This window comes from Ictidomys tridecemlineatus, chromosome 3, assembly GCF_052094955.1.
Source record: "Ictidomys tridecemlineatus isolate mIctTri1 chromosome 3, mIctTri1.hap1, whole genome shotgun sequence".
NCBI classification, from domain to species: domain Eukaryota; kingdom Metazoa; phylum Chordata; class Mammalia; order Rodentia; family Sciuridae; genus Ictidomys; species Ictidomys tridecemlineatus.
The window spans coordinates 18723779-18864788 of record NC_135479.1 but is presented as its reverse complement, the minus strand read 5'-3'; the positions used below and the strand labels follow the sequence as shown (position 1 = coordinate 18864788).

The 141010-nt window shown below is 47.0% G+C and overlaps 6 protein-coding genes and 1 long non-coding RNA gene across 13 annotated transcripts; 2 read left to right on the top strand and 5 right to left on the bottom strand.

Moving 5' to 3' along the window:
- Positions 1-5390: 5390 nt before the first annotated feature.
- Positions 5391-31201, bottom strand: Mpp2 (MAGUK p55 scaffold protein 2). 5 transcript variants are annotated; one of them, XM_005328095.5, is made up of 13 exons: positions 31070-31201; positions 28297-28360; positions 23518-23636; positions 12667-12819; positions 12368-12517; positions 11808-12035; positions 10952-11083; positions 10734-10839; positions 10592-10660; positions 10208-10369; positions 9447-9649; positions 9162-9290; positions 5391-7929 (listed from the first exon to the last, which is right to left on the bottom strand). In XM_005328095.5, the coding sequence occupies exons 2-13, from the start codon at positions 28325-28327 to the stop codon at positions 7753-7755; spliced, it is 1659 nt and encodes a 552-aa protein (XP_005328152.1). In that variant the 5' UTR covers positions 28328-28360; positions 31070-31201; the 3' UTR covers positions 5391-7752. The 5 variants fall into 5 exon arrangements, with proteins under 5 accessions (XP_005328152.1, XP_021583993.1, XP_077897157.1 ...); XM_021728318.3 differs by lacking the exon at positions 31070-31201 and adding an exon at positions 30794-30853; XM_078041031.1 differs by lacking the exon at positions 28297-28360 and having other exon boundaries at positions 31070-31161.
- An 11014-nt stretch (positions 31202-42215) lies between these two features.
- On the top strand, positions 42216-45535 carry LOC110598441 (uncharacterized). The gene is made up of 2 exons (XR_002484278.3): positions 42216-45008; positions 45132-45535. It is a non-coding gene; the product is annotated as an uncharacterized LOC110598441 (long non-coding RNA).
- A 2238-nt stretch (positions 45536-47773) lies between these two features.
- Ppy (pancreatic polypeptide) lies at positions 47774-48551 on the bottom strand. Its single transcript, XM_005328096.4, has 3 exons — positions 48361-48551; positions 48059-48130; positions 47774-47894 (listed from the first exon to the last, which is right to left on the bottom strand). Exons 1-3 carry the CDS (start codon positions 48549-48551, stop codon positions 47870-47872), a joined length of 288 nt encoding a protein of 95 aa, XP_005328153.1. The 3' UTR covers positions 47774-47869.
- Positions 48552-55685: 7134 nt separating this feature from the next.
- On the bottom strand, positions 55686-84575 carry Pyy (peptide YY). Its single transcript, XM_005328097.4, has 6 exons — positions 84248-84575; positions 58470-58526; positions 57643-57749; positions 56792-56913; positions 56222-56409; positions 55686-56103 (listed from the first exon to the last, which is right to left on the bottom strand). Exons 5-6 carry the CDS (start codon positions 56407-56409, stop codon positions 56019-56021), a joined length of 273 nt encoding a protein of 90 aa, XP_005328154.1. The 5' UTR covers positions 56792-56913; positions 57643-57749; positions 58470-58526; positions 84248-84575; the 3' UTR covers positions 55686-56018.
- Positions 84576-86723: 2148 nt separating this feature from the next.
- On the top strand, positions 86724-92624 carry Nags (N-acetylglutamate synthase). The gene is made up of 7 exons (XM_005328098.5): positions 86724-87267; positions 87792-88066; positions 88179-88392; positions 88714-88894; positions 89503-89674; positions 89773-89955; positions 90871-92624. The coding sequence occupies exons 1-7, from the start codon at positions 86851-86853 to the stop codon at positions 91022-91024; spliced, it is 1596 nt and encodes a 531-aa protein (XP_005328155.2). The 5' UTR covers positions 86724-86850; the 3' UTR covers positions 91025-92624.
- On the bottom strand, positions 92598-96291 carry Tmem101 (transmembrane protein 101). 3 transcript variants are annotated; one of them, XM_021728322.3, is made up of 4 exons: positions 96203-96291; positions 95600-95780; positions 94571-94717; positions 92598-93603 (listed from the first exon to the last, which is right to left on the bottom strand). In XM_021728322.3, exons 2-4 carry the CDS (start codon positions 95741-95743, stop codon positions 93295-93297), a joined length of 600 nt encoding a protein of 199 aa, XP_021583997.1. In that variant the 5' UTR covers positions 95744-95780; positions 96203-96291; the 3' UTR covers positions 92598-93294. The 3 variants fall into 3 exon arrangements, with proteins under 3 accessions (XP_021583997.1, XP_040124660.1, XP_005328156.1); XM_040268726.2 differs by having other exon boundaries at positions 96169-96273; XM_005328099.5 differs by having other exon boundaries at positions 96082-96271.
- An 11953-nt stretch (positions 96292-108244) lies between these two features.
- Lsm12 (LSM12 homolog) lies at positions 108245-135603 on the bottom strand. The gene is made up of 5 exons (XM_005328100.3): positions 135396-135603; positions 133486-133619; positions 112402-112511; positions 110753-110879; positions 108245-109916 (listed from the first exon to the last, which is right to left on the bottom strand). Exons 1-5 carry the CDS (start codon positions 135517-135519, stop codon positions 109824-109826), a joined length of 588 nt encoding a protein of 195 aa, XP_005328157.1. The 5' UTR covers positions 135520-135603; the 3' UTR covers positions 108245-109823.
- Positions 135604-141010: the final 5407 nt, after the last annotated feature.

Sequence of the window (141010 nt, the reverse complement as noted above, 5' to 3'; positions counted from 1 at the left end):
CAGGAAGGAAGTCACGTCCCTGCCAATGGCACTTTGGGGTTGTAACCAGCCTTACTGCTGGCAGCTGGGAGGGGCACCACATGACTGGATCTGAGGCTGAGGCTGGGGCCCCCAAGCCTGGTACAAAGGCAACATCTCTGCCCATTTGGAATGGATCACATGGGCTGCGACTGTGCAGGCTGAAAAGAAGTGGTCCTTTTCTCATTTTCCTTCTTGTCTTTTAAAAATTAAATTGTTTGTACTATTTTTTAATTAAAACAACGACTATTTTTTAAATTTTTTTTGTAGTTGTACACAATAACTTTTATTTATTTATTTTTATGTGGTGCTGAGGATTGAACCCAGGACCTTGTATGTGTGAGGCGAGTGCTCTACCACTGAGCCATACCCCCAGCCCCAAATTGTTTGTATTATTGTTCAATTTCATCACCATTCTTTCAGATTCTATAATATGATGGCTGTATCTACTATTTATTTTTATTTATTTGTTTGTTTGTTTAATTTTGTGGTATAAGGAAGTGAGCTCTAGCACAGAGCTATATCCCCAGCCCTTATTTATTTATTTATTTATTTAATTTGAGACAAGGTCTCATTAAATCACTTAGGCTGGACTTGAACTTGGGATCCTCCTGCCTCAGTCTCCCACTTCCATGCCAGTTTATTCCCCCTTTCTAATCTTGAACTTTTCTGCATTCTCAACAAAGACTACAATTAATACAGTTGTCCTCAGTATCCTTGAGGAATTGATACCAAAATCCACAGATGGTCAAGTCCCTTATATAAAATAGCCCACTACTTGCATATAACCTACTTGCATCCTCTAGTATGTTTTAAATAATCTCTTGATCATTTATAATACCTAATACAATGAAATGCTTGGGTATTTATCATACTGTATTATCTAGGGAATAAGGACAAAGAAAAAATTTGTATGTGTTCAGTATGGATGCCAATTCTTTTCAATTATTTTCTAGCTGCAGCTGCTTGAATCCGAGGTTGGTTGGATCTGTGGATACAGAATCTATAGACACACACAGCTGCTTGTATTTTAATATTCTCGAATCTTTCCTCCAATATTACAGGATCCCAAAACCTGTTAAATCCCATCACTCCCTCCTATCTTGCAGGATATTATCTTTTCGTCTTTCTTTCTTTCAACAATCTGCATGTCATTGTTAATTACTATCTTTAATAGCTTTTATAGGTACAGATGTCATGTAATAAATTGTACATGTTTAGAGTATACTATCTGATAAGTCCGATATATATGAATACATCTGTGAAACAGTTGCCATAATCAAAATAATGAATATATCCATCACCCCAAAAGTTTTCTTTTGCCCTTTTTTAACCCTATCCCTCCCCTCTCCCACCCGCATTCACCAGTTGATGGAAATTTAGATTGTTTCCAGTTTGAGCTACTAAAAACAGAACTGCTATGAACTTTCTTGTTCAGTTTTTCTGTACTGTCACTTAGGTAAAAATCCAGGAGTAGGTCTAGGTTAGAGCTGCAGGTAGCTCAGTGGGAGAGCACTTGTCTAGCATGCATGAGGCCCTGGGTTCCATCCCCAGCAAAATATTTTAAAAATCTAGGTCATATGGAAGGTATATGCTTATGTTTTCCAAGGTGACTGTTACATTTTACATTTCCACCAACTATGTGAAAAAATTTCAGTTCCATTGGGTGTGGTGGTGCATGCCTGTAATCCCAGCATCTCTGGAGGCGGAGGCAGAAGAACGCAAGTTCAAAGCCAGCCTCAGCAACTTAGCACGACTGTGTCTCAAAATCAAAAATAAAAAGGGCTGGGAATGTGGCTCAGTATTTAAGTAACCCTGGGTTCAATCCCCTGCACCCCCCCCAAAAAAAATTTCAGTTCTTACACATCTTAACACCTGCTATAGTTGATCTTTTTCACCATAAAACAGGTATAGAAATGGTACCAAGACTGTGACTTTAATTTGTATTTCCCCAATGACTAAAAGGTCTTGAGTCTCTATGTGATTTTCTGCCATCCACATATCTTCTTTGTTGAAATTTAGGTTAAAATCTTTTACCTGTTTTTATTGAGAGTTCTTTAAATAGTTTGGAAGCAAGTCCTTTATCAAATACGTGATTTATGAAAATCTCCTTTACCAATGTCTTTCATGGGGCCAAAGTTTTAAATTTTGATGGTGTTCAATTTGTCAAGATCTATGGATCATGTTTCTGATATTGAACTGAAGAAATTTTGGCCTAACCCAAAGGCACATAGATTTTCTCCTATTTTTTTTCCTACAAATTTAGTAGTTTACATTAGGCCTATGATGGACCTTGAGCTAATTTTCATATACATGCAAGATGTTGATCAAAGTTCTTCTCCTCTTCTTCTTCCTCCTCCTCTTCTTCCTCTTCCTTCTGTGGGGCTGGCAGTCAAACTCTGGGCCTCACATATGCCAAGCATGAGTGAGCACCTCCCACCACCCCATTTTCCTTTTGTTTGCACACATCCAACTGTTCAGCACCATTTGTTGAAAAGATGTCCTGGCCTTCATCTACTCAATTGCCGTTGCACCTCCTTGAAATCATCAGACATATTTGTGTGGGTCTATTTCTGGACTCTTCTCCTCTGCTCTGCTGGCCTGTCTCTCTCTCTCTTCATGCCAATACTATACTGTCTTGGTTACTGTAATAGACTGCAATATCTTGGTTACTTGTAATATGCCCTGAAATCAGGTAGTTTTAAAACATAGAAATGGGGCTGGGGACATAGCTCAGTTGGTAGAGTGCTTGCCTAACATTCACAAGGCTTTAGGTTCAATACCCAGCACCATCAAAAAAAAAAAAAGAAGAAGAAGAAGAAGAAGAAGAAGAAGAAGAAGAAGAAGAAGAAGAAGAAGAAGAAGAAGAAGAAGAAGAAAAGAAAAAGAAATCTTGCTGGGCATGGTGGTGCACACCTGTAATCCCAGTGGCTTGGGAGGCTGAGGCAGGAGGATCACAAGTTCAAAGGCAGCCTCAGCAATGACAAGGCATTAAGCAACTCAGTGAGACCCCGTCTCCAAATAAAATACAAACTAGAATGAGGATGTGGCTCAGTAGTTGAGTGCCCCTGAGTTCAATTCCCAGTACAAAACACACACACACACACACACACACACACAGAGAGAGAGAGAGAGAGAGAGAGAGAGAGAGAGAGAGAGAAACCTCTAAGTAATCAAAACTGTGATATTGGCAATTAGAACAAGATAAATAAACCCTTGGAATAAGCTGGATCGTGCACCTTGCACAGTCTGTACCTGTCTCTTCCAGAGGTCTGTAGTCACCACCAAACCCAACCCTGAGGAAGGTGGGATGGGGTCTGGGACTCCAGGGTGAACTGTAGATTACTGGTGCCATGGGCCTCTTAGAGAGCTTGGATCTCTTGGAAGAGCTAACTTTGGGGATGACAAAGTATCTCATGTCCTCCCTTATGGCTCCCCTTTTACTCCATGTTCTTGCCCCCAAAGTGCCTTCTTTACCAAGCATCGCTCCCCCAAAAGCTAGTCAATCCGGATCCATCTCTGGAAGGCAGCATAGGGGCCAGCACTCCTGACTGAGAGTCAGGAGAGCTAGGGTCTGCTTCAGCTCTGCTAATAACTTTCCACATGACAATGGACAAAATTCTTCAGCTTTCTATAGATTCCCAACTACAACATGATAAGAATCCATTCTGCCATACTGACCACATGCTACTGGACCAAAATGGGGAAAGGATTTTTCAAACACAAAAACAAACTGGTAAAATTCTTTTTTGAGAAACTCAACTATCTTTAGGAAAAGGCCTTCGTGCCAACTGGAAGATACAAACAAATTCCCCCTACCCCGAGAGGCCGGCACAAATGGACTAACAGTGCTCAGCAAACTTGTTACATATTTGAACCACTTGGGGACCTTTTAAAACAAAACATTTCCCAGTCTCCAACTCTCAGCCCCAGCAGAGATTGGCAAGATCCTATTTCCATTTCCTGAGCACAAGGAAAGACTATATTTCCCGGCCTCCCTTGCGGTAACCTGGGGCCATGTGACTAAGTTCTGGCCAATGGAGTGTGGACAAACAGGGCTAACCCATAATATTTATGAGTGGCCTTCTGTAATCTCTTCCTCTTCTATGACACCTGTGAACTATGAAGTCACTCATTAAAGATGACAGTGTCACAAAATGGAAAGAAGTTAGGTCCCCCGGTCACTGTTAGCACAGTGAGAGGTGCTGTGAGTCACGATGTGATGTGGTGCTTCAATTGTTAACCATTCCTGAGCTTCTGATGTAATTTTTCTGGGGTGAGGCCCTTGTAATGGTTTATATTTTTCCACCCACCTCCCAGGTGATCTAATGTGCAGCCAGAGTTGAGAAATACTGGATTAGGACAGAAATGCAACTGTCCTCGGTAGAGTTGCTGAGCAAATATTGAGCTGGGCACAGTGGCACACACCTGTAATCCAGGTTCTCGGGTCTGAGGCCAGCTTGGCAATTTAGCGAAACCGTCTCAAAATAAAATTTCAAAGGACTGGGAATGTAGGTCAGTGGTAAAGTGTCCTTGGGTTCAAACCTCAGTGCCATAGGGTTTGGGGATGGGAAAGTGGAGAAAGAGACAGAGAGAGAGGGAGTTTCCAGGGGCAGCTTAGGAGACAAGGTACCCAGGAACCAGAGAAGAAAGGGGGAAGGCCCAGCAACATGGCAGGAGGCAAGGGACTCAAAGAGAAAGCTTGGCCAGGAAAACATCTTTCGCGCTGGGAAGGGCCAGGGCACTTCAGAATTGGGGTGTTTATTAAACAATGCTAAATTCTCATCAGAGCTGAGGTGGGTGTGGGTGTTCTAAGGCCCTATGGCTGCCCCCAAATCACCAGCTAAGTTGGCCCTACCCTTGACCCAGTGTGAGTGGTACTTTGGAGAAATCCAAGGAGAGGCTGGATCCACATTTTGCCATCACAGACAAAAGCAACCAAAGCCTCCTTGGAGAATCCTCCATGATGATTAGAAGAGAAGCATCCCAGAAAGAATACTGACACCCCCCCCCCCAGCCCTGATGGATTTGCCATACTGGGTGACATTTCAGTCACCTTCGTCCCTGTGTTCAGCACCTGGGACAAATTCTAGTGTTACCGCTGGGAGTCCATGGCACCTTCACAAAAGATGAACCAGAGAGGTAGAGGGGCCTGCTGAAGGGCACACAGCTTCTGAGTAGAGCCACATGGACCAGCCATGGAGTCCCTGAGTCGTTTGGCCCCCTGAATGCTCACAGACTCCCAGGCACAAGCATTTAGAAGGAGCATCTTCTGGGGAATGGACAGAGGCAGGAATCCTCTGTGCTGTGCTCCCAGCCCTCGCCTTCTGCCATCCACCCAACCCAGCCAAAGACTGACGAGCCCAGAAGCATTTGCTTTCACATTTAATCAAAGAAAAAAAGAAAGAAAAACAGAGAGAAAAATTTGAGAATTGGATGGTTGAGGGAGGGGACAGAGGAAGGGTAACTGGGCTGGGACGATGTGTGGACCATGGGGGGCAGGGTCTATATTCTCTTCAGCTTCCCCAAACATAAGAGTCCACATGGGAGGAGGCAGGACAGAGTCACAGAGCTAAATTGGGGGACATGTACACCTGTTCCAACCCAACCCTGGCCTTGTGCCAGGTGAACCAAGGATCTCCCAGCCTCTGCTCCCACCTGCTGGGTGTCCCAAAGAGTCATGGAGCAGGGCGCTCATCAAGGGTGGTAGGAGGCTTCAGAGGAGGGACCCAGCCCTGCCTCTTGAGCATGCACAGGAGACACACAGGAAGGGGCCAGGGGCCAGGGGCCAGCTCTCTGGCATGGTCTTTCAGTGAGGGGGCAGCTGCCAAGCACATCCTTCCTTGCCTCCACCTCCAGACCCCCCAGGGGAGGTGGGAACTGGCAAATAACTCCAGGGCCTCAAGTCCTCAGGAAAAATACCCCATTGTCCTCCCACTCCCAGTCACCTTAGGATGAGGGTGAGGGTGTTGCAAGGGAGGCTGAGTCAAGGATGAAAAGGACACGACTAAAGGGGGAAAGAGTACAAAGATGACTGCATAGTGTGTGCAGAGCTATGCAAATGAGATTCGAGAGCCTTAACCTTGACATCTCATTTGTGTATCTATGCAAATGCAAATGAGATTCCTAATATAATAAATATATTTCTAACATTTGTAATAAATATTCTGTTTATTCTCCCTCCCCTTCCCTAGGAAATGGGCACACAGTGGTTCAGGGCCAGCTTTGGCTGACACTGCAGTAAAGACTGACTAGACACTCAGAAGAATCGGGAGGCTGGTGCAGGGGGCTCCTGGGGTGTCCCCTGTGAGGACGGGCTCACCTCAGGGAGGAATGAAGGGAAGAATGACGGATGAGATGCCTGTGGACATCTAGGACAGGAGTCTTTCCATAAAAGGAATTCTATTTTACAAAACTGCCCTCCCTAAGGACTAGAGGGTGGCATTTAGGATAGGGGGACAATAGGAAAGTGGAGGAAGACATCTGGGAAGGGCCAAGGCTCTGGAGTCTAGAACAAGGGCCTCATAAGAAATGAGAGCTGATGGGGAAACCCCCATTAAGAGACCCCAAAGAGTAACCTCTCCCGCCCCCCAAGAAAAGAACCCTTTGCCTCCCCTTCCCCCAAACCAAGTCTCACACTCATACACAACAGGGCCAGAGACACAGAGCAGGCACCGCAGCATGTGGAATGACAGGCTGCACAGAGCAGAGTGGGAATGGCACTCCTGGGGAGCTGCTAGAGCCACCCGTCCTTGGCCAAGCCTGTGCTCACAGCCCCTCCTCAGCCCTGCAACCCAGGCAAGCCTGATGCGAGTGGGCCATCTGGGCCTAGCCAGAAAGAGACCAAAATGGGAAGAGGTCGTGGACAGTGATCACAATGTGTCCCTGCCTTGGGCCACGGGGAGTAGAGCAGGCTCCTTGTCATGGGGTCCAGTCCTTCACCGACCCCTCCCCTGCAATCTGGGCTGAGCCTGCGGCCCCTGCCAGCCTTGCACTTTGGGGAGCAGGGCAGACCTGCCAGGAGGACATTGGAGAAGTCTGTGGAGAGACCTCGGCAGTGAGAAGCTGTGGATGAGGGGGGGACAGGGCAGCATCCCCTCCTGGGACCCTACCCTTTTCTAAGGGAGCTGAGAGTGTGTGGCCCAGCTGCGGCCACTGGCTCACATTTTGGCTCACATTTTGGCTCCTCCAGCCTCCACGATGGCCCCGACTGGCACCACTGCCCAGGCCTGCCTGGCTGCCAGTGGCTCCCCTGGCCACTTGGGAACAGCCCAAGGCCGGCTCCTAGGACTAGGGGTGAGAAATGGGAGAAGCCCAAGAATAGGAGAGGTGTGACTAGACCAGAGGAGCAAAGGTGCCCAGGGGTGACAGGGGGCAATGTACCTACGGCCAATTGGTTCCAATCGACTTTTCTATTCTCTAGACTAAGCAATATGGAGGTTGTTCTAACACACTCCTGGGCACAGCTTGGCCCCTAGAGAGGGATATCTGGTGGCCAATGGACATTGGGAGTGGGCAGCACCTGGGCACAGAGGTGCCCCATGAACACCCACCTCCCTGGCAGTGCTCGCCTCTGCGCCGAAGCCAGGCTTAGGGCCCGCTGGGAGCTGTTATCTGGGGAAAGTCAGAGACCAAGGACGGGAGCTGAGGATCGTGGCTGGGGGTCATAGGTGGGGAAGGGGTGGTTTTAGGTTCTGGGTCACTGCTCAGGGGGAACAAGGTCCAGGTGGAGGTTCAGTACACCCAGCTGACAGGCACCCACTGGGGCTCCGTGCGCAGCTTCTCCATGGCAGCCTGGAGCTCCCGGAAGGTCCTTTCCAGGTTACTGTTGACCAAGCTGAGGTCAAAGTAGTGGCCATATCCCCTCTGGATGCGGCTGCTCTCCTCCACAGTCCGTCTCAAGTCTGCCTCCTGCCAGGCAGAAGGGGGAGGGAAATGAGAGCTGATCAGTTGCCACAACTCATCCCCATCATCAAGGGGGTCTCCAGCCTACTCCCTCCCCAAAACCCATCACAGAGGAATGGATTCCGTGGCCAAGAAAGTGGGAGCCCCTTCCTGAACACCCCAAGAAGCTCTCGTGAGACCGTGGTCAGATGGGTAAGCGGAAGGAAAGCAGGAAATAATTTTTAGTAAGTGCCAAGCACAGAACTGAGCATTTTACCACCCACATCATCTCTGCTGCAAGGTAGCAAAGATTAATAATCTCCTGTTTAAAATGGAGAAAACTGAGGTACACAGCCCAGCAGGGTCTGCCTGCCTCCCCTGTCAATGCTCTCCCCAGTCTGATCAGGCCCCCTTACCCATGTGGCAGGAGAAATGGTACCAGGGTATACACCTGGCACAAGTGGTACCAGGGCAACTCCAACCCTAGACTCTGAGAGCCAGGCAGGGATGGGGGAGGGAACTGAACAACTGACTTAAATTAAGAAGAAGCCAACTGTATCCCAGAAGCTCCACGTGGCCACATTTGTTAGAAGCAAGAGGTTCCCAGAGCAAGGGCCAAGGGAAGGCCCAGAGCTCCCCCAGGGACCATCAGCAGGATGGAGCCCTACTGGAGGCAACCTCTCCTGAGACCAGCAGTGCTGACTCCAGGCCCGAGAGCTGCAATACCAAGTGTGGCCAGCAGAGGGACGCCTGAGCTCAGAGTTCTGCAACTCTACCCTCCTGGAAAGTGGAGTGCCCTGCAGTCGGCCACACCAGGCAGGTGAGCCTCTTCTCCAGGCCCTCCTGCTCCCTCTGCTAACTCATCCCTCCAGCCACTGTCCACCTCTGGCTTCCTCCCTCCCTTCCGCCTTCCCCAGCTGTAAGCACCCCCAGACCCACACTGAGCCCACCTCTGCCCCACAGATCTTCCACTGGCCCTCTGGAACTTCCTTTGGGCCCCACTCTGTTCCTGTAGAGTGGACCAAGCAGTGGGCCTAGAATCAGAAGCTCCTCTGCCCCAGGCTAGCTGTGTCCCTGGCCCACTCTGAGACGGCACTTCATTTTCTCTCAGACCTCCTGTTCCATATCTACCAACCAAGCATCAAAAGTCCCACCTCCCTGACAACATAGGTGGCCATCTCCTTCTCTGCACCAGTTGAGCCCATCCCCACCACCAGGAAGCCTTCAGACCCCTCCCACCACACCTCAGAGCCCCTCACCGTGAGCTGCTTGGTGGACACTCCACTCTCCAACGCGGCCCGGTTCATGGCCCGCAGGGTCTCAAAGTCAGGAGCCTCGATGAATACGACGTAAGGGACAAACTCAGCTGTCCTCAGCACCTTCACTGCCTGCAGAAGAAGAAGAAGGTGGGGAGAATATCCCCACATGCGTCCTGGTAACAGGAAGGGTTTCCAGGGTGACTAGGGGTGGGCACCTGAGAACGGGCAAGAAAGGAGGTCATGGGGTTCTGTCAGCAGGCTGGGAAGGAGCAGGCCAGGCGGTACCTGGGGGTTGACATCCAGCACGCACACCTTGCCGGTGGCGACCACCCCCTGGATGGAGTCGATTCGTGTGCCATACAGGTTGCCCTCATACTCTCCATGTTCCAGGTAACGCCCTGCACGGATGTCGGCTTCCATTTCCCCGCGGGACACAAAACTGTAGCCCTGGCCTTCCCGCTCTGAGTCCTTAGGCCTTCGGGATGTGTCTGGGTGGGGAGGAAGGGCTGAATGGGCACAGGCAGGCCACACCACCTCAGACACACAGTGCACACGGAGAAACCCTCACTACAACTTCCCACACAAACATACACACAGGACCTTCAGAGAGCACCTAGTCCAACCTAGTGCTCACAGCTGGAGCCCATAGAGGGCAATGTGCAACACAAAGACACCCCAAGGGCTAAACAGACCTGCAGTCAGTACTGTCCTTGCCTCTGGGAGCCTGCAGCTTTCAACAACACACTGGTTATGTATTAGGAAACCCTCCTGCCACAGGCCACACACAGCTCAGATCCCTGTTTCACGGGGCTGGACACTCACTTTTTTCCCCCCACAACCCTTAGCAAGGGAAAGAGTTGGTAGGACACCTTTTTCAGCTCTCCTGAATTGCAGTTCCCCTTATTCACCCACAGAGGGCGCACACCCTACAGCTCACACCCAGAGGTACCACCTGTCCTGGTGCTGATGAACTTTGGTCCCAGGTGGGACCCCCAGCACAGCCCCTGCTCCTGGCGCTCACCCAGCAGGGCCCAGCTCCTACTTACAGGGCACTGTGGTACCATAGCGATCTGGATCCCACATGATGAGCTTGTTCTTCAGGCTGCGCCGGCCCACACCCTGAGCCCCAATCAGCACCAGGGTTTTCCGGCGGAATGGGGGCATACGGGCCACCTCCTCATAAATGAGCAGCTCGTGGCGGTCAAACTCTGGACAGAGGGAGATGGCACTGCTCAACAGGTTGCATCATGGGGCAGGCAGGGACAGAGCTCTTGGAGGTCAAGGATAAAAGAGCTCTGGACAAGGGAAGAAAGGGTGAACCAGGCAGGGCCCAGGGACAGGTGGGCAGCGTCTGAGCCAGAACATATTTACAAGTCCCTGGGGGATTTGTCATGTTCGAGGAGGACAAGGAGGGGGACACTGATACCCACCTGCATTCTTGGTGGTCAAATACATCATTCGCTTCTTTTTCTTTCCTGAAAGGCTGCCGCACAGGGTCCCTGGCCAAGGGAGATGGGTGAGTAAGGCAGGCAGGACCATAATGGGGCTCTAGGAGGATGGGGGAGCTCCTACCTGAGGTGGGTGTCAGCTCCAGGTCCCGCTTGACAAACGCTTTCCGCTTCTCCTCCAGCAGCTGGCTGGGGATGAGGCCGGCACTGCCCCCTTCCACGTGGCATGCCTGAAATGGACGTGAGCCAACGACCTGTCTGAGCCAGAGGGACCCCCTCTGTGCCCTCACCTCCTCCCCACACACCATACCTGGAGACACTGCAGGAGCGCCCGCGGCTCACCTGCCACCAGTTGGCGTCGTCCTGGTTTACGATCTGAAGCAAATCCCCAGCGTTGAAACGAAGGCCTGCCTCCTTGCAGGGGATGAGGCTGTCTCGGGCCGGGTCATAGTCAAAGTGGCATTTCACAAATACCTGGGCCCCGGGAATGGGTGAAGGGTCAAAGGAAGGAGCCAGGAAAGGCTCTGTTGGCATGGGTATAGGACATGTCTACCCCCCTCCCTTCACAAAAACCCGAGAGGCTGGCATTGCCCCCCAGAGGAGCCATGCCTCCAGGCCTGCCTGGCTGTTCTCCTGGTCCACACCTCTCCTCACATCTAGAACTAAGGCTCAGATTAAGGAATGCGGAAACTGCTCGGGCAGGCCTTCAGACTGAGGAGGCAGGATCACCAGAACAGAAGACCCAGGCTCCTAACCCTGCATCCACCCCTCCTCCTTGGAGGAGAGGGCTCTGGCTGACAGAGGTAGAGGACTGACAGGGGACCTGGGCAGAGCAGACAGATCTTCACACTCTGCCAACCAGGAAGCAATTGTCCAGGACCCAAGCCTTACACAATATTGTGCACCAGACGCAGGCGCTCACTTGTACACTCAGGTATCCGAACTGTAGATGCACAGTCTGCTGCACATGCGCGGAGTGCCTAAGCATAATGTCTGTAAACCCATGAGCTCATGCACATGCACAACACACAGAGGCTCCACATGGATGGCACGCAGGTCCCACTGTCTATTTTGCCTCAAAACAGGTTGGAGAGGAGAAACTGCATCCCTGAAAGCTGGGGGGGCGGGGATCACTTGGAAAAGACCCAGCCACCCCTTGGGTCTTTTGTGGGTTGGGGTGTTAGGCAGACGGGCCCACCTGGCGGGGTAGATGGGGCTCCTGGTAACTGGGCAGAATCTTGAGGATGACACTGCCGCTGGCGCTGCGGAGAAGCTCCTGTAGTGCGCGGGGGTCACTGCCCACCGGCTGCCCATTCACCTCCTTGATTATGTCACCCACATGCAGCAGGCCTTGTTGGGCCACCATGCCCCCGTGCAGAATGCGAGCGATCACCAACTCGCCACCTTCCACACGGAATGTCACGCCCTGTGGGACAGAGGGTGTGTATGATAAGGCTCCCCCTGCTCTGAGTCAGAATATTCAAATGGGTCTCCTGATGGGCCTTCCACTGCTGGCTCTACCCGCCCACCCGCCTTCACAGTCCTCTCCTATCCTTCTGTTCACTTATCAAAGGCACTGACACAGTCCACGAGGGGCCTATGCACAGGGTCTGTGGCTCCTGGGTCTACGAGGTCCTTTCTGGGCAAAGCTGAGCCCATCTTCCTCTTCAGCCCTCACCTGCCCTTTCTTTTCCCCCACTAGTTATTCTGAATCCCTGCCCCACCAGACCCGCCTGGGGCCCACCCTGTCACCCTTACCAGATGCTCTCCTGCAGTCTTGCGGATGCCCACCATACGCACGGCATCAGGAGGGACCGGCTGGTTGCTGAACGTAGGGTCCAAGCCAGGGCTGGGAGGTGGTGTCTCATAGGTCTTTGAGGCTACTGAGTCATGCGTCTCCAGGAGGGACTGGAGATGTGATGGGAAGAGGAAGGACAATGGGGCAAAGCCCTGTGGTCCCTTCCCATCCCAGTTCCAACTTCCTGCCAGTTCCCTTCCCAGGGGCACGCCCTATTTGACACCCTCCTAGTCCACCACTAGCCCCAGCAGCCAGAAACCTGGAAGTGGGGCTCCTGAAGGATGCGGGCCAGCTCTGCGGCTGTGCTGCTCTGCTCTGCCAGCTGCGCCAGGTCCCGCAGGATCTCCTGAACCAGCTCCAGGTTGTTGTCCCTCACGGCTTCCAGCTTTGTCTCCTCCAACCTCTCATGGGCCTAGGGGTGAGGACAAAAACACGTGAGACTGACCATTTCCCCAGAAGCCTTGGGGTGCCAAGCAGTACCCCCCAACCCTAGGTTCCAGGCTCCAGTCCCTTCCCAGCTACTAGCCCCAAATCCTGGCTTAGCCTGAGAGATCAACTCCAGCTCCTCCTGCATAGCTCCACACAGCACACTTGGCACACGTGCATTTCCTGCTTTCTTCTTTCTCCTCCCAGATGTTGAGGGCTCAATTTAGGGGACGGAGAATCTGCAGGACAAACTTTTATTCCATTCCCTTGACACAAAGTGTCATCAAAAATCATGACACTGTCCCCATCTCCCAAGACCCTACAGGTGTTTGAGTTCAAGGATCACTTCTTGGGAGAGACCTTGGAGACCCTGGAGCCCAGGTGAGGAAGATAAGGATATAGATTAACATCCCCAAGATCCCTGGGACTTGAACTTGGGTTTCCAGTGCTCCTAATGAGGGAGGAGACAAGAAATCAGTCCATGGTGCCAGGTGAGGGCCTTGCACCTGCTTGCCGCTCTACGGACTCTGGGCTCCACGACAAGGTGCTCTGAAAAGAGAATAGGAAGCCTTCCCCAGTGACCAGCCAGTGAGGGGAGTTGTGTTGAGTGGGTTGGGGACAAAGTAGGTCCATTTTTGACATACATATGAAGGCCATTTTTCTATTCTGATTCATTTGAACACTAGTTGAAGTCACTTCATCTCAAAGCACTTCCTCATGCACTTCTCAAAACCAAAACATTCTGCTCCATAAACCACGATGGCATTTCCACACAAAGACATTCTATCATTGATACATTGACAAAACATTATCTAATAGACAGTCCATATTCAGTGTTCACTGTTGTCCCCTTATGATTTTATTTTTTTCTGATCCAGGATCCAATCAAGGATCATGTGTTGAATATCTTTTTATTCTTCTTTAATTTATCAATTGATTGATTGATTGATTGATTGATTAATTGACTGTGGTACCAAGGATTGAACCCAGGGTCTCTTAACCACTGAGCTACATCCCCAGTTCTTTTTTTTAATGTTTTATTTTGAGACAGGGTCTCACTATGTCCTTAGGGCCTCACTACGTTGCTGAAGCTGGTCTTGAACTTGCAATCCTCCTGCCCTAGCCTCCCGAGTCACTGGTATTACAGACATGTGCCACTATAGTCAGCTCTCCTTGAATCTAGAACAAATTCCAATTTGTTAGATTTTCGGGACATTTTTAAAAAGTCTGGGCCAGTAGTTTGTAGACTGTTCCACAACTGAAGTTCTTCTGATTTTTTTCCTCATGATTCGCGTTAAGGTAATCATTTTAGTAAGAGTTCTATAGAGGTGACCTTGTCTCTCCCATACCTGGAAACCAACAATCCCTCACTAGCGAATTAAGCCTCCATTTAAGATCCTTTCCTGACTCAATTATCCTACTATGAGTTGCAAAATTGTGATCACCTAACTCCATCACCCATCCACATTAATTAATTGTTATTCTACTATAAGAAAGTGCTCTTCCTTCTCCCCCCTCCCCACCTCTTTCTCCATCCCTCTGAGTTATTGTACATTCTTTTTCTCAGTGTTCTAGCCCATTACCTCCACATCTTCATTGGCTTAATTCATCCCAAATTTGTCCAGGAGGGGGAGCCCCATACACACCTGCATCCCATGGACAGGTGCCCATCAGTCCTTGAGCCCCTTCTTCCCTTCTGGGCACAGCTCACTTTATACTTTCCCTTTCCCAGGTCTGGAATCATTAGTTTCTCCGAGATAGATTGACAGGAAATGGAATTCAGAAAGAGGTACTGGCTGCTTCTGGGACACTGTTTCTTTGGCAGACATTAGCTGATACTGATAGCTTCGATTAAAATCAAACTCTACAGGATTTCTCTCATTTTCCCCCAATCCATTTGCATCTCCTTTCTCCTTCAGTGTCAACGTATTTCAATAACACCCATCCATTTACTTAATTGTTCTGTCCTTCAAAATTCAAGAAAGTTTCAGAATTGCCTATCACAAATCTACTCAGTAAAAATCAAGATTTACCTGCAGTTTTCTTTGTCCTCAGAATACCACTAAGTTACACTAAGAGAAATGTTCTAGATCTCTGCTGTCCACTTGTGGCTAGGGAACATTTGAAATGTGGCTGCTATAACTGAGGAACTAAAAGTTTTATTTAGGCATGTTAGTTAATTTAAGTATTATCTTAGTTAATTTTTCTTCTATAACAAAAAAAAAACGCCTGAGGCTTAGTAATTTATGAATGATAGAAATTTACTTCTTACGGTTCTGGAGACTGGGAAGTCCAAGTCAAGGTCAAAGTGCTAGAATTTGATGTCTGGTGAGGGAATTCTCACATATACTCACATGGCAGAAGGTGGAAGGGCAAAAGGACCTAGTTAATACCCTCTAGCCCTTTTACAAGGCAGCTAATATCACCCATGAATGATATTAGGTGGTTGTGACTTAACCACCTCCTAATGACCTCGCCTCCTGATACCATTGCATTGAGGATAAAATTTCAACATGAATTTTGGAGGGGACACAAACATTGAAATCTTAGCAAGCATTCAAAGTATTTGAATAGTCACACATAGCTACTGGCTACTCTATTAAATACCACTACAGCCCTAGAATACATCCCACTCATCGTGTACATCAGAACACTGTCGACAAGGTTACTTAAATTAATTCCTTTTTCTTTGCTTTTTTAAAATTTATTTGTTCTTTCTAGACATACATGACTCCTTTTCCTTTTTCTGTTTGATTAGCACAATGTAATATACAGATATGTATACTTATCTGAACTTAATTTTAGAGTTTGCTTTTATCATTTTTAATATATAATTTTATTTTCTAAACATGTATAGCATATACAGGGTTCAAATTTCAAATCCATATTAAAAGTAAACTCAAAGAAGTAGCAATTCCTTCCTTAGCCCCTTTTCCCCATTCACCCTCAAACTCTAGAGGTAATCTTTTTGTTTGTTTGGTTTTTTGTTTTGGGGGGTGGGTACCAGGGATTGAACTCAGGGGCACTTGACCACTGAGCCACATCCCCAGCCCTATTTTGTATTTCATTTAGAGACAGGGTGTCACTGAGTTGCTTAGCACCCCACTTTTGCCGAGGCTGGCTTTGAACTCTCAATCCTCCTCCAGCCTCCTGAGCTGCTGGGATTACAGAAGTGGGTCACCATGCCCAGCAAGGTAATCATTTTCATTTCTTTATTATTTATTTATTCTGTTTCTTTTTTCTTTTTTTTTTTACATAAAAGGTAGAACACTGTATACACTCGTTAATATCATGTGGCTTTGGTTGTTTGGTTGTTTAATTTATTTAGATTGTTGTCTGGTTTTTTATTTAATAATGTGAGCTAGAAATCATGCCACAGCACTACATGGGGTGGGGTGGGGGCAGATTCCTCTATTATTACTATTACTTTGATCCTGGGGACTTGCCACTGAGCCATGTCCCATTTTTTATTTTTTGAGACAAAGTCTCACTGAGTTGCTTAGGGCCTCTATAAGTTGCTGAGGCTAATCTTTAACTTGCAATGCTCCTGCTTCAACCTCCCAAGTTATTGGGATTACAGGCGTGTGCTACCACACCCAGCTTATTTTTATTAATTATTGTATTTGACTCTGTTGTATGACTGGAGTCCTACAATATATTCAACCAGTCTCTATGAGTATTTAGGTTGCTCCCAATCTTTTAAAAAATATTTTTAGTTGTAGTGGACATGTGGTGCTGAGAATTGAACCCAGGGACTCACACATGCTAGGCAAGTGCTCTACCACTGAGCCACAACCCCAGCCTGCTCCTAATATTTTTCTATTGCAAATCATGCTGTGGTGTGTAACAGTGGCATGGTGCTCTGTACCTGTGGAGAAGATCTTCCACGTAAATTACTAGAAGTCTCCCTGGATCAAGCAGTAAATATATGTGCAGTTTTCTTAGATACTGACAAATTCCCCTCTGATTTTCCCTCTCACCAGCATTGTTTGGGAGATTTTCCTGCAGCTCACCATCAGTGCTGATCAAACCTTTGAATGCCTGCCAGTCACATGGATGAGAAATGATCTCTCAGTGGGGTTCAATTTGCATTTTGCTTGTTACGAGGGAAGCCGAGCATCTCTTCATATGTTTAAGGACCATCTGTACATCTTTTTCTGTGAACTGTCTGTTTGTGTCTTTTGCCAATTTTTCTATTTGGTTTTTTCTTCTTCTCATTTTAAAATGTTCTCTCTATATTGAGAAGATTAGCCCTTTATTTGTGCACATCATTTCCCCCAGCTTCTCTTTTGTCTTTTGACTCTGCTTATGGTGTTTTTGCCATGCTAAAAAAAATCTTTTTTTCTTTAAAAAATAGCTTTACGTGGTTGAATTTATTAACCTTTAAAGCTTCTGAATTTCTACACATAGTTTTTAAAGGTGGGGGATGTTTTCCTTATATACAGAATTATATTTTCTTCTAGGACACATATTTTCCCATTTAGATCCCTGATCCACTTGGAGTTTATTCTGATGAATGGTGTGAGGTATGGATCCACTTTGGTATCTTTCAAAATGACTATCCACATGTGCCAAAACCATTTGTTAAAAATCCAGAAGAAAATCACTGTTGAGTGTTCTAGATGTAATAATGGTAGTGTGACTTTTTAAAAAGAATTCTTATTTTTTATTCAGACACTAAAATATTTATAGATAAAATAATATTATATTTGAGAGGGAGGGCTTCAATGAAATGAGATTGTCTGTGAGTTGCTAAATGCTAAAGTGGGGTAATGAATGATGGGGGTTCAGGATACATTTTTGAAATTTACCATAATGTTTTTTTAAGCCCATGAGACAGAGAGTTTTCTGGGGTTTGTTTGATGTTTTTTTGTTTTGTTTTTTGGAGATAGGGTCTGGCCATGTTGCCCAATCTGGCCTGGAACTCTTGGGCCCCAGAGATCTTCCTGCCTCAGCTTTCCCAGTAGCTAGGGCTACAGGAGTGCATCATCAGGCTCATCTCAAGATAGGGACAGTTTAATAACGCCTCATAGTAATCCGGGAGGATTCAGTGAGATAGACACAGTGGTCAGCACACAGCAGGTGCTCAACAAAGGCTGGATCCTTTCTACCTTCTCTTCCCCAAAATGGGCCAGGAGAACACAGCCTTGGTGGCTCAGCAGCAACCTAAACCATCTTCTGCCTAGCTGAGCAGAGTGTTCCTGCTGGGGAGAAACAAATAAGTGAAGGGACGAAGGACTAGTGCCTGGGACAAGAACAAGCATCAAAGCATTGCTCTTCCCCAGAGCCCGTATATAATCTACAGTCATTGAGCACAGCATGGCCCAAAGGAGCCCCTGAGTGAAAGATGGAGGCTTCCGGGGTTCTTCATCACCATTGTGCCCAGGCCAGTGCTGGAAATCTGAGGCCCCAAGAACCAAGTTTAGAGAATGAACAAAGACAGCACTCAGGTACTAATGATCTCACCATGGCAACCCTAGCAGGGCTCTTTGGGGTTAATGGAAGCCAGCTCAGGCCCAGGGATCCTGAGGTAAACATTAGAGAGGTTGCCTATTTTGGCGTTAGCACCTTCTGTTCCATGGATGGAGGGAGGACAAGTTTCCAGAGAAGACTCACTTGACCAAGAGGGAAGCCAGGTGCCTCCTAACTTGCATATCCTCAATCTTTGACTTAATGACTGCCCCTCCCCACCTTCTCCCAGCCCAACAAAGGCTGCTCCATTACTCCCCTTTGGCTACTCCTGAACGTCTTACCCACAGACACAAAAATACAGCTCTCCAAGATCAACCTTCACAGCCCAGAGGAAACTTTAACATTGGATCATACTGGGAGTAGTGAGAGTCGTGGCACATGCCTGTAATCCCAGAGACTTGGGATGCTGAGGCAGGAGGATCACAGGTTCAAGGCCAGCCTCAGCAATTTAGAGAGGCCCTAAGCAACTTAATGAGACCTGTCTCAAAATTTAAAAAGGGGGAAGGGGACTGGGAATGTTGCTTAGTGGTAAAGCACCCCTGGGATCAATCCCCAGTGCCAAAAAGCAAAAACACTGAATCATACAAACACAAAGCAAACCCTTCAGCAGGCTGATCTAAACAGCTGGCTGACCAGAACTGAAAACACCCAGCAGGTATCACAATTTTAGGGAATTTGAAAACTCAGAATTGGATTAATTACAATCCTGGGTTCATGATATGTTCTCATCATTGGGCTTGTATATGATTCCTTGGTAGGTAGTTGGTATTGAATTAGATTATTTTTTAAAACATAACAAGGATCTAAGAACCCACTTCCCAAATCAAAAACAAGGCTCTTCACAATATCCTATACCTAACCACCACCACCATTCCCAGCTCACAGAAACCACCATCTTCATTCCCTGTGTTCATTGTTCTCAGGCTTCCTGTGTAAATTTTACTGTATCTGTATGTATTCTATGTATTCCTGAAATTAATATAGTTTTTAGCTATTTTTTTAAATATATTTTTTAGTTGTAGATGGACACAATAACTTTCTTTTATTTGTTTATTTTTATGTGGTTCCGGGAATCAAACCCAGTGCCTCACGCATGCTAGGCAAGCACTCTACCACTGAGCCACAACCCCTGCCCAGTTTTTAGCTATTTTTAACCTTTAAAAAAAGGGAAATCATGCTATATACATAAAATCCTGGAAGGCCTGATTTTTTTCACTTATTACTAAGTGAGCAATTATTTCACCTACTATTTTTTTTACTCAGTAGTATTTTGCTAAGATGTCCTTAATATTCACTTAAGTGATCTATGCACACACTGCAATTATTAGAAGCACCAGAATAGGAGGGTGGTTTGAATTCCTGTGGTCACCAAGTGGTTCATTCTCTGAAAATCCTCTGCAGCAGAGCAGGTAGTTAGAGGTAGAGACATCACCTGTGCCCAGCTCTGCAGCATCCCGATCCAGAGCCCTCAGCAGGCTGCAATGGAGGAAGGTATACACGGTATTTCTTTGCAAAGCTTTCCCCTCCACCCTCCTGCTCCAACCCCTCTGATCATCTTGGCAGAAGACAGGGAATTCTTATTTGAAACACTGGCTCCTAATTAAATGATTCAAAAACTGAATGAAGTTCCATATGATGCAAGCTGAGGAGACAGAAGGTGTGCCAGAAAGTGAAGGAACTCTCCCGTCTAGGTTTGACAAAGGTGACCCATGAGACCTTAGCAAATGTGATGCAAGCAGAGGTTGGGCAGGTGCTTGTGAGGCAGGAATTAGCTTCCCTTGCTAGGGAGACCACCACATGAAGAAGCAGAGGCTACCCTCCTAAGGAGCAAGGCCTGGCCAGATGCTGCAGCCTTCTCTGCTAAGACACGGGACATGTGGGTGAGGCCACTCTCGGCCACCCAGAACTTGCTGAGCAGACCTAGAGCAGAAAAACCACATGACCAGCCCCCAAAAACATGAGAACTAAATCATGGTCATGTCCCTCTGTTAGTCTCTATCTTAGTGACCTTCCAAGATGCATTCTCCAAGGGCCTTGGCTTGCTCTGCCAGTTCTTCTACCCCAGCCTCACCTCAGGCCTGGAGCCCTCATGAGGAATTCAGATCCATGGCTAAGAACATAGCATAACTTATTATTATTTTTTTTTTTTTGGTACTGGGGATTAACCGCAGAAGCTTTACCACTGAGCTACATCCTCAGCCCTTTTTTATTTTTTATTTTGAGACAGGATCTCTTTAAGTTGCTTAGGGCCTAGCTGAGCCTGGCCACAAATTTGCAATCCTCCTGCCTTGGCCTCCCAAGTCCTGGGATTACAAGAATGTGCCACTACACCGGGATACAGGACAACAACTCTTGATGGTTTAAAAAGCACTGTCAAATCTATGACCTCCACCAGCTCCACCATGACTCTGAGAGCTAAGCATAATTCTCTCTGCTTCTCAAAGGAAATAACCAAGGTTCAGAGAGGTTGACAGACATACTAAAGTTACACAGCCAATCAGTGAGTCTTTGGATTCTAAACTCCATGTTCTTTCCTCATTATCTCACGTGGATTAGTTCATATATTGCCTTCCCATTACTCTCCACTGGCAGGAGTCTCCACAGATAATAATTTTTTTCTAGATTTCTGAATGTCACCTGCTTTGGATTCCTCACCTTGGCCTTGCCTGCTATTGGGAAACCTGCTGTTAGATCCATGTCAGTCCTCCCAGATGCCAGCCACCTGCCAGGGATTCCACCTGCTGTCTACAGCCAACTCACTGGATTTATGATCTTCCTGCCAGACTTGACTTTCTTTCAGAACCCTCAGCTTTCTGGGTCTGTCCCCTGGGTTTCAGACGTTAAGGTTCAAATATCCACATATTCAGCAAGTCAAATGCCAGGGGTCCACCTTAGAGAAACTCACACATGTGCAGAAACAGATGGACAGGAGGTTGTTACCGCTGTGCTGTCCTTATTAGAGGAAAATAAGTAACAATGTAGCTACTTCTTGGCAGGGGAACCAATAAATAAACTGGGCTCTATTAATAAATTAGGATAACACCTGACAGTGAAAATTAATCTATCTATAATTATGGCAATAACTATATGACTGTATGAATGAGAAATCTCAAAAACAAGCAGCTTATATTGTTATCCCATTTATATAAAGTTTAAACATGCAAATAACAAGGGTATATTGTTTGTGGCTAAACACAAATGTAGGCAAGAATAGCAAACAGTCCGAAATGACATTGTCAATCTCTAGCTAGTGTTTACCCTTAGGGAAGGGAAGCAATGGAAACAAGAGAAAAGGAGGTGTTGACAGTATCATACTTTTTATTTCTTAAAAAAACAAAGAGCAGCCAGGTGTGGTGGCACACACCTGTAATCCCAGTGATCTCCGAGGTTGAGGAAAGAGGATCGCAAGTTTGAGTCCAGCCTTGACAATTTAGAGACACTCTATTACAAAACAAAAAAAGGTCTGGGAATATAGCTCAGGATAGAGTGCCTCTGGGTTCAATCCCCAGAAGAAAGAGAGAGAAAGGGAGAGAGATAGACAGAGAGAGAGAACTCCAAAGCCTCTATGGCTGATATTACCCTCTTGGAGATGGGTGCCTAGAAGTTTGCTATATTCTTTTCAGGGCTCATTGAACACATTCAGTGAGCACCCACTGTGCACCAAGCACCATCTCAGGCTCTGAGGACGCAGCAGTGAACCAAACAAATACCCCTGCCCTGTGGAGCTTACATTCTCAATGTTTGAAATGTGCATAATTCTTTGCTTTTATTTTGGATAAGTGCATATAATTCCTGGGTCACTGAATGAAAAGCAGCCTTTCTCCTGTTTCCTCCAATGAGATCAGTTTTCTGGCTTCTCTTCACCTGCTCTTAACAACCTCTGGGGACCTTCACAGACAATAATATGTCCAGGCTGTGTCCCAGGGACACAGCGTCCCATGCAGCAGCTTGCTCCCTCCAGCAGGACGTGGTCTTCTTCCACAGCTGCACGGAGGCCAGCCACAGCCAGCCTGTGACAGAGGCCCTTCCTCTGCCCTGTAGAAAACCCTCCACCTAGCTGTACTGCCTTCTCCCCTCATCACTGTCTTCGCTGACTTCCTGTCACCCCTGCCACCATTCACTGAAGGGGACTGCCTCAGTCTTCCCACACTATGGGAAGAAATCATGGAGAAATCTAGGTAGGAGGCCTGATTTCTTACAATACCTACCTTCGCCTCTAAGCTGGCCACAGGCATCCTCTGAACCTCACCTCTGCCTGGGACAGGAAGTATCTCTCCTGCCGCCCATGCCTGCTCCCTCAGCTGAAGGCTCGCTGGTCCTCCTCCCTGTGGCAGAGCTGCCACCCCACCCCACCTCCTGGTTTCCATGGAGCTCTGTCACCTCAGCTCCACATGTCTCTCAATATCTCCAACTTGAACTACCACATGGACCCTAGCTGGACTCTGCCACTCCAGATGTGACCTTCCAACTGTCCTCCATATGGCTGTCAAAGGGATGCTCCTACACACCCCTATGCCGCCATCACCCCCCTGCTTAAAGCACACAAAGCCTCCTTGATGCTGTATTCCTGGCATGGTCTCCGGTGCCCTGCACAACCTGCCACCATCTCCACAGCTCACTTCCTTTGTCTCTGCCTGGGGCTCCAGCAGCACACCAGCACTCAGTCCCCCGCACACTTCCAACTCCCTCTCACCCCTGTGTTTCTGCTCAAGCTCTTCCCGGGGGGCCCAGGATGCCCACCCCTCCTCTCATTCCACACTTGGCCAAGGGGGCCCTTCTTCCAAGAATCCTCTGCAGCCCTTGCCTCCCAGACTCCGTTAGGCACCTATTTTCCATACTCCCTCCCACCCAGAATGCTGTGCATCTGTCTCTAGCATGGCCATTAACAAACTGTATTATAATTTTCCCTTCTAATGACTCTCCCATCTGATACACCTACGCAAACACCCAAAGGCAGAGAAATGGGCAAGGAGAACTGTGGAGATTACAAGCCACAGGCATGCTCACCTCCCCCTCAAATCAGGCCCCCCACAAGATGACAGTCACCAACATTTATCTACACATTCACTGGCCAGGTGTGGGGGCATCTTCTTTACCTGCAGCCTCAGGGTCATCACTGGGATGTGATGTTTTCCACACACCCCTTTGGGGCCTCTTGTGCCACATGTCCCATTCCCAGTGCCCTTATGCCCACCTCCCTGGAGCACTGTACCTTGGCCAGGGATCTGACTATGGGACTTTCCATAATGCCTCGAAGGAAGATCAGGTCTAGCTCCGCAGCCCCCGTGGCATTGGGGAGAGATCCTAGGTTGTCCAAGACTTGCTGCATGGCTGTGGGGAGGAGGCAGGCAGTGAGACACTCAGGTACAGACTGGGCACAAAAGATCCCAACATACCATGATACCTCCTCCCACCTCCACTCCTACAGAAGCCAGCCCTCCCTTCCTGCTGCATTGGCACCCTAAGCCTTGAATGCCTGAAACAGAGGAACTAGGGGCAGGAGACAGTTCTCTTGGCCTATTCTTTCCACCCTGGGTAAGACCATCCTGGCAGGCAGAAGGTTCCAGGCAACAGAAAGTGGACTCTGAGGTGGGGGAGAGAAAAGGAATAAGGTTCCAGATTCTGCCCTGAAACAGAGAACCACAGGCTCCTCATTCAACCTCTGGATGGGTTGAAACCTCAGGACTCAGTCACCTGCCACGGGCAGGCTCAGGAACAAGAGAGACAGCCTGTCCCTGAGTATAGGCCTAAAGTCAAGCAGGCAACCATTCAGGAGGCCAGGCCAATGTGGCATCCAGTCCTGGGGGGACCACTAATTCAGTATGGCATTGCACAAATCACTGACCCTCATTGGCCTCAGTCTTTCCCTTTGGGTCTGATAGACAATGATCTGTAATCACAGAGAAATTAACATGGATAAGTCAAAGCAAAGGCCTAGAATATTGTCAGAAGCTGAGGAAACAGGCACCCTAAGACCTGGGATGACAATATATACCCAAGGGAAGAGGTCAGACCAAGTCATCCTAAGAATGAGCACTCAGCATGGGATGGGCAGGAGAACACCTGAAGCTGGACCACAGCAATGGTCATCAATATCTGAAGTGAGGGCTGCTTTCACCCACTTCTAGAGGTAGTAGCTACAGGCTATAGCAAGTTCCAGGAGAAGGAAAAAAGATGTGGAGTGTGCCCAGCTGGGGGCAGAGATGGGCACAGGGTATCATTACTCTGTCACCCTGCCACCCACGCCTACATCTGCATAGCAGCACCCAAGCCCTGGAGGAGAGGGGTAGATCCCTCAACACTCTTGTCAGTCCTCTCCTCCTTCAGGAAGTACTGGGGGTGGCAGGAGGGTGCGCTGAACCGGGCAAGATGGCTCAGGGACTCCTGGGCTAGCATCCCCTTCTTGCTCCTCTTTTCCATCTTCTCCAGAAACAACTTGGGAGCCTGCTCTCCAGATCCTGTCCAGGCCTGGACTTGGCATCCGTGAGGGCTCAGAAGCCAGCGATCCACCAACACTAGTCATGCCAGCTAAGGCTGGGGACTGAGTCAGGGGAGGTGGTGTCCCTTGCCTAGGCCAGTTCTCCTGAGGGCCGAGCTCCCAGAACTTTCAGGCTCCCAGGAGCCCGTTCCTAGGGCACCCCCCTTTAGATGCCCCAAAACCCACGAAGGGGAGGATGAGTTAAGGGGCCGGCTTCCCCCCAGGTCTCCCCGCTCCATCTCTCCCTACCTTCCCTCTGGAGTTCCGCTTCCTCAGAGGAGCTCAGGGATATCCCCTCCAAAGAGGCCCCGCTGCCTGGGCTGCCAGCCATGGCGACCCCGCTCTGGGCTCCCAGAGTAGCCTCTCACGCCGCTGCCGCCCCAGCAGCCTTCCCGGCCAGACCCGGGCTGCGCTGGTGAAGGCGGGACTCGAGGAGCGCTGAAGAATCAGCCAATAGCAAGGCTTTGCCGCCCCGACCGGCTAGCTCATTGGCCAAAACCCCGGGCGCTGCCGAGTGGGAAGGGGCGGTGACTGGTGGGAGGAGGGAGGTGGCAAGAGAGAGTCACCCTTCGGCTGGCCTGATCCCCAATATTAAGTATCACTGGAAGTGAGGAGGCGGCAGCTAAGAGAAGGTTTGGGGGTCCACGGGATCAGTATGATGCCCATTGGGACATTGGGACTGGTACAGTGCCAGAGACCCTCGCCTCCCAGCCTGTGGGCAGAGGGGTCTTGGCCCCATGCTGTTCCTAAATCCTTCTTTTCTGGAAGTCCTTCTAATACACCCTATGCCTCCTCCTCCCTGAGCCTTCTGACCGCTGCTCTCTGTCCCTTCTCCAGGCCCTATTTCCTATGCCCTTTCTCCAGACCCTATGACCCCTTTAGTCAAAGGAAGCCCCCGGGAAGAACTCGGTCCTCTTCCTGGAGGTAGTGACATGAGGCAGATACCTCAACCCAAAAGCCCCTCATTTGCAGTCGACCATTCCTGCTGTCCGCTCTGGAGAGGGGTCACCGCCGGGGCAGGGAAGCCTCAAGCCCTCCTGAGCCTGCCTCACATGTAGCTTCCCTCCCTCCCCATCTCCCATTAGCTGGGCCTCAGGATGAGGGGTGCTGCCCAGGAGGCCAGTCAGGCATCTTGGAACGAAGGGAAGGAAAAGGTGAATGCATGTTCATGCAGCAGAAATAAGGGTGGACAGAAGGGAGGGACTTGGAAGTTACTGCAGTCCACTGCCCCATTCCTCTAAAGTTCTAGTACCCCTGAGACCACCACCAGGGAGGTGCTGCAGCCACCAGTCAGCCATTCCCTGAGGAGTGGCACCAGGTCCCCTTGCACCCCTGGTTGCCATGGCAGCAGGCAGGATTACACATAGGACAGTAACCCAGGTTGAGAGAAATTTAAAGGGACAGCTCAACCTGAAAGCAGTCCTGGATCCTTGCCTTGATTCAAAGAAAGGAGGGAGTCTGGTGAAGGGGAAAGAAAGCAAGGCTGCAGGTCAGGGGCAAGATCTCTAAACTCTCAGCCTGTATCATTGCCCACACACCTCCCAACTCACCCCAACCCTCAGGAAAAGGGCTCCTCGCCTTAACTCAAAGTAGAGGTGGGGTCTCTCTGCAAGAGGAATACACTGTTCTGTTTCCTCCCAAATGCCAAGGACCATATGGGCCTGCAGGAAAGGGTGGGAGAAGAACCTTGCTAGTTTCACCCTCTGCAGAACACAAGCAGGGATGTCCCAGGGAAGGAAGGGAGAAGGGGAAGGAAGCTTGACCTCTGAGGTGGGGCACAGCTCTCTCTCTGTCAGTTCCATGGGAAATATAATGACCACCAGATGATAAGGTGTAAAATCCAACATTAAATTTTTGAGGTCAGGGGCTAACAGAGCCTGGAGTGGTGGCAGAGGGCTGGTTCTGGGAAGAGAAGCAGTCTGTACTTCTTGTCTTGGATATAAGAAGCCAGAAGCAGCCCATGGCACCACATCCAGGAGATCAGAGACCTCAGAAGTCCTTTGAGAAAGCAGGTCCCACACCCATACCCCTGAGTCCTACACTTTGTCCCCACCATGCTTCCATCAAGTGACCAGAAGCAGGGAAGCTTAGTTGTTGGGCCTGCTCCTCCCTTTATTTCCCTGCTGGGCACTATTAATGGGTTTACTGGGCAGCCCCAGATTGAAAGGCCTTTAATCACAGGCTCAGGGATAAGTTTAATTAACCCCTAAGCTGCTTACAAGTAGGGCTCGGGCAGACTGAAGCAGAGGGAAAGCTCAGGGAGCCAGCAGGCTGGACAGGAGATAGAGGCACTGAGCCCTCCAAGGCTATAGAAACTGAGACATTCCTACAGTCCCTCCACTGCATGGAGAAGAAGCCTTTCCTAGGCGACAAGGGTATCACAGGGTAGGTTCTGGTTGCTACCCAAACTCCCTTCACACTAGGAGTTATTCTAAGCAAAGTGGGAACCCCAAAACATCTTGCAGAGTGAACAGAAGGACACAGGGCAAGGAAGGAGCTACACTGGAGGCATCCAAGCAGGGGGAGATTCAGATAACTCAGAGCAAAACCAGAGCTTGCAGGCAGTTGCCAGGCCCCTTAGACAGCTTCTAGCACAGGGAACATAATCTGGTGGGTCCCTGAATGCACTCAAGGGGATCCACAAGCCCCTGGAGTAAAATGCAAATTTGGGACATGAAAGAACATGTCTATGGAGAGGGCCCATTGCTGTCATCAGATTCTGAGAGATCTAGGACCCATAAAAGTTAAGATCTTGTCCTATCACCTCATCATAGGAAAAACAAGTCACCAAAGAAAGGTGACTGAATCAAGGCACAAGATCAATGTCATAACAAACAATTCAGCAGCAGCAGCAGCAGCAGCAGCAGCAGCAGCAGCATAATTGTGAATGCTGCTCACAGGAACATGTTCTCCTCTGTTTCACATCAATTCTTTGCAAAAGAGGAAAATCAGGCTCCTTGGGGTTCGGCAGTTGGCTCCTGGCCTCTCCCAGTTTGAGCAGCCCACTCCCTTACCCTGAAACCTCCTACAGAACCATGTCCAGACATCCTGACCTGGTATTCTTGCCCCTTCATTTACAGTTTCCTATACCCCTATCTTCTCCACCTTCAGCCCATGCTGGTCTAGAGGTCATGGCACCACTGTGCCATTACAGTCCCTTTATCCCCAAGCCATTTCTAAGCCTTAGTTCCTAGGCCACTTCTTGAGGGCACTTCTCTAACCAGCCTTGCCTCCTGCCATTGCCCTCCAGCAATAATATGAGAATTGTATCTGGAACATGCACTCCTGCCCTCCCCAAAGATGAATTGTACCGTCTCCAGCCCTCCCTTGGGCAGGGGAAGGTTTTATTCCTCCTTTCTTCTATCCTATCACAGAGAGGAGATGCCCAGAATGAATGGGTGAGTGTTTGGGGGAGTAGCTGTGGAAGTGTCTGATTGCTGTTACCACCCCCAAATCTTTGCCTGGCAACCTCTGAACTACTGAAATTAGCTGACAGCCTCACCCACTTCTTACCAGACTCAGAGTTGGTGGCAGCAACTGGCATGGTGAGATCAGCAAGGGCTCTGAAATGTTTCTCCTGGAGGGGGAGAGAGGAGGATGAGAAGGTACAGGGAGTAGGAAAGGGACCCCCTTCAGGAACATCCCCAAAGTAGGGAGAGGACACTGCTCAGAAACTGGGAACTGGTTAACAACAGATATCCCAAGCTCCCTGGGAGGCAAGAAGAGTGGATTACATGCCCATGCATGAGGAAGAGGGGACCGGGAGGATCAGAGAAGTTAATGATTTGCTCAGGGTCACAAAGCTAATAGACAGCAACAATAAAAATCTGGGTTTTATTACTCTTAAAAAATAGTGTTTCTGGTGGTGCACATTGTGTAATCCCAGCAATTCAGGAGACTGAGATAGGAGGACCAAGTTTAAGGCCAGCCTGTGTAACTTGGCTAGACCTCTCTCAAAAAAAAAAAATTATTTTTAAAGGCTAGGGAGGTAGCTCAGTGATACAGCACCCTTGAGTTCAATACCCAATAACACACACAAACAGCAAAAAAATAGTGTTTCTGCCTACTATCTGTCTTTTTTTTTTTTTAAGTGAGAGACATGTAGGTATAGTCCAGAATTTGAGTCAAAAGCAGGGCAGCAAGTGTTCCCAGACTGTATGCTCCATGAGAGTAAGAACCACGTCCATTTTATTTGCCTCTAGTACCCAGGCCTAACATGATGTAGATGTTCCAAACATTTGTGTCTGGCTGACAGGAAGAATATCCTACTCCCCAAGGTCTGTCTGGCTTCCTTTCTCTCTCCTCTCACTTTCTTAGCCCAGAGCTGAGACACGGAGAACAGGGGCTCAGGGCAGAATTAGGCATGGACTCTGCAGCCCCAGTGCCCATCCCAGGGCCTCCCCAAGCTAGGTCAACTCTCTTCCTTCCTTTGCTTTCCTGGGTATATGCTGCTGGATAAAACCCTAATTCCCCAGTTGCCATGACAACAGAAGGCAGTGGCTCACAGCAGGGGTGGGGGAGTGGGGGGAAGCAGCTGGCAGTGCCCACTTTAGGACTGAGTGCCTACTGGGGCCTGGGGGTTGGGGAGCCACAACAACTTTACCTCCTCCCCCCCAAACACACAAAAAAGAGATTCTTCTCAGAGGAACTACTACCTGATTTCAAAATCCCCTCTCTGCTCCATTCCTCTCCCAGGCCTGAGACAGTTACCTGTGCTCAGGTGGCAGAAATTGCACAGGTAAAGGAAATGGATGGTTCCCCCTCCTCCTGAACCTGCTCTTGAGGACATAGGAGAAGCTTTCAGGGAAAGGAAGGAAACCATTTCTCAGGCCAGGAAAAAAGCTCAGGATCCACTGTGCCAGCAGTGCCTCTGGTACCAATGCCCACTGTCCCTATTCCTAGATAGCAAGGGGAGGTCTCTCCTGGTTGGTACTTCTCTCCCTGATAGAGGTACATGCAGGATCAGCGGGGAGAATGTGGAGGTGGGAAGAGGCAGGAAGGATCCTGTATGGAATCTCTAGCCCAGGAGTCTGGCCCAGACTGCTTGGGTTTTCTCCCTGGGGAGTCGGTTCCCACGGCGTCAGCTCTCTCTGCCCCACCCCCACCCAAGCCCGGGAGAGGGCGGGGCGCGGCTGTGCCCACAGGAGAACGGCAGTGCCAGGCAAGACAGCCTGGGTCCGTGCCAAGATCTGCGGCCCAGGCATCGGAGAATCCGCACCTCGGCTTCCAAAAACCTGGGCCCGGAAGCCCTCTCACCCCTGCCTCTGAGCTATTCACATTCCCCCAGAGTGTCCGTAGGCGAGGCAGGCGGGCAGTGAAAGGGGGAGGTTTCCTTCAACCCCCCGCCCACCCTCCATCCATGCGCGTACAAAGAGGTGTGGAGGAGAAAGGACTAACAAAGGCGTTTTGGAGACCGAAAGGTCGTGGGCAGGGCTGGACAAGACTGAGGGCCAGTTGATGGGGTCGAGAGATCGGGCCGACGTGCTCACATTTACAATCAGAGCGCCCCTGCCCCACGAACCTAGTCCTAACCCGCTGGGCGCTAGGACCTGGGGAAAGGGGGGCGTGTTGCGAGCCATCAAAGAAGGCTCTTTGCTTGCGCGCCCGCTGGAGACCAGGGGATGAGGTCACTGAATGACTGCCCCCCCACCCCCGTCTTCATTCCCCGCCACCCCCCTAGATAGACCTAACTTTCTGACCCTGGATCCTCGCTTCTGGCACTAATTCTCCCGCAAGTCCCCAGGCCTTAACCCTAGCCGCCCCCCACACACCCAACCTCCCTCCCCTTTACAGCCTGGGAGGCGGGGAAAGCAGTGCGCCCCCTTCCCGGGACCCCCTCCCAGAGAGGGTTGAGATGTTGGTCTCCTGGGGGGCGGGGTAGCAAGGGGACTCTGCACGACCTCAGTCTAGCTCCCCCACTGCCGGAAGCGTTTCCAGCGCGGTTCTTACGTAATGCGGGGACTCAAAGTCCCCCCAATCCGCACCGCCCCGGGAGAAGAATCGCGGATACCTGAGCTCCGCGCAGCTCGCCACCTCGGTGTCAGATGTCTCTGCGGAGCCCCTATCGCAGGGACGAGGGCCAGCGTCATTGGTCAGCGGGTTTGGTTCTCCCTACGGGCGTCCCAGAAAGGGCCTGGGGGCAGGGGCTGCAGAGGGAGGGCACCGGCCTGTGGGAAGGGGCCGGGGAGTTTGGACCCAGAAAATAGAGCCTCAAGTGCCGAGCCAGAACTAAAAGGAGACAGGGGTCCAAGGGTGGGTGCAGGCCCAGGGGCCTGGGGACACCTACCTGCGCCCCGGGGAGCCCCTAGCTCCGGGCGACTCCAGCGCAGCCGGGCGCTCAGCGTTTATTGCTTGTCAATCGCTAGCCGAGCTCTTAAAGCGGCAAGTCCTCCTCGGCGCGAGGGGGCGGAGACAAAAAAAGGGAAGGAGAAGGGAGGGAGATTAGGATGCGGCGGGATGACTCCAAGGAAAGTAGTCTCCCAGCAGCTGGTGGGTGGGAGGGGACGTGATGGTTAGGAGCTACCGCTCAGACCTACGACTTTGGACCCACTCCCATTGTGCCCATACCCACTAGTGTCCCTTGGCGCCCGGGAATCCCTTAAAGGGGCGATGGTGAAAACAACCCAATGGGACCGCTTAGACCCATTCCAGTTCCAGGTACGACTCACCTTTCCTTGTTATCCTGCTTCACAATTTGGAAAAGGAATGGGAGGAAGTTAAAAGCTGCCTCGGGCTCAGGAGCAGTTTTTAAGGATGCTGGATCTCGGACTTTAAAGAAAGTTTGGAGAGAGAGAGAGAGAGAGAGAAAGAGAGAGAGAGAGAGAGAGAGAGAGAGAGAGAGAGAGAGAGAGAGAGAGAGAGAGAGAGAGAGACCACGTCTTAAGAGTCCGGCCGCGGTAGCATTCCCAGTAAACATTTCCAGGTGCTCCGAGGGTTGAGACAGGGGCTCGAAAGTTGAGGCTAGCGAGACCCTGTCTAAAATAAATAAATAAAGGGCTTGAGATGTAGTTCTCAGTGGTAGAGTGTCACTGGGTTCAATCCCTAGTACCGGTGGTGAGCATAGGAAATGTCTTCGTGAAGGGGTTCAAGACCCCATTTTAGTCCTGGATGGGCCAGTTGGTCCAAGCTTCTGTCCACGGAATAAAGGAAGAGATAATTCGCTGTCTTTCCTGAGTCCCATCTCAAGGACTAAAGAGAGACTGCAAGTGGCACACTCCTGTAGTCCCAGCGACTGTAAGGCTGAGGCAGGAGAACTGCAAGTTCAAGAACAACCTCAGCAATTTAGAGACCTAGCCAACTTAGTGAGACCTTGTCTCAAAATTAAAAAAAAGAAGAGGGTGGAGCCACTGGGAATGTTGCTTGCCTGGTATACATGAGGCCCTGGGTTTGATTCCCAGCATCAAAAACAGAGTGTAGCTCTGTGATAGAGCACACATTGCATAGCATGGGTGAGATGGGGGTTTCAACTTTCAGCATCAAACAGAAAAGATAAAGTTAAACCCATTAGCTGGCCTTCACCATTACCATAGCTCAGCCTCTGGCTCCACCTAGACCTGTTAGTAAAAGATAATGTACAGCCTCAGAATACCAGAGGTGAAGTCCAGTCCTAGGACCAACCTTCTTCAGTGTCCCTGCATTTGGGGCCAGAGGCATACTTCTCCAGCCTTTGTCTCTTTTTCACTCCCTCCAACGGCCCTTGGCAATATGTGGTGGGTTATCCCTCCACACTTGCTAAGTGGATGTCTAAAATCAGAAATGGATTACATTCTGGAAATCTCAGAGGTGGATTAAATTTGAAAATCCATCCTGAAAACAAGGAACTGGTCATGTGGATCCAGGAAACTCAGATGACCCTTCAGCCCCCTGGATAAAAGTTTTGGTGTGGGTATATAGGGAAAGACCACAGAAAGCCACTTCCTCATTTACTGGGGAAGGAGAAGAAAGCAACCCCAGATGGCAGTAACTGGAATTGCCGGCTTCGGTCAGCCTAAAGAGGCTTTCTGGACAATATTGCTTCTCTTGAGCCAGAAAATCCTCCTGATTGAATTCAGGAAAAGAAGTCTTTTCCTATTATAAATACAACATTACTCTCTCGCCTGTCCACCTATAGTTGGAAATCACTTAGCTATTTACATTTGGTTGGGAGAGAAAAATCTTGAATCCCTCCAAAATAATTACTTCTCAATCAGGCAACTATTAACCCCACAGCAATCCACTGCAAACCTCCTGTCCATTCAGGATCCCCAGGAAGGGTGAGATTCCAGATTCTAGTCCACCTGGGGAGGTGGAACCCTACTCATTATCTATACAGGTTGCCTTCCCCGCTTAGTGCACAAGTATCTCTTATTATAATAAAGGCCCCGCAAAACACCAACCTCTCCTATCTGTTCAAACCTTAAAATTGATCAATTGTTTGATTCTCATAAAAGCCTGGTGAGGTTACAGAGTGGGCAGAAACGTTTCTTGATGCAGAATAGGATGTTCCTGTTTGTCACAGACAAGATGCCAATTTCTGTGGTATTGAGATAGATCAGGGCCCTGACCTCCTCAGGGTGGAGGTAGGAGAGAGGGGTCTCATCTGGATGCAAAAGAAATCTCTGATGGTTTAGTTAAATGTTCTAATAGAGGTGCCCAAAGGTGCAGTTCTAAGCAGTGGGGGTGCTACTGGTGAGAAATGGAATAGCTGGGAAGGGAAGCAGGTTTGAGAGGTCTATGATATAACACAGGGTATTAGGGGTTTCCCACCCCAGGGAAGAGTTTATCCTCCGCCTCTATTAGCTCTGTCTTCTTCTCTTCCCCAACCTCAGAGGTCCATAGGGTGCAGGCAGTGTCTCTGATTCCCCTGAAATTAAGATTTTTTTCCTCTGGTAAGTGTTCAGCCCAGAGCTTTGGGAATCCAGGCACAGAGAGAAATAAAATTCAAGGGGGATTGTGAATTTCTATCAAAGCTGGCCTTACGTGGAGTGATGTTGCACTTCCAGCAAGGACCAGAAGGGGCCGCCAATGGCTATCCTACTTTGTCTACACCCACCTCAGGGTTTCCTTGCTCCTACCCCTACAACTTGCTGGAGTCTTATTCTGGAAACCTTTTCTATTGGTTATACAACTCAGCTTTAAAAAAAAAAATGGAAGGAAGGTGTTGGGGCTGTAGCTCAGTGGCAGAGCGCATAAAAATAAATTAATTAATTAAGGCATGCTGTCCATGTACAACTACAGAAAAACTTACAAGAATTGTTTTGAATCTCTCAGTGCCAAGATAGATAAGATATTATATACACATTATATAAATATAAATATTTGCTTAAAATCATTGTATCCAAGCTATTGAACTATTATGTATGTAGAAACTATTCCCAGACACAAAAACTTTAAAAGATTACTTTTATTCTGTAAGTAGAAATTGCAATATTTTCTTCCCATATGCTGAAGAATTATCTTGCACATTCCCAGGTGCACCCACTTCAGAAATTACTGTCCTAAAGGAAACACTGTGTCCCCCTCCACACAGCATCCATGCAGGTAGCTTTGCCTCCTCTCCAGGAGAACCAACCCGAGGTCTCCGTGGAGGACCAAGTATGCAAGACAGAGCCTAAAGCCTCCTCCATCACCACCCACATCTGGTACCCTGCACTCACATCAGTTTGCCTATCAGAGGGCAGAGACCCCAAACTTCACTCTACAGCAGCCTCCTGCCCTCCTTGCCCTGCCATACCCTGGCCCAGGACTTGCTGCACTTCACCCTGCCTCCTAGGTTTACCCTCCCTGCCACCCTTTCAGAGCAGGAAGTTGAAATCCTATGTTGAAATCCAGGCTCAAACTGTGTGTATCTTAGACTAGTTACATAACCTTGCTGAGCCTCAGTTTCCTCATCTGCACAATGAGGATAACAGCCTCCACCTTGGGGGAAGACAGATGCTGTGTACCCGCCAGATGCAGAACTAGACACACAGAAGTTGCTCCATAAATGCAGTTCCTTTCTGGGAGTAAGTCTGGGCAGCCTCGAGCTAGGTGCCAGCTGGGTAGTAGGCGGATAGTCCCTGTCTCTGATCATCTGATGTGCTCTGACTGATCTCAGGTCCTCTTGGGGAAGGGGGAGTCCACCCCAGGGCTTGTGGAGCCCCAGGTATATCTGATACAGATAGCATGTCCTTTTCCTGCTGCCCACATACCCTTTACTGGCACTTCGCCCAGCCCCGTCTATGGCACCAGCTTCTCTTAACCTCTTCTCCCTCCAGTGCTTCCACAGAGGTATGTAGGGCTTTGATGTGGGCACTCTCGGGGAGGGGAGGAAATAGCTACTCAACCACCAAAGTGGGGAAGAGCTTATAAGTGTCAGCACAGACCCTGGCACTACAGGGGAGTCCTGTTACCCACCCCAATAACCCAATGTTCACTGCTAGCAATCCCCCAACAAATGCATCTTTGCCTTGGAGTGCCCTGTAGACCCTGAACAGGCAGGGGTGCAGGGTGAGGAGGCGCAGGGAGCCTCTGGACAGCAGGAGCAATGAGGGGACTGAAGCAGCAAACCAACCTAGGTTAGACACCTCCAGGACTGTGCGAGGTACTGGAGTTGCTATTTGGAGAAAAAAAAAAAAAAAAAGACAAAGGCACGTTAGCACTTGAACTGGTGACTAGAGAAAGGCTTCACACACACACACACACACACACACACACACACACACACACACACTCCAAGTACTGCTTTTCTCCCTGATGGCCCTGGCAGCACTTCCAGAGTGGGTCATAGCTGAGACTGAGGGAGAAGGCCAGGGGCCAAGGAGGTCCTGGGCGACCTTGGGTTCGCCACTTTCACCTGACCTGGGCTCTTCCTGCTGTCATGTGGACAAGATAATATCTACCTCGAAGGCTCTGGGAAGACTGCATGGGATGGTCACCTGAAAGAGTTTTGTGAGCTATGATGGGGGAGTCTGGGTCATGCCCTAGCTGTACCCCTTCCCAGGAAAGCAGAGAGGCCCCAGTCCCAGAGAGGATTCTCTGTCCCTGCTCTGCCTCAACCACATGACATCTCTTTGCCGCAGCTCTGCTTGGCACCAACTGCTTCGTGCTAGCCTCCCCCCACCAAGCTCTTCTGCCACTCCCTACATTGGGGGTTAACCACCTGGGCCAACCCTGCACAACACTCCTCTCCAATGGGCCTGGGGGCAGAATGGGGGCCTCTTGTGCCACCTGCCATGCTACAGGGACTCTGAGGCCCCTGGCACCTTCTCTTCCAGCTGTCTGCCCTGAAGTGCTGGTGTGGGGAACAAGCGGGGTCTGGGAGGAAATGAGCCAGAGCATTTGGGGAGGAGGCAGGACAGAGGAGTGTCGGCCATCACCTGAAGGAGACCAGCAATGTGCAGGAGTTGGGCAGCAGGACTCAGCCAAAGAACCAGAGTACAGGGAGGTCAAGTCCAGAGGCATCATGCAGGTAGGTAGAGCTGGGGTTTGACCCCAGGTGTCCTGCCTCGGGCTCCACTGTAGATGCTGGGCCTCAGCATCTTTACAGGTTCTGTTCTTTGCTTCATTTTTTTTGGGGGGGGGGTACCAGGGATTGAACTCAGAGGCACTCAATGACTGAGCACCATCCCCAGCCCTATTTTATATTTTATTTAGAGACAAGGTCTCACTGAGTTGCTTAGTACCTGGCCTTTGCTGAGGCTGGCTTTGAACTCTCAATCCTCCTGCATCTGCCTCCCAAGCCACTTAGATTAGAGGCATGCGCCACCACTCCCAGCCTCTTAGCTTCACATTATAGATGAAGAAGCTGAGAGTCAGAAGAATTAAGTGACTTACCCAGGATCACACAGTAAGCAAGTGGTGGAAAAGGGCTTAGGAAGTTGAGTAAGTCTTCCATCAGTTATTCTTCAATGTACAAAAATGTAATAACTCACAAAAACAGCTGAATTTAAATAGTATTTGAATTTGACTTAATTTAAGACTTTATAAGTGTTTAAGTAAATGAATCCCTAGAAACAATTTCTTCCTAGTGCTTACTTGGTATCTATCACAACTTAATCAAACTTGAATTTATCTAGATTTGGTTGAAATACTTTTACTAATTTGCCCTGGATCCTTTATTAACTTGGCATCAGATGCTGGACTCAAAGACAACTTGGCAGCTCTTAGCAGAGATGCCCAAAGGCAAGATCTTTCTAGCTTTTGGAGAGCATTTACCTCCTCCAGCACAGAAATTGGTCATTTGGGCTTGGTTTTCTCATCTGCCATATGGATATAAGTTCTAGTTCCCTAAATTCTCCTTCATCTCCATCGATCTGTGTATCTGAAGCAACAACTTTCCACTCTGCTCATAAAAAAATTAAAAATCTTCTTTCCAACAGGGATTTCCCGCAATGGCCTCTTGGGAGACATTTCTTGAAATATTAACAATTCTATTCAATAAATACCTATCCCCACTAGAGAGTGAGGTTCTAAGAGGAGAGCAACTAAATATTATTGAGCACTGTCACTCTAATACCCAAAGCAGTGCCTGCCATCAAGTAAGTGCTCAATTAATAATAATATGGTGCAGAATCTCTGGGGACAGGGCCATACAAGAGTGGTTTGTAAAGTCCCCTAGGCACTATGGTTTAAGTGAGTGTCCCCTAAAGTTTCATATATTAAAAAGGCTTATGAGGAGATGGTAGAACCTTCAGACAGTAGGGACCGGTCCTTAGGGCATTGGAGGCAGGACCTCATAGGGCATCGTGGGACCCCATTCTCAGCTTCTCTCTTGCTCTTTGCTTCCTGGCTCATGATGTAAGTGGTTTGTTACACCTTGAGTTCCTGCCATGCTGTGCTGTTCTTGCCAGATGCACAAAGCAATTGGGCCTGCACAATTTTGGCCTGGAACCCCTAGAACCATAAGTCAAAATAAACCTTTTTCATTAGAGTAATGGAAAACTGACTAACGTGCCAGGTGAGGGTAGCGCATAACAAGGTGAGGACTGCCAGGCCGCTCACTGCAGAGGGGACCTGCAGGCCTCTTTCCTGGGAAGGCAGCTGTGGATATGGAGGGCCTGCCCTTCAGAAGTGAGGGAAGTAAACCAGCCCCTCAGACCCGAGGGAAAAGAAAAGGGCCACCCTGCAGAGCAGCCTTCTGTTTGGTACTAAGATCCCTGAAGCTCCGAGATGGATGATTGGCCCCAGCCATATGGAGCCAGGGGTCTCTGCTCCTCATTGTTCCTGGCCTGGCATCTGAAAGCAGGGGCAAGGCTGATGCCATTAACAGAAGTCAGTGGAGAGAGACTGTCCTGCCCTAACAAAGGGACATCAAAAACAGCTGATCAACTTCCACATAATGAAAGATGTTTATGTTCATACACACCAAAAAGGGTTTTCATAGGCATCTTTATTATCAATGTCAAACTCTCTCCTACTTCTCTGGGGTCTGGTGTGAGGTTGATAGCCCTTTCTGTGGAACCCCCATCTGGAAGGAGGAAGAGGGCTGGGAAAAGAGCCCCCTGTGTTAGTCCATGATATAATGCAATGCACCGGAAACAGGTTGCCCTCCCTCCCCTGAGAAAGTCATATTGTGCAAAACTCCATGGCTTGAAGACAACTGGAACCTCCACGTTTGCAAATTTCCTGGAGTCTGATACACCTGCCTTTTCCTTTGGTTGATTTTAAGCTTTATCTTTTAGCTGTAAGGAACCATCACCATTAGTACAAGAGTTTGCTGTGTGTTCTTTGAGTCCTTCTAGCAAGTTATAAAAATCAAGGGTAATCTTGGGGACTCCTGAACTTGCAGTTGGTGTCAGACAGAGGTGAGGGGTGATCTTCTGAACTGCTCCCCCTCCCACTTTTGGTGCTGGGGATTGAACCTAGAGGTGCTTTACCACTGAGCTGCATACTCAACCCTTTTTATTTTTTTTAATTTTGAGACAGGGTCTCACTAAGTTGCTGAGGCTGGACTTGAACTTTCAATCCTACGGTCTCAGCCTTTGGAGTCACTGGAATTACAGGCATGCCCCACGGTACCCAGCTGGACTGCCCTTCGAATGTCACATAGTAACATATGCTCTGTGTTCATATGGATGAACATTACATAATAACATCACTGCAACATGGGTGGACCTTGAAAACATTGTGTGAAGTGAAAAAAAAAGAAAGTCACCAACACCACATATTGTATATTTCATTTATATGGCTGGTTCAGAATAGACAAGTCCATAGAGACAGAAAGTAGATTTCTGGTTGCCCAGGACTAGGGGAAATGAGACTGATAAAGGGTATGAGGCTTCCTTTTGAGTGACCAGAATATTCTACAGTTGATTGTGATTATGGTTGCACAGCTCTCAGAATGTACTAGAAACCAGTGCATTGTTCACCTAGCTGGGTGAATTGTATAACATGTGAAATATATCCCAATAAAATTTTTACCAAAAATGAGGGCACATGAAATTGAAGCTCCCAGAAAGTAAATATTGTGATATTTACTAACGTGTCCCCAGTGCCTGGAGCAGGGTCCATCCCCTCCGGGAGGACAGATGCTTCCTGAATACCATGGAATAGAGATATACCAAATGATTCCTGAATTTGGATTGAGGGCTCCCAGTCTAAAATTTCCAGGCTACTTCCTTTGGCAAAGATGAGAGCTGTTTTTAGAATACCTGCACATCCACCCTACTTTGGGAAGAATTCAGCCAAAAGTTTCGTCTTTGGCCTTTGAGTGAGAGTGGGACAAAGCGGGTCAGGTAGGGACACCAAGAGACTAATTCACAGTAGCCCAGCTTCCAAACAGTCCCTCCAGCCTCCCTAGGGCTATCCCAAATTATCAAAGGGGCTCCTTGGGACAAAAGGGTTGAGTCTGTCGCATAGAAACCCCAGGGATGGGAAATGGAACTCAGGCCTATCTCCTTTGGGATGGGCCTCAGACTGAGGGAAGTATCTATTTGGACTTCCAGGCAAGACTTGCTCGCTCAATAAACACCAGAAATGTTATTTTATTCCTGGTCGTGGGCAGTGTCTGTGGGACACCATAAATATGATGCTGTTCACTCTCCTCTCCAGGAGTTCAGTTTGGCACAGAAGCCAAACATGTATATACACTATCCGAATCCCTGAGAAGTGTCATTTCAGACACCTGAGCAGAACAAGAGCTCCGGGATGTCAAGAGGAGGACAAGAAGGTGCTGGGGAATCTTTGCAAAAGATAGTTTCCAGAACTGGTTCCCCCAGTGAGATTTTGCCAGACAGAGACATAGAGGGTCGTTTCAAGTAGAAAGGAAGGCAAAGGGATGCAAAGGTGCAGGGCTATTCAGGAGGCCACTGGGTCTAAAAAGTGAAGGGCCAGGCGCAGTGGTGCACATCTGTAATCCCAGCAGATCGGAAAGTTGAGGCAGGAGGATCAAGAGTTCAAAACCAGCCTCAGCAATTTAGCAAGGCCCTAAGCAATTTAGTGAGACCTGTCTCTAAATAAAATATAAAAAGGGAGCTGGGGTTGGGGCTCAGCGGTAGAGCCCTTGCCTAGCATGTGTGGGGCCCTGGGTTCAATCCTCAGCACCACATAAAAATAAATAAATGAAATAAAGGTATTGGGTCCAACTACAACTAAAAAATAAATTAAAAAAAATAAAAATAGAAAGGGCTGGGGATGTGGCTCGGGGGTTGAGTGCCCCCCAGGTGTAATTCCTAGGGGAAAAAAAAAAACAGTTAAGGATCAGACATATAAGATGAAGGAAGAACAGCAGGAGGCATGACTAAAGAGACCAGGTTGAAGTGCAATGTGCAAAACAGAGAATGACAACTTGTGGAGCCTCCTCACAGGAAAGGGCTCTCCTCAGCAGTAAAAGGGAACAGATGGCTGCTATGCCTAATAATAGGGGGCAAATCTCAAAAACATGCCAAGTTAAAAAAAAAAAAAAAGAATACACCCTTCGGCTTGGTTTATATGAAGTTCTAGAACAGACAAAACTGGTCTTAGAGAGATCAGATGAGTGGTTGCCTGGGGCATAAGACAGCCTCTTGGGGTGACCGACATGTCCTGGGTCTTCATTGCATGGGTGGTTATATATTTGTCAAAACTCATCCAACTGTATGCTAAAATGAGGGGGGGGCATTGTTGTGTGTAGATTATTCTCTTAAAAAAGTTGATTTTTAAAAGTAGGCTGAGGTCACATTGTGAAGGACCTTAAATTACATACTAAGATGTTTGAACCTCATCCTGGAAGTCATGGGAGAGTTACTAGTGGACATTTGTTTATACACTTTGGTTTGGTTGGGTAGCGAGTAAAATCCACCTCAAACCAGCTGAGGTAAATGAGGGGATTTTCCTGAAGGTCCTGGAGCATTTTGCAAGGGAGACTTAGGGGCTCCATGATTTCCCATGTCTTGGGCAGCATCCAAACCTTGAGGGATATCCCTTGAGCTTCTCCCAGTAACTTCTGATCTAGCTGTAGGTTCTCCCACAGTTAAGGACACTGTGCTCAGGAAAGGAAAGTGACTTGTCCAGGGATGTATAAGCATGCAAAGTTGGAATCCACTGACCTTGGATAAGAAACTAGCTTCTCTAAACCTTTCAATAGAAAAAAATCTTTCAGTGGAAAAAATGATAATAATGCCTACAAGTGTCATTTAAATGACACTAGAGATAATGCTACAGAATGTTTTGCCAGAATGCCAGGCCTGGCACTGAGCAACTACAATGAGTATCAGTTACTAGCAAATAGCTGTGTATTCATAGTCCACACCCCATCACACCCCTGGTATTGGAGCACTCTACCACTGAACTACATCCCCAGCCCTTTTTATTTTATTTATTTATTTTTTTTTGAGACAGTGTCTCACTAAGTTGCTGAGTCCAGCCTCAAACTTGTAATCCTCCTGCTGCAGCTTTCTGGGATTACAGGCATGCACCACCACACCTGGCTCATATAGCTATTGTTATTAATGATATTGAGTGTCTGCCCTTTGAGCCTCTTCCCCCAACCTGCTCAGCCCATTGAGCATTTTCTCTTTTGTGGGGGCCAGGAATGAGAGTAGCTGAGCACCCCCTCTAACCCACCCAGAATTTGACAGTTCTGAAATGAGTGGTAGTGGGGATGGGGGCAGATTTCCACACTGGGTTTGTGACTAATTGACTATTTGTTATATGTAGGATACACTGACTCCCAGATATCTCCTCCACCCTGTACTGAGGAATTTCATTATTAGGATCTCATTTCTTTTTCTGGAGATTCTTGACTCCTTAGAAAAATGCAGTTCTGGTCTCAGTGGGTTACTGAGAGATCCCATAAATCCCTGAGAACAGATTTGAATAAGAGGATGAAGGTGTGAGAAGTGTGAATGGGGAGGGGGAAGTATGAATCCAGGAATAAAGGGGCTCACACATGTTAATCACCTATTAAGTCAGGTACAGTGGCACACATTTGTAATCCCAGCAGTTTGGAAGACTGAGGCAGGAGAATCACAAATTCAAAGCCAGCCTCAGCAACTTAGCAAGGTCCTAAGCAATTTAGTAAGACCCTGTCTCTAAATAAAAAATAAAATGGCGGGGGATTTGGTTCAGTGGATAAGTGCTGCTGGGTTCAATCTCCAGTACTAAAACAAACAAACAAAAAACCTATTTCATGTCAGGAGTTGTCCAGGGACTGAGTTACATCATCAGAGCTGGTAGTTAAATCAGTCACATGCTATAGGTATAACTGGCTGCATTCCACTGATGAGAACATGTAGGTTCAGGGGAGATAATATCCCCTGATCAAAGTCACATAGTCAGGAAATGATGAAGTTGGGATTCCCACCCAAAAGACCCTGATCTTCCTACTGTGCCCCTAAAAGTCAACCCATGTGCTGGGGATATAGCTCAGTTGGTAGAGTACTTGCCTCACATGCACAGACCCCTGGGTTCAATCCAGCACTACACACACACACACACACAAACCAACCCATGTTTCACAAACTTGCCTCAGAAAAGCCACAACATTATACAGATAAAAGGGATATTCCAGGGCTGGGGTTGTGGCTCAGTGGTAGAGGTCTTACTAGCATATTTGAGGCTTTAGGTTCGATTCTCAGCACCACATATAAATAAATAAATAAAATTTTAAAGTCCATTGACAACTAAAAAAATGTTTTTAAAAAGGCAGGGAGCAGGGCTGGGGATGTGGCTCAGGTGGTAGTGCACTCGCCTGGCATGCGTGGGGTGCTGGGTTCGATCCTCAGCACCACATAAAAATAAAATAAAGATGTTGTGGTCACCGAAAACTAAAAAATAAATAAATAAATATTTAAAAATTCTCTCTCTCTCAAAAAAAAAAAAAAAAAAGGCAGGGAGCATTCCAGGCCACAGAGCTAGGGCTCTGTGGCTTGAGTACCCTAAAGCCTTGGTTCATCATTGAAGCAGCCAAGATCCCCCACCCTCCAGAAGCCTCAGCAGGTCACCAGCAGAGGTTCCAATGTGGCTGAGCAGACTGAGAAAATCACCAGACTGGGCAGTGGGGCTGCCACCTCCCAGGTGGAAACTGCATCTCCCTGCCCCCAGTACTGGCCATGCCAGAAGGAGCAAGGGGTTCTGGGGTCCCACATGGGGGCCTGCAGGGAAAGGAGTCCCTTGGGATGGGAAGGCCGTCTCATTTCACAGCACAGCTCCCTTCCAACCCCAATAGCCTCTGGGAAAATGACAATCACCCCACCAGCAACCCAGAGACAGTTCCTCCCTAGGATCTGTGATCTTGGAACAAAAAGCTACCCTACTCCTTAGTGCCTCCTCGCCTCTGCCACCCACCCTTTTGGGTCCCTGGCAGGGACTGTGCCCTGGTCAGGACAGCTAGCAGCCCATGTGCTTCCACCCCCACCCTCTCTCTGTTCCCAATTCCCAGGTCATGACACTGGAGCAGGAAGCGAAACCAGAGGTGGAGCCTGAGAAGGATGGGGTTATGGATCCAAAGGACTATAAAGAGCCTCATAGGTCCTGGCCAGAGACCCTTTGCTGTGTCGCTGCACCTTCCCAGCATCATGGTAATGTCTGGTGGCCAAGTCTGGGTCCCTGTCAACTGTATCCTCCAGGAGATTGGGGCTGGAAACTAAAACCAAAGGCCCCTCCCCAGACCCCCTAAGGGCATGATGGAGGAAAGCCATTCTGGCTACTAAGACAGCTGCTAGGGCTTCCTGTCCCTGCTTGGGGTGGTGGGGATGAGAAGAGTTCCTGGTTGAGCATTGAAAGGCTCAGGGACTCTGTAGGTGTGTATCATATTTATGGGCATCACAGTCTGAATTTGTATATGCGCTTTTGTGTTATAGATGCAGAATTTTCTAGGCATGGTGGGGGCTGTAGGGGGCAGAATTCCCAGGCTGGCATTGCTGTATGGGACTGATAATCATTTAACATGCAATACTGAGCACCTACTAAGTGTCAGGCCCTGTTCTATGTGCCTGAGCTACATCAATAAGATAAAACAGGTAAAAGGCCAGCTATCAAGGCATTTAACATTGAGGCAGAAGGTGTGGCTGGGAAGGAACTCAGTCAATAAATATAACAAACAGAGTATAGTAAGTAGGGAAAAGCAGAGCGAGAAGAGGAGCTGGGTTGCAATTATAAATAGGGGTGTCAGCGTGGAACCCATTCAGAAGGTGAATTTTGAGCTGATGCTTGAAGGAGGCAACGGAATTGGCCCTGCCGATGTCTGTCTGGTTGAAGAAGCATCAGGAAGGCAGCAGTTCTGTCCCGTGTTTTTGAGGAACAGCAAGGAAGCAGGGGAGGCTGGAGGGGGGGGGGTGAACAAGGAGTCTGCTAGAAAGGTCAGTGAGGTGAGGGAGGGACCGATGGCTCTACGCCACGTGTCCATCTCAGGTCGGGTCTCCCTGTCCATTTTGATCTCGGTGTTTCGTGTGCATCATTGTTCACGTCCAGAAGTGCACCTTTCACCCTGGGCAACCGGATGTCCCTTAAAGCGCACATACACCTGTGTATGTCCCAGAGGCAGACACACTCCTTGGTCTGGGTGCCCCCGCACCCCTATTTTCCCATCCCGCCTGGCATCTGTAACTTCGAGTCCTTGCGCTGGGCAAAACCCCGCCGGGCCGTCACGTGACTGCCGGGTGCTGTCCGCGGGGTCTGCAGGCTCAGCGTTGCGCGTGCGCAGTAGTGCTGGTGTGCCTACTGTCGCTGCTGCTACCTCCCGAGGGCGCTCTAGGCAAGGAGCAGGCACCGCAGGACCTCCCGGAGCCCAGGTTGTTCAACTGGTTGGCGAATTTCAACAAGTACGTTGGGAAGATCTTCAACGACAGGTAGGCGGGCAGAGGAAGCGGCGGGAGGGAGAGGCGGGAGGGAGGTACGCAGCGTGGGAGGGAGACACCTGGCACCCCACGCACATCGCGGCCCCATGATCTCTGCAAAGATTTGTTCCCTAGCTTGGGAAAGTTTAAAAACCTGAAGAAGCTCATAGAAGCCACGAAACCTCCCCCTTCGAACGCCACGAAACTCCCTACGGCTAGCCCTACGAAGTCCCAGCCGCGGAGCACCCTGGTAGTAGGACCACCGATCACGTCCCCAGGCCCCAGGTAGGGGAGCTGGGGCACTGCTGGCACTTCGTCGGGGACCTGGGAACCAAGGGCAGCTTGGGTGAGAGCAAGAGGAAGCTCCTGGGGGCAGGGGTGGAGGGAGATAGCAGGGCCCAGGGGACTTCCTTCTCCAGGATGGGCCTTGACCTCCAGGCACCTGGCTCAGATGTCACCGCCCACCGCCCACCGACCACTTTACATTGTGAGAGGGGCCTCAACTCCTCAGCGAGAGCAATAAAAAAATACAATCTGTATTTCCTCGGTGACTTCTCTGGGCACTGGCAGGGAGGACCTTCAAAGGGAAACCAGGTCACTGGGGTTCCTGCTGTAGGAGAAGACCTCAGTGCAGGGTCTCGCCCCCTCTCTGAAGCCACCTAACTTCCACCAACCTGCCCACAATGCACCGCTGCCAGGGTGAAACCCAGGGAGAGCCCTGGAAGGAAGCAGGGGCTTCAGCAAGACCCAACACTGTTTTTGCCAAGAACTGGACAGCTTAGAATGGCAACCTGGGTGACAGTGTTGGCACAAGAACAAGCATGGATGCCTTTGACCCTCAGGGAGCAGAGCACAGCCTCCTGGATCCTCAGCCCCAGCAGTGAGAAGGACAGGGAAGGAAAGGAGCCTGGCCAGGGCCTGTCCCTGAGATCTGGATGTGAGAATGGCCCACTTGTCTTGGGTCTGTGGGCTGTGTCCATCAGAAAGGCCTGGGCAAGGGCAGAGGCCCCTCCCACCAATCCACCTATCACACCCAGGTATGTCTCAAACAGAGTCCTAATTCCTGCCTCTAGGAAATGTGTACACATCTCCCCACTCAGAACCTTAGCTGAGAGAAAATACTGGAACTTCAGACTTCTTCATCCTCCTCCCTGGGAGGCCACATCCCTCCTGGCAGAGGTGCATTGTGGGCAGGTTGGTGGAAGGTAGGTGGCTTCAGAGAGGGGGCGAGACCCTGCACTGAGGTCTTCTCCTATACCAGTCCTCCATCCAAACACCCCTTGGATGTAAGAATCAGCCTGGGCCAAGCCTTTGCCCAGCAGCTGCATCCTGTAGAAGCTCTTTGCCTTTTAGGGCTCAGTTCCACATCTAGGTCACTTATGCAACTAGACAGAAACACAATTATGTCATGGCCACAGGATCAGTGCAAGGTGCTAAGCCAAGGAAAGTGCACCACTCATCCACCAAACCCATAGGCTCCCACCCTTCAGACTGAGCATGTGGAGGAAGCAGGAGAAGCTATTCTGGGAACCAGAAAAGTTCTGTCTCTCACTCTTCCCCAATCTCCATGACTGTCCCTTATCCACAGGAGCTCCCAGGAAAGGGACAAGCTTGTTCACTCCCGTTTTTACACACACACACACACACACACACACACACACACACACACACACACCTCACCCATCCCCACCTATTCAAGGTGCTTGAGAAGGGCAAGGGACAGGCTACTGTGGACTACTGAAACTCCTGCCATAGGAGCCAGGTCCCCACCCCACCTCTGGCCCAGGCCTGGAGTTTAGAATCCAGATTGGACTCATGGAGGTACTAGCATTCTTGACTAATGCAGCCTGGGAGGCCACATCCCTTCTGCAGTCTCCCTTCCTGCGACAGCTTAAATACCTCTGGGTGCCTGGGAGTTCACAACCTTTCAGGACAGCCCATTTCCCTCATATTTCCAGAGAGCAGATGTGAGACCACTCAACACAATTGGCGACCGTCATAACACTGCACCATTTCTCTGGGCTGTTGCCCCTGGCCCCAGGACTCTTTAGTATGAGTGCTTCACCTACTTCACAATCATAGGAAAACACTGTGGGGGGACATTTTGGGAAGCAGGGCTAGCTCTCAATCAGGCTGATGATCAGGAAGGTCTAGAGGTGTGGCAATGGGAAGATTCACACTCAAGACCGCCACTTCAGCCGGGTGCAATGTCACATGCCTAATCCCAGCAGCTTGGGAGGCTAAGACAGGAGGATGGAGAGTTCAAAGCCAGCCTCAGCAACTCAGTGAGGCCCTAAGCAACTCAGTGAGGCCATGTCTCTAAATAAAAATATATATTAAAAAAAGAAAATGGGAGCTGGGTTTGTGGCCCAGTGGCAGAGCGCTCGCCTAGTATGCGTGAGGCACTGGGTTCCATCCTCAGCACCATATAAAGTAAAATAAAGACATTGTGTCCACCTAAAACTAAAAAAAAAAAAAAAAAAAAGAAAGAAATAAAAGGGTTGGGGGTGTGGCTCCGTGGTTAAATGCACCTGTGTTCAATCCCTGGTACAAAAAATAAAAATCAAAAAAAGATGGCCACTGAACTTAGGGGAGTCCCTGCCTCCCTCTGGGCCACAATTTTTCCCTCTATGAAATGAAGCAGATGAGCTGAGTGGGTCTGGACATTACAACAGCCCCTTCCCCCCTTCTCCCTGCTCTCCACATGTCCCTGTCCCCATCAGGGTCCCACAGAGACACAGAAAGAAGCTATGACATTGACTTGCTTTATTGAGCCTATGTAGGAGCAGGGAGCAATCTGTGGCCAGAGCCAAGGGTGCAGGGGAGAGCTGGGTCGGCACTGCCCGTGGAACTGTAGAAGGTGGGAGGTGGCATCACAAGTCCATCGGGCTCAGCTCCCTGTGAAGAGAGGGCAGAACTGGTAGTGTGGGGCCAGTCCTTGTGCCCTCAGGAGGACTGCTCTGGGCCCCGTCTTCCCCACCATCACCCTCACCTGCCCCTTTTCACCCCCATTTCCACTTATCCCAGAGAGCTGGGCAGATGGGCAGGGAATCAAAACCTACCTGGAGGCAGCTGCATGGGGGAAGTCCCATTCCAAGAAGCCCAGAGTGTCCTCCTTATCTCTTTTCCCATACCTGGGAGGGAAGGGGCAGCTGGGGCAAGCTCCATGCCAGGTGCCAGCTCACCTGCCTCAGATGTCCCCTCAGGCACCACCCTACTCTGGACATGGCTCAAGCCTGCTCTACAGAGATGCTGTTTCCCAAGCGCAGGCATGGAGGGGGCTGGGGACAGGGGTGGGAATGGGGATAGGGCTGTGGCCAGCGCCCTGAGCTCCAGGATCTCTCTCCCATTCTCTAGTACACACCTAGGCCTGGTCAGCATGTTGATATATCTGCGGAGCTCAGCCGCATACTGGGCCATCTGCTCTGGCGTAGCATTGTCCCCGGGGTACACTGGCTCCAATGGCGCTCCCCAGGCACCCAGCAGCGGCCGCAGCAACAGAGCCACACAGGTGGACAGGAGCAGCAGGGAGAGGCAGCGGTGTGCAGCAGCCATCTGCAGAGCAAGGGTCAGGGAGATGGAGGCAGAACGGAAGCCAGTGTGCAGACCTGGCTATGCATGGGAAGAAGGGCCTGCCTGCCCAGCCATCACCCATTCCTTAAAGCGAATCTTGGAGACAAGGGACAGAACAATGGGTCACCAGCACCTACCACTGACCTCTTTCTAGACACTGCCCTGGACAGTAAAGACTCTTGCTCCCCCCAGCTGTGAGTAACTTGGTAGCTAGAGCTCAGAGGCCTTAACAAAGCAAAAAAAAAATTTAGCAGACAAGGTCCCGGGGATATGAGGGTAAATGGGGTAGAGGGGACACACATGATATACAGAGCCTGGTGGCTCTAAGGATGCATAAATGGGATAGGAACTCAAGGGGAGTTGCTTATAGAAAGTAGACTCCAACTTACACACAAGTCAAGGGGACATGAAATGAACTTGTGAGGCAAAGGACAGAAATCAACAGCCTTTGGGGTCTAACCTTCCTCTGCTGGTTTATCCGGATGCAGAGCACACCCAAGGAGTACCTTAGGTCTCTCAAGGCCCCTCACCTAGAAAGCACCAACTCCTTCCCAAGACCAGAGACCCAAGGAGCCTCCCAGAGCCCAGGCCACACTGAGCCCACTTACCCTGAGTCCTGAGCAAGGGGCCTTAAATGGAAGCAGTCACCTGCCTCAAGCTGGATGGGTCCCCCTGCTCTCAGCTGTGCCCCTTTATAGTCCTCAGCCCCCCAGAGTCCCCGCCTCTTTTCAGTCTCACTCCCCAGCCCTCACCCCCTCCTCTCACTGTCTCCCTGGTACCTGCAACGCCAGCAGGGAGCCAGGGACAGGAGGGGGCCAGGGCAGCATTCTGCGAGCCAGACGAGCAGCATAACAGATGAAACTGGGTCATGATGGATGTCTCCTGTGGGCCCCCATTCCCGATGTCCCCTTCCTTTTGGGTCTCACAGGAGGCTTGACTCAGGCAAGACAAGGTTAGGAGTCTTGGGCAACTGAAAGATTATGGTCCCAGGTCTCGGAACACCCCCTGCAGCCTCCCCAAGGTGAACCCAAGTGATCAAACAGCTTCCCTCAGGGTGCAAGGTTGAGGCCATGGCTCCAGATTCCAGGGAAGAAGGAGGGAAACTCAGGCCTCCTTTCCAGTGTGCAGCCAGAATGAGGTGAGAACAGGGAAGGAACCTGGGCTCCGCAGGTAATGTGGACAGGAGTGGGGACCCAGATGTGGAGAAACCCATTTGGTTTCTCCAAATAGTCTGCAGAATGAGAACTGATGTGACATGAGGGGTGGGGTGTCAGTTTCTGGAGCCCCATCTCCTCTCCCATCCCAGAGTTTCACCCCAGGGCAGTGCTAATAATCAGCCTCACTTAGAAGACTCAAAATGTCCGAAGTGCTCCCAGCTCGGTCACCAAACTGACTCCCTACAACAATCTATATTACAGACTCAGAAACTGAAATCTGCTCCGAGATATTAAGTAATTGGCCCCAAACCACACAGAAAGTCTGAGGAGAAGCAAAGTTTGGGAAAAAAAAAATCCATCTCCAAAATTTGACCTGTTTTTCTAACTGGATCTGTCTGAGTATTGCTGTCATGTCCTGCTTTGTCTGAGAAATGGAGGGACCCACAGAGGTGAAGACACTTGCTCAAGATCTCCTTGCTGCCTAGGTCTCAGTTTCTGCCTTTGATGCCTATCCCCCACTGGGTCTTTCTCCTGCTCAGTGTCCTTTTGTCAACTCTGGACCCCTCCCCAGCTCAAGCCAAGGACAAGTACTGGCTGAGTCCACACTGAGGGCAGAGAAGGAGATTCTGAGATTCTGCTGTCCCAGATCAGGTCACCAAGAAATGTCAGGGTGGAGTGGGGAGGGGAGAAGTTGTTCAGGTCCAGGGAAAACTGGAGGTGAAACCCAGGGATCTGGCATCATAGACTCAGAGGTGAACAGCTGGACCTCTTGTCATTGGCTAGCTGGGTGAGCCTGGCAGCAAAATTCCTTTAGCCTCTCTGAGCTTCTATTTTCATCTAGGTAAAATGCACCTTATCATACCCATCATCTCAAGATAGGAAGGAAAAAAGAAGCTCGGTAACCATCAGTGTTCTGATTGGCTCCTCTCAATTTTGATTCCTGGTGACAAGAACAATGATGCCTAATCAGATAACCTACATTTTAAAAGGCAAATATGGAGGTCCTTCCACCTCAGCAAGCCTGCACCCTCCTCTAGCCTGGGTTTTCCACTTCACAAAACAAGGACAGTCAATGGGTAGCTGGTCCCAGACATTGCCTTTGAAGGGTAGAGACTGCTGCACACCACCAGGGGGTGCTGGGCCCCAGCCCTGGTTGAAAGGGTCTGGGCTCCCTCAGGCCAGTAGTCTGGTGGGACCTGTTCTGGCCACTCACCGTGTCAGAAGCCAGTGGATCTGGGGATTGACTCTGGTGACCGGGCCATTCATAATTCTGTCCTGTCACAGATGTAACCAGCTTTGTTAGAAATAATAGCTCTCCACAAATGTCCACCAAGCTTTCCTTTTTCTCCTTTGCAAACAATAGATTACAAGGTCCCCTCAGGGATGTCGTGACAATCCAGGAGGAAGGGACAGTGGCTGTAATAGCATGGTCATATCCAGAATAGAGAAAGCTTGTCTTCGAGTGTGTTCCCACAGAGCTTGCATGGAGCCTCTTGGGAAGCCACCCAACACTCCCCTGCAAAGACAGCATGAAGACCCAGTGGCCCCCTTTCCCACTGCCCAACCCCTTGTCCTCTGAGCAGGGAGAATAACCCGGGAGCAGCGTGGGGGACGGAGGGAGTGCTGTGATGATGAGACCAGGAGAGGAACACCTCAGGGATCTCAGGGCGAATGAAGGCAGGTGAAGGAACAAAGGGAAGAGGCCTCAGAGTTGTGGCTCCCAGGGAAGGAGTCTGGCCATGTCCTCTATCACCCCTTGTCGGGGCTCTCTAACCTCAGTCTCTGCTGCTCTCAGTTACCCAGCCAAATATCAGTCATTTTTGGTATATCTATTCCTGGGCCCAGAGCAGGAGGAAGGGAAGGAGAGAGGTTTCTGCAAGGAGCTCAGAGGCAAGAAAGTAGGTGGGGGTTGGGTTGCTGTTGTTTTGTTTTGTTTTGAAAGATGAGGACATTGTCAGAAAAGGAGAGGAGCTGGCTGTGGCAGCCAGTGAGCCAGCACCTCCCCCAAGACCTTTCTTACAGGTCATCTTAATAGGCTCCTTTATTACCTGGTGAAGGAGGCAGGAAACCAAGGCTCGGAGAAGCAGTTGAGGTTGCCTAAGACTGCAGGAGGGATCAGGACTAAACCCAGGTCTACGTGGTGCCAGAGGCTACACTCTATCCAGATTACCAGGACAATTCTGCTGACCAGAGCCAGGTCCAACTCTTAGGCCAATGTCTTATTTCCAAATTGTGTGGCAGCAGCAGGGTGTAGGTTGGGTATCCTGTCAGAATCACCTCAGATTCCGGTACCCATGGGATCCCCTAACCCCTGGAGAAGCCCTTGGGCTAAGGATAGCTGAGAAATTCACACAAACACCTTAAACCCCTCATCCTACTCCCTCAGGAGCTACTTTATCCTGATTTGGGGCTCAGGACACTAATTTTAAGTCTAGACCCTGTCAACACTTCCCTTTACCCTAGAGACTCCATCTGCCCCTAATCCAATATAGGTGGTGTCCTTTTAAAAAGAGTGAAATTTGGACACAGAAACAGGTATGCATAAAGGAACTTCGAGCCCAGAAGAGACACCTGGAACAGATCCTTGCCCCCTTCTTCACCAAAGGAATCAACCCTGCTAGCATAACAGCTTGATTTCAGACATTTAGCCCCTAGTCCTTTATTGTTTGTTTTTGTTTTTGTTTTTGTTTTTTTTAAAGAGAGAGTGAGAGAGGAAGGAGAGAGAGAGAGAATTTTTAGTATTTATTTTTTAGTTCTCGGTGGACACAACATCTTTGTTGGTATGTGGTGCTGAGGATCGAACCCGGGCCGCATGCATGCCAGGTGAGCGCATGCTACCGCTTGAGCCACATCCCCAGCCCGCCCCTAGTCCTTTAAATACCCCAGTTCTCTTGTTTTGTTTGACTTATTGTGCTGGGGATGGAATGAGGACCTTGCATATGCCAGGCCAGGGCTCTACTACTGAACTACCTCCCTCACCCTCCCGTTTGGTTTTTTATGTCAGTTCTATGAAACTAATACAGTAGACCCCCCACTTATCTTGTTTTCTGTGGTTTCTGTGATCTGCAGTCAATCAAGTTCCAAAAATATTAAATGGAAATTTCCAGAAATAAGCAATTCATCCATCTTAGATTGCATGCCATTCTGAGTAGCCTGACAAAATCTTATACTGTGCACCTCCATCTTGCCCAGGATGTGAATCATCCCTTTATGCAGCATATCCAAGTAGTGTACACTGCCTGTTAGTCACTCAGTAGCTCTCTGGGTTATCAGAGAGGCTATAGAGGCATCACAGCACTTCTGTCCAAGTAACCCTTATGTAGTAGCCTAAAGCTGCCACACAGTGCCTACATCATCCACCCACTTCACCTGATTACACGGGCATCTTATCATCTCACAGGGTCACAAGCAGAATTAGTACAGTCCAATAAGCTATTTTCAGAGACAGAGACCCACATTTACATAACTTTTATTATAGAATACTATTATAATTATTCTATCTTAATGTTTTTAATCTCTTGTTGTGCATAATTTATAAATTAAACTATCATAGGCATGTATGTACTGGAAATAACAATGTACACACTAGATTGTCAGTACTATCAGTGGCTTCAGACATCCACTGGGAGTTTTGATACCTATCCCTGAAGACAGAGGGGACTATTGCATGAAAAGGCAATCATGGAGCACTCACACAGGTTCAACTACTCCGAAAGCCTCATGTTATAGAGGCCATGTGTAGGTACTGTGGTCAACCGACTTATCTGAGCAGAAACTGTCTGCAGCTATGAATATAATTCATACTAGTTCTCTTCCATTAGCCTCAAACTTCCCACAGCTCTCCCAAATAGACCAATAGACAGAGGATCGTGGACACCTACACACAGATACATCCCCCCAACTCCCCTGGATCTTCAACTACACATGAACTTAAGCTCAAGCCGCCACTGCACGTGCCCATCTGCCCCAGCTGGTACAGAGGAGAGAAGACAAGAAACGAAGTAGGATGGGAATGGACCTCAGGAAATGGCAAAATGGAGAAGCTAGAGAGACAAACTCCATCCTGAGAAACAAAAATGGCTTCTGGGAGGCAACATCTACCCGAAGGTGTATTTTAGGCTAAAGAGAAGGAAAGGGCTTTCCCTGCAGGGCAAAGCATCAGAATCCATACAGTCCAGGGCCTGTTCCAGCCCCTGGACCAGCGTCCTCTGTCCCACACAGCTGGCCCTACCTCAAGAAAGGCTGGGGGACAGCACCAGGGAGGGTGGCCCCCTAGTGCAGGTTGTGTCAGAGCAGAGCCAGGTCTAGAGTCTTCTCACCTCCCAGGGTCACCTGTCTGCAAACAGGTCTGCAAGGCCCTTATGCCCCAGTAATGCCACCCAGCCTTCCTGCCTTTCTTACCCTGTCTGAGTCTGGACACTTGTCTTCAGCCTGATTCTCCCTCTCATTCCTCAGCCACCTGCCTTGGACTTAGGCAGATCCTGCTGAACTGGAGGTTCAGGAGAAAGCCCACAGACAGGCCCTTCCTTTAAGGGGCCCTCAGACCATAGAGGTGGGGTGCAGGGAGGACACAGAGACATGGGTAGGTCTCTTAGTGAACAGAGTAGTAGCCATGAGAGTTCAGTGACCAGAGAGGAGAGAAAGAGTACAGGTCAGGGCCAACCAAGGCAGGCTTCCTGGGAGAATGAATTGAGAAGGAAGGGTGTCTGGGGATCAGGTTATCGTCCAGTTGAAACACCCATGGGGTGGAGGGGACTGGAAGGTATCCCTAAAGTCTTGTCACCAGAAAGGCACAGTTAGTGACTCATGCACTGTGTGTGCATTCAACAAAGTGGGGAGGAGGGTTTTGAGGGAAAAAGTGACCTCCACACTCTCATTGTTCCTTCTACTCAGGTGACAGTTTCCTTAGAAGTGATTTTCTTTGTGGGGAGGGAGTACAGGGAATTGAACTCAGGGGTGTTTTACCACTGAGCTACATCCCCCCCACACCTTTTTTTTTTTTAAATAACTTTATTTATTTATTTTTATGTGGTGCAAAGGATAGAACCCAGGGCCTTGCACATGCAAGAGGAGTGCTCTACCACTGAGCCATAACCCCAGTCCCTGCCCCACCCCCGCCTTTTTAAAAATATTTTTTTAGTTGTCAATGGACCTTTATTATTTATTTATTTATATGTTGTGCTGAGAATCAAATCCTGGGCCTCACACATGCTAGGCAAGCTCTCTCCCACTGAGCCACAACCCCAGCACCCCCAGCCCTTTTAATTTTATTTTGAGACTGGGTTTCTGCGAGTTGTTTAAGGCCTGGCTAAACTGCTGAGGCTGGCATGAAGTACAATCCTCCTGCCTCAGCCTCCTGAGCCGCAAGAATTACAGGCGTGCTCTTGAGCTCTAGATCTACCTCTACAGCTGGCACACCCACTTCACCCCACAAATGTTTTTTCCTCCCCACCCCCATCCTTGATCCCATCTTACTTAACCTCGAGACTTTGCAGCCCCGGAGACTAGTAGTACACTTTTAAGGGGAGCAGGGGGACAATCCTAGAGTGTTGGTATCTTGCGAGGCCCTATGCCAGTCTTCATCTTTACCCTGCGAGGGTTCTATGTCCCAGGTTACCCTCCTAGGCTGCCTAGCATGTTCCTCTCCACCTCTCCGTCTCCAGCGACTCTTCTTGTTCTTTTCTCTGGAGCTCCTATCCACCCCTCTCCCATGCCCGCCTTGCCTGGAGTTCCTCTCACAGAGGTCACTTGTCTGGGCGCTGTCCAGCCCCAGAATAGCAGCAGTGACTATCTATGCTCAGCTACTAGCACAGGGAACCCCACCCCACCCCAGCCTAGTCCTGGGGCGCCTTTTTCTTGGGCTCCGAGTCTTCTCCCTGATCTTGCACCTCCACTCTCTTCTCCTACCGAGGCCACCTCCTTGAAGGAGAAGGGAAAGGAAACAGACGCACACATTCAGTTTCTGTGAAATTTGCTCTTTATTTGGGGACAAGGGATGGACCACACACAGCCCTCAGGCCCCGATACGATACCGGGGGACACAGAGAAGTGGCCGGAGGGCCCTACCCAGAACCAAATATGCACATGATGTGAGTGTAGTTAGCATAGCTCCCCGGAGGCCTTGGGGTCTTCTGCACGGGTAGGCTCCTCTGGCCCACAGGAGGGAAGGGGAAGGAATCGCGTCTGGAGCGCCGAGGCCGAGGCCCGGGCAAGTCTTAAGTGAGGGTGCCAGGGCGAGGTCCGGTGGGCCGGGCCATGCTCCAGAGGCCCGTGTGTGGTAAGAGGAACGCTTTTACCGCGACCTGACAGGGCGGTCATCGACGTCGGGGAACAGCAGCTTGGAGAAAAGGGCGTCCGAGCTGTCGCGTTTCCCGTACCTGGGGGCGGGGTCACAAGGGGCGTGGTTAGGCCCCGGGTGGAGTGGGGCGGGGCGAAGGGCGGAGTCCCAGAGGCTCTGCCCCCACGCCCACGGCCACGCCCCGCGCGAGCGCTCACCGCTGCCGGGTGACCAGGTTGAGGTAGTGGCGCAGGGAGGCGTAGTAGCGGCTCAGCTCCTCCGGGGAGGCATCTTCGCCCGGGGCCTCGGGTTTGGCGGGGTAGGCGTCGACCAGCGCTCCCAAGCAGGCGAGGAGGGCCAGCAGCACTGCGACCGTAGCGGGCGACGGCCTGCGCACGGTCACCATCTGGAAAGGGAGCATTGGAGCGTGGGGCATCCTGAGCCTCGACCGTGGGAGGCTGCGGCAGTGGTTGCCGTCGGGCCCACGCTCCGGTGGCCCTACTGGGCTAGGGTTCAGCCACTCTCTCTGTGTTCTCGGGCACCGCACCGTCTCTGGCCTCAGTTTCCTCCTGTGCCAGAGTCATAAGTCCTGTCTGCCTCCCCACTCCCGCTGCTGCCCAGGTGATAGAAGAAGGAAGAGATCTCTACTGGCAGCCGATTCCCAGACCCTCCTTCTCACCTCTATTGGCCCCCTTCCAACCACTCAGCCCCAGCTTCCACCACCCTGGCCTCAGTTTCCCCCACAAAATAACTCACTACCAGACCATTCCTGATCCCCAGCCACTCACAGCGATAGCTCCCAAGGCGAGATGAGCAGGAGATGGAAGGTGCAGGCAGTCCCGAGGACACGACTGCTGTAGGTGGAGATGCGGCCTCTGCTCAGCGCTTTCCCCGCGGGGCTTATATCGGCCTGGAAAGGGAGGGGGAGTCCGAGGGGAGGGGGAGCAGGCAGGGGAGGGCCCTTCCTCCTTCTTTCCTCCACCCCTGCCACTCGCAGAGTTTACAGCCAGCCAGGACGTGATGTCTCCACCTCGCAGGAGCTAAGGAGGCAGCTGCCATGCTCAGACTCAGGGTCCCACCAGACTGGTTGCCTCTTCTAAACCCTGTTTTCACCCCACAGCCCCCCAGTGGCAGGTCTAGCCCCCTAAAGATGTGAGGCCTTCGGATCTAGACTCCTGGGGTAGCCCCTAGGACCAAGGATGTGAGTCCATCTTCCCTACCCTGTCCTTAGGTGGGAGTGGGGAACCTGAGGGAGGACAGGCCTCCTCCAGCCTGTGGAACCCGTGGCTGCTCCTTCCAGGAGGCCTTTATCTTCAGCTTCTGCTTGCCAATGCCTTTGATAAGGGTCCAGGAGTGACAGGACCCTGTGGGGGAAAGTCTCTTCTGGAGTCAGGGTAGGAGCTTATGACCGTCGCTCCTGACCTGCTGCTTATGATGTTCTTGGGGAGAGGCCTCTCTGGATATTCCATTATATCCATTCTGAATTAAGAGTTGGGGACAGAGGTAGGAGGCAGAAACAGCTGAATGAGCCACCTCTACATCCAGCTTGGCACATACAGATTCTGGTCCAGCTGGGCCCTCCATAGAGCCCCCTCCCAAGGCAGAGCCCCCAACCCCATCTCCATGTCATTCAGGATACCTGGTGTTTTCTTTGGCTGAGTGATGTCAAGCTGCCAAGCATATGCCACTGTCCCCAGCCCATTATAGCTTTCACTGGGATTTGGGGTCGATATTCTCACTCAGAGCCTTTGAAGGAAATAAGAAAGGACTACCATTAACTGTGCACCTCCTGTGTGCTAGGGAGGATAGCATTTTTGGTATAACAGTACCATGAACTGAGTTCATCTGCATTTTCCAGGTGAGAAAACTGAAACTCTGAGAGGTGATGGTAATACAGGAAGAGGGTGGGGAAGACCCCAAGAAGTCCCCTCAATCCTGAGGGCAAACAGGTTCTGCACCTTGAGCTCCAGAGTCAGGCATGAGAGCAGGAGATAGGAGGCTGTCTGGGCCACCACCCACTTTGAGAGGTCTAGGTCGGGGAAGCACCCAGACTGCCAACCCATCAGACCCACCTTACCCCCAGGAAGAGAAAGGTCTCTTAGGGAGTCTCCCCATAAAGCTCTTTCCAGCTCCCTCTATGAGGCCTGGCCAGAGCCTTGTAGATACCCCATTTTCATCAGTCCATTGAGGCAAGAGGAGTCATTTTGTCCAGGCCCCTCATTCTGGGCCAGCCCCTCCACTCCCCAGGACAGATGGCTGTGGGTGCTATTTTTAGAGTTCTCCTGAGAGGAAGTGTCCAGGGATCCCTCAATTGCCTTTTTATGGGTTCAGTCACCTGCACTCTCCGGAAATGGCTCCTTATCAGCTATTCAAGCCCAAAGGGCCCCTTACAACCAAGAAACACCAGGGCACTTGCCAAGCATGGAAATGGAAGGAGACACTGGGACAAGGGGAAATGGAACCTACCTTCAGAGGGAAGAGAAAAATCATTCTTAGGGAGCCCAGCTTTGTCCTCCAAGAGCCCTAGTGACAGAGAAGAGTCAAGGGTTTATCTTTGAGTTCCCCCAGTCTGAGGTGAGGGGCACAGTTTGATCACTGGGGAGCCCTAGTCTTGGGGTGGGGAAGGCACTCAACTATCCCTCAAAATCCCATTGGAGGAGTTCCCAGAGCACAGACACAGGGATAAGCCTGTGCCCAGATTGGAGAGGAGACAGTAGAAATAAAAGAATTCTAGTTCTTCATGGAATGACCAAAGCCAGAGGACTGGTTAAGACAGCTGTGAAGTACAAAGTCCTGGGTTCAGATCCCCAGCATCACATACATCCAAAGACAGCTGTGACCCCAGGGTCAGGCTCTAGACAGGGACCCGCCTGCTGAAGGGGCAAGGATGTGTGGGGGTGGGGGTGATCTTTGACCTCGCGGCACTAGCCAGGGTGGTGAAGGAGGTTTCTTTGGTGCTAAACTTGGAGGAGAGAGGTGAAGGAGCTTGTAAGGAGCACACAGAAAATCTGACATCCCTGGAACCTGCTCAAGCCTTGGGGACTGCAGGGCCTGAGGACAAACAGGAGGAAAGGAGAAGAGTGAGAAGGTAGAGGACACAGGAGAAGGCCCACATTCGTTGTACAACCTCTGAAGAAGTCACTTCCTCATGTACCTTAAAAGTAAAAACCAGTGGGGCCTGAGGTGGTCCCTCAGTGTGGATCAGGAGCCTGCCTCCCACATCCTCACAAGCCTTTCCCATCCATCATAACCCCAGCTCCACTCCCCAATTACAGGGCACGCTGATTGGCTCATTAATCACCACCTCCTCATCAGAGAATTTATTAACCTGTTGACTAATGGAAAGAATGTCTCAGCCCTGGATCGATGGGCCCAGCCACCCACCACCCACATGCCCACCACCTTCATCGACGCATGACTCAGTCGCCATGAGACATGTCTCAGGCTGAGGGGCTGAAATCTATGAGGAGAGAAACTTTCGAAACAATTGTTATTGTAGACTTCAGACCAAGACCTGCCTCCAACTTGTCCTTAAAGAGTAGGGAGGCAGAATCACTGGGATTCCTTTGGTCCCCATCCTCAAAGCACCTGGGTCCACCCAGGTCAGGGACACCATGAACCTGGACCCCAGACAACCATTCACTAGGACGACTCATATCAAGTGGCCCATGCCACTCATGTCAAAAGGCTTAGCATTCTGTTTGGTGTTTTTTTTTTGTTTTGTTTTTTTTGTTTTTTTTTTTTTTTGTGTGTGTGTGTGTGTGCACGTGCACACGTGCACACATGTTTTGGCTTTTTGTTTTGATACCAGGCATTGAACCCAGGGACGCTTAATCACTGAACCACATCCCCAGCCCTTTTAATTTTTTATTTAGAGACAGAGTCTCTCTGAGTTGCTTAGGGCCTTGCTAAGTTGCTGAGGCTGGCTCTGAACTTGCGATCCTCCTGTCTCAGCCTCCCAAGTGGCTAGGATTACAGGCGTGTGCCACCATGCCCAGCTAGACTTGGCATTCTGCACCCCGCCATCTGCCTCCTGCCACCTGCACTCGCTTTGCCACCCCCTCACACACAGGGCCTCTCAGATGCCTCAGCACTGAGCAGTGCTGCTCCACTGCATTCAACCCTCAGGCAAGGCCTTCATGCTCAGGGCCCTTCAGACAGCAGGTGGTTGCTGTGCAGCAAGAGAGTCAGTCCTGATTCACTGGCTGGGGATGTGGCTCAGTGGCAGAGTGCTTGCCCAGCATGTATGAGGACCTGGGTTTGATCCTTAACACAAGAAAAAAAGGAAGAAAAAAGCACTTATTAGGCCCTTACTGTGTACCTAAAACTGTTCTAGACACAGGGATAGAACAGAGAACAAACAGGCAAAATCCTTGCCCTTATGGGCCTGTAGAGTGACAGGAAACAGAAATAAAACAACTGAGCATGTGTAAGTCTGATGCTAAATGTTAAACCATGAAGGTGAAGGAGCTGGAGAGTGCCAGTGGGGGAGACTTATTTTATGCAGGGTGGTTGTTGAAGGGCTCCCTGGTAAGGTGAGATTTGAAAGAAGTGAGGTAGCAAACCATGAGTCTACCTTGAGAAGGGTGTTGCAGGGAGGGGAAACTGTAAGTGCAAAGGCCTTGAGTGGCAGTGGGGGAGTAGCAAGAGGCCCACATGGCTGGAGTGGAGTGAGCAGCAGGGAGAGTTAGGAGATGAGACTAGGGAGGCAGTTGAGGGTGGGATCATGTAGGGGGGCTTTGTAGGCTGCTGTAAGGACTATGGCTTTTTCTCAGAATGAGATGAGGGGTTTGGATGAAAGTGTGACCTACATTCTAGAAGAAGCACTCTGCCTGCTGTATCAGAGTGGACTGGGGGTGGAGGGCAAGCAGGGAAGCCATTAGAAACCAACTGCAATAATCTAGCCAAGAGATGATGGTGGTGGACACACCCATGCCCACACGCCTCATAGCTGCAAATGTCCCACACATGTTTAATCCAAGAACAACTTCCAGTTGTAACCGTGTGGAGCTGACATGTAGCTTTCCTCTGGATGAGGGGGTGTGCTAGAAAAGAGCAGAAAATCCCGGAATGTGAGCAGCAGCTAGGCTGTGGCTCTGCTCTCTGATTGAGATGAGGATTCCTTGTTTATTGGTCCATTGAAAACTCTCTACCTACCTTCATTATTGGCCACAGCCCAGGGAAATAATGGCTATGGTGATAGTGCTTATGGCAATGCAAGCACATTCACTTTGTCCTGAGCATAAATGTTCTCTTACTTATAAAGACTGTGGCTTAACCAGGCACCATGGTGCATGCCTGTAATCCCAGTGGCTTGGGAGGCTGAGACAGGAGGATCACAAGTCCAAAGCCAGCCTCAGCAACAGTGAGGCACCCAGTGAGACCCTGTCTCTAAACAAAATACAAATTAAGGCTAGGGATGTGGCTCAGTGGTCCAGTGTCCCTGAGTTCAATACTGTGACTTCCTGGGCACGGTGGCGCATGACTGTAATCCCAGCAGATGGGGAGCCTGAGGCAGGAGGATCATAAATTCAAAGCCAGCCTCAGCAATATAGGCCCTGAGCAACTCAGCGAGACCCTTTTGAAAGCAAAGCTGTAGGAAATCCAAGGATGGTACCCATATTCTCCAGTTTGCCAAGCAGATGGCTTTGTGTCAGTCTTCCTGATACTAGAATTGGTGTCTAAGAATCAGCACCCAAACTATAAAACATTAATTTAGTACATTTTTAAAAAGAAGAGAGAGCAGGCACACAACTCTGGAAACTCTCATCTTCATCCACAGTTACCCAGAGGACTGTGGCCCTTGCCCAACCCCAAGTCCACTAGGGATCTTGGAGGATCTGTTCTCAGGGCAGCCACTCCCATGTCCCTCCCACCAACACCAGCCTCCAAGAACCTTTTCTATCATCTGTGCTACTCAGAGGCCTCACCTTGACCCTTCTCTGTCACTTGCTTCTCTACTGAGCTCCAGGCAATCCACTGTCAACAGAAACTTAAAATCCATGTAGCCTGACTAGCAAAAATAGTGCCTCTCAGTCACTTTGTCTCTCTGTCTTGGATTCAGTTTTGGACCTCCCCTCTGCCTCTGGCTCCGAGCTCCAGTTCTGTTGCATGCCCTTCCAATCTGCCAGCCTCTGTCCTCTGTGCCTCCACACCCACCCTGGCTGTTGCCACAGTGCCCAGTCTCCAGTCTTCCCGCCCTCTCTGCTTTTCCACTGGCCCTCCCTGCTTTCTGTTATACCGCATGATTAACTAATCTGGGTGTTTGTTGATTGTCTAATGGAACGTAGTCTACCAGTGCGTTGGTTTTGTCTGTTTTCTTCCCCGATGTATCCCCAGAGCCTAGAACAACATGGCACATCGTGGGGTTCCAATCATACTTGTTGAATGAAGGGATCACAGCCTCGCTTTCCATGGCTGCATGGTATTCGTGCGGTCACATTTTTAAACATGTATCTACACAGACACACACAGACTCTAGAAGACAAAACTTTCTTTCTGCTAAGCACAGTGGCACATACCTATGATCCCAGCCACTCAGGAGGCTGAGATAGGAGGCTCACAAGTTCAAGGCCAGCTCTAAAAACTTAGGGATGCCCTAAGTAACTTAGGAAGACCCTGTCTAAAAATTAAAAGAATAATAAGTAGGGCAGCTCAGGAGGCTAAGGCAGGAGGATAGCAAGTCCAAAGCCAGCCTCAGCAACTTAGCAAGGCTCTAAGCGACTCAGTGAGAGTCTGTTTCTAAATAAAATACAAAATAGGGCTGGGGATGTGTGTGGTTCATTGGTTGAGTGCCCCTGAGTTCAATCTCTAATATCCAAAACCAAAATTTTTTTAAAAAATAAAAAGAGCTGGGGCTGTAGTTGAATGATAGGTACCCCTAGGTTCAAACCTCAGCACCACCAGAAAACAAAACGAAAAAAGAATTAGGAGAGGGGGGAAGAAATATTCTATTATTCTGTGTCCTGACTATAGTGGTAGTTATAAAAATGTATATCTTTGTTAAAAGTCATAGATCAACTAATAAATACACCTAAAAAAGCCAATTTTACTATTACTTTTAAAATGTTAACTTATTATCTCTAAAATCCTAGAATAGCTCCTGGAAAATAATAATATTTCAAAAAGTGCTTGTTGCTGGGTGTGGTGGGGCACGCCTGTAATCCCAATGATTAGGGAGGCTAAGACAAGAGGCTCACAAGTTCAAGGCCAACCTTGGCATCTTAGCAAGACAAATCTCAAAGTAAAAAAAATAATAAAAGAAGGCTGGGGATGTTGCTCAGTGGTTAAATGGCCCTGGGTTCAATCCCCAGTACAAAAAAAAAAAAAAAATCTGCTCCTTACTTAAAGATCAATGTCTGGGCTAGTATAGTGATACACTGACTCTGGAGGCTAAGGCAATTGCATCAAAAGTTCAAGGCCAACCTTAGCAACTTAGTGAGACTTTGTCTTAAAAAAAAAAATTAAAAGGGCTCATTGGTGAAGTGCCATTAGGTTCAATCCTGAGTACAAAATAATAATAATAATAACAACAATAACAATAATAATAATAATAATAATAATAAAATCAGTTCCTGGCCTCCTGATTCGCCACCTGAACAAGAAACACCTGATAAATGCAGGTGCTGACTACTTTAAGATCTCTAAGTTTACTGGGGTCTGGGCAGGCCCTGAGGGCATCATCTAGATGGTGTCCCTCAATGCTCCTTTGCAAGCAGAATGGAATGATAGCAAAGTCGAGTTTCGTCATCACCCTGTGCCAACAGCCTGTGGCACACCCTGAGCCCGCACACCCTGGGCACCAAAGGAATGTGACACATGTGGGCTCAGAGCCCCCTTTCCAGACCCCAGAAATTCTGATCCAAACCCTGTGGCAGCTCTTCAGAGGGCTCCGTGTCCTGAGCAAGTTTAGCGCATCTTGAGCCTCGATTTTATCGTCTGTGAAAAGTAGAGGGCAAAGGCGCTTGAACATGGCTGGGAGCCAGCAACTAGAGGACAGTGCCTGTTAGCGCTGAGCACTGTCGCCAATGCACTACGAGTGCCAGGTAACACGCCGCGTTTTATTGTTTGCAATAAAGACATTGGCAGGATGTGCCTAAATGTGACCAGTGAGTGAGCCTTGCATTGGGTGGGATTTTTAGCCCCAGCATTTCATTATGAAAAATTTCAAAGTTAAAAAATTGAAAAGATCGTTCAAAAGGGTGTTGCTGAGATTCAAGAGGGTTGATTTTTTTATTATTTCTTTTTCTTTCTTTCTTTCTTTCTTTTTTTTTTTTTTTTTTGATATCTGGGATTGAACTCAGTGGCACTTTAATACTGAGCTGTATCTCCAGCTTTTTAATTTGTTTTGTTTGTTTTTTGAGACAGGGTCTTGCTAAATTGCTGAGGATGGCCTCAAACTTACCATCCTCCTGCTCAGCCTCTGGGAGCCTCTGGGATAACAGACATGCGCCACTACACCTGGCTGATTTTTAATTTATTTTTGTTTATCTATAGTTTATATTTTTATACAGCAGACATAGGTGAAGAATTAAAAATAAAAAGGGAAGAGGGAAAAGGAAAAAATTTAAACAGCACAGGACCAAGGACAGAGCTCTTTGGTGTCACTACTATCTCCTATTTGACCCAGGCATTGACTGTTTTTAGAACCTTATCCAATAAGAAATTCCCCCAGCCCTGGGGCTACTTTGCCCACGCATCCCCCGCTCCTCAATGTCCACAGGGTGTCAGAAGGGATTTTGCTGAGTGCCTTGCTGAAGTCCAGACACAGGAGCTTACAGCATACCCACCTCAGACCAGATAATTCCATCAACTCAGAAAATCAGATCAACCCAGAGTAATTGGTCCTTAGTTGTCTCTGATCATGTCTTCTCTTTCCACATACTTATAAACCTAAAGGTAGTGGAAAGGGTATAGATTCTGGAGTCAGATCATTCTGAGTTTGGATCCCATATGTGTGTGTCAGCTGTGTGACTTTGGAAAAGTTGCCTGACCTCGCTGAGCCTCTTTGTGAAAAGGGAATAATAAAGCCTGGATCACAGGCTTCTCTTGACAATGAAAACAATAGCTACATCTCTACACATCTCCCTTCCCTTCCAACTCCGGTCTCTGCAAGGACAAGGCTTCCTATCTTTGTGTCCCAAAGGGGACCCTCATTCCACCCTACCCCATATATCCCTCTTCCACCCCATTCTGGGTCCCCAGTGTCCACCAGCTGCCCTGCATCCTGCATCACGGCCAGCTCCGCAGCCCTCGCTGTCGGGGAGGGGGAGGGAGGGTGCTGAAGAAGCCACGACTCATTTACTCCTTTACTGGGTCCCTCGTTAGCAGCTTCATTAGCTGCGAGGCCTCTGTGGAAAGCCATTAGCTGTGACTCATTCTGTGCCATTCATCAGAGAGGCGGGGGAGGGTGACAGCAGAGAGAAGGGAAAACAAGAAAATGACGCTGCTCTCCTCCTCTTGCTGCCTCCCAGGGACAATGAGGCTTGAGCCAGCTACGTGCAAACTAGCATTTGGGGACACTGCAGCCCGTCCCAGCCCCTGTCCATTGCAACCACAGCACCACTGACCCTTGGCATGTCACATCTGCGGGAGGTGACCTCTTTCCCCACTCCCTCATCCTGCTGTTCTCTGTCCCTTCAGGGCAGCTCTGGGGTCCCTGGACACATGGGCCAGTCTCAGGACCATCTCTGCCACCACCTCAGGGGTGTTCCTCCTTAGAGTCTCTGCCGCAGCGTTAGGGCTATTCAGGAAAAGCTCTGGGCTCCTTAAAGCCACCATCAGCCAACATGGAGATTACCTCTAGCTCAGCGGGTTCTCAGGTGCGCGAACCCCTTGGGGCCAAACTTCCATGAAGGTCCACCTTCCTGGGCTTGGGAGCTCCATGGTAGAGCACTTGCCAAGCATGCGTGATGCCCTGGTTTGATCCCCAGCACTGCAGCGGGGCACCGGGAGGGAGAAAGCACCCTCTGGGAGCAGTGGCCACGGCCCCCATCAATATCTAAAGCCCTACAGAGGCCCCCTGCCAGATCGCTTCTGCTGCAGGTGGGGCTCAGTGACATTGGAATCACACACCCACCCCAACTTGGATCTGTGCCACACAGGGAAAAGCAATGATCTTCTCTAGAGGACTTGCCACTGGTAAATCACATGCGCAGCCAAAATTTAACTTCACCTTCACGACACTCAAGGGCAGGTGGGAATTGCTATTTGTAGGAGTCACCTCCCACCTGGCCCCCACCCTGTGGGTTAGGGGGCCCTGTCTGAACCCCCAAAGGCATGGCCCTCCACAACCTGTCCAAGCGCTGGGGACGGTCCATGCGCCCTGCCTGTGGGCACACGATGTCCCGGGCCCTCACCTTACTCTTCTCCATTCCCAATTCTCAGCACAATGCCTGGTGGGGCAGGGACTCTGTGAGCTCATGTTCGATGAAGACACAAAGGGTCTTCATTTCACAGACAAGGAAGGGACCCGCCTGATCTGAGGTCATCTAATTGTTTTTATTTTTATTTTTATTTTTATTTTTATTTTTTGGTAACAGGGATTGAACTCAAGAGCACTTGACCACTGAGCCACATCCCCAGCCCTATTTTGTATTTTATTTAGAGACAGGGTCTCACTGAGTTGCTTAGTTCCTCGCCATTGCTAAGTCTGGTTTTGAACTCAGGAGCCTCCTGCCTCAGCCTCCTGAGCCACCACACCCGTCTACCTAATCTTAACTTGCTGGGCCCCAGCACAGTCCTGACTTCCTGACCCTGGGCAGACAGTATAGGCGGATGTGCTCTCTAGCTCCTCCTGGTTGTCCCCAAAATGTGTTCTTCCCTTGACTGAGCTGACACCTGGCCACCCTAAATAAATTAAAAAAAAAAAAATCACACTTCCCAGCCTCCTTGTGATGAATTGTGCCTATCTGTGTCTGTGTGTATGCTCCCACACATCCATATATGTGTAAGTGGCAAGTGGAAATGGGATTTATAATTTCTATGAATGATCGTTATAGGTGCATTAAAGCAACCTTCTTCCTTCCCATCTCCTGGAATGAGTTCCCAATGACTAGAGCTCAAGCAGCCTTTTGGACCATGAGGTCAAGGCCATACCCCAGAGTGAAAAGCTAGAAAAACACTGGGTCCCTGACAATTCACTGTCACACCAGCCTTGAGCCCATCAACCTGGAAGATTTTTACATGAGACAATAAACACTGGTGTGATTATAGCAGCTGTTCTCAAAGTATGGTTTCAAGATCAATAACAATACCCGGCAACTAGTCAGAAACACACATTCTCAGACCCCATCCTGGACCTGCTGAATCAGAATTTCTGGAGGTGGAGCCCAGCAACTGTATTTTCACAAGCCTGCTGAGTGATTCCAATGCAAGCTCAAGTGAGAGAATCCCTGGTTTTAGAGCATTGTTCATTTGCATTTTTCATTACTCAAGGCTGAATATAATCCTGACTGATAAACAGTGGGGGAACAATCTCCAGGCAAGAGCTGCACTGCAGATACAGTCATTGTATCCCCTTCAGTCCTAGGAATGGAACTCAGGGCCTTGCACATTCTGAGCAAGTGCTCTACCACTGAGCTACGTCCCCAGTCCCCCGCCACTTTTTTTCCATTTTATTTTGAGATATACTCTCACTAAATGGCTGAGGCTGGCCTCAAACTTGTGAACTGGGATTACAGGCATGGATCACCAAACCTGGCTCCGATACACATCTTTTTTTTTTAATATTTTTTTTAGATGTTGATGGACCTTTATTTTATTCATTTAATTATATATGGTGCTGAGAATCGAACCCGGGGCCTTACACTGCTAGGCAAGTGATCTACCACTGAGCCACAACCCCAGCCCTGATACACATCTTTGTAAGGGAAAAGAATTCAAAGTACTTCTTACTCTTAAAAAAAAAAAAAAGTTTGTTTTTGTTTTGTTTTGTTTTGTTTCTTGTTTTTTGTTTTATAAATGTTAGAGTATAATTTGCACAACCTGAGCACCAGAAGCAGACTAGGGGAAACGGGAATGGAGGCAACCAGAATGAGGCCCAGCAACAGAAGTGGAAGAGGGAGAAATGGTAGGGCCCAGAGAGTTTAATCAGTGGCAAACAGCTTAAATCCATCCAAATGGTAGCTCCATAAATGTTAAAAAATACACACAACACATTCTCTCTCTCTCTCTCTCTCTCTCTCTCTCTCTCTCTCTCTCTCTCTCACACACACACACACACACACACACACACACACACACATTTTCAACTTTTTATAGTAGTATAGTATGCATACATTAAAGTGCACAGAGTTCAGCTCAATGGATTTTCACAAACCAAACATCAGTGTAACCAGCACCAGCTTAGGAAACAGATCACATCACAACCCCTTAGAACACTCCCCCCCAAGGCCCACTCCCCAGGTCTCCTCTGCCTCTGGGAACCATTGTCCTGATTTCTGACATATAAATGGAGTCTCAGAGGCAGTGTTCTTTTAGATCCAGCCTCTATGACTTAACATTACGTTTGTGAAATTCACCCATGCTATTGTTTATAGTTATAATTTGTTCATTATCACCACTATGTAATATTCTGTTGCATAAACATATCACAGTTTATTTACCCATTCTACTGTTATGGGCACTGGGTATTTCAGGTTTGAAGATATTCTGATGACTGTGCCTAGGATATTCCTGGTGGTGTCTTCCGGTGACCACGTGTACACATGTATCTAGATGTGGGGCTGATGGGCTATACGATCGATATGTTTAAGAGACAGTTAAGGGGCTGGAGTTGTGGCTCAGTGGTAACATGCTTGCCTAGCATGCATGAGGCACTGGGTTTGATTATCAGCACCACACACAAATAAATAAAATAAAGGTCCATCAACAACTAAAAAAATTTTTTTTTAAAAAGAGAGAAGTTTTCGGTAGCGATGGCCAGTTTCCCAGAGTGTTTGTACACATTTCCACTCCCACATCCTTGCCAACACTTGGTATGATCTGTCTTTTTATTGTAGCCATTGGTAGGTGTGCAGCAGTGTCTCATTCTGGTTTTAATTGGCATTTGCCTGGTGATTGTTGAAGTGGAACATCTTTTCATATGCTTATTTAAATACCTTCTTTTGTGTATTGCTTGATCAAGTCTTTTGCTCATTTATTTTTTTTTCCAATGAATTTTCTTTCTTTCTCTTTCTTTCTCTCTCTCTCTCTTTCTCTCTCTCTCTCTCTCTCTCTCTCTCTCTCTCTCTCTCTCTCTCTCTCTCTCTCTTCTTTCTTTCCTTCTTTTTGGAACCAAGGATTGAATCCAAGGGTGCTTAACTACTGAGCCACATTACCATCCCTTTTATATATTTTCTTAGAGACAGGCTGAGTTGCTTAGGGCCTCCCTAAGTGTCTGAGGCCGGGTTTGAACTCAAGATCCTCCTACCTCAGCCTCCTGAGCTGCTGGGATTATAGGGGTGTGCCAACGTACCTGGCTGAATTTTCTTTTTCTTACTTATTTGTAGAAGTTCTTTACACATTTTGGATATGCATCCCTTATGAATGAATATCTTCTCCTGCTCTGTGGTTTGCCTTTCTATTCTTCTAATGGCATGGCCAATGCAGTTGAATCCATCAATTTCCAAAACCATTTTAACCAGCAGTCAGCACATATGTATCCTCTTAGAAATTATGAAGAAAAAAAAGGGTTGAGGGTGTGGCTCAGTGGCAGAGCAGGAACTTAAGCAGGTGTGAGGCCCTGGGTTTGATTCCCAACACCAAAAACGGAGGGTGTGAGAAACTAGAGGAAATTACCACTTCATGAACGCTTTCCAAGCTGTGTCCATCCCCTCCCAGGGGAACTCCCTAGAGCCCTGAACACAGGGAGCCACACTGTCACCCATACCCATCATCCCCCTAAACTGTGTATTTTTTTTTTTTTTTGATGGTGAGGGGAAGTGAACCCAAGGCCTTGGGCATGCTAAGCAAGCACTCTACCAAGCCTCAGCCCCAGCCTTCACCCCTCAACTCTGGATACCAAGTCAATAACGAATGGGCAAGCACCACCACTTCAGAGTGGAATCCCATCTCCAAGAGTGTCAGGCCAGCATGAGAAGCCACTTCAGAAGATTGCTGCTCAGCTTAGGTGGAGTGAGACCCTTGCCCTTGTGTATCAGAGAATCTGTTTTCCCAAGCATGACCCTGAGCGCCTGTGTGAGTTTTTTAAGAGGGGCTTTCCTGCTGATTCAGAATTTGACCAGAGGAAGAGTACACATTTATGGACACTAGAACCATGCCCCTGAGATATGATGCACTTATGCAGTGCACAGCCAGAATACCTGTTCCTGCAGGCTACCTTTCAGGCAGGAGTCAAGCCAAAATCAGAGAAAAAGTTTAGCTACAGTTGCAGTGGAAGCAGGGGTAGTAGCAGAGAGAGAAAGCAGATTTGGACCAGTGGCAGGAATAGGCATGACTGCACTGGACGAGAAGGGACTAGCAAAAATTCTAAGCTAATGAGATATCAGGAAGGTTAATATCTGATGCTGGGCCAAGCTAGATTCTGTGTTCAGTTACTTGAGTGTCTAAATCTGACGCCTGGGAACAGTCTTCAGTGAGAAGGGTTGGGGGACAGGTGTTTATTTTGTCCTTACCTCAAAAGACCTTCTGAGGTAGGAGGATCACAGGTTCAAAGCCAGCCTCAGCAATGGCAAGGTTCTAAGCAACTCAGTGAGACCCTGTCTCTAAATACAACACAAAATAGGGCTAGGGTGTGGCGCAGTGGTCCGGTGCCCCTGAGTTCAATCCCTGGTACTAAAAATAAAAAGAACTTCTGACCTTCTTTAAAGGTTGTCCTGTCCTAAGGAGAAGAGGAGGGTGTGGCCCCGAGTCTGTTGGCCCCAGCAACAAGTTGGGGTTCTAACACTAGAAGGGACAGGGGCTCAAGGAGAGTTTGGGGGTTGGAGCTGTGGGTAGGGAACATCCTGGCTGAAGGGGACGCTGCGGGAATGAGAGCCCAGAGTGCATACACCATAGGGACAGTCCCTCGGATCCCCCTGGTGCCCTCATGCCCACCTTCCCGCCAGGCAGCCACCAACTCTCACTCGCAAGGCCTTAGACGCACAGGAGCACACGCCAGCGGGCCGATGGGCCTGGCGGGTGACTGGCAGTCACACAGACGCCCTCCCGCACACCGCCCCTGCGCGGACGTCCTGCGCCCCAGCCGCGCCGCGCGCCGTGGGTCGGGTGCCAGCCTCCCAGAGCTGGCCCGGGGCGCGGCGGCCGGCGGCTGTTTGCGCAGCTAAGTGGCCTATGTGTACCCAGCGGGGCGCCGCGGCCGCCGCTTATCTCCCGCAAACACCGCGGGATCCGCCGGAACCGAGGCCTCGCTGCCTCCATTAGCGCCGGAGCCTCCGGTTCCCGCTTATCGGCCCATCCCATCGCCTGTCGCTGATAAGGACCCGAGGGGCCGAGGGGAGGTCACTTCCCAGCACCCCGCGCTCCAGCCACCCTCGGAGCAGAGAAGTGCTGAGGTCGCTGTCTGGTGACCCCAACTGTGTCGAGCCAAGCGGGAGCTTTCCAGCACCTTCCCTGTTGCGCCCATGGGTGGCACCGCTCCCGCCAGCAGCCGGTGCACCTGTCCACCGCCTCACCCGCCCCTCGAGGCTGACAGCAGTGGATTCTCAAGGGGTGGCAGCCAGAGGCCCGTCAGGGATTCCTGACCTCCATCACACCCCAGCGCCACCACCGCTAAGAGTAACAGGGTCCCCCTTGGCTGAGGCTGCCTGGGCACAGGCCCCGGTGAGCAGCACCATGCCATCCCATTCCATCTCCCCCGTGAGACCGCGAGCGGCCCTGCCAGCCCCGTTTCACACAGGAGGAAACTGCCTGTTTAAAGGTTGGAAACCCGAGGACTGATGGGAGGCAGGTGGGGATTTGAACCTGGCTGCTGTCTGAACCTGGAGCCTGCCCCCGCTTTGTCCCAAGAGCCAGCTTGGTAGTCCAACCTCCTCCCTTTACAGATGGAGATATGGAGAGGCAATCCCTGATTCCTATCCTGGGCGTCCCCCACCCTGCCATTTCTGTGCCCTCTGACCACCCACTGCATCTGGGCATCAGGCACTCAGCCAGCTCTGAGGTTACTGAAATTGATTAAGTCTAGACCAGGGCCTCCAGCTCATTAAATCTCAATTTTAGTCTTAATTAAATCCCATCTGGTTGCATGAGGTGGGGGCCGTGGCTGTTCTTTTACAAACCTGTAGAAAAGTGGTTATAACTTTTATAATGAAAAAGAAAAGGCCCTTCTAAACATAGACAAAAAAATAAAATGTTTATAAATTTGACTACATTAAAATCTAACATTTCGCAGCTGGGTCTATAGCTCAGTGGTATAGCGCTTGCCTTCACATTGAGGCACTGGGTTTAACCCTCAGCACCATAATAAATAAATAAATAAATAAATAAATATATGGAAAAAAAATATTTTTAAAAATCTAACATTTCTCTGTATAATAAAAAGTAAATTAAAAGGCAGATCTCAAAATCAAAAATACAAATAAATATTTCACATCACAGAAAACTGAAGAAATAGGGTTGAGGATGAGGGTGAGGCTCAGTTGGTAGAGAGCTTGCCTAGCATGCCCAAAGCTCTTGGTTCAATCCCCAGCACCAGAAAAACAAGCAAACAAACCAAAAAGAAACATTACAATCTGAACATATGAAGGATATCAATAAACCAATAGAAAAACTGGTGCTTTCCTGTAATCTCAGCTATTCAAGCCAAAGGATGATCGAAAGTTCCAAGGCCATCCTGACTAGTTAATGAAATTGTGTCTCAAAATAAAAAGGACTGGGGATGAAGTTCAGTGGCGGAGTACTTACCTAGCCTGTGTGAGTCTCTGGGTTCAATACCCAGTACCCCACTAGACACACACACAAAATTTTTTAAAAAAAGGAGAAGAAGAAGAAGAAAAGAAAATGCCTGAGACCACCATTAAAAAAAAAAAAAGAGCAAGGACAATACACAAATGATTAGTGTAAAAAGTATTTATTCAATATCACTATTAATCAAAGAAGTACCAATTAAAGCTAGGCCGGGTGGTACACATTTGTAATCCCAGCTACCCAGAAGGCTGAGGCAGGAGGATGAAAAGTTCCAGGCCAGGGCTGGGATGTGGCTCAGGCGGTAGCGCGCTCGCCTGGCATGCGTGCGGCCCGGGTTCAATCCTCAGCATCACATACCAACAAAGATGTTGTGTCCGCCGAAAACTAAAAAATAAATATTAAAAAAAAAAATCTCTCTCTCTCTCTCTCTCTCTCTCTCTCTCTCTCTCTCTCTCCTCTTAAAAAAAAAAAAAAGTTCCAGGCCAGCCCCAGCAATTTAGCAAGACTCTATCTCAAAAAATAAAAAGTTCTGGGAGCTGGGCGCTGAGGTACCCATCTGTAATCCCAGTGGCTCAGGAGGCTGAAATAGGAGGACCACAGGTTTGAAGCCAAGCCAGCCTCAGCAACTTAGTGAGGCTGTAAGCAACCTAGTGAGGACCTGTCTCAAAATAAAATAAGTAAATAAAAAGATGTGGTTCAGTGGTTAAGTGCCCTTGGGTACCAAAAAAAAAAAAAGAGGTAGGGATATAGTTCAGTGGCAGAGCACCTCTGAGTTCAATCTCTAGCACTATAGGAAGAAGGAGGAGGAAGAGGAGGGGTGTCAGAAGGAGAAGAAATAGAAATTAAAACAAAGAGTAACTATTTTTCAATTACAACATTTTGTGTGTGTGTGTGTGAATGTGTGTGGTGCTGGGGATTGAACCCAGGGACTTGTGACTTGTGCATGCTAGGCAAGCGCTTTACCAATCGAGCTATATCCCCAGCCCCACAACCTTTTTTTTTTTTTTTTTTTTTTTTTTTGTGTGTGTGTGTGTGTGGTACTGGGGATTGAGCCCAGGGCCTGGTGCATGTGAGGAAAGCACTCTACCAACTAAGCTATATCCCCAGCCCTCAATTACAACATTTCTCTCTCTCTCTCTCTCTCTCTCTCTCTCTCTCTCTCTCACACACACACACACACACACACACACACACACACATACACACACAGGAAAACAACACAAATTTCCAAAAGATTCAACAAATAAATTAGAATGCATATAAAGAATATGATATTTTAATGGAGTCATGAAAAATTAAGTTTTAGAAAAATGTTATATGAGGGGCTGGGGTTGTGGCTCAGTGGTAGCATGCTTGCCTAGCATGCATGAGGCACTGGGTTCAATTCTCAGCACCATATACAAATAAATAAAGTAAAGATCCATCAACAACTAAAAAATTTTTTTAAAAAAAGAAAAATGTTAAGTGACATGGAAATATTCTAATTATGTTTACATGAGGAGAAAGCAGAGTACAAAAACAGTATAGAATAAATTCTACTTTGTAAAATCTATATGTCTATATAGAGGAACTACATGACTATACATAGGAAACTCTGTAGGAAGTATTTTATATAGAGAAATGTTAAGAGTGATAATCTCTCCGTGTGAGATTACAGATTTTTTTCCTTCTATTTTTTTTAGTTTTTATACATTTCACAATGAACATTTATTACTTTTATGATCCAAACTGTTTCTCAGGCCTGGTGGGTGCAGCTCAGTACTAGAGCACTTGACTAGTCTGGGCAAGGCTCTGGGTTCAATATCTGGTACTGTAAGAAAAAATAATAATAATAAATTAAAAATTTTAAATGCAAAGGGTAAAATTAAACAAAAGAAATGAGAACCCAAAATGTGTAATCCATAAGATATGGTTTCCTCTCTCTTGTTGGCACTTAAGCCCAGGCCCAGGAATATCTTGTTCTTGAAATTTGTTTAAGAGTAGGGGACTCCACCTGCTGTCTGTGGGGGTCCAGACTTCTGCCACCCCTGCTCTCCCGCCTTCCTTCTCTTCTGGACTCTCTTCTGTCCACCATGCCCTGCCCCCTCCCTTGGCACTTTGTCGTAAGGCATCAGGACTACGCTCAGTATCTCTCACCACCCTGGCCCCATCCCAATGCCAAAGCCCATCCAGTGCCCTCTCCTAACCACCTCTGTTCTCAGGCCATGAATGAGCGGGTGAGGAAGGACAGAGTGCAGAAGCCAGGCCCAAAGCCTAGGAGGCAGGGCAAGAGCGGACATCCAGGAGTTGCCAGGATTAGCCACCGAGTAGGGGCACCCCCTTGACCCAAAGAGAAGGGTCTGGTGTCCATTCCTCTCCATGGTTCACCCCAGGCCTGGGTCCCATAGTTTCCTGTGCCCTGTACACCTGAGGCTGTGTGACCTTACAGCACACAGGAAAGAATTATTTGCCTGCCATGCACCAGACAGGCCTGAACCAGAGTCCCAGCTCCCCCACCCACTGATATTCACCAGGCCAAGTTACCTCTCTAGGCTCGGTTTCCTCATCTGTAAATGGGAAAACTTGCAAGGTCATTGGAAGGACCACAGATAATAGAGGGGGGAAAAAAGTTCATTTAACCCTTACCCAAGGCTGCAATGTCTGACCCTGGACTCAGAACCGGGCCACAGTTAGGGTGGCCTGCATGTCCTTGCTCTCTGCCCATTCACTTACTTGTGTGTGGATTCTCAGGCCCCACTGCCGCAAACTATCTTTTGGATCCCAGCTCTACACCTGTATGCTGCATTCCAGGCACATTACTATGTCATTAGCCCCATTTCTCTGAAAAGGAATGTGACTCAGAAGGCCCCATAATAAAGAGCATCTCCAGAACCCAAACCCAAGCCAGTCCAGGCCTGGCCTTGTGAAGCCAGGCTGCTGGGGGGCTACCCAATGAAGCCAGATGCCAGCATATCCCTCAGCCCCTGTGTCCACCCCTTCTCTGGAAGTCAGCACAGGTGTGGGGGACCATGCCCTGAAGCCATGTCTCCATAACCATTATTCTCAGACTGGGCAGGGCTGTCTCCTCCTTGCCCTGACTAATTGCACTCAGGGCCTCTTGAGAAAAGCTCACCTCCTTCCCTGCCTCCCTCTCTGCCTTAATTACCTCTCCTCCTGGCTGTAATGAACGTTGCTGAGCCCCTGAGACAGGAACTTCATCAGAGCAGCCACCGCCAAGACTCGGGCCCTACTTCCCCTGGCCTGGTTTCTCAGGCCCAGACAATAGACCCAACCCCTGTGCCTGTCCCCATCCCAGTCCCAGGCCCAGGCTCCAGCTACACAGGGTATCTGTGTCTTAGAGACTTCGATCCCTCAGCTTCCTTGTCGCCAAGGGAATGCAGGCACGGAGAACAGACTACAAGGGCTTGGCCCACATTGGATGTTCTGGATCCTCAGTCCCCCATCCAGTCATCTGCCTGCGGGATTGGGGCAGGCAGCTCAAAATGGCAGCCTCTAATGGACTCCCATATGCTGGCACTCCTGGGAGCTGGCATGAAGAGGCCATTCCTTCCCTTTACTTCTGTGCCAGTCACAGCTCAGACATGTGCCCCCAAGAGCTTAGAGTCTAGTTGGGACAAAGCCCTGTGCATGCAAGTGAACAGATAAAGTAAAGTATTTATAAAGAGGGAGAAAGTGAGATCTGGGATAGAGCAACAGCTAGGATTGCAGGGAACGGGTGTGGGGACATGGCACATTCTCCCTCATCCCATCCCATTTAAATCCCATGGTGGAAGTTCTTAAAGCAGTCTGCTCTGCATCCCTCATACTTTATCTATCACTAACCTGGTCTAACTGGATCATCCCCTCCAATCACTCAGAACTTCAAGCCCCCCCACACACACACACACCACCTAAAACAATCACAGGGGAAAGACAGAGTGAGCAGTGGGAACCCCACAGCCACCTGTCAGGAAGGAGGGCTGCAGAATGAAGATCGACAGAGTGCCTCCACCTTCCCAACCTCCTGTCCCTGCCTCTTCACCCTCCCATGGTGTCCCTTGTCCTCCCACCAGTCAACCCATGTTTCTGTGTTTCCAGGTAAACCAAATAGTTAAATGTGGAAATAAATTGAACCATGGCAGGGCAGGAAGAAATAGAATTACTAGTCCTCTTGCAGGAAGAGCTCTTTATGAGTGTAAAAGCCCTGGAAGAAATCGCAGAGGAAGTCAACAACCTTGTCCATAGCAGCGTTCAGAGGGTGTGCACATCATAAAAACGAATCGGAAGTTACAGATGGGACCACCTCTCTCCTAATTAGTCCTCCATTTAGCTACCCAAGGACCACCTGACCACCCGGCCTCCCCCGCTCCACTCTGGGTTGGCTGTCCCCTGAGTGCTCCCAAGCATACCAGCTGCTTAGTCCCTTTTGAAAGCAGAGATGAAACTGTGCTGTGTTTGTTGGTTTAACAGTTCAATCCCCATGGTCCGTGGGAAACCTCACATTTTATTGTTCTTATACTCTCCATGCCCAGCACACAAAATATTTAACCAATAGAATATTTACACCAAGTAGAACCCAAAAATATTTTATTTTATTTTTGGTCCCAGGGGGTTGAATTCAGGGACACTCAACCACTGAGCCACATCCCCAGCTCTATTTTGTATTTTATTTAGAGACAGGGTCTTACTGAGTTGCTTAGCGCCTCACCATTGCTGAGGCTGGCTTTGAAGTAGAGATCCTCTGGTCTCAGCCTCCTGAGCGGCTAGGATTACAGGCGTGTACCACTGAATCCGGCTTTTTTTTTTTTTTTTTTTTTTTGCTTTTTAGTGACTATCTGTTGTCTTTTTTGGTTAACTGGTATTTTTATTTATTGAAAAACCAAAACTTTATACACAATGGAGTTTTGTTCAGAAATAAAGGAAAATGAAATTATGTCATTTGTAGGAAAATGGATGAAACCAGAGACCATTATGTTAAGCAAAATAAGTCAAAACCAGAAGGTTAAGAATCAAATGTTTTCTCTCATATGCCGAAGCTATAGAGGAAAAAGGAAAAGAAAGGTGGGGGCTGATCTCCTAAAAATCAAAGGGAGATCAGTAGAGGAAAGGGATGAGAGATGGGGAGGAAGGGGAGAAACTCTGGGGAGTGATATTGGCCAAATTGTATTGTTATATTGTGTATTGTGCACATGCACGAATATACAACAAATCCCAACAGTATAAACCACTATAATGCACAAATAAAAATGTGGGAAAAGACAAAGCTTGCTATTTTTAGAATAATATATATATATGAATAAATAAATATACTTTTTTTTTTTAGTGCTGGACACAGAAGGCAGAGCCTTGTGCACGCTAAGCATGAACTTTAGCACTGAGCACAGAGCTACACTCCCAGGCTATGTAGCATTGTTTTGTTTTTTGTTTTTTTAGTTGTTAATAGACCTTTATTTGTAGTATTGTTTTTACTTGTATTAAAATAACAAACAAATTTCCAGTATTGGGGATTGAACCCACGTGTACCCTACACCTGAGCCACATCCCCAGCCTCCCCACAGGCGTGGGCCACCACGACTGCCGGCCCCTGGTTTCTCTGCCCAGGATCTGTTCCTATCTCACAAGCACCCAGATGGAATCAGACAGCACCTTCTGCAAATGCTTGCTTTTGGCTTCCAAGGTCTCCTTAACCTCCGTCCCACCCCTGGGCTCCCTTGGGCTTTGCGGTTCCCCTCCTCCTTTCCCTGGCCCACTCCCGAAGCACCCGGCAAGATGCAGCTTCCCTTCCTAAGAGGAAGGGAATGGGCACCGTGGGAGCCTACAGTGCGAGCCAGGAAATGAGGAGGATTCAAACCCAAGATCCAGGCAAGGACCATGCCGTGGCCCGGGGCCCACTCGCCCAGCACGCTGCATGGCACACAGCGGGCTTCCACCCACGTATCCCAGCAGAGGATGCCTGTCCCCCTCCTCGCTGGCTCAGAGCCTGGGGAGGACTTCTGGCCCCGAATAAAACTTCCCACTCCTCCCAAGGCCTTTGCCGCCGACTCCCCCTTGGGCTGTTTCCATGGATGAGGGTTGGGCTATGGGGATCACAGACAGGACCAGGGGCTGGGGCCAGCGAGGGCGGGTGGCCTTCGGAGGATATTTGCTGGGGCAGGGGTGGCCAGGACCCGGTGAAGTGGTTGTAAGCTACGAGGGAACCAGGAGTCGACCTCAGTAGATCCCCCTCCTGGACCGGGTTCCCACTTGTCCCCGTCCCCCCAGTGGTCGCTTTACTTCGAGGATCCCAGAGGCAAGGCGGCCAGGCTGGGATTATAGCGTCCGGCATCGCCCCTCGTGGAAACTATGTGTAATTACAACCTGCGGAGCAAACTGGAGTCCGTGTCAATAGGGCGTGAGAGTCTGCCGGTGTGGACCTGAGCCAAAAACCTAGTCCAGGAGGCTGAATATTCATCCTAAGGACATGTTCCTGAATCTTGATACCCTAAAGTCCCCTCCTCACATATTATCTTCACCTTGGGACATTCATATTAAAATGAATTTTATGAAATTTCCATTAGTTGTCAGTGATACACACACACAAACACACAGACAAGAGACACCTCTGCACACTCTTCTCTCCTTGGAAAACAGAGCCAGACACCTCTCAGGGAAATTTCAGCCATGGGACATGGATATAACACCTGGGCATTACACCACTTTAACCAGGAGTCCCACACATCCCCCCAACCCCACACAGCGCCACTCATTCACCAGCGGCACCCCAGAATCTTCATCTTCCTCTGTCCTGCCACCTCTGCCTAGATCCCCTAGATCTCCAGGAATCTAGGAATCAGCTCTTATCTCTGCTTCAGTAGGCCAAGGTGGGCCCTGGATTCTGCATTTCTAATCAGCCCCCACACCATGCCATGGCCCCTCCCTGACCCCAGTATCAAGATTTTTGCTTCCTTCTCTAGCTACAGTTTCTGTGATCTCATCCCAGGCCCTTACCACATCCCCTGCCATTGAGCTTCCCCATGCTACCTCCTACACTCCATCAAAAGTCACAGATGAGCTGGGCATGGTGGTGCACACCTGTAATCCCAGCAGCGTGGGAGGCTGAGGCAGGAGGGATCATTAGTTCAAAGCCAGCCTCAGCAATTTAGCAAGGACCTACGCAACTCAGTGAGACTCTGTCTCTAAATAAAATATAAAAATAAGCTGGGGATGTGGCTCAGTATTTAACCACCCTGGGTTCAATCGTTGGTACCAAAAAAAAAAAAAAAAAAGTCACAGATGAGTGAAGCCAATGGCCTCTTCTCAGTCCCAGAGGCATTTATACTATGGGCTGCCACTTCCTTCTTAAAATGTTCCCACCCATATAGATTCTGGGTGATTCCCAAGAGACCTCCTTCTTTTGACCCCCTCCTGCCTCTCTTCCACCGTAGGCTCCTCTTTCTATAGCCCCTCCTGGAACCCCATGACCACAGCCGGGACACACTAGGGGTGTATACTTGGAACCTTTGACCATCCCCTCTGCAGGACCTCTCTAGCTACCACAGCTACCCTGACTTCCAAGCCCCTTTCCCAGGAGTCTGCCTGCAAGCTCCATCTGTGCCCTGAAAGAGCCTCACCTCCATATTTCTAAAAGCAGCCTTCTAAAACTCTGTAATAATAGTAAAACCAACTTCATGGAATTAAAGAAGTTAATGCATGCTTAAAACAGTGGCTGGGGTGAGTTTATAATTATTATGTTTTAGATAGCAGATATTCCTAAGTACTCCAAATCCCCAGAGACTGAGGTAAAACTTTTCAGATTATTGGGTTATGGGCAAATTGTCTCCTCCTTCCCCTCTACCCTTTCATCTTTTTTTTTTTTTTAAGAGAGAGAGAGTGTGTGTGTGAGAGAGAGAGAGAGGGAAGAGAGAGAGAGAGAGAGAGAATTTTTTAATATTTATTTTTTAGTTTTCAGCAGACACAACTTGTTTGTATGTGATGCTGAGGATCGAACCCGGGCCCCACGCATGCCAGGCAAGCGCGCTACCGCTGGAGCCACATCCCCAGGCCCCCATTCATCTTTTTATTTCTCCCTTCCTTCTTCTCCCCCTCCCCCACAATCATCTCAAACAGAAGGTCTGTCTCAGATGTTACTGTCTGAAGGGTCTCTCTTACACAGTTGATAATCTCTTCCCAGCAAACCCAAGAGCAGCAACCAGAGGAAAAGGCAGAGTAGGGAGCCCCCTGCTGGACAAGGGGCCCATGGGCACTTGGAACTGAAATTCTTTTTTTCTTTTTTTGGTACTGGGGATTGAACCCAAGGGTGCTTAACCACTGAGTATGTCCGCAGCCCTTTTAAAATATTTTATTTAGAGACAGGGTCTCACTAAGTTGCTTAAGGTCTAAGTTGCTGAGGCTGGCTTTGAACTTGCGATCCTTCTATCTCAGCCTCCTGAGCCTCTGGGATTACAGGCAAGTGCCAGACGGCCTGGCTAAAATTTTTAAATCCATAAACCCAGGAGCTTCTTCCTGTACTTTGCACTATGTATTTATGAAGTATTTAGTACTTCACATACTTATTTTATGGAGTAAAGTTATACCTGAAAGAAAAAAACTAACACTTATTGAGTGCTTACCTTGCGCATATAGGAACTAATTAAATCTTTTTTATTTTGAAAATGTTCAAACATACATAAAAGTAGAAAGATAGGGCTAAAGTTGTAGCTCAATGGTAGAGCACTTGCCTACCATATGTGAGGCACTGGGTTTGATCCTCAGCACCACGTAAAAATAAATAAATAAAACAAAGGTATTGTATCCATCTACAACTAAAAAAAAAAAAGTAGAAAGATAGTGTAACAGTCCCCTCTGTCTGACATCCAGACCCCTCCTGAACTGCTGGGATTACAGATGGACAGGGCAGTCCTAGGTCAACCCCACCAGTGCAGATTCCACCTACCCCACAAATCACAGAGCCAGACTTTCTTTCCTTTGTGTTATGTTTTAAAATATCCCCCCAAAATAAAATAAATTAAAAAACAAAAATATTTCAAGCTGGGCACAGAGGGACACACCTGTAATCCCAGCTACTTGAGAGGCTGAGGCAGGAGGATTGAAAAGTGTAGTCGGGTTATACTCATTTCTGTTTCTCTTCATTTATTAATTCACTCAATAAATATGTGTTGAGCAGCTCTTACATGCCAGACACTAATATTAGAAGTTTGGGATAGACCAATGGGCAGGACAGAGATGTCTGCCCTTATGAATTCCTCCTGTATTCTAGTGGGATCCAGGGAGAGGAAGACAGACTATAAGCAATCATGCTAGGTAAACTGTGCTTTCCACAGATGGCTGTAACAATACCTCCCACCTCACATGCCCTTCTCCAAGGAGACCTTTCATCTCCCATCAAGAAATGTGGCCCGGGCTGGGGTTGTGACTTAGAGGTAGAGCACTCGCCTAGTATGCGTGAGGAACTGGGTTCCATCCTTAGCACCACATAAAAATAAAAAAAATAAAAATATTGTGTCCACCTATAACTAAAAAATAAATATTAAAAAGAAACAAATGTGGCCAAAGACTGGGGTTGTGGCTCAGTGGTTAAGCACCCTGAGTTCAATCTCCAGTATCCAAAAAGAAAAAAAAAAAAAAGAACGGGAGCAGGCAGACCATTGCTTCCTCCTCCAGGGTGGCAGCCTGGAGGAGGTGGGCAGCAGCTGGACACTGGATGTATTTTATGGGTAAAATATATACAAATTGAGTGTGGGGTAGGAAAGACAGAGAAGAATCATGGACAATCACAAGTTCTGGGGCCTGAGCTAAGAGCAAACAGGGAGACAGGGAAGATATGAGTAAAGCAGACCTAGCCAGCCGCAGGATGGGGGATAGAGAGAGCTGCTTTAGAGACGCAGAACATGGGATGTCTATCACAGGTCTGTTCCAGATCCATAGGTAGTTAGAGACACAAATATGGAGTTCAGAAAAAAAGGTGTGGGCTGAAATGTAAAAGGCAGGAGTCCTTGACTCAGAGGTGGCCTTTAAGTCTGGAGACTAAGTAGGATCTGGGAGACAAAAAGTAGAGAGGCCCCGAGCCAGTGTGAGATCAGTAAGGAAAGGAACAGGGGGAGTAGCAGCGCAGCTGCCAGGGAGGAGGCCAGGGGTCAGGGAGGCCAGGTGAGGAGAGTATAGCGAAGGTGGGGGGGAGCCAAAGGTGCTGAGAAGGGCAACGTGGTCACCAGTGACCTTAAGGAGAACAGAGGAGGGAGAAGGTGACATCCTGAGGGGATCAGCTCTAAGAAAGAACTAGAGGTGGCAAGTTTGTTCACTATTTCCAGGAGTTTTAATGCTAAAAGGCACAAGGAAATAGGGAGTAGTTAGTTGGCGAGGGAGTAGAGTGGGAAGTTAGGGTTTTTTGTACTGGGGAATGAACCCAGGGGTGCTTAACCACTGAGCCACATCCCCAGCCATTTTTATTTTTTACTTTGAGACAGGGTCTTGCTAAGTTGCTTACAGCCTCACCAAGTTGCCAAGGCTGGCTTTGAACTCGCCATCCTCCTGCTTCAGCCTCCTGAGCCTCTGGGATACCGGCGTGCACCACCATGCCCAGCAAGAGGTTGTGTCTCTATGGAGAAATAACAGTGATTTCTATGCTGATGGGAGTTTTGCTGGAGGAGTGCCCCTAGGCAGGAGGGGCTGGGTCCCCTGCACTGGGGCAGGGGCTGGCTTTCTGGGCAGGTGGGCTGTTCTGCTACACTCACAGGTGGAGTGCAGAGACGAAGGTGCAGGCATTGGTGACTGGACAAGTTTTTTTCTAGGAGGCGCCAGGTGTTAGAAAGAAGGAAGGAAAAGAGAATGAGCAGCTTCACCTGGCAGAATCAAGGGTTTGTAGTGGTACATTTCAAGTTCATCCAGGTGACAAGGCTGTGTCTTCAACTATCTCTGTGTGTCTACAGGCGCATCTAAGTGTCTATAAATGTGTACCTGTGTGACTATAGATGGTGTGAGTGAGGCTCTGTATTCCTGGTCTTCACGTGTCAGCAGTGTGTCTCCTTTGGGTGCTGTGATGTGGAACTGTCCAATGTTAGCCCTGGCTCCTCATCCTGCCCAGATTCCTGTCACCTCCATGCCCACCTGTGCCAAATTGTGACCTTGGGCCTTCAAATCAGTCCCTGTGTTCAGGGCAGAAGAGCTTGTTGGGGAGGTGTTTGGAGAGTTGCAAGGTTGGGTCCCTGCTCCCAGAATCCTCAAGACCCAAGACCTTAGGAGAAACTAGGAGTCTGATTTGGGCACGCTGACAACAGGCTCCACTCTATGAAGTGAAACACCACCAGTCATAAAAGGGCAAAAAAGGGGGGGCTGGTCAAGTGTTTGCCTCACAAGCAGAAAGCCCTGAGTTCAATCCCCAACACCACAAAAAATAAAAATAAAAAGGCAAAAAGAGTATTAACCTGGAGTCCCAGAGCAGCAATGGTCCCTAGGTCTTCAGGTTGGAGGGGTGGGCTCAGACCCCATGCATCACACCCGTCTCCAGAAAGCAGGGCCAGTCCTCCAGGCAGAGCTGGCCTATCCTCAGGAAGAGGCTGTGGGGACACAGTGGCCCCAGGGTCGATAGGCATGGAGTTAATCATTCACTAGGGGTACACCTGGGTCCCATTGGCTGCCTGGGGACACAGCCCTTTGGGATGAAGCCCAAAGGAGCCGGAAGCAGCTTCTTAGCTCATGTGTGCCTTACAGACTCAGGGGAAATGGGGCTAATGCAGCCAGAAACTTCTGAGTTGTTTAGAGTTGGGTGCTTCAACAGGAAGCCCCCAATCTAAGAAGTCAGACAGCACCCCTGACCCCAGGGAGCTCAATCTATGACAAAGAAGACAGAGGGACACAGGAGGAAGAATTCTGAAGGGAGAGGGGTGTTCTGATGAACAGCTTAGATGGAGAACATGGAAGCATATTTGAGATTGGGGTCTCTGAGGGTGAGGAGGAAAATTATTATGCCCCCAGGGGCTAGGCCCACCTGCTCTGAGAAGCTCTGGGAATGTATGTGGGAAGGGTGTGGAGGGGGTGGTGGCAGAAAGATGAAAGAGAAAGAAAACTGTGAAGGTGGTCCTCAGGGGATAAGTGCAGATCCTCCGAACCACTGCTTTACTCCTTAACTAGAAACCCAGATTTCTGAGTAGGAAAATAGAAAAGTTGATGATGAGGTCACAAAGTCAGGTTCCCCCCCACACCCTTAGTCTCCTGCCTGGGACAGTGTTTGTGGTTGTGTTAATGGGGGGAGTTTCCAGGAAGAGGGTCAGTATCCTCACACTGCATCCTTTGAATTTCATTTATTTTTACTTATTTATTTATTTTTTGCGGGGATAGCAGGGTGCTGGGGATGGAACCAGGGCTTTGCACATGCGCAACACACACTTTACTACTACTGATCTACATCCCCAGCCCTGCATCCTCCGGAACACTCAGGAGGGAAGCAGCCCCGGCCACTGTTCCCAATTTAGGTGGTGCCCCAAGAGTCCTGAGTCTCAGCCTAGAGAGCACAAAACCACCCTGAAGACAAGAGCAGAGATGGGAACTTAACATATCTAGAGTCTAGCCAGGATGCTGACAAGCTGGTGACCTTGGCCAAGTTATTTGCCCTCTACAAAAGACAGTCTTATTCCTCCTCTGTAACAGAAGACTAGACTGGATGGCATCCACCCAGGTGTAGGACACGAACAACTTAAAGAGCAGGGAGGTGTGTTCAGGCAGCATATGAACCCAGTTAAGTAACACAGAACCATATCCCCTGACAGTGTTCAAGTCTTTCAAGTTCATTCCAAATTTTGCTTAAGAGCCTGGATCTGAATAGAAAAACTTTGCTTCAAAGACAACCCTGCTTGTGAGCAGAGTGACGGTAGCTCTCACTTATTTCTGTGCCTCAATTTCTTCATCTGTAAAGTGAGGATAATAACCATATATGTCCTGAAGTCATTGTGAGGATTAAATGAGTTACAATTTGGGAAGTGCCCGTTGCTGTGTGTGAAGTCCTCACATGGTGCCAGGTGTGGTTAATACCTTCTATGTTCCAAGACATTAGGCTACACTATCCAGCTGGAATTTAATGACATTGTTTTAATCTCACTTTGTTTTATTTATTTGTTTGCTTGTTTATTTATTGGTAATGGGGATTGAACCCAGTGGTGCTTAACTACAGAACCATACCCATAGTCCTTTTTGTTTTTGTTTTGTATTTGTTGTTGTGTTATTGTTGTTGTTAAGACAAGCTCTTGTTAAATTGTTGGGGGCCTCCCTAAATTGCTGAGGTTAACTTCAAATTTACAGTCCTCCTGCGTCAACCTGCAGAATATCTGGGATTCCAGGTGTGCATCACCTCCATATGACTTTATTCTTAAGGCTTCCTTCTGTATCTGGATAGGAATATTGGCCTTCTAGTTACAGTTCTATTATGAACAGATTTTAAGTTTAAATGGTTTAAGGAAAAGCCTTACATATTAGAAAGGGGTGCTCTGGGGATGGGGCAGTTTCCTCAGGGTGATTCCTAGTGGCTGGAGGTCACAAACCCTAGTAACCCCACGTGAGCTCAGACCACAGGAGATTGCATTTACACCCTGGAGCGAGGCTGACTCCACCTCCTTCGACTCTTCCCGACCCCTCCTTCCAGTCCCTTCTGCACTAATGACTATCTGCTCTCCTTTCTCGCTTTAGTCAGTGTCCCCTTTAACCAATGAGGACCCCGCTGACTCCTACAGCCACCCTTAGGTCCATAAGCCCTTCCTGGAACCGAACTTGGCCGCACATTAAAGTGCTCCACCGCCTTTTATCAGGGCCTCGTGTACCTCGCCAGAGAGCACCGTCCCCTCTAAGGGCGGGAGATGCTGGCGGCTCCGCCCCCTAACCCATGAACTGACCTTCCTCAAGCTCTGGCCCGGGTCCGGATCCGCCCCGGCCAGGTCCAGCCCCGCCCAGCGACAAGTTAAGAGCTCCCCTTCCCCACTGTGCGGAGTGCTAAGGACAGATCGCCACCGGTGGGGGACGTGCGGGGTTGGTTCTCGTCATGGCGACAGCGCGGGTGGCAGCTACCCTGCGGACCGCTGCTACCGGCGGGAAGTTGCACGGCCCACGGGGCACTGGGGGCGCACGGAGACTGAGTGGTAGCGCACGGCGGCGGGCCGCTGGGGGTGCTAGCCCGGGACGCCGGCTCAGCACCGCGCGGGCACGTGTCCAATCCCAGCCGGAGGAGGCCGAGGGCGCTGAGGACCGCGTCCAGTCGCCCACCACAACCGAGCCGTTGTGGACGCCGCCTCCGGCGCCGCCCGAAACCCCCGCGCCCCCGGCTGGCCGTTCTCTGGTGCAGCGGGACATCCAGGCCTTCCTGAACCAGTGTGGGGCTAGCCCCGGGGAGGCGCGCCACTGGCTCACCCAGTTCCAGAGCTGTCACTACTCCGCAGACAAGCCTTTCGCCGTCATCGAGGTGAGGGGAGCCTTGTCACCGAGAAGGGACAGGGGTGGTGTAGCGACTGTCAGGCACAGCAGGACAAGCTGTGGACTGGACAGCGGAACTGAGAAAGGGCACGGCGAGTGCTGATGGGTACCGGGAATGGGCGAGGCCTCGCGCTGCTCCAGAAGCTTCCCTTGCAACCTGAGGTCGAAACCTGGGGAACCTAACCCTCAGATGTGATGCCTGAAGAAGGTCCCCCACCATGGACGCAGTTAGGGGTTCAGAGGGTGGAGTTGCTTGCATCACCCCTCCCCCAAAGGTGTCCCAGAGTCCAAGGTTACTGGGAGGAGCGGTGGGAGGAACTGCAGCGTGAGATAAGGGAGCGGCAAGACCCAACGGGCAAAGGGCGGAGCAGGTGGGCTCCAGTGACCAGAAGTGGGGCCTGTCAACTCCTGAGCAGGTGGTCATGAGATGACCTAAGGTCCTCGCTGTAAAGATCAGGCGGCTCAGGGCCAATGTGGCTCGCATTGACGCCTATTCATGCCTTGTGCCCGCAGGTGGATGAGGAGGTGCTCAAGTGCCCGCGGGGCGTATCCAGCCTAGCCTTTGCCCTGGCCTTTCTGCAGCGCATGGACATGAAGCCACTGGTGGTTCTGGGGCTGCCGGCCCCCACAGCGCCCTCGGGCTGTCTTTCATTCTGGGAGGCCAAAGCACAGCTTGCCCAGAGCTGCAAGGTGCTGGTGGATGAGCTGAGGCACAACGCAGCCACTGCAGTGCCTTTTTTTGGCGGCGGGTCAGTGCTGAGTGCTGCAGAGCCAGCCCCCCATGCCAGGTTAGTGCCGGCCCTGCCCTCCTGGGCGTCGTCAGAGCAGGCTACTTGGCCCACCCTGCCCCAGTCTGATGGTGCTGGAGGGGCCCTCTCGAGCACCACGTCTGGCCCACAGCTATGGTGGCATCGTCTCGGTGGAGACGGACCTGCTGCAGTGGTGCCTGGAGTCCAGCAGCATCCCCATCCTGTGCCCCATTGGGGAGACGGCTGCACGCCGCTCAGTGCTTCTCGATTCTCTGGAGGTGACCGCGGCGCTGGCCAAGGCGCTGCAGCCCACCAAAATCATCTTCCTCAATAACTCAGGCGGCCTGCGCAACAGCAGTCATAAGGTGCGCTCCTCCTTTTGCACGCCCACCCCACCCCATGACTCTAGGACAAGCTGAGCCCCCACCCTTACGGCCCCTGCTCGCCTCCTGGACCGGCCACAGTCACTTTCAAGCCCGGTAGATAGGAAAGCATAATTATAAAAAACCGAGTTTGGCCTCCTGCGTCCAGATCTGAGCATTCCCTGGCAGAATTCGCCAGGGGAAGTAAGTTAATAAAGGGGTCAGAGAAAAGAGGTCCTTGGGGAAATGATGCAATCAGGGGGTTAAGGAAGACATCTGTGGTCGGCTAAGGGCTCATGGCTCATCCCCTTGCTGGGGACTCAGGTCCTGAGTAATGTGAACCTGCCTGCGGACCTGGACCTGGTGACCAACGCGGAGTGGGTGAGCACCAAAGAACGGCAACAGATACGGCTCATTCTGGACGTGCTCAGCCGCCTGCCTCACCACTCCTCGGCTGTCATCACCGCCGCCAGCACGCTGCTCACGGAGCTCTTCAGCAACAAGGGTGAGGGTCCCCGGTGGGCGGGCAGGTGAGCAGGCGGGTCTGGGGCAGGAGGTTGAGCATCGATCTGGCCTGGCTGTAGGTGTGCAGGAGTTCGGCTTCTCCAGCAGCCTGGAAGTCGTAGCGGGAGGCCACACCAGTCGGTTCCTGCTCCTGCTGAAACCAGGTGGAGGTGTGGGAGGCGAAGATGGACCAGGCTGGAACGGAACTTGGGTAGAACTAAGGAGATGGGCGGGACTTAAGATGCGAGAAATCGGATAGGCGGGATTTTGAGGGGACGTGACCGAGGGGGAATAGCCGAGTGTAGGAGAGGTGGGCTGGACTTGGGCAGGTAGGTGGGACTGGGGGCGGGATAGGAGAGAAGGACTAAAGGTAATGGGAGGGACTACGAGTGATGTGCGAAACTTGGGGTACAAACTGGAAAGAGCATCTCCTTGAGTGAAAAACAGACAAATTGTCAAACCACAGAAATCATTTGACTTTGGAGATGTCCCGAAGATAGTAATTGTGCCACCAGTCCCCTCTCTGCCTGGAGCCCGGAGCAGGCCGCATATACTGAGAAGTGGGCCTGGCCCTGGGTCAACCTAACCCCTTCCTTCATCTCACCCTAGGCTCAGGGACCCTGTTCAAGAATGCCGAGAGGATGCTGCGAGTTTGCAACCTGGACAGCCTAGACCAGGGGCGCCTGGTGAACTTGGTCAACGCCAGCTTTGGCAAGAAGCTCCGGGACGACTACTTGGACTCTCTGCGTCCGCGGCTGCACTCCATCTATGTCTCTGAGGGGTGAGCCTGCGGGCCTCAGGGGCAAGGGACCAGGGTCGTTGATGGGCACTTCAGATCAATGAGAGGTCCCAGCCTGGCTCTCCCGCCCCCTGCTCCAGGTACAACGCTGCGGCCATTCTGACCCTAGAGCCCGTACTTGGGGGCACCCCGTACCTGGACAAATTTGTAGTGAGCTCCAGCCGCCAAGGCCAAGGTTCTGGCCAGATGCTGTGGGAATGCCTGCGGCGGGACCTGCAGATGCTGTTCTGGCGCTCCAGGGTCACCAACCCCATCAATCCCTGGTAGGCCCTGTCTCTCCCTCTCCTCTGCCGCTTCCACCAGCCACCATCAAGATGCTGAGCTCCCCAGGGCTGGAGATATAGCTCAGTTGGTAGAGTCCCTGCTGCAGATGCACAAGGCCCTGGGTTCAATCCCCAGCACCATAAGAAAAAGATACTAAGCTTTCCTTCTTTTACTAGCTTCCCTTCCACAGAGAATGGCCTGGCCTGGGGTTCCCTAGTGACATTCCTCAGGCCCACATCTCTGCTTCCCTTGAAGCAAGTGATACCTCCTAACCCCCATGCAGCAGCCTGTCTCTCCCAAGAAATCCTGACTCTTCTAGAGGCTCCTTTCAGACTCCATTGCCAAACTCCTTATTCCAGGTCCACAGTACCTTCAATGAAAAACCCCTCCTCTCTTTCCTTCATAACTATGCCCCTATCCCTCCCTACCCTATTCTGTGGACACTAAGAAGTGACCAAGGGGCTGGAGATATAGCTCAGTTGGTAGAGACCAAGAAGTTGGATATGCTGGCATATGCAAGTCTCATCTACTTGGGAGGCTGAAGCAAGAGGATCATAAGTTCGAGGCCAGCCTGGGCAACTTAGCAAGACCCTGTCTCAAATAAATAAGTAAATAAAGTCACCAAGAACCAACCATCAAGGCAGTGGGGAGAGGAAGGGATGTTCGTATATTGACCTTCCTAGCTGTGACCCTAGCAAGTTAGCTCACTTCCCTGAGTTTTAGTTGCTTTTCTGTGAAAAGACAGCCTGAAATGTCAGGCTCAGCTGCTACTGAGGGGAGAATGAAGTAACACAATGGGTCCCAGCTGGGCATCCGGCATATAATATACAACTAATAGACTCCTGAAAACAGACTCAGTGAGTGAGCATGAGCCTTGACCTAAAAGCTGCTCCCTTTTCCTTCCTCCCACCCAGGTATTTCAAGCACAGTGATGGCAGCTTTTCCAACAAGCAGTGGATCTTCTTCTGGTTTGGCCTAGCAGATATCCGGGACTCCTATGAACTGGTCAACCATGCCAAGGGGCTGCCAGACTCCTTCTGCAAGCCAGATTCTGACCCAGGCAGCTGACCCTTACCACAGGTCCTGTAGGCCCTGGGATAACCAGGGTAAACGGAAAGCCATGCCTGCTGAGGGTGACCCCAGGCAGCCACAGGCTGGTTGGGGCTTGTTGGCTGAGTAATTTGCAGAGGAAGAAGCAGCCCCAGCTCTGCACAGAGGGAACACCAAAGTGGGACAAGTACAAAGAGGGGGGGGCCAACCTAAGGTTTTGAAGACACAACCAGGTGGCTTTCAATTTTCAGCCTGGGGACTGGGGCATGGGTGCCTTGGAGGGCCCTACTTGGGGCTAACCTTAACGATAGGCCAGTTTCTAGGCCTCTGTGCCATTTTGAGGCTCCCTTGCCCAAAATCTCTGTCACACTCACACAGACACCACCTGATATTCTATCACTCACCCTAATTCCTTTGGGTCTTGCAATTTTTCAGAAGGCCTTGATTAAAATGCAAATGCTTCTGTGAGTCAGTTCACACTTGAAAGGAAATTAGCAGTGACCCTCTGGAATCAAGAACTTGAGAACCAGGGGACTTATAGAGTAAAGGAGAAAATAAGATGGAGGGCCCCAAGGATGAATGCTGCCATCATCTCCTCACCTGATGCCAGCTGTCCCCTAGGTTAGAAGACATTTCAGGCCAAGAGCAGCTCCAGACTCCATCCCCTGTGGGAGCTCCACCCCCACCCCCAGCTCCCTTTCCGGGCTGGGCCTAGTACAAGACCAAACATCAATGGCTCATCTTTTATCTACAAGAGCCCAGAGAAGCCACAGGGTGGGTTTGGCTTGAAAGTCTAGACTTGGATATGTCCCCCAGCCCCAGTGAAGCTTGTGTCATCTCTGCAAGACCAGCATACCTCAGAGGAGCAGGAATCCAAAGCCCAGACATTTCATTCACCATTTTTTGAAGCACATGTCAGGTGCCCTACTAGATACTAGGATTATTTTCTGTCCAAAAGTGCACAGAAAAATAGGGAGATGTTCAATTAAAAGTCCCTCTTGGTGACAAAACCCAGGACCTCAGAGAAACCTGTCTTTCCTCAAGAAACATGTCTCAAGACATACTGGGCTTAGGTACTAGACACCTGACCTAGAATCCTGATTTGTAGCTGGACTTGCTCCGCAGCTTGGGATAAGCTGCTTACCTTCTCTGAGTCCCCATTTCCTCATGTGAACATGTAAAATACTTGTTGAAGTGGACACAACCTTAGTTCACTCCCTCTAATTGCCCTTGCTAAAGTTTTCTTCAAAAGAGCTGGCCCCAAGTGGGGAAGGAAGGACAAGCTACAAGAGTGAAAGAAATCAAAAGTATAAACAACAGTATAAAGATTTTGAGGTTTTGCTGTTTTATCAAGCTGGAGATTAAACTCAGGGACTTGCACATGCTAGGGAAGTGTTCTACACTGAGCTATACCCCAGCTCAGATTTTGAAATTCTTGAAGACAGTCAAAGGACTGTGGAACTTTCAGAACAGGGGAAACCATGGGAGGATCAAAGTTGGGCTTAACCAGATATGGTGTTTCAAGAAACTCACAATCAATCCCAGCCAATGGCAAAGTGCCCTGTGAGGAAAACAGAAAAGTGAAGCCAAATGTCTATATAAAGTGTTTATTTTTGGAGGACTGTGTGGTCTGGTGTTTGGGAGGGCACTCTACTCCCACCAGGCCAACCATACAGCTGGAAACAGACAGCAGAGATGGGAAGCTGGCTGCTGCCTGCTCCACCCCTACATATCCCAGAGGTTCTCAAGGTACATGACAGAGAGCTGGTACTGTTTCTGCCCCCAGCACGCTCTAAGAACTGTGTGACTTCTGTACTGCCAACTCTTCTGTTCCTCCAGGACCTGAGCCATATGTGTCAACAGTCCAAAAAGCACCACAGAGCTCAGCTGCATCTGCCAGGTTCAAAAGGAAAAGTTTCCCATTCATGTACTTCCCAGTCTCCATCTTCCTTCCTCTGTCACTCACTCTCAGCAGCTGCACCCTGCCTCACTCCCTTCTCAAAAATTCTCCCCTTCCTGGGGACCCAGGAAGCAGCTGGCCTCAGCTCTCCTCTCAACAAACAGGAAAAAAAAAAACAAACAAACCCGTGAGGCATTAAGTTCAGGGATCCCACCTTCCCAAGGACAAGCCAGGAACCGAAAGAGACCTGTCTCTTAACTATGCAAAAAAAAAAAAAATGGGGGGGGGGGAGCCAAAGAATCAAACAGACCAAGAAGCATAAATAAACAGCAACAGGGCCAGCGAAGCAGTAGCTCCCTGTGCCCATCTCAGCCTCTTGCTATCAAACTCAGCCATCAGTGGCCAGAATGACAGCAGCCCCGAAGATGCCCACACTCTCGCCGAGCAGTTTCATCTGGTTCCAGAACTCTACACGTCGCATGTTGTGCCAGTAGGCAATGTTGCCATCAATGAGCAGCATGACTGGGGGCAGCAGGACAGCCAGGATCTGAGCAGCCAGAGTCACGTAGTAACCTGACAAGAAGGCCAGGGCCAGGATGCCGTACAGTACGAAGAACAGCTGGATCATCAGCTCCCCTCCTGGGAGATGGTTCAGATATGCCAGTCGGTCTTCCTTGCTGTGCTGCAGTGAATAGGCCTGGAGACACACCATCCTCTAAGACTCTCCAACAGGCTGGAATGCCCATCTGGGGAAGGCCACCCATGGGATGGTACCTGCAAATCAGCCCTGCAAAATGGGCCACTAAGTCCTCTCTCAGAATGAGGACTCTTTGAAAGTAGGACCTGTTTCCTTCTCTGACTACAGGGCCCCAGCAGGTTAAGCTGTATTTCCTCTTCCCCAAGGGTTTTTTTTTTGTGTGTGTGTGGTGCTGGGAATGGAATATGCTAGGCAAATAGTCTGCCACTGAGCTATACCCCTAGCCCTTTTAAATTTTCTGAGACAGTGCCTCCCTAAGTTGCTAAGGCTGGCCTCAAACTTGTGATTCTCCTGTCTTAGTCTCCTGAGAAACTGTAACTACAAGTGTGCAGCACTGTGCCTGGTCCCCTGGGGCTTCTGAAGGAAGGAAGTATATATCCACAGTCACACTGGGAGGTCCCACCTCTGAATATACCATGGAATACCAAATGGAGTCCTGTACAAGGGTTTGATACCTGGCAACTAAGATGAGGCCAAGTACCTTCCACACTGGCCTCCCCTAGCACCAAGGAGAATCATGACTGACTACCCAAGGTACTTCCCATCAGCTCTAGGTGGCAGAGTCCTAGCTACAATCCCATCAAACCTCTCCTCTGACCACTTTCCCAGTCATCTAGAGGCTGAATCCATAAGAGAAAACGACCCCATCTTGTTCTTCTGTCTTTCAGGGTTGGAACTGAATGGTCAATCCAACTTCTCTACCTGGTGGGTTTAATGTTGGAAGAAGGGCTCTCAGATAGCTCTAAGGTGCCTGGAGGGCTGGTGAGCCCAGAAGCTGTCCAGGGCAACCACTGCCATCCACGCCATCAGCAAGCCCTTGTTCTGACTATCTTCCTGGGTTCTGTCAGGCCTGGGCTCACGTTTCATTCCCAGTCAGGCACCTCCAAACATTAGAAACCCAACCTACCACGCAGATGAGGTAGATGCCCAGGAACACCTGGCCGGTAGACTGAAGAGAGCGGCTGCGGGGTTTCCGACGGTATAGCTCCCCAGCACCGCTGGCTAGCACCAGAAAGCCACCGATAATGGCAACTGTACGTGAGTACATACGAACCTAAGACCAGGGCAAGGAGACTCCAGTCAGGAACTGCAGCCACCACATTTTTCCTGGCTGCCCAGAGTATAGAACTGCCCATTTCTACACATATGATTCCAACTGATAATGTCCTCTTATTTCTAAGGGTGGTTGGCAGATAAAGCAGAGATAGATATTTCTTTTTTACAGAAGTGGAAACTGAGGCCCAAAGGGGTTCAGAAAATTGTCCACAGTCCTACTGAAAGTAAGTGACAGAACTCAGACACCACACATTGCCCCTTTCCCCATCTGGTAGGTCTGGAGACTCAGTCGGTGTTCTTTCCTCTATACAGTATACAGAACAGAGTCAGAAAAAGGGAGAGAGGGAAGGAAGAAGAGCCGAACTCACCCTCCTGTAACTGTACACATATCTGCCTCCCTTACTGGGACTGACAGTCCCTTCTGCGAAATCAGTCCTTTTCCAACCTTACCTTTAAGCCTGCAGTGCTCAACATAGGTTCTGACATTTACAGGTTTAAATGCTGCACTAAGATTAATTACCTTTCATAAAATTAGATGGTTGAACCAGATACTCACCAAGGTCCTTGTTGATGTATAAATCTGAGATTACTAAACTAATAGTTTAAAGGATTCTTAGAATACGAGACCTGGGTTCTCATCCTACCAAAGAATGATGTAATATAATCTCAGTAAAAAGTCTTTCCCATCTCTGGACCTCAATTTCAACACACTGAAGGGAAGGTTTGTGTGCTCACTTAAGGATCTTCCATTTCTGCCCTTTAACACAAGTCTAAGGACTCCGTCCTCCCAGGATTCACATGTGACTAGCACACCATGCAAGCCCACTAAGTGCCCTGGGAATTGGTCTGAAGCTCCCCCTTCTGGGGCCAAAACGCTCACCTTCAGCCAGTCCCCGTAGTGGACGTAGCCTCCGATGTAGGCGGCGTAGGTGCTAATAGCCAGCTGGAGTGCTGCCCCCAGCGCGAACCAGCGCCGCTTCACTCCGAAGGACATGAAGCTAGCACATAGCACGGCTGCCCCCATGTCGAAGTACAGGTAGGGCACTGGGATGTCCGGCTTCCTGCGAGCCGAGAAGCAATGAGGACAGAATAAAACCGGGAAGAGCCTTGAGACCCCGTGAGTTCCCCCCAAGCTGCACTGCTCCCTCAATTGAAGACCCCTCTCATGGCTAGAACCACCACATCAGATCTGGCCAGATGCCCAAACCATAGCACCCCTCCCAAGTTCAAGGCACCAATTCCTCCCAGTCCAAGAGTCCCAACTTCTGGGCCCCAACTTCTTTCCCACATCACTGCAACCCAGTTCTCAGGACAGGCCGTATCGCCCCCCACCGCGTTCGGCGGCTGCGTGGGCGCGCTCACCGGCGCGCCTCGGCCCTTTCAGCGTACAGCATGAGCTGACTAAAGCAGCCCCAAAAGGGGCAGCGTGTAAGCAGCACCGAACCCAACTGCATGATCAGCTGCAGCATCCATCGTCTCGAACCTATCTTCGATGCCATCTTGGGAAAGGGCAGTCCGCAGCAGCCTCACCCGGGTCTGGGAGGCGGGTTCTGGGATGGGCCACGCAACTTCCGGTCCCTTGCTTATTGCTTCCGACAGAAAACGACGCTCTCGCTTTCAGTTCCGAAAGGAAGGTGGCGTTCTCTTAAGGGAGTTCAGGCTTCTACTCTGAGGGTGTAGACTTCAGGGCCCCACTTTGTACCTACCAAACTGAATACTAGACCTCAGTAAGGAACGATGGGGTCAGAACCTTGTAAGTCCTGTATTGTAGCTTGGTGTATGGAAGCAAAGTTATCTTTGCAGGCAGAACTTTAACTCTGTGATGTTGGGCACATTGCCTAAACTAAGACTTAACTGTGGAATGGGGATAATGATCACAGAGTTTTTTGGAAATTTGTGACAATTAGTCCTAGAACATAGTAGGAATTCAATAAAAGAAATACACACAGAGATCCCAGAAGAAATCCCTCAGCTTCCGTTTAAAGTAAGGAGTACTCCTGGCTCCTGTCTGTCTCCTGAGAGAACAGGGAAATCTAATGTGGCCATTTGGAAATTATGACTATTTTCCCTCAAATCACTTCATTTTTCCAGTTCCAATGCTCACACTCTAGCCCAAACTATCATTTTTATCAGTTTAACTGCAGCAACCTTCCAAATGGCCTTCCCCACTTCCCCTTTGGCCTCCTCCAGTTTGTTCTCAATTCCCCTATTATATATGCTAACATCAGCTACCCTTCCTTTGAATCACAGCACAAAGGCAATTACATATTTGTGACTCTTATGACTATTTTCCCTCACTAAATTGTGAATTTCATGAGGATAAAGACAGTATTTTGGGGGGTGGGAGTACTGCGGATTGAACTCTGGGGAATCTCAGCCATTGAGCCACATTCCCAGCCCTATTTTTGTGTTTTATGTAGAGAAAGAGTCTTACTGAGTTGCTTAGTGCCTCGCTTTTGGTGAGGCTGGCTTTGAACTTGCAATTCTCCTGCCTCAGCCTCCTGAGCCACTGGGATTACAGGTATGGGCCACCACACTTCGGGCCTCTATTTACTATTTATAGCCTCAGTATACAAAATATATTCATGAAATATGTACTATATATTAACAAAAAGTGTTGTCAGTGTATGTAGTTCATAATGCTCAATAAATATTTATTAGAGGCAAAAGTTCTGGGCATTTTAGGGTTACCACCACAAAGCTGCCCCCTATCTTCCTGAACATACCTGTACCCTTTAACACTGAATTCACCCCACAATACTGAAGACCCTGCAAGCACCCCTAGTGGGTCATTTGATTCAGATCTACTTCCAATTCCCTGGAAGGGGCTCATGTCCAAACAGCGTTTCTAACCAATTAAAAAAAAATGAAGTAGTCAATGACAGCTTATTATGATTTGGATCTTTAATGCCCCCTCCCAGAAAAAGCTCCTGTTTTGAAAGCATGGTCCCCAAAACAGCAATATTCAGAGGTGAACATTTAGAAAATGATTAGATTGTGAGGGTTGTAACCTTATTGGTGGATTAATCATTTGATGGATTAATAATTTGCCTACCGGTGGTACCTAGGCAAGTGGGCCATGATTGGAGGAGGTAGATTACTGGGGAAGTGGCCTTGGACTGTATCTGTCCATGGTCCCTTCCTTTCTCTCTCTCTTTGCTTCCTAGCTGCCATGAGCTGAGCAGATTTCCTCCATCTCACCCTTCTGTCATGATGTTCTTCCTCTACTGGGTCCAGAGTAATGGAGTCAGACAACCATAGACTGAACCTTTGAAACCATGGGCCCAAAATAAAATTTTCCTCTTCCAAGTTGTTCTTGTCAGGTATTTTGGTCACAGCAACAAAAAAACTAAAATACAGCTCAACAACAACAACAAATTCTTTTTCACATTTCATTTTTAAAAGTCACTAGGCTAAGGCTGGTGTTGTGGCTCAGTGGCAGAGTCTTGCCTCGCACACGTGAGGCACTGGGTTCAATCCTCAGCATCATATAAAAATAAATAAATATAATAAAGCTATTGTGTCCATCTACAACTAAAAAATATTTTTTAAAAAACCATTAGGCTAAAATCTGGGTATATCAGAAGGAACATGAGTTAATGTATCCATGCAAATAACTAGGGAATGGGATTATGTAATTGTGTAAATCTATCTTGTGGGAATGGGGAGATGTCTAGGCAGAAGAAATGAGGAAAAGTCCACATTCAAAGTCATTTTTCACTAGGCATGGTGGCCCATGCCTGTAACCTCAGCTACTTTGGAGACTGAGTCAGGAAAATTGAGAGTTGAGGCCAGACTGGACAATTTAGTGGAACCCTATCTCAAAATATCTTTAAGGGGGGACTGGGGAACATAGCTTGGTGGTAGAGCACTTGCCTAGCATTCACAAGGCCCTGGGTTCAATCCCCAGTACCCTCTCCACCCTCTAAAAAAAGTCATTTTGCCTACCTCTGCCCATCAATGACAACCAGACAAACTTAAGTTTTCTTCACCCTAACACAGGCACATAGTACAGAATCACTTTCCAATTGGTTTTATTTTTCCTATCTCTTTACCCATTCCCGATTCAAGCCCTAAGGTGTTGAGGAGGATCAGAACAGGAATTACGAATATCCATAAAATCATCCTAGAAGCCCAACTGCTGTCCCCACAGGCTATCCCCCACCATAACATTAGCAATGTTTCAATTAAGTGCCCATCAGCAGAAGTTATTGATATGTGCAAAGAGGGGAAAGATAAGGATTAAGAAAGCTTTCCTTGGTACCCACTCCATGCCAATCTCTCTGGTTTAGGTTCTTCTTTCACTACCCTCTCCCAAAGAATTGAGAAGGAAAGGACTATAGCCAGATCCTAGTTTCTAGAGTTGAGACAGATGCCGCTTAGGTCAGAGGAGGGGATGAGTAGGCTATTTAGACCCTGAGAAATCAACATAGCCGTTTTGCCCCTGCCCATACTTCAGTTCTGTTTGGGTAGACAATTGAACTTTTCAGAAACTTTCCAACCTCCCTTCTCTAGCTGCCTTGACCTCCTTCTGTAGCCCTCCTCACTTCTCCAGAGGGCTCCCCAGCTATCTGGACCCTCTAGGGCCCTGCCTGCACTTACACTCATCCATAACCACAGCCATGGTAACCAGCATGGTATCTCTGATGCCTAGCACAATGGCCATCTCAGCCAAGCAGAGCTGGGCCTCTACACTGCCCAGCACATGTCAAAATGCCCAGGTTGGCCACATGCCAACTTCCCAAAGGCCCACTGCAGGTCACAGTAGCACTTCCAGGGACTGTTGGACAACAACAGCCATGTGCCTGCTGTCTGATTGTCAACCACTACCTTGAACTCTAGGTTTGCAGTAAGTTGTCCACAAAAGAGGCCTAGTGCCCACAAGGCTGCAAGGGCTTCGGCCTGTAGCTTGCTGATGTCGTTCCCAGCCAGAGAGAGGACTGGCATGATGGTCAAGACAGCACTCTCAACATGCTGCAAATAGTTTCCAGTCATTGGAGCTAGTATAGGCTGAAGAGGTACCCAAGGCCACTTGTACCAGCTGGTTGTGGCTCTTCCAGGCTCTCCAGGTTCCAAAGCTGTAGGGGTCCAAGGTGGTAAACAGGTTGTAAGGTCCAGGTGGAGTAGAGCCCGGGGCAGCTGAGAAGTCTAGAGGCAGGTTGGGCCAGCTAGTTGCAGCAAAGATCCAGCAGTTTCAGGAAACTCAGGCTCCCCAAGTCCCACCAGCCAAATCTCGAAGAACATTGTGAGAAAACAACAGTATCCACAGTATCCAGGGACACTGGAAGGAGCCATATAAGGAGTGGCTGAGATTATTTTGGCTCAGTTCCAGGGGCCAGACACTGTAGGAAGTCTGGAAGGGAAACCAATCAAGTGGAGGCCCAAGAGTCCACCACAAGGCCCACAGTTGAGCAGGTGCACTGTGCTGGGAACACTGTTGCTAGATTCCAGAAAAAGTCCAATACACAATTATGGCTACAGCCATTGTGAGCAAGGAGTGGCCCATGAGGGGATGGGCTAAGAATGGCATAAGGCACACAAGGATGCTGATGCTGTAACCCCAGCAACTCAGGAGGTTGAAGCCAGCCTGAACAACTTAGTGAGACCCTGTCTCAAAAGGAAAAGGGCTGAGGATGTAGCTCAGTGGTAAAGCATGCCTGGGTTCAATCACCAGTACAAAAAAAAAAAAAAAAAAAGCCGACAACATTTCACAATTATGTCTCAACTCATCCACCTAGAGTCGTGGAAGTTCAGTGATATCAGAAATATATAAGCAGAGACCATTCAGGGGTCTCATTGTTTACTGGATCCCTACATCCGCAAGCACAAGAGCCATCTAAGCCTGAGACCCCAACATTCTGATTCCTAACCCTAGCTACCCCTTATTGTCTTATTCCTACCAGCATGAAAAACAGTCAGGAAAAATGGTTCTTTAATCCTCAGGGCCCCTCCTTAATGTCACCTGTCACCCAACCTCACTTTCTTTTTTTTTTTTTTTAATAGATGAATTACAGAGACCCAGCTCTTAAAGCCTGATTTTTTTTTTAAGAGAGAGTGAGAGAGGAGAGAGAGAGAATTTTTAATATTTATTTTTTAGTTCTCGGCGGACACAACATCTTTGTTGGTATGTAGTGCTGAGGATCGAACCCGGGCCGCACGCATGCCAGGCAAGCACGCTACCGCTTGAGCCACATCCCCAGCCCCCCAACCTCACTTTCTATAAGGCCCCAGGAGAAACTATTTTCTCCTGCCCCTAAACATTCAGTTATACAAAGGCAGCCAATGTTTGCAGAATTTCTATTCTGCAAGAGGACAGAGCCTTGACTCTGGTCTGGTCTGGCCACTAAGGTAAGGGCCTTAAGCCACAAAATTGCAGGGTACTCACCTATATTCTTGGCAACACTTGCTGAGTGAAGCCCAAGTCCAGGAGTGGAAGTGGAAAATCTCAGCTCTGGTTTCGTGCCTATCTGGCCTTTGCCTAAGCCCCAACCTTAAGGGCAACAGGGGGACCAGCTCTCAGGGAAGCCTTAGCCCTGAAGGTCAGGATACAAGACAAGTTGAGAAAATCCTCAAAATCTTGTGACCTTGTACCAGCGTTGCCTTTCAAAGAGCATGTCCCCCAAAAACCCCTTTCCTCACTCCCTTCTGAAGCTTGAAGTCCCTGGGTGTCTTTCCTGGGAGGATGAACAAAAAGGTTGGGAAGGAGTTGGGAATTTTCTTTTTTCTTTCTACACTGCCTAAGAAAACTGCATCATCCATATTTCATTCAGGCCTTCTCTGATTACAAAGGGACTTTTTTCCTTTATTATCACTAGGCCAGAGGTCTCACAAGGCCACCCTGGTCTTCATGGAATGCCCAGCATCTCCTAAAACAAGGTATTTGTGCCTAGCTTTAGTAGTCTTCCCCGAGAAGACAAACATTTTGCTTCTTTTCTAGGATCCTTGGTGTGCTCACTAACCCAACCTAGCAAATTTTAGAGAATAAGGGACACACGAAAGGGGTAGTTACAATTGCCAAGTATCTCATTTAATCCTCACCTGGAAGTAGGGACTCACACTGCACAGATGAGGAGACTGATGCTTGGAAGGCTAGTAAAGTTTCCAAGTCATATTGTTAATTAGTGGCAGAGATGAAACCTGACAGATCTCAATCCTGCCTTGCTACTAACCACACTGTCCCCCAAACACTGGGTCACTGTTTCCCATGACAATCAAAAACCCCTGTAAGAAATCAAGGTCTAAGCTGGGTGCAGTGGTGCATGCCTGTAATCCCAGTAGCTCGGGAGGCTGAGGCAGGAGGATCACCAGTTCAAAGCCATCCTCAGCAAAAGCGAAACAACTCAGTGAGACTCTGTCTATAAATAAAATACAAAATAGGGCTCAAATGTAGCTCTCTGAGTGTCCCTGAGTTCAATCCCCAGCACCAAAAAAAAAAAAAAAAAAAAAAAAAAAAGTCAAGGTCTAGCTGATCAAAACACACACCTGTAATTCCAGCAACTAGGGAGGTTAAGGCAGGAGGATCACAAATCTAAGACCAGCTTCAGCAACTCAGTGACACCATCTCTCAAAAAATATAAAGGGCTGGGCACTGTGGTGCCCAGCAGCTCAGGAGGCAGGAAGATTTTGAGTTCAAAGCCAGCCTCCAGCAATGGCAAGACCCTAAGCAACTCAGTGAGACCCTGTCTCTAAAATATAAAATAGGGCTGGGGATGTGGCTCAGTGGTCAAGTACCCTTGATTTCAATGCCCAACACCCAAAAAACTAAAAAGGACTGGGCTGTAACTCAGTGGTAGAGGGTCCCCATGTTTCACTGCCAGTACTACAAAGAAAAAAAAAAAAAGGTCTATTAGAAACTCAGGGTTGTGAATAATACAGATTGTCTGCAGAACAGAAGAGCAGCTGAGCGATGCCAACCTAAGGCCACTACCATTCTTTGGCAGACCTAAAGCCTCTAAACTGATTCAAGTAATCTGGAAAAACTTGAGGATTTACTGTCAAAGATCTTGGGGTTTTTTTGTTTCTTTGTTTCTTTGTGGTACTAAAAATCGAACCGAATGTCTCTGGTATACTCATGCAAGCACACTACCACTGTGCTATATCCCCAGCCTCAACCACCAATGACCTTGAATAAAACACTATCGAAAGGTTCCAGAGCCTCAAGTACAGCAAAATTACAATCAAGCCAAGCACAGAGGTTCATGTCAGTAACAACAGCTATTCAGGAATTTGCAACAGGAGGATTACACCAGTTTGAAGTGAGTTTGGGCAACTTAGCAAAGCCCTGTATCAAAATAATAAAAAATAAAAAGGGCTGGAGATAGCTCAGTGGTAGAAAATATATCTGGGGGCTAGGGATACAACTCAGCGGTACAGTGCTCTCCTAGAATGTGAGAGGAGCTGGGTTTCACCCCAACATGTTAATAAATTTAAAAACATATTTGGGGCTGGTAGTGTAGCTCAGTGGTAGAGTGCATGCCTAGCATATGAGTTCAATCCCCAGTACTGTGAAAAATAAAATAGATTATTAGGAATAAATGTAAAATTCTGCATTTAGGGATTTAAAAGCTACATTATGCAAACTGAAGGTTTGGCCTAATAGTTACCTATGTGAGAAAGTCTGAGCAGATTTTGCTGATCATATCAACCTGTGTCAATGAAATACCGAGTCTGCCAAAAGAAATTACATCCCAGTCATTTCAGGAAATAGTTTCGATGTCCTCTGTGCTGAGGCCCACACTTAAGAATAAAGAAAGGGGGCTGGGGATGTGGTTCAAGCGGTAGCGTGCTCGCCTAGCATGCATGCGGCCCAGGTTCGATCCTCAGCACCACATACAAACAAAGATGTTTTGCCCGCTGATAATTAAAAAAAAAAAAAAAAAAAAGAATAAAGAAAGGGTCCTTCAGGGATCATTTCACTGGAAAAAACAGCTTACAGTAACATTTTGTCTATTTAGCAACTCTTCTGCCTCTTACCCTGGGTCTGTCAAGAAAAAGAAAAACCCTAAATAGCAAGGACTAGCACTCAAGAGACCCAGGCTCTAACCTCAGTCCTAATGAGCTGCTGCTTAGAGGACATAAGGGCACAGCCTAGCTATTATTACATGCTGCCTCCTAAAGTTATGAACTCCCATAAATGGAAGTATCCAAATAAGGGAAGTCTTATCACGGATGTGTATACAGGGGATCTTTTACAGTGGGAGGCTAAACTATAGGGTACACGGACCTCCATGATCCTTGTTATTTCTAAGTACTGGGAAATCTAAGCTTCCAGATGCTACTACCTCTGCTTCATCCCTGGCACTGGAAGCATCCTGTATTGGCACACTGTCCACACACTGACAGGACAAAGTTAAATGACTGCATAGCCCGCTGTAGCCATAGACAAGGTAACAGACAGCAGACGCTTTCAGAAAAGGCTTATCTGAACAAAAACTGCAATGTATTTAATGAGAGTATCCATTTAAAGGAGTGAGGGGTCCCATTACTATAATCATTCCCTTGCAAATGTCCCCAAGTCAGCTCTTCCCCCCCCACCCCGTTGTGCACACGTGATTTCCCACCCCATCTGTAACCAATATCCACTTCTGTGGCTGCATGAAAGTCACTTCAAATAACTGGCAGAGTCACATATCGATGCCTGGCTATATCCTAGAGCCACCACCTCTAAAGACATTCAATAATTTTACTGCATGGCCTTTGCCTGTTTACTGAGCCACCAAACAGAAACTCCCTTACCCCCATCTCCTTGCCAATCTACAGTCTCACCATGCAAGTTCCCCGTCTGTGGATCAAAACTATTTGGGAAAGGGGCTGGGGATGTGGCTCAAGCAGTAGCGCGCTCGCCTGGCATGCGTGTGGCCCGGGTTCGATCCTCAGCACTGCATACCAACAAAGATGTTGTATCCGCCAAGAACTAAAAAATATTAAAAATTCTCTCTCTCCTCTCTCACTCTCTCTTTAAAAAAAAAAAAGGTATTCTTTCCATCTACAACTAAAGGAAAAATTAAAAAAAAAAATTGGGAAAAAAATTGTCTATACCAGGAAAATAAAAACTTCTCCCCTTGTCATTATGCCCTTAACAGTATAATCACTATGTATTAAGTATTACAGACTGAGTATCCCTTATCCAAAATGCTTGGGACCAGAAGTGTTTCAAATTTTTATCAATTTTAGAATATTTGTGTATACATAATGATATATTAGGGATTAGGGACTGGACCCCCAACTAGACATTCTTCCATGTTTCATATACAGCTCATACACAAGGCCTAAAGGTAATTTTATACAATATTTTTAGTGCACCTGTGTTTTGACTATAACCTATTAATGAGGTCAGGTATGGAATTTTCCACTGTGGCATCACATCAATGTTTCAGATTTTAGAGCATTTAGAATTTCAGATTTTCAGATTAGGGGTGCTCAACCTATATAAGTAATCTAAAGATGACTTGAAATGTAAGGAGCTGGGTGTGGTGGTGCACATCTGTAATTCCAGCAGCTCAGGAGGCTGAGGCAGGAGACCTCAAGTTTGAGATCTGCTCTTGGAAAAGTAAGACCCTGTCCCCAAATAAAAAGGGCCAGGCATGTAGCACCCCTGGGTTGGATCCTCAGTACCACACACACACACAAAAAGCAGCAGGCGGCAGGGGGCGCGTTGACAGGTAGGGATGTAGCTCAGTGCACAAGGCCCTGATAATAGGGGGGAAAATAATGTGAGAATGTGCTCATTTATATGCAAATACTATTTTGTATAATGGACTTCAGCATCCAGATTTTGGTGACCTTAGCAGTCCTGATTGTAGTGTCATTTTTTTTTTCCTAGTTGTGAATGGACACAATACATTTATTCATTTATTTTTTCATGTAGTGTTGAGGATCGAACTCAGTGCCTCCCACACACTAGGCAAGTGCTCTACCACTGAGCCACAATCCAGCCCCCTGTCCTGTTGTCTTCTTACCTCTAATAATGGAGGCAGGGCCACCTCCTATCAGAAGCAAAGTCGCTAAGTGGCCATGAATTCCATCCCCTTATCTCCTCAGAGGTCATGTCAAGATAATATTAAATGCCTGGCTCCAGCATACTCTTTTTCTGAGTCCCAGGCTCGTAATCCAGCTGCCCATTTGCCATCTACTCTCAAGGATAGCACAAAGTGACAATCAGTTTGTCACCAGAACTGATTTTTCCTGTTAATTCTGACTCTTCCACTATTTACAGTCATTCTTAGTTCTTCTGCTCCTCACCAAATGCCCTCACATCCAGTCCATCAGTGAGTTCTGGCCAGTGCCAAAATCACTGTTCGGCCACCACCACCTCCCATGTAGCAGCCTCCTTGCATTACAGCCTCCCTGATTCTGGAGCTACCATTTAACATCAAATTCCCTGATTGCTGAAAACCTTCTCCCAGCTGCCTCTCATACCAAGAACAGAGTCATCTCTATACAATAACTACAAGGCCCTGTACCAACTGAATCCAGCTCCTACTCCAACACCTTGCCCACTAGGCTTCGGCCACTTGTCTTCTTTCAATTCCTAAACACCCCAAGCTCTCGTCAACCTTAACTTTAGCACTTTTGTTCACTCTACCCAAACACTCCTGTTCAGATTTCAGTTTAAATCTTATCTCAGAGGCCATTCATAAGTATCCTATTTAGAATGGTACATATCCCACCCCCTAGTAAGCGAAATCAACAACTTTAAGGCCAGAATAAAGGCGAGCAGATTTGACAGTCCATCTTGTCAGTGTCTCCACTATAGACCCATAACAAGTTCTAGTCTACCACTGCTGGAGTTGGCACCCAAGGGTTAATGGAGGTAAACATGGGGAAATTAGTTAAGAAGTCACTAGGAATGTGCCTTAGAATTGTTCTACCCTGCCAGTTCAAAAAGGAATTTAGTTCCACTTCAGATTTTTCAATAAAACTAGAAGTTACAGGAAAATGGGAGAGAGCAGGCAAGAAAGGAGCATACTCTTCAATTCTGTCCTTTTAATCTAAGGGGTCACTGCTGCTATTCTAACCAATCTCTTCTATATTCCATCCTATACTTGGCAAACAAAAGAGAGTATACATGGCACCAGTTTGGAAGGTCAAGTGCATTAGCAGCCCATGAATGGTAAGCTTGGGGGTTTTGTTGTAGTTCTGCCATCACAGGTAGGTGTGGCACTCTGGACAAGTCACTTGGTTTTAATGAACCTCACTGTTCTTTCTGAAAAAGGAAATTATAATCAGACATTCCTCAGGGACTTCGGGAAAGGGGTGAGATGCATCAGAGACTGAGAGCAGGGATCTGAGACCCCACCTGCCTGAATGCTTTATTGTTATTAATCTCATTTCAAATGCCCTCTAAGGTAAGGTTTCGAAAGCAAAGTTGGAACTTAAGTTCAATCCCTCATTTAAATTATCATTTGCAGAGCACCTTCTAAGAGTTAGAAGTTTTACTTATTTTTTGCAGTACTGGGAATAGAAGCCAGAACTTCACACATGCTAGCAAGCACTCTACCAATGAGGCTCATCCCAGCCCACATTAGGGATTATAACCCTTCACATCAATTCTAGAAGGTGGGCATTATTTCCATGTTCACAGATGGGGAAACTAAGGCTCAAGCAGGTGAAATGACTTATCCAGTCACAAAATGAATAGAAGTATATGAACCCAATTATTTGTCTCCAAATTCCTTGTTTTCTTCTGTCTCACCATCTGCTCTTTCCAGCCATCTCTTGAACTGATTAACCTTCCAACATCATTTTAGAAAACATAACTACTAAGTTTTCCTGCCCAAACCACTGGCACCACCAGGGATGGTGGCTCACACCTGTAGTCCCAGCAGCTCCGGAGGCTGAGGCAGGAGGATCGAGAGTTCAAAGCCAGCCTCAACAAAAGCGAGGCACTAAGCAAATCAATGAGACACTGTCTCTAAATAAAATACTAAATAGGGCTGGAGATGTGGCTCAGTGATCCAGTGCCCCCGAGTTCAATTCCTGTTAAAAAAAAAACACTGGCACATACTATCTTTCTCCCATTAACAGACCTAAAGACTAATAGGAAGGAAATAAAGGCACAGAGCATATAACAAGGGCTTCCTACCAAGCTTGGGTTTTCCACTACCTAAATCACTGTTTTCTTTAATTGAATCCCTTAGGTTCTAAGATCTGGTAAAGTCTCCTCCTCCTGTTTCAACTTGTCCAAAAGTCTAAATTCCCATGCAGACTAAATTTTGAGACAGTTCTTTTAAATCGATGACAGGTGAATTTGAAATTTACTTCTCAGCTCTTCTATCATCTGTGCATTTAAGAAGCCTGTGAAGAACATATGGACCCATATTTTTTACCCATATCCAATTGCACGTAACTCCAAACCTTGGATACCCCTTTTCAAATGAACACACTTTACACTGTATTTCTGGGTTAAGTTCTCAGATGCAGAAAGATAAAGAGTAAAAAGCAGGGAATCCAGAGGGAAAGGTCACGCCAAATAGACACCCCTTCCTCTGAGGCCTCTAAAGTACGCACAAACCTGAGACATGAGTGATGGTTAAAAAAATTTGGGTTTTATTGTTTTTGCTAAACAATACTAAAAAAAATTTTTTTTTCATTTTGAAGGCAGGGCTTGAATTATTTAATTTTGATCCATTTATTTAATTAAAAAAAAAAAGGAAGGGGAAAGAGATCATGGCCAAAAAAATAGTAGTTAACCCCCACCCCACCCCCAAAGCTCTAGCCAGTCACATGAGCATCACCCACATCCCACTCAGTGCCTGATATTCAGGTGGTAGCACTTGCCCCTTGAGACCACCCTGAAGGCCCAGGGACGAGTGCCACTTTCAGCTCTCAGCAGGTTAGTCAAACCAGACAAACTGGTGGGCTAAAGTCCAGAAATTCTTTCCAGGTTTTCTGCCCATTGGCTGAGCACATACAAACTATCAATAGCTTGTAAAATTGCAGGGGGTGGAGGCAGGGCAGAAGAGCAGGAGGATGGCAAGAGAAGAGAAATCAGAGGTCACCCAAGCTTTTTCCTGGGCTAGAGGTTCTGAATATAGATTTAAAGAGAGGTCAGGGCAGACAGACTCCAGGTTTCTTAGAAAAGAAAATCACCCCTCAAGGAGGAAGAGCTGAGATGTGCCATGCAAGCAGTTCTCTGCTTGCAGAGGCACAGGAGGAAGGGCAGCTGACTCTCCCATGTGGAGAATGGTGAGGAGGATCTTCTAGTACCATGAAGTACAACAAAGGCAGAGGGAGAGTCCCGAGGCTGGGGCCAAATGTGAGACTGGTACATATGTAAAGACTGAAAAGCTATCAGGAACCCTTAAAGCCAAAACCATCTGCATACACTGGCTCTACAAAGTGTTGCAGAAGATTCTTGCTGTAACTAAGTCAAGTTAGTTGTCTTGGCTATTATGGGTGGTGGAAAGGGCAACACATTTTTTTTTTTCCAGAGGGATGAGGTGGGAAGAACGGCCATGATCTAGTAAAAAGAGACCTGCAAGAAGCAGAAAATATTTAGAGAACATTTTAATATATATTTTCATATATATATTTAAAGTTAAGAAAAATAAAACTAATTCAAGCCATGCCCTGTGCAAAAAAGAAAAAAAAAAGTTAAAGAAAAAAAAAAGAAAAATTTAAAGTGAGACCACTGTCTGCTGCTCAGGTCTCAACTTAAGAATCACAGTCAGCTTGTTACTTTTATTTTGGAAGAAAAGGTGTAAAAGTTTCTTTCGATCATTCAGAAGGCAAGTGTAGCCACTTATAAAAACAGAACGGCAGGAACAGACTAGGAAAGGAAAGTCAGAAGTCAAAGGGCAGAGCAGGAAAGGAATTTTCAAAAATAAAATTAACAAGGTGACTGTTCCAGAAGGGGGCTGTGAAAAGGACATGGTGGACCAAAGTCTGTTAGTCAAGTAATGATTCAACTTTTAAATTATTCTCTTGTTCTTTTTTGTTGGGTGTTTTGTTTGTTCAAGTCTAAGATTTGGAAATGCTGACCCTTTGTTAACAAGAGCCAGCAGGAAATATAGGATCCCTTCCCTCCCCCGGCCTGCCTCCGCTGAAGCCACCACCACTGCCTCCTTGGCTGGATGCTGGAAGAGTCCTCCATGTGTGTGGACTCAGGATGACAGAGCAGCCTCCTTCTGTGGTTGTTGGGCTTGTGAACGCTGCAGTATCTTTTGGCTTTCCACATCTCTAAAATGTTTTTCAACCTGAAAAAGACCAAGCAGCCAAATCAGAAAAGGGGATGGGCAAGCAAAGTCTCCCAAATGGCCCAGTCCAGACTTCATCAGCCCCAGCCCAGCTGTTTGGCCCATGAACTACGTACGCATGCAGTACTTTTGCCCTTGCTGTCTACCAGCCTTGTGAAGCCCAAGGTAGGCAGGAGCCTTTTATTTCAGCTACATTTTTGGCAATTTAGCTAAAACTTGTCAGAAATTCTTGAACTGATTAACAAAATATAATAAAATGAAGGGAGATCATTATGACTCAATTTCCTTCTTTCTTCTTTACACAAATGCTGAATGAAAGCTGGGTAAGGGGAATTAGTCTTACACCTTTACATCTACAACACTGGACTCTCAGTGTTCCTCAAGAGCAAAAAAAAAAAATTTTAAAGAGTATTTTTTAATTTTACAAATGCTATACCCCAATCAAGAAAGTTAGGTGACATATTTAAAGTCAGAGACGCCAACAGTAATTGATTTACACCACTAGCCCTTCCAAAAAGGGCACCTGTAGCTAAGCAGAAATTAATCAGAGATGAGAGAAACTGCCCAATAACACAGAATGCCCTGGCTAACTCTATAGAGCTATGTGGCAAAGGAAATGGGGCTGACCACTTATTGTATTCCATAACGCCCAGAGGTTCCAATCCCAAAGGAGTGTCAAAGTTACCAATGCAGAGCCCCCCCCCCCCAGTACAGAGATGTCAGATAGGGCTGCTAGAGGAAGCATTATGGATGTAAAAGCACCATGTCCTGCTCTGATGCTGGAATGTTAAGGCCAAGGAACCACCTTTCACTAGTCTTACGGCTCCTTTACTTACTATTTTGCGTACATGGCTCAGTGCACTCCCCTCTTTGCCTTTACAGTTTTCCACTTGATATGGGGGTGTAATAACAACTTCTTCCATGACTACGATGTTTTTTTCTTGCCATTTACAGTCTTTAATGCTAGAAGAGAACAGGTGAAAGGTTACCTCTTAGGGGCATGCCACAATTCCTGCCTGATGAAGAACTAACTCCAGAAGGCTGAGTCCAATTTCCCAGCTCAGCCAATGGCTAGATGACAGCATCCCACAGAAAGGGGCCAGGATACAGTCTCTGGGCATCACTAGCTAGGAAAGCAATGAAACTGATGTACATTTATCCTGAGGGGAATCCAGAATTGTTATCTGAAGGATCAGGGACTTAGAGAACCATAAAAAATTTATCCAAATCAAATTCAGTTACAAATAAACAACTATACTCAGGCCACTAGATTCAATTTACATAACAGTAAACATTTTCTATCTTGGGTCAGATAATATGTACTTTAAGCTCTGCAAGCCAGCTGGGCTCTGTCACTATGGAACTCTGTCACTGTGGTACAAAAGCAGCCACAGGAGATATATTTACCAATGAAAAGACTTGGTCCACTGGTATAGTGTGCTCACCCTTGGCCTAGAGAGAAATACCACCTCTAGAAAAAACAAACTCAGCTGGGTGCAGTAGCTCATGTCTGTAATCCCACCAACATAGGAGGCTGAGGCAAGAGGACTGCAAGTTCAAGGCCAGCCTCAGCAATTTAGTGAGGCCCTAGATAACTTAGTGAGATCCTGTCTCAAAATAAAAAATAAAAAAGGCTGGGGATGCAGTTCAGTGGTAAAGTGCCCCTGGGTTCAATTCCTGTTATGAAAACAAAAACAGAAACAAAACAAAAAAATAACTAAAACTCCCCATCTTACAGATCTGTCACTACTATCCACCATGGAGCTGCTGGGCACTTGCCAGACTGGGAAAACCCATTCTAGTTCACACTTGGGGGAACCCCAGGGCAGCTGATGCTACTAAGAGAGTTCCTTCGCATACCTGTAAATGCTCAGATATACTACAGCCTCACACAGCTCTGGTGCCAGCTGCCATCTGTGCACCAGATCCAAGGTTAAATAGGGTAACAGAAGGCGGGGGTGGGGGGGATCTCAAATGTTCTAGTTTTCAGCAGTTAAGAGTCAAATGACTTATGCTGTGACAAAATGTCTTTAAGGAGCGGTAAGATAGCCTTTTGCTCTCCCTAACTCCCCGTTTGTCCCTATGTACAACAGGAAAAATTAATACAGATATAATTTTCCCATAATCAGACTGCATCACCTTTTAGAGAAATGTACAGCAACAAAAGTAAATGAAAAAGAAATCACTAATTCTAACATATGAGCTACTAGGTTTGGAAGTACCTTTATAGATAATTTAATCTAAAAGCAAGTTTTATAGACAAGAAATTCAAGCCCAGAGAAGATGATTTGTCCATGACGACACTACTTCTCTGTTTAGAAAGCAGCAACAGCATTGCATCTCTGGATTCTGGAGTGCTGCCAATGTACTTCCCAGCTTCCCTGGTACACTTTTAAAAGTCAACCACCCAAAAGTCTGCCACTAGACAACACAGCCAGACAACATCACACCCAGGACAAGGGACCCCTATGCCCCCGCAACTCACGTCTTGTGAATGGTCTGGAAGAGCTGCTGGCCCTCTAGGGAGACACCAGCGCTGATTGCATAGGCCTGGCTCAGCTTCTCCTCCTTCTCTGTCCGTGCTTTGCTGGCAAGCTAGGATGGGGGAGAGAAAGAAACTCAGAAAAGCATTCACCTTTATTCTTCCCAAATCAGGACCCGAGCTGAGAAAAGAGGTCAGAAAAGACCAGTCTGGATAGATTCAGTTTTATCAGAGATTCAAAATGAAACAAATAACCCACAACATAAATGTGGGTTAAATGCTACTGAACAGTTAAATGCTATTCCTGGAAAACACCCCCTTCCTTCCTTCTTATTTTTCGTGAGTGCCTCCCATTTGCCAGACATGCACTATGCTAGATTAGATAGAGCCTGAAAGTGGAGGGGGTTGAAGAGGTGGACTATAAACAAATAAATAAAAGAATAAGACAATCTCAGAGATGAGGGCTAGGAAAGAAATAAAACAGGGTAACATTATAGAGTATGACTGTGATGGCTGAAGATAAAAGGTAATGCATACATTTCTATCAAAAGGAGAAAACAAAGAATGTTTATCCACTACTGTGCTACAGCCTCAGGCTTAGAAATTAATGTGTAGGACACCTTCAAAGACCAGAATTCAAGGCTCCTGAAGCCCTGCCTTGTCCAGCACCCTTATCTGCACTCACATGAGAAGGCAAGACTCAAATAAATCTAACAACAGATACTGCCTACTTTCATTTGAGCTGACAGCAACTCTGCCAGCTCTTGGGGAAAAGGAATGATCTGGGTTCTATCTCAGTTCCTTCACTGCCCTCTGGTGGAACAATTATAAATTGATCAAAGAAAGTTCTATTAAAATCTGGTACTCTATTAAAATCTAAAAAATTTCTCCCAACATGAGTGGGTAACCTATCAATCTATCATTATCAACCCACACAACTGGCTGCTACAGACTTCAGAATACACATCTGTATAAGATAAAACAAATGTGCTAGACAAGGTGGTTAAAACAAATGAAAGGCAGACAATGTATCTGAAAGGCAAACAAATGAAGATTTTCCAGCCCCATGAACTTAAATAGCTGAATATAATGACCCTGTAGCATACTAAACACAAGCAAAAACAATCTTTCCCCAAACATCAGCTCCTTAAACACATGTTGAGTATACCATCAACATGTCCCAATAGTACCTAAGGTGCTTAGAATCCTTAAACATTTTTATTCTGCTTTTTATTAAGAGACCCTTCAAACCTCAACCAAACATTTCTATAGAGGGAAAAAAGCAAACCAAGTGTCTTAATTCTTTGTTGGTAAAATGAAACACATTTTATTAAGGCTTGGCTTTGTTATTAAGAAAAGGAAGCCTTCAACTGGGTTATCGGGAACTGGGTAGATTCACTGCTGCTTGAGTTTCAAAAACTGTCTGAGGGGGAGGAGGAGATGTGAGGGCAGAAAGTCTAGCACACACATGCTGTCATCTCAGCCTCCCCAGGGAAGAGAGGAAAGCAAGGCAAACTCTGTGATGATTTGACCCCAGAACTAACATGGTCTCTAAAACATGAACAGATACATCGGCAGCATATGAATAATCTTTCTGGCTTGGCCACAATTCTGGCCCCATCATGCTAACATTTAGAGAAATAAATGCACTGGGCTGACAGCACTCCGAGTGGTGGCAGTTTCAAATATAAGAAGAAAGCCCCATGGCTTGAAAGCATTCAGTTTCTATGAAAAAAGAACTGTTGATGGTGTTTGCTGTTGTTTTTGCATGGTGCTGGGAACTGAACCTAAGGGGTCATGCACACCAGGAAACTGTTCTAACACTGAGCTATATCCCCAGTCCTGATGGTGTATTTTAAGCAACACTTACTCAGATAACCAAAAAACCCTGATAACAAGAAAGGGATTCACTGAGTCTTGTTTTCTAAGCAATGCTTTAGAAAATCTAAATAGTCTCCAAGGAAAAAGGGAAAACTTGGAGGACAGTGCAACTCCTGGAAAGCAGCTAGTGGTCAGACAGGGCTTCATTTCAAGAGCCAGCAGGATTTTACTGTGAAGTCTCAAACCTTAAATGTTTTTTAACTGGAAAACCAAAATTATCTCCCAATGTTGGGTCAAATAAAGTTGCTTCTATAAAGCTTGTGGTGGCTAGTAAAATGTCCTTGTCACCTACAGAGTAGCTCAAAAACATAACATCACCCCAAAATCAGTAAGAGAAGAGTTGTTCAGGAAACCAGGCATCTATGCAGAATGTTTAAAATTAAGCTGGGAGTGGGGTGCTGGAAAAGGAGTCACTTTTGAATTTTTGCCAAAGGCAGAATAAAATGAATATAAATCTCAGCCAGAATGATTATTTAGATAGCCAGAGTAAAATGACACGTTAGTTATATATAGAACAGTGATTTCAAAATACACCCCTTGTCAAAACCTCTTCTCCCAAATACCAATTGCATGATCTTGTTGAAAGCAAAGAAAAATGAACTATCTGATTCTCCATTTTGAACTCTATGCAAACAGATCTCAAATGTTAAATAATGTAAGGGAGCACCTGGAATTCAGTAGAAATGAGTACAAGCGGACTGTGTATATTTGTGTGTGTTTTCTTTTTTTGTAGTGATGGGATTGAACCCAGGACCTTGCACAAGCTAGGCAAGAGCTCTACCACTGAGATGTAGACCCTGGCTGTATATGCAGACCAGTGTCCTCAACTATTCTACCTAGACCTGCAATTAGATTTTAGGGACCTAGACTCACTGCTAACCCTGAAACCTTCAGCTATCAGTTCACAGGTTGCCTTTGCACGGCAATCTGAAAAAAACGCTTGGACCTGGCGTTCATCTACAGAAATCTTCTTTCGCCAGGAGGAAGCTATGCAAATGGAGTAAATTTCTCTCACAGAGTACCCCACCAATTAAGAATGAAGAAACTGTTCTAGAAGTGTTCCCTCTCTTCAAACTGAAGGTCAAGAGAGGGAGGAAGATCACCTTGTTATTTTTTAGGCATGAAAAACTCACTCAGAATGTGGATAAACCTTCTTTTGTAGAGCAAATCATTATCACTTTACACTCAATTGTTGTAAAATCTAATTTTTTCACTTTGTGTTTTATAAATGACTATATACCTGTATTCCAAGTTATGATTAATGTCAGAATGTCAGAGAGAAAAAATAAAAACTGCCCTCAGTAGCAAAGGTGTAGGGTGTGCCTTTTAAGCTTGAGAGGGTCATCAGGATTATACTTTTTTTTTTTAAATTTCATGACTATCACCCATTCTACAACCATTTTCAAAGACAACATGCAACTGCTGGCCTTGCAACCACACAAAAAAGAAACACTAACCAGATAGTTCTCTCAAAGAATAAAAGGCACCAAGTTTTAGGATACACTGGGTTCAGGCAAACCAAGAAGCATAAACCTACAAGTATGTGTTAACTAATGTGCATGTGGCTTAACTGAAATGACTGCACATGACAACCTGCACTTACCTGCCTTTCCTTTCATTTTGTATGATTCCCAGTGAAAACAAAGTCATTCCTTGTCTACTAACCAGTGCTTCCTCCAGGGGCCATTTTATATATAGCACCTTGATGTGGGCAAAGGAGAAAAGTGCATGAACTTGATACCAAAGCAAATCAATATTACAAGGCTTCTAGTTCTGCCTGTTGCTGTATAACCCTTAAGCGAATGACTTTATGAACACCAAGGGCACACAAATATCTCTTTGTGCATTGAGGGAGAGAGGAAGGAGCCACAATGACTACAAAATCCAGGCAATATGTACATCATCTTGTTATTTAGTTACCAGCTATTTCCAGACAAGGAAAGCACAGGTGCTGTGGGGAATCCAGAGGGATTCCTACTGCAAGCATTTAACAGGCTGAGACAGCTGATATAACAAGGGAAGCAGAGTCCAAAGACAAACCTGCTCCGTGTAACCTACTGACTCTAATGAGCCACTCTCAGCTTGTCTTCTCTGTGTGTTTGGGTCTTCCAACCAGCTGCCCTCAGAGAGGGGTTAAAAGACACTGCAGCTGCTACCCTGAAATACTGGTTGCTGTCCACAAGCCAGGGGAGGTGAGGGTCAGAGGGTGGCAAACCAGAGTGGTTAAGAACTATCATCCTAAGAAACATTGCTCCTGGCCCCTTCGGATCTGAGGCAGGCACTTGAAAAAGCCCTCATTCTTAGCTACCAATAGACTCTGAAAAATATTTCTTCTAAGTATCAATATGCCCAGGTCTCCTTATTCTCTAGCTGAAAGTTTCTGCTTAAAATTTTCTAATAACCAGTCACAGTGGTGTATACCTATAATCCAAGCAACTCAGGAAGGCTAAGGTAGGAGGATCGCAAATTCAAGGCCAGCCTCAGCAACTTAGGTTCTGCTCAAAATAAAAAATTATAAGGGCTGGAGGTGTAGATTGATGGTAAAGTCAACCTGGATCCAATCACCAATACCAAAAATAAATAAATAAAAGTTTCTAATAAAATACTATTTTGATCCAGGCACTGTGGCATGCTTCTATAATGTAGTCCTAACTACTTGGGAGGCTGAGTGAGGCAGGAGGATCATTTTGGTAATGTGATAAGATTCCATCTTTTCAAAAAAAAAAAAAAAAAGAAAGAAAGAAAAAAGAAAAGTATCCCGTTTCTTACAACCTTTGACAACTGGAAACTCAAAAAATACAGTATACCACTTAAACTGATGTTCTAGAATTCATAATGATAAATCAAAACATTGAATCAAGGTTGGGGGTAAAGCTCAGTGGTAGAGCACTTGTCTAACATATGGAATTCCTGGGTTTAATCCCCAGCTCTGGAAGAAAAAGAAAACACTCTTTAAACAATCCTAAACCAGGTGTGGTGGCACATGCCTGTAATCCAAGCAAGGCAAGAGGCTGAGGCAGAGGATCTGAAGTAGCAAGTTCAAGGCCAGCCTCAGCAGTTTAGTAGGATCCTACTAAACTAAAATAAAAAACAAAAAGGGCTGCGGGATATAGCTCAGCGGTAAAGCCCCTCTGGTTTCAATCTCTTTTTTTTCTCTATGAAAGAGGGACCAAAATCTGTAAACGGAGGAACCAAGGCATAACTATTAAGAAAGGTTCACAAATTTACCATGCACAAGTGGAAGAGTTCAGATTTGAAGAACACAAGCAGTCTAATTTCAGGGATTTTTGGTTTTTGTTTTTAATTCTTTGTGCAGTGCTGGAGATTGAACCCAGGGTCTTACACATGCTAGGCAAGGCACAACCACTGAGCTTCATTCCCAACCACTACACTATACTTAAGTTTCACCTATAAGATATAAGACTAATTTATTATTCAAAACAGTTACAAATTTTTAAAAGGGGAATATATAGAGGCTGGGGTTACAGCTCAGTGGTAGAGCACTTACTTGCTTATCAAGTGTGAGGCACTGGGTTCAATCCTCAGCACCACATAAAAATAAATAAACAAAACCAAAGGTATTGTGTCCAACTACAACTTAAAAAAAAAGAGGGGGGATACATAGCCAGACACAGTGGCACATGCCTGTAGTCCCAATTTCTTGGGAGACTAAGGCAAAAGAATCAGTTTAGCCAAGGAGTTTGAGGTCAGCCTGGGCACATAGTGATCCTGTCTCAAAGAAAAAAAAAAAAAAAAAAAAAGCCAGGCGCAGTGGCGCACACCTGCAATTGGCCCTTCAGGAGGGTGAGGCAGGAGGATCAAGAGTTCAAAGCCAGCCTTAGCAATTTAGCAAGGACTTAAGCAACTCAGTGAGACTCTTGTCTCTAATAAAATACAAAAAAGGGGCTGGGGATGTGGCTCAGTGGTTAAGTGCCCCTGGGTTCAATTCCAGGTACCAAAAAAGAAAAAGGGGAAAAAAAAAAAAAAACTCTGTGAGCCTACTCAATTGCCATCCTTTTTGTTGTTTGTGCAATGCCAGGGATTAAAGCCAGGGTCTCACACATGCCAGGCTCTATTGCTGAGCTACATCCCCAGTCCCATACATACCTCTTAATACACTCTGGTGTTTCCACTAGACAAAGTTCCTGGTACAGAACAGGCTTGCCTGTCTTTCAGGGAAGGGCCTTTCTTTTCCAAACAGGGCCCCAGTCTCACCCTAAACCTAAAGAACACCCCTTATTTCTCTTGTTAAAGGTAATTCACAGGAACGTGTCAAAGAAAACATCCTGTGTGACAAAACATTTCAGGCCAATATGGTTAAGTTTACTCTCCAAATCCATCATTTTCTGACTAGAGAAATGTAAATCAAAGCAAGTTTCCTGCACATAAATGCAGATATATTAAGTGCTTACTTAGTATGATGAAAAAATTAAAACACTGAAAAACCAGGGACCCACATTTTCATATCAATCTCCAGATTTGTACAGAACACTCATAAACATTTCCATATTGCTACTATGATATTGAACCAGATTCAAGTTAAAGTCAATACACATAATAGACAACTTAGTTTAAAACACAAACTAGATGTCAGAAAAATCAATTTTTTTAAATTAAATTATGTCACAAACTAGGCCTGGTGGTGCATGCCTGTAATTCCAGAGACTCAGGAGGCTGAGACAGAAGTATCACAAGTTTGAGGCCAGCCCTAGCAATTTAGCAAGACCCTCAGCAACTTGATGAGACTCTATCTCAAAATTCAAAAAAGTAAAATAAAGCTAGGGATGGTGGCACACTCCTGAAATTTCAGCAAATCAGGAGGCTGAAAAAGAATGATTCTGAGTTCAAAGCCAGTTTCAGCAACTTAGGGAGGCCCTAGGCAACTTAGTGACCTCAATTTATTTTGAGACCCTATCTCAAAATAAAAATTAAAAAGGAAAAAGGGTTGGGATGTAGTTCAGTGGTTAAGCGCTACTGGGTTCAGTATACAAACAAAAAGAAGTTGTAATTATGTCACAAAATATTAGAATAATTTCCTAGACCTGACATTCTTTAATCAAACTGCTGTCAAACTTGCATGTGGCTCTGCCAGAAAGAAAACTGGCTGGGATACAAGCTGAAATTTGACCTCAACAATTTATCTCTGAGAATGTGGGCTCAAATTAGCCATCTAATACTCCATGAGGGAATTTTAAAAAGCAGTAGGTGAGCTATAATGCACTGTGCGAATATTAGCTCTTATTTAACATTATTAGCATAGAGAATGTGGCTTGTGGGTCATTTCAGAAAAATGCATATAATGCAACCCTCCTTTACCCAATAAACTTAGATTGCTTTTCCCCTTTTATCTTATACATTATGTATGTTTAAGGAATCAACATATTAAGAGACACCTACAGATGGTAAAGTGGCTACTGTAGTGGTTAAATTACAATCATCATCTCACATAGTAACACTAAGAAGTTATAAGTCCTAGAACAAGAAATTATAAATCCTGTAACAAAAAGTTATAAATCCTAGAAAGCATTTTCCAAAACATAACTGGAATATTTACTTGGAAAATGTCTTTATAATCCAAACTGAGAGGCTCCACTTATAGGAGGAAAAAAAGGTTAATTCTTCTTTTCTACTTTTTTGAGATAGGGTTCACTATATTGCCTAAGCTGGTTTCAAATTGTAATCCTCCCACCTCAGCCTCCCCAGTTGATGGGATTACAGGTGTGTGCCACTGCACCCAGTTAGAGTTCACTTTATTCAGTGACAGAGCCATGTGCTGCTGTTTCTAGATTCCAATGAGAACAAAAAATATAAAGTAGAACAGAAAAGCCAACCTCTTCCCCTCAAAAGAGAAATTCCACCTCAAACCCCTACTAGTTACTAGGTGCATGAAACAGAGGTAAGATATATAATGTCTCCTGACACATGGTATGTACAACAAAATCCATCTTGAAGGGTTATTGTTGGAGTTTAATAAAGATATACATGTAGAGCCTCAAGTGTCAACACTGAAACCACCAAACAAATAAGTATGCAAGGTAACGAAATTAGATTGATTTAGCCATTCCACAATGTACACACATATTTAAAATGTAATACACCATTCACTTCCTGATCATAGTGGCTTTCTGGCCGTGACAATGGTCATGTGGTGTGGGGGTCTTTTTTCCCTTTATTTTTGTGGTACTACAGACTGAACCTAGGGCCTTGCACAAGGATTGAACCAAGTGCTTTACCATGGAGCTACATCTCCAGCCCTTTAAATTTTTAGACAGGGTGTCCCTTAAGTTCCCCAAGCTGGCCTTGAACTTGCAATCCTGTGCCTCAGCCTCCTGAGAAGTACAGGAGTACTGGTGTAAAGGTGTACAAGTGTGTGCCAGCACACCTAGCCCTGCACTGGTCTTACTAATTGACTGACTGCAGTACTGGTGGTTGAATCCAGGACCTTGTGCATGCAAGCTATACTGTCAGGCCCCTGGACTGATGTTTAAAACCCCAACTGGGCAACTGTTTTGTTGGCCCGATTTTGTGGCCCTGGCTTTGGAAATTGTACCTAAAGACCAAAGCCTGCTAGAATATAAGCTCCCCAAGGACAAGGACCTTTGTTTTGTTCACTAATATGTCCTCTAAGAAACCCAAAACAGAGCCCAGTACATAGCAGGTGCTTAATTAAATATGTGAAAATTAAACAAATTTTTTTAAATGAGAAATACGTTAAATACATGAATTATACTTGGTAAATAAAGTGCTACATGCACTCCAAAAGAAAGCAAATAAAAACTGACCATTAAGAGTCCCTTCCCAAGTTGGGGTTGCGGCTCAGTGATAGAGCACTTGCTTCACATGTGTGAAGCACTGGGTTTGATTCTCAGCACTACGTGTGAATAAATGAATAAAATAAGGTCCATCGACAAAAAGAGTCCCTTCACAGAGCTTGGGTTGTAGTTCAGTGGTACAGCATTTGTCTAGAATGTGTGAGGCACTGGGTTGGATTCTCAGCACCATACACACATATATACATACATACATAAATATAAAGGTCCACTGACAACTAAAAAAAAAAAAAATGAGTCCCTTCCCAGCAAGCGTGGTGGTATATACCTGTAATCCCAGCAACCAGGGAAGTTGAGGCAGAAGGATCACAAGCTCAAATATCAGCAACTCAGGGAGACCCTGTCTTAAAATTTAAAAAGGGCTTAGTATGTAGCTCAGCAGTAAAGCGTCCCCGGGTTAAATCCCCAATACTAAAGAAAAATCCCTTCATTCTGAAACTAACAATTTAGTCCACTGAAAAAGCAGCTTCTAAACTGCAGAGATGGACAAAGTGAGCATGTCGTTTATTCTCCATGCTCATATCTCAGAAGCCTTCCCCCAAAACTCACTACTCTATGCCAAGGGTTGGCAAACTACAGTCTATGAACCAAATTCACTCAGACAACCACCTGTTTTAGTAAGTTTTACTAGTTGGCACACAATCATGCTCATTTGTTTATATACTGTCTACAAAGGCAAATTTGAATAGTTTTGAGAAAGACCAGACCAGAGAATCTTACAAAGCCTACATGATTTGCTTTTTTTTTTTTTTTTTTTTTTTAAATACTGGGGACTGAACTCAGAGACACTTAACCACTGAGCAACATCCCCAGCCTTTTTTTACTTAGAGACACGGTCTTGTTGAATTGCTTAGGACCTTGTTATATTGCTGAGGCTGGCTTTGGACTTGCAATCCTCCTGCCACAGCCTCCTTTGCCACTGGGATTACAGGCATGTGCCACCACGCCCAGCACTATCTACACAAAAAGACTGCTTCTCACTTTTCTTTTGTAGTTCCTGGGATTTTCTTTTCTGTACCACTAACTATATGACCAGCCCTTTTTATTTTGTGACAGCATTTGGCAAAGTTGCTGAGACTGACCTTAAAATTTCAATCCTACTGCCTCAGCTCCCAGAGTCACTGGGATTATAGGCATGTGCCACAGTGCCTCTTCTATGCTGTCACAGCACCTTGCTCATACTCCTACTACCACAGACTTTACCATATTGTTATCACTAAGTTAACCGTCCTGAAGGATGGGACACAGTTCAGTGGTAAAGAATGTGCTTATCACGTACAAGGCCCTGAAATGTATCCCCAGAAGCAATCCCCGACCACCCCAAAAACATAAAAAAAGCTACTGCCCTTCACAACTCTCAACAAATATGAGATTCCTGAGGACAAGGGTAGTATCATAATCATTCTGACTTTCTTAGCACCTGGAAGAGAGTGCAAGAGGAAAAGCAGATGAAAGAAGAAAACTTGATGACTATTACAGGTCCATAGAGGCAAACATAAAACTAACAGTTCTCACAGGTTAAGTGCCTAACATAGTCACCAGATTCATCAGCAGCCCAGTTGTGAAAAGAATGCAGTTCTTCAAACTCCCCACATTCTATACTTTGTCATAGTGTGTGGATCCTTAAATTTTCCAGTCAGATACTTTGATTCAATCTCTAGAGCAGTTTCTGGTATTTACATAAGCTAGCCTTAAAATTTCAGGGCTATGGGGGCTGAGTTTGTGGTTCAGTGGTAGAGCACTTGCCTAGCATATATGAGGCCCTGGGTTTGATCCTCAGTGCGACGTAAAAATAGTTATTGTGTCCATCTACAACTAAAAAATATATACATATATATTTCAAAATTTCAGTGCTAGAATTCAATTGGACCACTTATTTGGATTTCTTCCCTCAAAACCTATCTTCTGCCAGAAAACTGAACCAGTCAGAACACCCCTCTATTACCCTGAAGGAGATACCACTACTGCCCAATAAGAAAGTCCTTATTTTTGAACTCTCTTCATCAAAGAGGTGGAGTACAGAGGTTATCTATGGTATAACTGTGCCAGCCTCCTGGACTCAATAATCTAAATTTTCAGGTGAACAGTAGTTTCCCCTCATCCCCTATGATGCCAAGAAGGCCTAATGAGGGTCCCACTGAGTCAGGTGGCTGACATGCACTGTAGCGTGACTTGAGTCATGAGCTTTGATTTAAAGCACTGCATCCTCCACCACAGCTGTCAAGCTGACCTCAAAGTCTGAATGCCACTGAACCTGACTTTCAAAAAAAAAATCAGCTTACTTGCACACTCCTATAACCCCAACTCCTTTGGAAGCTGAGAAAGGAAGATGGCAGGTTCAAAATCAGCCCTGGCTACTTCATGAGTCACTGTCTCAAGAGAAAAAAAAAAGGGGCAAGGGGTGCTGAGAGCTGGGAATGTACCTCAGTGGTAAAGTAGTCCTAGTTTAATCTCCAGCACCCCCACCAAAGCCAGTAATTTTTAAAATGGGAATTAATCACTAGGCAAGGTGGCACAAGTCTGTAATCCCAGCTATTTGGGAGGCTGAGGCAGGGGATTGTGAGTTCAAGGCCCGCCTCAGCAATTTAGCAATATTCTATCTCAAAATAAAAGATAAAAAGGGTTATGGATGTAGCTCAATGATAAAGCACCCCTGGATTTAATCCCCCACAAAAATATAAAATAGTAGTCATTCTTTCTACCTCTCAGACCTCATCTGACCCCATTCACTATTTTTACATGCCCCAACACTAAGCAGTGATGCATTCTTCCTCTCCACCTTTCACCTACATCTTCATACCTGTATGAGGAAATCACTATCTACCAAGAGCTAGGTGCAAATCTTACTGATGGGCTTGCACCTGAAACTACAGTCTTGGAAACATATGCTCACCAAAGGTTACAGTCTCTAGGAGCAAAAGTAATTCAAACAAAAATTTTTTTTCTCAGCTAGTCGTGTATCTTACTGGTACAACATTTACTAGCATGTATGAGGTCTGGGATTTAATAGCCAGCATCCAAAGGAAAAGAAATTATTTCTTGCCATACACAGTGGTTACTTCCCTCCCCGCATTTATATGCTTTATACCTCCTACCAAAACATACATACCTAGGGCTAGGAGTGTGGCTCATGGTAGAGAACTTGCCTAGCATGTGCCAGACCCTGGCTTCAATCCCTAGCACCAAAGAAAAAATATATACATACATACCTAAACACAGTCTGTCTTCACTGAGTAGTAACTCCATACCTCAACACATTAGGGTCAAAATATGGTCAAGGACCCTGTTAAGAGGCTAATTCCAAGGATACAGGCCATAATACAAGGGCTATCAAACTACCTCAGAAATTTACTCATATGCAGGATTCAACCCTCAAATCACCAGTAAGTCCTAAAATTATGCTGAATTTTAACTGTAAAACTGGTAGAACTCAAAACAAAAATGGCTGGGCATGGTGGTACATACCTATAATCCCAGCCAGAGACTGAGGCAGGAAGATCACAAGTCCAAAGCCAGCCTCAGCAACTTAGTGATGCCCTAAGAAACTTAGTAAGACCCCATCTTCAAAAAATAAAAGGGCTGGAGATTTAGCTCAGTTGTTAAGCACCCTGGATTCCATCCTTGGTACCAAAAACGAAAAACAAAAACGAAGTCAATTATTCCCTCAGTATAACATCATACCTAAAAGTTAAGCACTACTGTCAGTTTCTTTTAAAAGTAAACTTTGGGGATGGGCACCATGGCACATGCTTCTAATTGTAGCAACTTGGGAGGGTGAGACAGGCAGGAGGATCAAATTGGAGGATAGACTCAGCAATTTTGTGAGACCCTATCTCAAAAATAAATAAATAAATAAATAAATGGACTAGGGAACGTAGCTCAGTGATAGAGTACTCCTGGATTCAATCCCCAGTATCAAAATATATACAAATATACATACACATAAATGTAAAGTTTAGGCAAAGCACAGTAGCACATGCCTATAATCCTAGGTACTCAGAAGGCTGAGCCAGGGGGATCTCAAGTTTAAGGCTAGCTTGGATCGCTTAGAACGACTATGTCTCAAAAACAAAAATAAAAAGGGCTAGGAGTATAGATAAGTAGCAGAGCACTTACCTATCATGGACAAGCCCTGGGTTCAATCCCCAATACCACCCCAAAAAAAGCAAACTTTATTGTAAACTTGATTATATTATTTTTCTTTTCTGGGGACAATGTCTAGAGGCACTCAGAATGGTCTAGCATTTCACATGCCATTGCAGGCTTTCCTACAATATAGCCTCTAACAAAACTAGGCTTTCCTGAACCCCTGGTAATATAATTATTTACCTTTATACCAAGGAAGTTAGGAAAATACAGAAAAATCTACACATGGTGTGTGTGCCCAGCAGAAAACCACTTAACTTTCTGTTCTGTTTTGTTTTTTGGTACCAGGGATTGAACCCAGGGGCACTTAACAGCTGAGCCACATCCCCAGCCCTGTTTTATATTTTAGTTAGAGTCAAGGACTTGCTAAGTTGCTCAGGGCCTTGTTAAATTGCTGAGGCTGGTTTTGAACCCTCAATCCTTCTGCCTCAGCCTCCAGAGCAACTGGGATTACAGGAGTGCACCCTCACACCCAGGGTTTTGTTTTTCTTTTGTTATTGATTTTTATGTGGTGCTAAGGATGAAACCCAGCTTCACACTTGCTAGGCAAACACTCTGCCACTGAGCTACAGCTACAGCCCCAAGCTCTTTCTTATATTTTAACATTTTTTTAATTATCAGTGAATCTTTATTTTATTTATTTATATGTGATGCTGAGAATCGAACCCAGTACTTCACACATGCTAGGCAAGCACTCTACCACTGATCTATAACCCTAGACGCTCTTGTGTTTTTTATTTACAGATATGGTGTCGCTGAGTTACTTAGGGCTTTGCGAAGTTGCTAAGGCTGGCTTTGAACTCGTGATCCTCCTGCCTCAGCCTCCCAGATTGCTGGGATCACAAGCTGCACCACTTCGCCCAGGTTATTTTAAAGTTTTGTAGGTGCACAAAGAGTCATAAAGATAAATAGAAAAATAAAGCTTCTTTAAGTGATAAAACATCAAAAGGCTCTAAAAAAAGGAACTTTGTGACTTTTCCATATTCTCAGCCTTACCAGACCCCTCCACCACGAGATTTATCTCCAGATTCCATTTTTATTCAGTAGCAGTGAACTCATTCCTCATTACCAAGGACTGATGATAAGCTCTATGAATCTCTTCTTTCTGGTTCCATTTGGTCACTTACTGCTTGTTATTAATGGAAAATAGGTCAGAAAAAAGCTGACAGGCCAGACCTAGTGGTACTTATGCCTATAATCTCAGCAACTCAGGAGGCTGAGGCAGGAGAATTGCAAGTTTTAAGGACAGCCTCAGTAACTTAGCAAGACTCTGTCTCAAAAAAGGACTAGGGAGAGTGTGAGGAAGTAGCTCAGTGATCAAGAACTTGCCTATCATAGGTGAGGCCCTTGATTCCCAGCATAATGTAAAAAAAAAAAAAAAAAAAAAAAAAAAAACCAGCCAGGGTGGCAAGTCAGTAGTAAAGTGCCCTGGGTTCAATTTCCAGTAAAAAAAAAAAAAAAAAAGAAAAACAAAAGGCTGACAAGGTAAATAAAGTGCTAGCCCAGTATGCTGCATAAGCCCCTAGGTTCAATATCCAGTCTCTCTCTCTCACACCACACACATACACACCCCAACACACCACACACAAAGGCTGACAAAACAATCAGTGGTTTGGTAAGGGAGGTGAATACCTAAACTGTATTACCTGTGGATTTCAAGTTTCTGTGCTTTGTCTCTTTACCCTATGCTCCCTACCCAAAACATCTCTTGCAGGAAAGTATTCTCTAACACAGGAAAGTAACCAAAAAAAGACATATCTCATTCAATGCACTGAATAAATGCTTCTAAATAAATAAAAAATACACACTAACCTTGGCTCAGTCAGTAAGTCCCTTCCTAAGAGTCTCAGAGGCTGAAAGCACAGCCTCCTAAGCTTTGTGACAACTCGCTCTGACCTCCAGTATTCAGGCAAGTGTTCAATTAATTATGCCACCTGATACCACTGCTCTAGAAATTCATGTTAATTCTGGTTACCAGTAAGAGGTCTCTTAAAAATATCTTTAGACACAGTAGCACATGCCTGTAATCCTAGTAACTCAAGAGATAGAGGCAAGAAGATCACAAGGCAGAGGCCAGCCTGAGCAAGTTAGTGAGATTCTGTTTTAAAATAAAAAATAAAAAGAGTGGGGATACAGCTCAGTGGTCAGAACACTTGCTTAGCATATGCAAGACCCTGGAACTGTGGGGAAGAAAAAGGGTAGAGAAGTGACTTGGTTCATTTTTAGGTTCTTCTTCACAATGTACCATTCTGACCATGATCACATAACAAAAACATTTCTCTTTACTTACAAACATTACTTAGTTTGGGTACTCACTGCATTTTGCCAAACTGCTCTATGAGCTACATGGAATAAGCATGAAGAGGTAAGAAGGAGAAAAGATGGAAGGGAAGCCAAGCTCAGTGGAACACATCTGTAATCCCAGTAGTTTGGGAGGCCAAGAAAGGAGGATCGAGAGTTCAAAGCCAGCCTCAGCAAAGGCCAGGCGCTAAGTGAGACCATGTCTCTAAATAAAATACAAAATAGGGCTGGGGATGTGGCTCAGTGATTGAGTGCCCCTGAGCTCAATCCCTGGTACCAAAAACAAAAAAGATGGGAGGGAGGGAAAGGAAAAATACTGGGAATTAGACAATCAAATCATATTATTATACTGTGTGGACAAACAAATATTTAACAACAAATCCCATTATTATTTAAACTATAATGCACCAATTTTAAAAAATGGGGAAGAAAGGGAAGGAAAATCACAAGAATTTGCAGTAAAAATTTAAGATCCAAGTTCAAATCCTAGCTCTATCACTCACTAGACACATGATCTTAAGTTCATGATTCATTCTCTTTGCTTATTCTTCTGTAAGAACTGATATTAGGATTAAACAAAAAGTCTACCTACTGCTAGTTCAGAGGAACATAGTATAAATAGATAATAATTCCCAGGCTACTAGATATTTAACCTTGAAGGAATCAATTAAAACTGATAAGCCTGTTTTCTCATCTGTTAAACTGAAAAAGAAAAAAGGGTACTGTAAAGAGCACATAAGGGCATGCACAGTTGCTCATGCCTATAATCCTAGCTATTTGGAAGTCTGATGCAGAAGGATCCCCAATTCAAGTTCATCCTGGGCACTGGAGCAAGACCCTTTCTCAAAATAACAAGGCTAAAGATACATCTCAGTAGTAGAGCACCCCTGAGTTCTACCACAGGAAGAAAAAGAAACACATAGGATGATTGCAAGAATGAAATGAACTGTGTCAAAGCTCTTTGTAAACTGTAGAGCACTAAGAAAAGGTAAGGGAGACATGATCCCCAGAAGAACTTGCAACAAAATACATTTTCAGCAAATGTGGTGGCTTCCTTTTTAGTAATGGGGATCAACCCAAGCCCTTGAGCATGCACTCTATCACTAGAGCTATCTAGCCCCCAGCCTAATTTTTAAAAATGTGTGATAAATGCTACACATAAGAATACCTGATTAATGTTGCATGTCCCAAATCTCCTGAGAACACTACTAACCCATGGGTAATCTTTATCCCCAGAGTTTAAGATGCAGAGTCAATTCAAAGAAACTTGTGCCAGGCACAGTGGTATGCCTGTAATCCCAATGGCTCAGGAAGCTGAGAGAGGGAAAAAAAGTTCAAACCCTGCCTCAGCAAAAGCAGGGCTTTAAACAACTCGGTGAAACCCTGTATCTAAATAAAATTCAAAAAACAGGTCTGGGGATGTGGCTCATGTGTCACGTGCCCCTAAGTTCAATGCCCAGTACAAAAAAAAAAAAAAAAAAATGTTAATTTTATTTCACCAGACACAGCAGAGCACACCTGAAATCCAAGTGACTCAGGAGGCAAGAGGAATGCAAGTTCAAAGACAGCCTTAGCAAGATCCTGTTTCAAGGGGCTGGGGATGTGACTCAAGCGGTAGCGGGCTCGCCTGGCATGTGTGCGGCCAGGGTTCAATCCTCAGCACCACATACAAAACAAAGATGTTGTGTCTGCCAATAACTAAAAAATAAATATTAAAAAAATTCTCTGTCTCTCTCTCCCTCTCTCTTTAAAAAAAAAAAAAAAAAGATCCTGTTTCTAAAAAAAAAAAAGGGGGGGGAGGGTGCTCGAGAAATAGCACAGCTGGGTTCAAGACCCTGTTTCAAAAAAAAAAAAAAAATTATTTTTCACTCTACCAGGAGGCTCCTGTGGCTTCCTCCTCAAGCAATGATTAAAATCTTCCTCCAACAAAAAGAAGAATGAGCCACAATGGTGAATATAACCTGGACTTCATAATGAGCCAAAATGGTTAAAAAAAAAAAAAACTGGACCTCAACTTATGACTGTATAATCTTGTACTTTTTTTTTTTTTAGAGAGAGTGAGAGAGGAGAGAGAGAGAGAGAGAGAGAGAGAGAGAGAGAGAGAGAGAGAGAGAGAGAGAATTTTTAATATTTATTTTTTAGTTCTCGGCGGACACAACATCTTTGTTGGTATGTGGTGCTGAGGATCGAACCCGGGCCGCACGCATGCCAGGCGAGCGCGCTACCGCTTGAGCCACATCCCCAGCCCTAATCTTGTACTTTTATTTGAATGCTTCTGCCTTAGCGTTAGGAAAGTCAGAACACTTTAACAGGGTACAATGTTACTAAGCAGAAGATAAGATGATATTCAAGAAGCTGGGAGTGTAGATCAGCAATAAAGGACTTGCCTAGCATGCGCAAGGACCTGAGTTTAATCCCCAGCACTGCCAAAAAACAGAGATATTCAAGACCAGTCCTCTCCCAAGCTTTCTCTTACATCTCATTATTGGGATAGACATTAAAGACTTTTTAGCCTGCAGTGACCTGACAATCGAAAATAAAACAGGTTCATTTCCAAGGAGTTGCTAGTTTATACCTTCTCTAATTGAGTTGTTACTAAGTATTTCTTTTAAGTCTTTCTTTTCATTTCCTGCTGGAATAGATATCCAGTAAACAAATATCCAGTTTATATCAACAGGTTAATGAGAACACTCACTATATCATCAAGATAACTAACACATGCTGGCATCTTCCACTGGACACTATGAGTACAGGAATTGTGCTCCTTCAGACTGCAAGCGCGTGAAGTACTACACTACAACAGTTTTCTTCCAGGCATCTCAGAATACTTTACTTCTCTTCCACATGCTTAAACAATCCTCCAAACTAAAAAAATCCCAAGTCCATGCTCTTAAAAATGTTATTTAGGGGCTGGGGCTATAGCTTAGTTGGTAGAGTGCTTGTCTAGCATTCACAAGTCCCTGGGTTCAATCCCCAACACCATCATCAAAATCAAACAAACAAAACAGGGAGGTGGAAAAATGTCATTTAACCAATACGTAAATAGCTGCCCAGTTCAGATGTTTTCAGTAACAGCCCAGCAGATACTCTGTAAGTGAATCTCCAAGAAGGAATTACATAGCATCCTGAAAGGTTGGTTTCAAGGGAAAGAAGACATAGCTTACTCATAAACATCTCTGCAAATGCAAGAAGGAATAAATGAAATCCAAAGATAACCCTCCAACCTAATTTTAGTGTTTAGTTTCTGACTCCTCTTCCCAGCAAACCTTTTTCAAGACTTGGCAAGCAAGCCATACTGTAAGAAAAGATTTCTGGTAGTCCCCAAGCTATTAACATCTTGCTGCTTTCCTGAAAAAGTGGATAAACAATTAGTTTATAATAACACTGGTCAACAACTAAAACTAATCATTATAAAGCAAAACACTAAAAGCAAACATAAGGGGCTGGGGTTGTGGCTCAGCGGTAGACTACTTGCCCAGCACATGCAAGGCCCTGGGTTCAATCCTCAGCACCACATAAAAATAATAAATAGAATAAAGGTATGGCGTCCAACTACAACTAAAAAATAAATATTAAAAAAAAAAGCAAACACAATCCACAAAATAAATAACCAAGAGCTACTGCTCTTTGAGGACAAATATATGATGAGAATTGCTTCTTAATTGCTCCCATTTAACAGTGCCACACACTCCAATTCCTTTTGATACTACAGACTGATCCCAGGGATACTTAACCACGGAGCCACATCCCCAGCCCTTTTAATTTTGTGTTTTTAGAAAGAGTCTCGCTAAGCTGCTGAGGCTAGCTCTGAACTCCAGATCCTTCTGCCTCAGCCTTCCAAGCCGCTGGGATTACAAGTGACCATGGAGACCCTGTTTCTAAAAAAGTATCTTAAAAAAGGCCTGGGGATGCTGCTCAGTGGTTAAGCACCCTTAGGTTCAATTCTTGGTACCAGGGGGGAAAAAAAAAAAAAAAAGCCCATCCAAAGACACCTACACTTGTAGGAGGCATCTGACAAGCCAGTGTTTTAAAAATCTAAAGGTTTCAAAGAATGGGACATTCTGAATGCAACAGTCTTCAACATAAAATTCAAGACCCTTCAAAATCTGTCCTTGGCTATCACTAAAAAAAAAGTGTAGCATTTCTCTGAATCTGACAGTGCGCTCCATATTTGAGAAAATTAAAACTTACTAGCCTCAGTTACTCAATATTGTTGCAACCACCTATTTCCTGCCAAGAGAGACAAGTGAATATATATTATTACAAGAGTCTTCAAGAGGCAAAAAAAAAAAAAAAAACCTTTCACCTTACTAATAATTCAAGACTAAAAAAAAGGCAGCTGCTACTAAAATCATAACTTACTCACCCAAAAGTATTAAACAACTACTCAGTACAAGGCTCTATATTTTCAGCAGCAAAAACAGGCACGGTTCCCATCCTTGCAGGATAGTTTGGTAAGACAAACATTACACAAGTATATAGTATATAATTACAAAAAGTTTATACATAAGATTAACCTTAAATCCCAATTTTCCCAGGACACACCAATCTATAACTGTTGTTCCAGTATAAAATAGAAACATCCCGCTTTTACTCTAAAACTGCCCTCGAGCTGGGCATGGGTAGCACACACCTGTAATCCCTCCTGCTCAAAGAGGCTGAGGCAGGAGGATGGCAGTTCAAAGTCAGCCTCAGCAATTTAGCAAGGCCCTAAGCAACTCAGCAAGACCCTGTCTCTAATAATATTAAATACAAAAAGGGACTGGGCATGTAGCTCTGTGGTGGAGTGTCCCTGTTCAATTCCTGGTCCCAAACAAATAAAAATGCCCCAAAGCTGGGCACAGTGGCACATATCTATAATCCCAACAACCTGGGAGGCTGAGGCAGGAGGATGGAAAGTTTGAGGTCAGGCTCAGCAAGGTCCTAAGCAACTCAGAGAGACTCCATTTCAAAATAAAAAGGATTGGACAATATAGCTCAGTGGTAAAGTACCCTTGGGTTTAATCTCTAGTCCAAGTACCACCATCAAAAAAAAAAGAAAGAAATGAAAAGCCCCAGGTTAATTACAAATGATAACTATGAGGGAGGGAGATGATGAAAGAGAATTACATTAGGCTGATAATCAAAGAAGACTTCTTGGAAGAGGTACCATTTAACTGAGTCCTAATAGCTACTCCAATGGACAAGGCTTCAATCATTCTAGAAGAAAGTGTGTTCCAACTACAGGAGGCAGTACAGGCTATGGATAGGGATTGGGGCATTTTATTATTAATCAACATGAACTTTGGCTAAATGAATTGAAGAGTCAAAACAGTGACTTCAGTTCCCAGAAATCAATTTGCATATGGAAGATTAATATACCTCCTAAACATCTGAAGAAATGTTAGACCTCAAAATTCAAACATAAATACAAAAATGAAACTCTTAAGGCAGTGGCTTTCAAACTTCTGAATCTGAAAAATGCTGTCCAGTTCTTTACGCAAGAAATACATTCATGTGTGCACATATCCATATTACACAATTTCAGAAGGTTGTCAGGCATTATCCCTCATCCAAACCTACCACCACAAGTTCATGCAACTCCAGTTTTTAAAATAAGCCCTCTTTTACAAAGGAGTAAAAGCAGGCTCTCAATGGTACTTGGGTATTGTTTCTTTCTGGGTTTTGTTGTTGTTGTTGTGCTTGCTAGGGATCAAACACCAAGGTCTCACACATGCTAAACAAGCATCCTATCACTGAGTCACACCCCCAGCTCAATATATTTCTTAAGGTCTGCAGATATTCAAGAATAAAGAAAAAAAGTAAACATTTTTAAAAAAAGATAACAAGCAATCGTGTCAATGAAAAACAGAAAACAGTATATAAAAGAGTCAATGAGGCTCATCTTTCCCACCATTTTGGAGAGCCAGACCAACCCTTCAGTCCTTACCTTACTAACATTGAGTGAAGCTAGGGGAGGAGGGGTTTCTGTTCGGTCATTAATTATTTCCACTTCTGAAACATACTGTAAGTTTATGAGCAAGATATCTGCGTGGTTAGGCTTTCCACTGGAAGAGGGACATTCTGGTGAGAAAATAAAGTTAAGGAAAACAGGGCAAGCAGAGGCACAACCCAAAGGAACATAGAAAACAATTCACACAAGGCTTGTGTAATAGGCATGCAACAAGCAAAAGGGTCTCACAAGATTCATAGCTCTCTCAGGAATTTGTTAACCTTCTTCCTGCCCAAACCCACAACCAAAATATTTCAAAGAATTAAATCCATACACAACCCCAAACTGGAAGCCTCAAAGGGACTGTCACTTTCTATGTGTTTTATAGAGAGGCATAAAGCAGTTTTAGAGCCTAGTACTATTTGCCTAGAACCTATGAACCACAAAGAAGAGCCAGTACTTTGTATTCTTGGTATAATACAATATGATGCTCTCTTTATTTTCTCAGGTTTGAGATTTCCCATTTTGCAGAGAAGAAAACTACAACACTGGAAAGGAAACTCACCCAAAGTGACCCAACTAGTTAATTCATTCATCCATCCATTCATTCAACCATTTACTAAAAGCCTGCTGTATACCAATTAAAAGTAGAGTAAATCCTCTTTCTAAGATCCTTCCAACTAAACCAATGAAGAAAAAGATCTTGGTCCAAGTGTGACCTCTTGTTTAAAAAAGAAAGAAAATGCAACTATTCTTGTTCTAATTAGTTTAAGAAGACACCTTCTTAAACTAGAAATCTATAGCCAGTAGTTAAATGAATTAAAATGCATGCCACTCAAAGGCAGCAGACTCAGTAGGAAACTTCCTTTTGAAATACACCATAAAGGACTATTCCTCCAAAAAAAGAAAAAAAAAAAAATCCAAGAAACCCACCTGTAGCTCCAATAAAAGGGGAAGCCCTGGCAAATTTATTCCAACCAGGAAGTGTTTTGTTCCCAAGACAGAGTTTCCTAGGATAATTCAGAAAGCATTTCCACCCCAAAGGTGCAGGCAAGCTTTTCCATTCAGTTCAACACTGCTACTTTCAAAAAAGGAGGGCACTACTATGGAAAAGTCAAGACTTAATCCAACACTTCCATGTGTTGGATTAAGTAAGAAAAAAATGAGACCTTACTGTCACCTGTAACCCAAACACCATACATGAGCTCCTGAAAAACATGGCAAGCCCTCTTTGGACCAGGCTTCCAATGCAAACATCCCCCAAACAGCAAAATTCCAAATGACTGAGAAACCTAAAAATCAGCACTCCCCCCCAATACGACACCACACAAACACAGACACCAGCAAAACCAGCCACTAGTCCAGATACAAACTCTGTCCTACAGTTACTCTCTTCACAACCAGGCAAGGCCCATTTGGTCACCATCCCACCGCCCTTTCTTGGAATAAATCCCATCAGCAGACACCAGCTCCCAAATTCCGTACCCTTGCCCTACAAACAGTCCCTTACCCTACACACCCCCTCCTCGTATGATTTTACCCGCCCCCCATTCCATCCGGGCTCCAATCCACCAGCCCCCTCCCACCACTACCCTCTCTCCAAATCACTATGTCCCCTCTCATGGCGTTTTCCCCGAAAAGCCGCCCGCGTGTCAAGCACCCCTCCACCCACTGACCCTCGGTTGGGGCCAGCTCCCACAAGGGATAGGAGACAGAGACCCCAAGCGGACCAAAGGTCCAGCAGGAGGGGGAGGGGAGCTCAAGACCGTGCGCATGCGCCCCGGGCGCCGCGGTAGCCGGTCGCCCCTAGGCCCGGAGAGGGCCCTAGCCGCCGCCGTCGTCCCCCACCCCCCCACCACCGCACCTACACGCTGGCCCGGCCTCGGGCTCCACGCAGGGAAGGATACTTAAAGCCAGCATTTTGGACTGGTAGTCGAAGGCTACCACCTCGCCCTGCAGCCGCTGCTCCTGGCACGTCCGGCACGACACCTGGCTCCCAACGCTGAAGTACTCACCCGGAGGAGCCGCCATCTTGGGAGAGCAGCCGCGGCCGGCGGCGGCGGCGGCAGCAGCGGGCGAAAGCCGGGCCCCCAGTAAGCGCCGCGCCGCGACGTACGAGGCGTGATGACGTCGCACGCCGGGGCGTGGTCTTGTGCTGGGTGGGGCGGGAGCCTAGGTGGAAGAGCAAAGAAGAGAAAATAAAAGAAAATCCGAGTACAGTAACCATATTTATGCAGCTTCTCCCGCATGATTTAAGTGTATGTAAGGAGCATTTTAGAAGTTAAGAACAAATTACCTCAGTGAAATAGAGAAAGGAAAGAGCTACAGCCCATTTGCTTGCACACCTTGCACTCAAGAGTGTAATGAATGGACCCTATAATATATATTATCCCATTTTTACATATGAGGAATCAAAGGCTCTGAGGACTTAAAGAGACTCGCTCAAGATGATTTTAACTAATTACAAAAAGGTTATGAACAGATCATTGGCTATAGAGTTAAACTGGAGTCAATCTCAAGTCTGCCATTTATCAAATTATGTGACCTTGAGCAAATTACTAAACCTGATTATTTTATTCATTGGTATATAAGTATTACTTGTTAAGCATCTAACAACGCTTAAAGTTAGGAATCAACATCCTCATTTTACATTTGAAAAAACTCTTAAACTATAAAAGTTGCACAAGGTCTGCCTGTTTCCAAGACATGTAGTAGGACCTTAATAAATACTAGTTCCCAGCCATGTGTAATAGCTACCCTTAGATTAAGGCAGGAGGATTGCCAAGTTTGAAACCAACCTGTGTAACTTAGACCCTGTCTCTAAAAAAAAAAGTGAGGGGAGGGAGGGTTGGAGATGTAACCCAGAATGTGGTAGGGCCTGGGTTCAATCCCTATTACTACAAATAAATAATATTTCCCCCATGCTCACCCATCTGAGCCTTGGAGCCCAAGACGCTTCCTCATCTCCCTCTTTGCCCTCTCCCTCAGAAAGCCAGGCAAAAAGAAGAAATAAGGAGTGATACTAGTGACCTAATATACAAAATAATTATTTTATTAACCTTATGTAAGGTAATATGAGGGTGCATATTTAAACTCATCACCACCAATTGCCATCCCTAACCCACCCATCCCATAATACAGAAATATTGGAACCTCATGTATGAGAAATAGTTGACCTTTCTCTAGTCCAGAGAGAGGCAAAAGGCCAGCATTGGCATTACAGAACCTGAACAAAGTTCACAAGTGTTTCCTTGCCCTGTAAGAGGCAAAAACTTCCTGGTGCTAGGAATATTGGACAATCATTTTACTAGTAATAAAATTTCTAGCTGGGTGTGGTGGGACATGCCTATACCTAGCTACTCAAGAGGCTAGGGCAGGAGGATTGCAAGTTTGAGGCCAGCTGCTGCAACTTAGGGAGACCTCCCATCTCAAAAAATAAACAGGGCCAAGGGCTGGGGTTGTGGCTCAGAGGTAGAGCACTTGCCTAGCATGTGTGAGACACTAGGTTTGATTCTCAGCACCACATATAAATAAATGAATAAAGTAAAGGTCCATCAATAACTAAAAAATATTTAAATAAAATAAAATAAACAGGGCCAGGGATATAGCTCAGTTACAGAGCATCTTTTTGAATCCACAGAGCATCTGTGGATTCAATCCCTAACATTAAAAAAAAAAAAAAAACCTGCTCCTCATACTTGTTTATTTTCAGAGAAATTTTATGTCTCATCCTTGTTCTGATACCTATAACAAGTCATTTTGCAACACCAATCCACTTTTTTATAACATTGTTATTACAGTAGTCTCCCCTCATGATTCCTGAAACCCTGGAGAGTACCAAACCCTATATATACTGTTTCTTCCTTTATATACATATACCTGTGATAAGTTAAATTTATAAATTAGGCACAATAATAGATTAATAATGTTCTGGGCCAATGGCACATGCCTATAATCTCTTCAACTCAGGATGCTGAAGCAGGATGATCACAAGTTGGAGGCCAACCTCAGCAATTTTGCAAAGTCCTAAGCAATTTATAGGTCTCCAAATTAAAAAAAAAAAAAAGGACTGGGGATGTTGTTCAGTAGTAAAGCAATAATGAGTCCAATTCCCAGTACTAAATAATAATAGTAATAACTAATAAAAATAAAACAATTATAGTAATATATTATAGTCCAGGTGTCGTGGTGCATGCCAGTAATCCCAGAGGCTCAGGAGGCTGAGGCAGAAGGATCGATGGTTCAAAGCCAGCTGTAGTAAAAGTGAGGCAGTAAGCAGCTGAGTGAGACCCTGTCTCTAAATAAAATACAATATAGAGCTGGGGATGTGGCTCAGTGTTTGAGTGCCCCTGAATTCAATATTTCCTCCCCCCCAAAAAAAAAAAACCAATTATGACAATATACTGTAATAAAAGTTATATGAACGTGGTGTCTCTCTCAAATATCTTATACTTTGACCTTTTCATTTAAAGGAAAGACTTTATGGCTTCCTTTTGGCATATCTGAATTGCCAGTACCAGTATTCTTTGTTTTATTTTTGGGTTTTTTTTTTTTTTTTTTTTTGGTACTCAGGATTGAACCTAGGGGCATTTACCCACTGAGCCATGTCCCCTGCCCTTCTTATTTTTTTATTTTGAAACAGGGTTTTAATAATTGCTTAGGGCCTCACTAAGTTTCTGAGGCTGGCTTTGAACTTGTGATTCACCTTCCTCAGCCTCCCAAGTTGTTGGGATTATAGGCTTGTCTCACAGTGGTGTGGTTTTTTATTTTACTTTTTATTTTTTGAGGGTTTTTTTAATTTGTTTTTTGCAGTTCTGGGGATTAAACCCAGCTGTATCACTGAACTGCATCCATAGACCTTTTTATTTTATTTTGAAACAGGGTCTCACTGTGTTGCCCAGGCTGACTTCAAACATGTCATCCTCATGCCCCACCCTTCTGAATGACTGGTATTTTAGACATCTATTGCTATACCCGGTTTGCCAGGATCACTACTCTCATACTTTGGGGCCATTATTAGGTAAAATAAGATATACTTAAACACAAGCACTGAGAAATAATAGTGGATCTGATAACCTAGACATCTATTAAATAAATGAGGGGAGGCAGTATATACAGCATGGATACACTAGACAAAAGGAATAGTCACATCCCAGGCTGACTGAACCAGAAAAACAGGATATTCTATGATGCTACTCAAAATTATATGCAATTTAAAACTTATGAATTATTTCTGGAATTTACCACTTAATATTTTCACATATAGGCTGATTGCAGGTAACTATTATCATATAAAGAAAAACCACAGGTGAGGAAGGAGATGTTAATATACAGGATTTTGTGTGTGTGTGTGTGTGTGTGTGTTTGTGCGCTCAAGTATTACCGGAGATTGAACCCAGGGGCAGTGAACCATATCCCCAGCCTTTTGTGTGTGTGTGTGCGCGCGTATGTGTATTTTTTTATTTAGAGACAAGGTTTTGCTAAGTTGCTTAGGGCCTCACTGAATTGCTGAGGCTGGCTTTGAACTTGAGATTTCCCAAACTGTTGGGATTTCAGGCATGTGCCACCACACCCAGCAGAATTTCATATTTACAGGCATCTCTAGGAAAAGCCTTTTAGAGGTAGTGAAAAATCTAAGCTGATATCTTAGGGCTTAGCGGCAACATAGGGTGATCATATTTTAGCTAGGAAGATTTGCATGCACTAGGGCCTCTAAGAGAAACCTTGGAGATAAAAAGTATAAAGCAGCAAATGGGGATGCTTAGTGGTGAGTGAGTGCTTGCCTCACATGGAAGAGGCCCTAGGTTCAATCCCCAGCACCACACATACAAACAGAAAAGCTAAGCCTGACAGCACATGCCTGTTAATCCCAGCTACTCAAGGAGGTGAGGCAGGAGAGGGGAGTTTGAGACCAGCCTGTGCCTTGTAGTGAGCTTCTGTCCCCCCCCCCCAAAAAAAAGTGTGTGGTGGCACACACTTGTAACCCCAATCTGCAGGCTGAGGTAAGAGGATTGCAAGTTCAAAGCCAGCCTCAGCAACTTAGTGAGACCCTGTCTTAAAAAAAAAAAGCAAGTGAGGATGTGTTCTGGTTAAGCACACCCTGGGGAAGCGGGGTGGGTTTTAATCCCTGGTCCCCAAAAAAGAAAAAATGATTATAAAGCAGGTGTGAGGTAGGCAGCTGAGGGTTGAGGCTTAGAGCCGCGGCAAAATTTTGTTGTTGTTGTTTGGTACCAGGGACTGAATCCAGTGGTGCTTAATCAGACTCCCCAGCTGCTGGGATTACACGCATGCACCACCATGCCCAGACAGGGCAAAATTTAAGAATTTTTTTAAAAATATTTTTTAATTGTTGATGGACCTTTATTTTATTTATTTGTATGTGGCGCTGAGGATGGAAACCCAGTGCCTCAAGCATGAAAGGCAAGCGCTCTACCACTGAGCTACAACCCCAGCCCAAATTTTTATTTATTTATATGTGGTGTTGACAATTGAATCCAGTGCCTCACACATGCTAGGCATGCACTCCACCACTGAGGTACAAACCCAGCCCCTTAAAAGACTTTTTAAAAGAAATTTAGGCTTTCTCTTTGAGGCAATTGAAAAACATTTAGCTAGGAAATGAACTGAGATTTACAACCAGCTTCCCTTCCCAACACCTTCTTAGTGAAACCCAGATTTATATTCTTATTTTCATTCATCCATTGGAAAACTCTAAGAATAAAGTTGCTGGAGGTAGGAAGAAAACTGAGGAGTCACTTCAACAGTCTCCTCCCATTCGACCTCTGCGACCGGACCTCCCCTAAAAGCTGAGATTTCTATTTTCTGTGTGTTTCAAATTATTCCCAACCTTCCCACCCCGTCCTGGCACCAGCTCTCTACCTCTGAGCTGCAACCCCAGCCCTTTTCTGAGTCAGGGTCTCGCTAAATTGTCAAGGCTGGCCTCAAATTTACATCTTCCTGCCTCAACCTCCCAAATAGCTGATATTACAAGGGTGCACCACCATACTCGGCCAATTTTGTGGTGGTGGGTGCTCTTTCTCTTTCCATATCAACATCACTATCTTTTGGTTTATCTGCCCAGCAGAGTTTTGGATGGCTGGAGGATGGAAGAGGCGGGGTAGGGTGGGGTGGGGGTCAAGGCAATTAGAATTGTGAGGAAGTGTAATTGAGAATTTGTTTCTCTAAGGAAGAAGACTGAAAATCGAGAGGCTTATCTATCAGCCTCCAAATCAATAGCAGATGAATTAGGGAGGGAGAGTCTTGAAGGTGTGGACGAATTAGGGGTGTGTGAAAATTTAAGGTCCTGCTTCGGCTTCAGGCCATGTCCATAGGCTTCTCTCCCAAAGAGCTCAGTTTCGGGGCGAAGAGTGGTATTGGAGAAAAGAGGTCCTATCTAGAAGGAACCCTGGCCCTGGAGATTACACATCCACCTTCGCAGCAGCAGAACAAGGACCCTTGGCTCGCCGCGGGCTCGCGGGTTGATCGTCTCCTGACCCGGAACAGCAGCCAGTTTCTTCACTCC

Bases quoted from the DNA above. Each gene is read 5' to 3' on its own strand.
- Nags (XM_005328098.5), top strand. From the start codon at position 86,851: ATGGCGACAGCGCGGGTGGCAGCTACCCTGCGGACCGCTGCTACCGGC. The intron at 87,268-87,791 runs GTGAGGGGAGCC...TTGTGCCCGCAG, and splicing joins AGCCTTTCGCCGTCATCGAG to GTGGATGAGGAGGTGCTCAA. The intron at 89,956-90,870 runs GTAGGCCCTGTC...CCTCCCACCCAG, and splicing joins ACCAACCCCATCAATCCCTG to GTATTTCAAGCACAGTGATG.
- Pyy (XM_005328097.4), bottom strand. From the start codon at position 56,409: ATGGTGACCGTGCGCAGGCCGTCGCCCGCTACGGTCGCAGTGCTGCTG. The intron at 56,104-56,221 runs GTGAGCGCTCGC...CCCCGCCCCCAG, and splicing joins AACCTGGTCACCCGGCAGCG to GTACGGGAAACGCGACAGCT.
- Mpp2 (XM_021728321.3), bottom strand. From the start codon at position 25,114: ATGGCTGGCAGCCCAGGCAGCGGGGCCTCTTTGGAGGGGATATCCCTG. The intron at 10,840-10,951 runs GTGAGCCGCGGG...CGTCCATTTCAG, and splicing joins ACGACGCCAACTGGTGGCAG to GCATGCCACGTGGAAGGGGG. The intron at 9,650-10,207 runs GTAAGTAGGAGC...CTCCCCACCCAG, and splicing joins CTATGGTACCACAGTGCCCT to ACACATCCCGAAGGCCTAAG.
- Lsm12 (XM_005328100.3), bottom strand. From the start codon at position 135,519: ATGGCGGCTCCTCCGGGTGAGTACTTCAGCGTTGGGAGCCAGGTGTCG. The intron at 112,512-133,485 runs GTAAGGACTGAA...CCCCCATCCTAG, and splicing joins CTTCACTCAATGTTAGTAAG to CTTGCCAGCAAAGCACGGAC. The intron at 109,917-110,752 runs GTAAGTAAAGGA...GGTCTTTTTCAG, and splicing joins TGAGCCATGTACGCAAAATA to GTTGAAAAACATTTTAGAGA.
- Tmem101 (XM_005328099.5), bottom strand. From the start codon at position 96,218: ATGGCATCGAAGATAGGTTCGAGACGATGGATGCTGCAGCTGATCATG. The intron at 95,781-96,081 runs GTGAGCGCGCCC...CTCGGCTCGCAG, and splicing joins GAAAGGGCCGAGGCGCGCCG to GAAGCCGGACATCCCAGTGC. The intron at 94,718-95,599 runs GTGAGCGTTTTG...CCCTGGTCTTAG, and splicing joins ACTACGGGGACTGGCTGAAG to GTTCGTATGTACTCACGTAC.
- Ppy (XM_005328096.4), bottom strand. From the start codon at position 48,551: ATGGCTGCTGCACACCGCTGCCTCTCCCTGCTGCTCCTGTCCACCTGT. The intron at 48,131-48,360 runs GTGTGTACTAGA...CTTCCCTCCCAG, and splicing joins AACATGCTGACCAGGCCTAG to GTATGGGAAAAGAGATAAGG. The intron at 47,895-48,058 runs GTAGGTTTTGAT...CTCTCTTCACAG, and splicing joins CCCCATGCAGCTGCCTCCAG to GGAGCTGAGCCCGATGGACT.